Raw genomic sequence first — 139,164 nt, 5'->3', positions numbered from 1 at the left:
TGAGCATGACTTTGGGCTTTTCCAGATAACCCCTCTCCTATCTGACCCCCCACCCCGGCCTGTGATCCTACCTAAAGACTGCAGGATGAGGTTTCTGCCCCTCAGGCCAGACTAAACCTGAAGACATCTGACATCATATCTGCTCCAGGGCTAAGAAGTCAGAGGAAGAAGAGTAGGCCAGTGTGCAGGTGGGAAGCATGTGTTGGAGGCTACGGCATGGTTGGAGTTGAGAATCAAACCGGGCCCTGACTTGTGTCTCTTTCAAAGTCTGGACAGCTTGACAAGGGGTTAAGGATGGGAACGTTGAGTAACACTGAGGAAGGGTCTGTGCTATGTGTCGTGCGCTCGCCTACGTGACTTCCCACACGCTCTCCCTACGGAAGGGAATAATGTGGTCAGGGTCATGAATTCTTAGTTGGTCCTTTTTCCTGTACCTCCCATAACCCACTCCCTGGTTGATTGTCTTGCTAATGGCTTTAGCCAAGACTACCTGGCATCAGGAGGTTTTGCTTGTAGTTAATGTAAACTTATTATAGAAACTTGCGGTCATCTGACTAGGTACTGATGTATTACTCCTTCTATTGTGGTCTTCCTTATAAATGTTTGTAAGAGGTGGAATAAAATCGGCACTGTTGGACCTCCTCCTCAGTGTCCCTCCTGCCCCCATCTCTTTGTCTCTTAATTTCTTTTCACCATCCTCTTAACCCTCACGTTTCCTGGTCGATTTGTCGTGCCGGCTGCGACAGGCATGGATTTTTCTTCTGGCTGGATAGTGCCAATCGGATCAGCCCTCCATCCTCCCAAGAGCTGCTTGTTCCAGGACCAGCTCTGTTGGCCCTCTGTCTTCTCCAATCCCCCTATCGCCTACAACTTAGCCCTGAAAACTTGCTGGCTTTGGCTGAGACCTGTTTGAGGAGTTCCTTGGGCCATCCAGGCACCAGAGCTGGTCCCTGCTGTGTTCTGCCTTCGGGCACCAACACACTTGTCCCTACACACCTGGGCCAGGCTCCCTGTCTCCTCCTGGGCCTCTCCCTTCCCTGATCTGGAGGCCCTCCTTGCCCAAAAGAAACCCCAGTCCTTCTGTGTTGAGCAGTGCATCCTTGGGGCCATGGAGAATATCCCCCAGGGTCACTTGCGATAAAAATGAATAGCATATTGATCAAGTCATATTTTACTTCTATTATTACTTCTGTTCATTTTATAAATAGGGATGATGAGAATCTCGCAGACTGGGAGCCCGATATGGGGCTCGATTCTAGGACCCCGGGATCACGACCTGAGCCAAAGGCAGACACTTAACCAACTGAGCCACTCAGGCATCCCTCTTTATAACAACCTTGTGAATAGGCACTCTGATCATCCTTTTTCCATCTGAGGGGAAACTGAGGCACAGAACAAGACACTGAGTGGCTTTCTCAGGACACCCCACCCCACGAGAAAACAGCAAAGGCCATACGCGAAGTAGGCATCCCGGCTACAGAGCCCATACTCTGTACCCCATGCTATCTTGTACCCTAACTTTGGCCTTCACAGAACATCTGTCCTTTGTCACATCATATAATCATATCATACACATCATACACACCAAATAATCCAATTTCCTTTTTCCACCAAAGTTCCGGGTATAGCCTATCTATTTCTACATCTGCATTTCTTTTTTCCATTAAAAAAAAAAAAAAAAACAGGAAAATATTCCAGCACCTCCATGGCTTGCACCAGTCCTATAAGCTCCCCTTGCAGATGTCCTGCCTACTTCTGTGGGCACGGCCTCTGTGTCTCACACACCCGTCGAGTCCCGCATTCCGCTGCTGACAGTTTGATTTGATAAGACCATCGCGGTCATCCTCACCGGAACTGGGACTTAAGCAGGCACTGGAAGTGTGACGCAGCCCCTTTTTCTCTGCATTTCGAGTTGTGGAAATGCTGCCACCCATAGTGGTTTACTCCGTGGGGGGTCGGGGGATAGGTTCTGACCATCTTCTATGTGAAGAAGGCAGGGCTTGAAGAATTTGCCATGTTTCTTCTAGCCACCAGCGAGTACGTGCCAGGGCTGGGCCCCAACGCAGTTCCTCTGATTTCCAAACCTGTGATTTTCCCATCATGTGGACTCCCCAAGGGGGAAAAAAAAAAAAAAAAGGTGAGTCTTAATTGGGCAATTGTCCCATTGATGAAGTTGTCGTCAGAGCCTCGGTGTCTCCAGGCGCTGGGTCAGTATCTGACGAGGTGTTTACACCATAAATGAAGCCTTTCCTGTCTCACTGCAGTCAGCAGCCTGTGTGGGCGTTCTTGGCGAGGCCTGCACACATCTGGTCTGGAAAGGTCCTCAAAAGTGAGGTTACTGCCTCATCTACACTCCTCTGACTCTTCTGAGCAGCTTAGTTTTAAAAGCTCAAGCACAGGGGGGAAAAAAAGGCAGAGGGGAAGGAAAAAAGGAAGGAGGGAGAGAAAATGAGAGGACAAAGGAAAGAGGAGGAGAAGAGAATAGAGAAGGAATGGAAGGGGCCAGTTTGACTTCCCTGAGCAGATCCCTATAAATACACATCAGAACGATGGCAAATCCAAGCCTCCAGAAGATGTTCTCTGTGACCAACAGAAGCAGGTAGAAAACCGCCTGCAGACACACACACTCAAGTTGGCACAGGACCCGTTAACCTCAATTACTGTCTTTAAAATTCACAATTTTTTCTGGGGACAAATTTCATCTTTAAGCTCCTTCACCTGTGGAAGTGAGAGAGCACAGAACGATTATGCTGTGCCCTTGGAACGATACAAAGTACAAAGAATTCTTTGTTCCCGAAAGTTTGTTGCTTAGGAAAGCCAGATTCCATAGATGCAAGCCGGGGGGGGGGGTGAGAAAGTGGGCTTTTCTGACATCCCGTGAGCTAGTGGACGAGGGATTTGGGAGTGATTTAAGTAGAAGAGGGTCCGAAACTGACATGCCCTTGGGATGGAAAACTATGAAACCTTCCTAAGACTCTGAACTCCTCTGGGACATGTTCTGCTTCGGGCCAGGGTCAGGCTCATGGAGGTGAAGAAGGTGGTCAATCTGGCCACACGGATAGGGCTGGGATAGGTGGGAATGAACATATTTTCTGAGCCCCACAGACCAGGCAAAATAGTGCCAAGGAAGGCAGCCCAGGCTGCAAGTTGGAGGTTCTCCTTTCTCAGGGAGGTGGTTAGGAGAGTCCACTATAAGCCAAGGGAATGCTGGATTCGATAGACAAGGCTACACTGAGCTATGGGTGCATTAATCTCCTGCAAGAAAAACGAAGTGTGCACCAGCCATCCCCAAGACAATCTGAGTGAACAAGCCCCAGGATGCATCATTGTCCTTGCAATGCATCATCCAACAAGTGCCTCTGAGTTGGAGGGACAGCAGTAGCACTACAAATGAACTTGAACACAGATGTTTTCTTCATCTCTGAGTCCCTGAACCACTTATCAAGTGTGAAACCTCAGCTCAAGCCAGGGGAGTTCACAGACAAAGGCCAGATCCCTTTGAGAGGTTCAAAACAGAAGTGGGCAAAGCTTCAAACATGTTTACTCCTCCTTATTAAAGACCGGGGAATATCGATCCAGGGGACTTCAGTGGTAAGCCTGGGTCTCCTGTGACAATTACGTTAGAATTCTGATCCAGAAATTAAAATTCTAAAAGTATATCTCACAGGAGTGATGGATAGGCAATGAGTTGGCCATTAGAACTCTTTTTACCACAAAGGAAAATGGGAACGTCCTGAATCTCAAATCGTGGGGAAATGACTGGGGGAATTTGCTGCAGTCGGAAGATGAGATATCATGTAGCCATTAAAAATAACATTGAAGGGCACCTGGGTGGCTCAGTGGGTTAAGCCGCTGCCTTCAGCTCAGGTCATGATCTCAGGGTCCTGGGATCGAGTCCCGCGTCAGGCTCTCTGCTCCACGGCGAGCCTGCTTCCTCCTCTCTCTCTCTCTCTCTGCCTGCTTCTCTGCCTACTTGTGATCTCTCTCTGTCAAATAAATAAATAAAATCTTAAAAAAATAATAATAATATTGAAGAAGGCTATTTAATGAAATGAGGGAAGCTCAATGATGCGTACTTAATGAGGAAAACGTTAGGAAATAATATATCTGTGATTTACGGGGTGCTTACCAGGCAGTCTGCTAGCCCTCCCATTTTACCTACAACAATCCCAGGAGGGCTGAATATCACTGACTTCTAGGACGCTACAAGGTTTAGTAGTGCCAAGGTCACACAGCTGGAAAGGTAGAGCCAAAATACAAATATTGACAATCCGAAGGCAAGACCCTGCGTTCCTAATCCCTAGACTCCAACAAATGGAGACACATCCCAAGTTCCACGGTGACAAAAAAATGAAAGCAAAATCTGAAAGCCCACCAAGTTTGAGAATGCAGAGCAACACTGTGCTTCCAAGTTCAACATCACATGGGAAAAATACATTTGCGTGGAACTGAACTGATCCCAGAGCCAATCGTGAGTAATAACCACCCATCTGAGTCTTGTGCCTCCATCAGCTGAATCTGTGGATTTCTGGCTTAAGTGGAGGAAATGGGCACTGGGCCTACCCCAGGGAGGGATCAAGAGAGGCACAGGCCAGGCCTTGCTTCAACTCTTGTGCTGTCTCCAAATGTAGTGACACATCCAGACCGGGAGGTAGTATGACAGTATTGAATTCAATTGTGCATCTTACAATGCTGATGGTATAATGTAAGCATTTCCATGGACCATGAGTTTCATAACCTTATTTTGTACTTATTTAAATACATCAGGAGACTCAAAGAAATCAAAGGAAGTATCCTGAACCCTATGGATCTTGAGGGACCATGAATGAGCCAACAACAGTCCTTTGGTCTAGGTATGTGACTTTGAATCTGATAATTCCCATGACTCATGGCAAAAACATGGTCAGATGTAGTTCAGATGAGTAAAAGTGCACTGACCAGTTATAGTCCATCTACCAAGGGGGAAAGCCCTATGTGGTTGTCAATGCTCTATCTCCAACCACACTCTCTTCCCTCTCTCTCTCTCCTTCTCATGCCTCATCCATCCATTATGGTATGCAACCATAATGCAGTCAAAATATTATTACTACCTGAATTTCACTACCTTGTGACCTCCTCAACCATTGGGAGACCTCAACCATTGGGAGACCTCAACCACTGAGAGACCTTCCAAGTAAAGTATTTATATGAGCCTTCCCAATGGGTGGTCTACTGGATATGGTCTTGTGCCTCATTCCTATACAATCTTGGATCATTGAATATATGACTGAGCCTTGAGAACCCTTAGGCAGGAACTAGATTATGAAGCATTTTTTAAATTTATTGGACCATTGAACTTTTGTTACTAAATTCTCTCCAAGACATAGGTTCCATGGAACTCACCCTTGAGAACACTTTTATTGAAACACTGGACTTCATGACCTCTCCAGCTCTGATGTTCTAGTCTTTCCCAAAGAGAAAAAATGGCATTCCTTCAAACTGACTATGGACATTTCAAGAAATGAAGAGATAGATTTGAAGGCAGGAGGCTTCAGATAGGGACTCTAGGCCAGCTAACATTCCCCAAGCAGGTAAGAGAAAACATCCATGGAAGTCAGTCACCAAATTTGTCCCCGTGATCCTGAGTGAGGAATTGAGTGGATGTCTTCTGAGGTCATGCCATGCCATGTCACTTCCAGTGGCCACTCAGCCCCTCCCTTGTCATGTGTTTTTTTTCTCCTTTTGGAGACACCACTGTGTTTCAGCGCAGGGGGTGGTCTCGTTGTGGTCTTTGGAAGAACACCGCAGAAACCAGTTATGGTGTTATATGGACTCATAACCCAAGAGTGGCCTCTGTGTATTGGTCCCTACGTTCGTTTTTCTCACTACAGACTGAGACCCATGAGCTCAAAAGTCTGCTGCTAAGTCAAATTTTTACACATCAAATTGTTTTAAAAATTGCCCAAATAAGCAGACTCCTATCCATTTCAAACCCTGTGAAACCTCACTGCATATCTTTAGGCCATTGATGACATAGAGGCCAAGTTCCACTCCAGAGGCTTCCCAGCACGTTGATGAGCAACATCACCTACACATGTAAGCCCACTTTTAGAATCCTATATTCTAGGATTTCCTTCTCCCTCTTCCTTTTGGGTGGTAGCCTGTGTGCCCACCTACCAGAGCCTCTGGGTTGTCTCATGCTAGGAGGGATCTCGTCTGTCATGTAACCCTAGCCAAGCACCACCTAATAAAGTGTGTTACCTGTCACTCCCTCTACTGGTCATATCTTTTCCCTCTAGGTCCACCCCAGAGTCCCTCAGATTAACCTCCACATAAACATGGACAGATGTGAGATCCAGAAGAATCCTTGAGCCAGCACACAGAAACCCAGCAATGGCCCTAGGATTCACACACGCACAGAAGGGTAGAAAATCCTCCAGGGAAGCCAAAGCATCCCAGGGATAACATCACACTGGCCACTCTAGCTTCCTCAAATACCCAGCTTTGTGGGTTGGTTGGTTTGTTTCCAGAGAGCTCAGGGTGCAAGGAGTTGACATGGATTGCCAGTGGTGGGCTGCCAACGGGAAGACCCTTCTCAGTCTCAAGCTGGGGGAAAACACTTTCACGAAGCTGAAGGCATGAATTGTTCTGCTATGCAGCTGTGGAAAAAGAATCATCTGGTGGCAGCCCACAAGAGCCCTGCACCCAGACAGCACACCATTAGATGGACTCCCACTCAGGTGACTGATGGACCCATTATTTATGAAGCAATTTAGGAGGCCAGTCCTTTTCTACAAGGCTATGTATGATTACCTGGTAGGGCTGAAAACAGCTGGTGTGGTCTTAACAACCACACAACTAAGACATCAGCTCCCAGTCTACACCAGCAGTTGCTTCTATAAGGGAAACAAAAGCCGTATCTCTCTTCTCACTAAGGTCACTGGACTTTGCTGGCTTCTTCCATGATGAGAGAGTAAACAGATGATGACTCAGTGTTCTTGGCATCCAAGGCCATCCACAGGCAGAACCAGACTCTGGGCGATGTGTATTTTGAACATCCTAACCTCAGCTATGTGAGGGGAAGGGAAATGAAGACTCCTTGCAACTAAATTCATTCAACAGGGATTTACTGAGCAACTGCTTAGACCAGAAGCAAGTAACATTGCTTGGCCCCTTCTTTCTCCATTAGAAGGCAAAAGATTCCCATTCTCCTAGATGTGCTCCTTTGAAAGGAGCTTTTCTATTTTCTCCATCAAAAGGTGCAGTCTGTTCCTCCACTCTTTGCTTCTGGACCTGGCTGGGTGACCTGTTTGGGCCAATGGAACATTCTCAGCAGAAGCAGAAGCTTCAAGGGTGCTTTCTCATTGGGGCTTGCCCTTTTCCTGCTGGGGACATTCCTCCATCATCTGAACAAGCCCAGCCATCTCAGCCATCTCAGCTAAGGCCCTGGAAATGTGAGCCAGCCTGGGGTGGGATGTGGGGGTTTGGAAAGCAGCTGAGTCTGGCTGAGACCATGAGGGATGCCACACAAAACCGAGCCAGCACTCATTGCTGAAAACCAATGATTTGGTGTTTCGAGCCACTAAGTTTTGGGGTGCTTTGTTACACATAAAGAGCTTACTGCTACATTAACAATCCTAGAATTGGGGTTAAATGCCAAATACATGCTTTAGGAACAGGGCTCTGTGCCAGCAGGACAGAGGCAATGGACTTGGACTCCCTTGGGGTGCTCTGGGGCCTGGAAAACTGACCTTCACACTTGGCTCAACAGATTCTCTGAGGGAGGAAAGTGGCACAGTCAGGGAGATCGAACAGATTCCTGGGGCTCTGTGGGAGTTGCTTGGCCTCTCTGGAAAGTCTCTGGCATTTTCCGAGGGTCTTCTGATTCTCTGGAGGTGCTAAAGGTCTGTAAAGAGCCCTGTGGATTTGTATGGTGCTCCGAGACCCAGAGTCAAGCAGGACTGCTCAAACTAACAGCAGCAAAGCTTGTTTCCCTTTATTCCTGAGCCATTGCTGTCAGCTGCATGACCCCACCAGATGGACGTGCAAGATGGGTGCACCCACTGGTTGTGTACTTGGATGTCATGCAACATAAAATTGCCACAAAAGTATCTAAATTCTTTTTCTCATTTTCTGTATTGACCTCACCACCATCCTGTAACATCAGTGAGCTGGGTCTGGTCCCATGTATGTACCACGCTTTAGTCGAATTTCCGCAAAGAGGGCTGAGGCTGGCCCTACAGTGCACACAGCCCCTGGCCCAGAACCATGAACTTTCATTTGCAGCTGGAGCTTAACTATAAAGTTTTTCTCTGGACATGAAGCCAGGTGTCATTTCTTTAACCCCTGGTGCAAACGCTATTGAAAGTCAAATAACCAGACAAATTTTGTAAAGAACAGAATCTTTACTTGGGAGAGGCTCTGAATAATAAAATAATAACTCTCAACCTTTAACATCTCACTGGCCAGAAGATACAGATGTCTTAAGGACATTGTTCTGTGACCATCGGTGAGTCATGGTCTTGACAGTGATGCCAGTCTGCATTGCCAGCCCTACCCTGAATGCCAGTGTGGGGTCTGCTGGGCACGGTCTGCCCCAGGAACTGCAGGAATGGCACTCCAGCCAATGAGATGATGAACCCCGACTCTGAACAGCCATTCTCCTTGATGGAGCCCCTACTTTCTTCTTCTGCAGATAGGAGAAGCATAAGCAAATCCCAGGAAAAAATCTGGAGTGCTTTAAGGAGTATCCCTTGGAGCATCTTCCTGGGGGATGGTCTTGCAGCATTGGATAGGGGTGCCAGGAGCATGCAGAGGGAAGATTCTGAGGACACTTAGGGAGCACCAAAAGGTACCAGGCCTTAACTGGCTGATATATGATTTCTGTGTTCTTCACAGCACCCATACAGTCCCAAGATAACTGAGACCTGGAGAAACTAAATGAGATGCCCAGAGTCATGCAGTTAGCAACTGTTTGTAAAGAACTGCAATCACTACTTCTACATGAGCCCACAACAAAATAAGTCCTTTCCACTGATTGATGGTGCCGTTTTGGAACTTTTTCCCCCAGAAATCTTTTTTATGCCTCAAGTGGATAAGGTTGGTGCTCCACCAAAATACTATCAAATTCTGTCTTCTCATTTCTAGGCACCTGCTCCTCAACCTTCCTCCATCATTGTGTTTCCCATGGCCAGTACCTTCAGGCTTTTCTTTGAAGGGCTGCCTTTGGCCTTTTGGAACTCTCGACCTGTAGGCATGGAGAGCTGGAGATGCATGGGAGCTCACGTGCCTGTCTCCCACCCCCATCTTGGCCATTAACAAGACTGCCAGATTAAGGAGAATGAAAGCACAGATCCCTTGCTTTGGGTTGGGGTGACTCTGAGGTTCATCTTACCCTCCAGTATTTATAGGGTAAGGCTAAAGCTGTTCTCCACAGGATGTTGCCCAAGATGGTGGTACCTGTTCTTGGCTTCTCTCAACTGCCCCATCCTTTACCAAGTCTGCTATGGTGGGGGAGGTGGAGATCTACTCAGTAAATCACATGCTCACCAGTCCCCATCCCGATGTCAGCTTCTGGAGAACCCAATCTAAGGCACCTTTTTCTGAAAGGTGGCAGGTAAGGAAAGGGCAGGAAAGACAGGGAGGTGTGGGACGAGAATGAGAAATCCTTTCACTTTGGATTATCCTCCATTGGGTAATCTTGTTCATTTTAGCTTGAAGTTTCTGAGACGTTTACAACCACGCCACTGTGCCACATAATTGTTGTCTGAAATTACAAATATAATAGGACACTAAGTTTGTAAAATACTCACATACACTAGACGAGACCTCCGAGATAGGAAAATAAGCAAATGATAGGCTGACGTCCGCCCAGGGATGTTTGGTCTACGCGCCATAAGGCCATGATGTTCTCAGATTGAACTCACTGCCCGCACTTCCAACCTGGAGTCCCGTGAAAATCTCTATTTCGGGCTGGCCTTGAAAAACTGGGACATTTGGCAACACCAAGCCCACATCACTGACCAGCAGCAGCCACTCGCAGTGAGTAGCGGCTCAAACGTAAATCGTGTATTAACGAAGATGGAACGGACTTTCATGAGATGGCAAATAAAATCCCAGATCTTAGTGGCTTAACCCAACAACGATCGTTTGTCATTTACTCAGAGTCCAGTCGGAGTCAGTGAGGGCCCTAGTCCCACCGATGACCCAAGGATCCAGGATTTCTGCTTCTTCTTATGAAACATCATGTAACTAAGAAGCACCCAAGATCACTGTGGGAAGGCAGGAGAGCTGAAAAGAGGCACGCTGGCGCAGAACCACCCAGCATCCGCTGGCCAAAACGAATCGATTGAACCCAGCTGCACCGTGAAGGAGACTCAGTGCAACAGAGTACTCAGTGTCTCGTTGGCACACAGGCAGAGCTCTCTGTTTTGCCAAATATTCGTAAACTCTATTACCTCCCGACACTGTCCTTAATCATCCTACACCTGTTGGCTCATCCGATTACCCTGGGTTAAAAGGAAATTTATCAAATTAGAAATCCTCCTCTGGGTCCACAAGGATACCCCAGCTCCTCCTTCAGGACTGTTGCTGCCAGATATAGCCAGGAGCCTTGGACAGGTGTCCCCAGGGTGGAAAATCCCCCAAGTCCTTAGAGAAACCATCCATCCACTGACCAAGACACACGTGTTGCAGAGACAAAAGTGACACTCAGCTGTTCCCAGAGGCCAAACCTTTCACCCACACCTCTCTGTTTCTATTTCAACAGACATCTGGCTGCTGGTAAAAGGACTTTTTGAACAAACATAGTGTCTTTTCTCAACCTGTCACCCAGCATCGCTCCCAGGCAACAATGTATACGATGGTGACTGTGTCTCCAAATGAGGCCGCACAACCAACTTAACACAGAATGTGACTGAAACCCCCTCCTGCTTGGGGCTGAGACAGTTGCCTGCGGGTTAGCTGGGAATGAAACTTCCAACCAATGCTATGGGAAAAGGCATTTCAAGGGCAAGCCACCAACTTAGGAATGTTTCTGGCTGTCACAGCTTTATAAACTAGAATTTACCTGTATGGGACAATCTGAAAGTGGTTCATTAAGGGTCCGTTTTTCCCCCCTTGTGCTCTGTGTTAAAATGAGACCCTCAGACTAAAAGCCTTCAGGAGCTACTTAGTATCAATCAGAAGATGGAAAAGCCATTCAAGGTCTTCCAGAATTGAAAAAAAAAAAAAAAAAAAAAAAAAAATCCTCTAAATCAGTGCTGTCTAGATCAGCACTGCTTATTTCTATCAGTTCCAAATACTTTCTTTGTTAATTTCTTTCTGGGCCTATGGATTGTTTAGAGGTATGTCATTTCCTTCATAAATATGCAAGGACTTTTCCCGGATCTGATGACTGATTTTTTATTTAATTCTTTTGTAGTAAGAGGACATACTCTGTCTGATTTTAATCATTTTAAATTCACTGAGACTTTTTAATGGTCAGCCTGTGGCTTATTGTGATTGACATGCCATGTACACTTGAAAAGTTTACATATTTTGCTGCTTCTGGATGGAAAAATGTCAATTATAAATGTTAATTGGATCCTTTCATCGATAGTGTGCTAGTTCAAGTCTTCTGTATGCATCCTTCCTGATTTTCTATTTTTTTAAGATTTTATTTTTTTTAATTTTTTATTTCTTTTCAGCGTAACAGTATTCATTGTTTTTGCACCACACCCAGTGCTCCATGCAATCCGTGCCCTCCCTAATGCCCACCACCTGTTTCCCCCCGCCCCTTCAAAACCCTCAGATTGTTTTTCAGAATCCATAGTCTCTCATGGTTCACCTCCGCTTCCAATTTCCCCCAACTCCCTTCTCCTCTCCATCTCCCCTTGTCCTCCATGCTATTCGTTATGCTCCACAAATAAGTGAAACCATATGATAATTGACTCTCTCTGCTTGACTTATTCACTCAAGATAATCTCTTCCAGTTCCATCCATGTTGCTACAAAAACTTGATATTCATCCTTTCTGATGGAGGCATAATACTCCATACTGTATATGGACCACATCTTCTTTATCCATTCGTCCATTGAAGGGCATCTTGGTTCTTTCCACAGTTTGGCAACCGTGGCCATTGCTGCTATAAACATTGGGGTACAGATGGCCCTTCTTTTCACTTATTTGAGAGACGGAGCGAGAGAGGGGGAAGCTGGCTCCCCACAATACAGGAAGCCCTATGTAGGGCTCAATTCCAGGACCTTGGGATCATGACCTGAGCCAAAGGCAGACGCTTAACTGACTGAGCCACCCAGGTACCCCTCTGTCTATCTTTTTCTCCTGTCAAATTTTGAAAAAAGGTGTTATAACACCTAACTCTAGTGGTGACTGTGGCTATTTCTTTTTGCAGTTTCACAAGTTTTTGCTTAATTTATTTTGGAGTTCTATTATGTGCGTAAGCATTTAGGATTATTATGTCCTCTTAATGGATTGATCATTTTGTGATTATAAATTCTATCTCTTTGCTCTGAAGTCTCATAGGAACCGTCCAATATTAACTGAATCACTTCAGCTTTTTGAAAATTAGTCTTGGTATATCATGTCTTTTCCCTTTCTTTACCTTCTCATTATGTCTCTCTATATACAGGGGGTTTCTAGGATCAATGTTCTTTGCCGCCTGATGTCCAGTGTCCAGTTTCTGTGTATTTTTGTCTTTTTTTTTTTTTTTTTTGGTTGTTTCTAGTCAGAAGGTAAATCCAGTCCCTATCACTCCTTCTTGGCCAGAAATTAAAATTCTTTTATTTGATTTTTTTATCAGTATTTTCTAAACAGGCATGGGTCCTTCTCATCCCTGGTGAGGATGTGACTTATCTACCAGGAATCTCCAAAATCAACTCCTTCATGAAGCTTCTCCTGACTTTTCCCTCTTACTGATGCACTTTTGTAGAGAATAGAACTTTGTAATTTACAAGAATACACTCCAACCTCCTCACGAGTTCTCGAGGTGGGGTTCACCAATGCAGACTACCTGTTTTCCCTGACTGCTTTTTTTCTAGATAAGAACAACTTAGAAATCTGAGAGGTCTACCCAAAGAAACACTTAGATTAGATGAGAACTGCTTCCTTGGACATCTCTACTTCTTGTTTCCAACCTTGTCATCAACAGCTGGCTTTTGTCTCAAGATTATTTAGCACAACAGAACTGAGATAGGATTTTATTACACTGTGAAGATAATCATACCGGGGCCCTTCCCCCAACTCCCCATAGAGAACGAAACTTTTCTGGAATGTTGTGTGATGGGCGATCAGCTGGTCTCCTCACTAGTCTGGTGACTTGTTCCTGCCCGTACATTTCATGTTGCACCCTCAGCAAAATTAAAATCACTGCATAATCTGTGATACATCTAGACAATGGAATATTATTCAGCGCAAGAAGAAATTGAGCTATCGAGCCATGAAATGACATGGATGAAACTTACCTGTATATCATGAAGTGAAAGAAGCCAGTCTGGAAAACTGCATACTGTATCATGCCAACCATAGGATGTTCTGGAAAAAGCAAAAGTAAGGAGATAATAAAAGGATCCGTGGTCGCCTAGAGTTTGGGGAGATGTGAGCGATAACTAGGCAGGGAAAAAAATAAAGATTTTTTAGAGCGGCGAAATTACTCTCCATGATACTAGAATGCTGGATCCATGTCACGGTATATCTGTCCAAACCTGTGAAAGGATCAACACTGACTGAATGCTAAGGGCAAACTCCAGGCTTCAGGTGTAATGGTATGTCAAGGTAGGTTCATTAATTTTCATAAATGTACCCTTCAGGTGGAAGATATTGGTGATGGGAGAGCTGGTGTATGTGTGCGGAGATTCTGTACCTTCTCAATTTCTCTATAAACTAGAACTTCTCTAAAAAGAATTGAGTCTTATAAAAATCATTTCACAGGTCTGTGTGACCACCCATAGAGTGTTGACTCCAGGAATACCACATCTAGTTGCTAATATCTAATTACACTTTATGGCATTATTTGTGCATTTATTTCTTCAGTCTATAAGCATTGAAAGGCTGGGACTTGTCTTACTGTTTTCTGATTCTTATGCCTAATTATAGTCCTGGGCATAAAATGAGCACTTTACTAATATTTGTTGAATGAAAGAATGAGAGTATAGTTAGAAAAGCATATGACTCTCCAGACTTCCATGTATTTCTAGAATGCCTGCCCTGTAGTGACCCCGTGTTTATATGCACCACACCCATTGGCTGCTAAACATTGCGTTGAGCTTTTACAACTTATTTATTTACATTACTTCAAACGTCTTCAATTTCCAACCTAATGGTTCACCTAGAATCCATCCTGTCATGTGGACTTGAAGACTGGTTTAAAAAAAAAAAAAAAACAAAAACAAAAACAAGAGCATAGTACAGTAGAATCATAGGAATCTCAAGAATGCCTAGTGCTGGATGTCTGGGTGGCTCAGTTGGTTGAGTGACTGCCTTCAACTCAGGTCATGATCCTGGAGTCCTGGGATCAAGTCTGGCATCAGACTTCCTGCTCAGCATGCGGATGGGGGGTTCTCCTTCTCCCTCTGGCCCTACCCCTCTTATGCTTGCTCTCTCTCATTCTCTCTCTCTCAAATAAATAAATAAAATCTTTAAAAAAAATAAAAGAATGCCTAGTGTGGTGATAGACACAATGAAAGGGCCAGGTGATAGACATAATGAAAGGGCCAGTGGGACACTAATCTTCCACCATCTTTTTTTTTCCTACCATCTTCTGGGTTCCTTCCTGCACCCCTGTGATATGCATGAACTCTTTGAGGCTTCCTATGACAAAGTCAAACCCTTTTTGTGTTTCAATCAGATTAAAAATGCAGGAGCCATGCATATGAAGTCATGCTATTTTTTTTTTATTTCTTCCACTTTATTTCTCTTCTTCTCAAAATTGTTTTAGTTATTCTAACTCATGTGCCTTTCCATATAAATTTTAGAATAGTCATGTTCATAGCCATAAAAAAAAAGAAAAGCTCACCTGGATTTTGGTAGGAATTATGTTAAACATGTATCTAATTTTTCAAATTAAATTCATTTAACCAACATATAGTACATCATTGGTTTTTGATGTAGGGTTCAATGATTCATTTGTCATGTAACACCCAATGCTCATCATATCACGTGCCCTCCTTAAGGCCCATCATCCAGTGACCCCGTCCCCATTCCCCCCTCGCCCCAGCAACCCTCAGTTTGTTTCCTCAAAGTCAAGAGTCTCTCATGGTTTGTCTCCCTCTTTGATTTCTTCCCATTTGGTTTTCCCTCCCTTCCCCTCTGATCCTCTGTGCTATTTCCTATATTCCACATATGAGTGAAACCACATGATAATTTTCTTTCTCTGACACTGATTTCACTTAGCATAACACCCTCCAGTTCCATCCACGTCAATGTAAAGGACACACTATTGTTATCATTCCTGTTTTACACACAAGGAATATGAAGTTCAGAGCATAAAGACACTTGCCAAGTCCATTAGCAGAACCGGACCCTCCCGTGTGAGTATGATACCCTTGCCACTAGCTCACTCTAAAGCTTTTGCTTCCTCACCGGTTCGCGTTATCTCAAAAAAAAGATGAACACTTGACAGCACTGGGTCCCCAGAGCAGTGGATCTGATAACACTTGACCAAGCCACGGCTTGGACCAGGATCAGGATTTTATGTGAACTATTTGAAGACCTCTGATGAAAGGCTGTTCAGTGAGAACATTCAGTCATGCTCAAAACATCTGAGGGACTGAACTATGTTTATCCAGACCTGGCAATTCCTGTGTTCAAAACTATTTTCCTGGAGCACTCTACAGGGCTGAGCCTTTGCCAGGGAATGTTCCTATAATGTTTCTCTCGAGTCGGAGGGAATCACCACCCCAGCTCTATACGTGCGGGGACAGCAGCTGCCTGTTCCTCCTCCCTCCCAAGCAGGCTCTCAGCACTGTAGGAACATGCCGTTTTCATCAAAGTTTATAAATACCTCATTCATGGTGCAGCCCTCCCAGTGGTTGCATGGGGACACCACGGCCATACCGATCCCCGGGATGTCCAGACTGGTTTGTGGACAAATCCGGAGGCTGGGATGCCAGATTCTATTGCTTTTTTCTTGGCCACACAGCCTAGCCACAGGCCACATGTGGTCTGAGGCTTAACCCCTCTTTCTGCACATGTAAGCACAGGGCTCCATGACAAAATGATGGAGCTGTATTGTGAAGGCTCACCCTTGAATGCAAGAGGCAGCAATGGGATCCAAAAGCATCCATCCTTGGACGCATCCTTTTATGAATGGGGTGGGTTGTTGGTGATATAGAAAGCCAGCCATTTCTCACAAGCTTAATTGCCTAGTTTTATCTTAGTTTGTGGGTTTGGTCCCCTTTGCTGCCTCCCAAACTTTACCAAAACCTACTTTAAATGTCTTCTCTCGGGGTGCCTGGGTGGCTCAGTGGGTTAAAGCTTCTGCTTTGGCTCAGGTCATGGTCCCAGGGTCCTGGGATCAAGCCCCGCATCGGGCTCTCTGCTCTGCCGGGAGCCTGCTTCCTCCTCTCTCTCTGCGGGCCTCTCTGTCTACTTGTGATCTCTATCTGTCAAATGAATAAATAAAATCTTAAAAAAAAAATAGATGTCTTCTCTCAGCTGTCCTATAAAACATCAAGGGAAGTCACTTTCCGTATGCATTGGATGAGTTTGCTAGGGATGCCATAACAAAATACCTACAGTTGGTTGGCTTTAACAACAGAAGTTACTTTTCTGATGGTCCTGGAGGCTGGAAATCTGAAATCAAGGTGCCTCTTCTTGGACTTCTTTTTGGCTTGTGGATGACCATCTTCTTCCTCGATGTCAATATGGTCTTCCTTCTGTGCAAGTCTGCCATCTTAACCTCCTTTTATAAGGACACTGGTCATATTGAATGACGGCCCACACTCAAGACCACATCTTTTTTTTTTTTTTAAGATTTTATTTATTTATTTGACAAACAGAGATCACAAGTAGGCAGAGAGGCAGGCAGAGAGGGGAGGGGGAAGCAGGCTCCCTGCTGAGCAGAGAGCCTGATGTGGGGCTTGATCCCAGGACCCTGGGATCATGACCCAAGCCGAAGGCAGAGGCTTTAACCCACTGAGCCACCCAGGTGCCCCTCAAGGCCGCATTTTAACCTAATTTTCTCTTTTGGGACCCTTTTTCTGAGCACATCACATTCTGAGGTATTGGGGTTTAGGACTTGAACATATGAATTTTAGAAGGACAGAGTTCAACCCATAACATATCCTGACACAGAACAGTGTGGTGGGCCCTTGGCAATTAATGAGGGATCTTGAAAGGGGAGAGAAGTTTGAGAGGAGAGAAGAGTGCTTCAAGTCCAGTCAACCCTTCTCCAAAAGAGATTCTCCTTCCAGAGCAATCTTGGAGTTTCTGGGTTTCTTTATTCCTTTCAATGGAAGTACAGAAAATATTTTCTAAAATTGAAAATGTATTTCTTTGCAGCCCATCTCTTAGGCAAACTCACTTTTGGCCAAACCTTATCCCATCCACACTAACTCTACCACTGTGCAAGCCTCCCTTCTTCCACAGACCCCACAACAAGGGCCAATGCATCTTCCCAAAGCATGGCTCAAACCCTAATGTCTCCTCATGGACAGATCATAAAGTTCAAATCAGTCTCCTGAAGGGCCCCAATATATCTTCCCAGGCATGTCCTCTACTACTCCCCTCACAAAACTGGAACTCCTCTCCAGTCAACTAGAAAGCATACCTTCATCCATACTATTCCATTGACACTTTGTCTGTCACAACTCATCCAATTAATCCACTTCCACCTTTAATTCCCACCTCCTGTATTCAGCTTTTTCTGATCCAAAAAGCAAGAGCTCCCCCACTTCCATCCTTACCTCCTAACACAATGTACTTTGTCTCTCTTGAATGGCACTTATCCTATTTCATAGGCTACCTCTGTAGGAAGTACCTCCCATGATCCCTTGAGGATAGGTCAGCCCCATTTCCTCTTCACATTACTATGAAGTGCCCAGTATAGGATCTAGCCCATAAAGATCCAATACAAGTTCAATTGCATAGAGTTGCTGCCCCTTCTACATGAGCCCTACCGACACATTCAAGTTCTTTACCACTACTGCTGTTATCGAAGACGATATCTTATGTAAAATATCACAGACTGGTGGCTAATGAACAACAGAAACTTAATTCTCAAGTTCTAGAGGTTAGAAGTCCAAGACCATGGCGCCAGCAGATTTGGTGTCTGGTAAGAACCTACTTTCTGGTTTGTAGATAGCCATCGTCTTGCTGTGTCTTCACATGCTGGAAGGGACAATGGAGCATTCTAGGGCCACTTTTAAGAAACACATTGATGCCACTTAGGAGAGTTCTACTTCCCAAAGGCCCCACCTCCTAATACCACCACCTGGGACATTAGGTTTCAGCATATGAATTTGGGAGAGAGACAAACATTCAAACCAGAGCAGACAATAAACACTAGTGCCTGACGGAACATTTTTCTCTACTTTTTCTTATTTTGGTTCATAGAAGATGGACCTTTCTTTCTCCTCCCTATGGAAGAATATTGAAAAAGAACACAGCTGACCTTTCTCTAACCCTTCGATGATCCTTAAGGGAAGAATGGTAATCATGGATTCATCGTGATTCATCATGTTATTATTTATAAAGTTAAAGGGGATCAATTAAAAAATTGGAGTGTCTCTTACAATAAAGGCTAAAAATACCCCAAAACCAGTTGGGGGTATTAAAAGGACATTGTTGAATAGAATGGAGAGGGGGAATCATATTCTCTGAGATCACAAGCTTTGAACTTCTCACATTGTTTTCCATTTTCTGAAAATCAAAGAGGTAGGATTTTCTACTTTTATCTGTCTCTGAGGATACACAGTTCTGCTTATATTGTTTTCACAAGTCACCCAAATACAGTCTCTCCAGGGCACATGAGTTACCCCTCATCTAAATACCTTACCCAGAAATACTCTAAACTTAATTTTCTGGAAAATTATCTTCTTGACCCACACACCCGATGGGAAAACATTTCCTGCTGAAGACTGCAAAAATTGAGAATTGTTTTAAAGTCAACTTGTACTAAATATATCCATCCCGTAAAATGAGGTCTACCTAATTCATGTAAGCACTTGATTTTATTTTCTTTGCACATTACCCTTTGGGGCTGTTTTTTTTTTTTTTTTTAATCTTTTTGTTGTTGTTATTGTCTGCCTTCTGTTTTAAATCCCCAGTTCACAAAAAAGAATCAATGACTTAAAAGTAGCTTGTTAGTAAGAGTGTCATGAAAATAGTAATATAAATACTACAGCTCAAAATAAAATCATAAATATAAACAGGAAAGAGGATTCCAGCCTAACTTAAATATAGACTGTGAAGCTGCATGTGCTAGAACAAGGGATAGGCTAGCAGATCTCTCACAAATAACCCCCAACTAAAGACTTAAAGGGGAAACCTGACAATGAATTTTAAAATCGGATTTCACTGGAGGTGCCTGGCTGACTCAGTCGGTAGAGTATATGACTCTTCATATTCAGGTCATGAGTTTGAGCCTCACATTGGGTGTAGAGATTTCTTAGAAATATAAAACAATAAATTAAAGATTACACTTGACCAAGGAACTTACTTGTTTCTACTCTGCAACGATTTATCTGCTTAGGAATTCTGTTGAACAGGAAACTAAGATTTTGCATCATTTTCCAACAGTGGTCTTTTTCACAAACCTATTGAGAAATTTTTTTTTTCTAGAACAAGTGCAAGATATCACTTTCCAGTTGTAAACTGATATTTTTTTATCTAAGAACTTAAAACTTCAAAGCTAACATTCAACACCTTCTCCAAAGCATAAACAGGTTTGAGTCAAAATATTTTCCCGAAGTTTGGGAAACCAGTTTCATAGCTTTTGACACATTTAGGCTTGGCAAGGAAGTCAAATAAGCATGTGGAAGTCATTAGTACCGTTCACTACCTATTTCCAGGTCTTCGTCTTCTGTGTGCATGAAAGCACCACATCTCCCTGCTGCCTTTGAAGAGAGGCATGGCCATGTGACCTGCTTTAGTCAGAGAAACGAGAGTGGAAAAATAACTTTAAAAGCCAGTGTGCGATTTGCCATGTTCTCTCTCCCCCTACCACCATGAGGCATTGTCCATGTTCCAGGAGTGGTTGTCCCACCAGCCTGGATCGCAGAGTGAGGAAGACACGCAACACTGCCTTCAGTGGACACGCACCAGACCTGAACTTTGCTGGGTGAGATTTGGGGCTCATTTGTCCCTGCAGCATAGCTGAGCTCATTTGAAGTGATACATAGTGTTGGAAATCTTTAAGCAGTGGACATAGTTGAGGGAAGTCGAGTATTAACAGCATGTAGTATGGAAGAACAACGTCATGAAGGGTGGTAGGAAGGCCTGTGTTTGTTTTAGTTTGTGGATGGATTAAACCACCGACGTACCAACACTTGAACTCACTCTTGAAATATGAGTGACGTGGTCAGGGAAGCAGAGACTGGTGACGTTTCTCTGTTGGAAACTATGGTACAGGAGAAGAAGTGTTTAGCTGGTGACGTTCTTCTGTTGGAAACTATGGTACAGGGGAAGAGATGTTTATTTTAGTTAACAATTATTTTGTGAGTCATGGTGAGGATTGGAAAATGTGCGTACCAGGTACATGGAACATTGGCTAAGTAGGCATCAAGGAAGGGAGTTGCCACCAAAGTCAAAGAAGTTGTTCCTAAAGGTCAGTCTTCTCGGTATTGTGTTTACTAAACACCATGCAGTAAAACAGGAAATGCACTGTCCAATCACATTGGACACTGAAATTGAGTGGTGCCTATTTCAGCACGTGGTCTGAAGGTGTTGGCAGGGAATATAAGATTTTTTTTTTAATTTTCTACACAGATTGTATTGGATTAAAGGGACTCAAATGAGTACTTGAAATGAGGACTAAGTTGTGTGGTTTTGGGTTTTGTTTTGTTTTGTTTTGTTTTTTTAAGCCTTATTTCATGACACTGCTAATGTCAATTAAGGCCATTTCAGTGACGTCAAGTGATTTGCCTATGTGACATGTGGCATAACTTACCTATATACGCAGCAGTCTCGAGGATTCTTAAAGAGATGGACACTTGGTGCAAATAACTTAATTGGAAAGAATTTCACTTCTTCCTGATATTTGATGATTTTCTCCAATTACCAGAGGAAGAAATACATGATGTTATTGAGTAGATGATATTTTAAAACTGTAACCAAATGATGTCACAGAATTTGAAAAATTCCAATTTGAAAAATCCCAAGTTCACTAAAAAATGCCATAGGGACCACTCACTGCTACCTCCCAGCTTCCGAGTTTAATATACTCTTATACTTCTGGATATTTGAATAGGTTCAGAGAGAACGAAAGAGTTAGCTCTACCTCAGATCCTTTCTATCAGAACCACCTAGAATTTGCTTCTAGTTTCATTGGTCTAATAGCTGTGAGTTAGAATTTTATGCTTTTGATATGCTTAGATTACTATTAAATTTATGTACATTTTCTTTTAGTACTTTCATGATCTTTATTTTTTAAGATTTTATTTTTTAAAGATTTTATTTATTTATTTGAGAGAGAGAGTGCAAGCAGGTGGGTGCAGAAACAGAGGGAGAGGGACAAGCAGACTCTGTGCTGAGCACAGTGCCCAATGCAGGGCTCAATCTCACAACCCTGGGATTATGACCTGAGCAGAAATCAAGAGTCAGACACTTAAGCTGGGCCACCCAGGTTCCTCTGTGTTTTCATAGTTTTTAAAACTCCATAAACAGCTAGAACTTATGTCAGTATATCACATGAAATTACAACCTAAAAATTTTTTTTGCAGATAACCAGTTCTTGAATAATCCATTTTTTCTCCTACTATTACGAAGTATTGATTTTGTTAGATCCATATGTATATATGGCTATTTTGGACTTTCTATTTCATTGATCTGTCTGCTTATCCCACTTCCAATTACTATTGCTTAAAAATATTGCTTCAAGATGGGATACCTGGTGGCTTAGTAGGTTAAACATCTGACTCTTGATTTTGGCTCAGGTCATGATCTCAAGATCATGAGATAGAGCCCTACCATAGGCTCTACACTTAGGGTGGAATTTGCTTGAGATTCTCAAGATTCTCTCCCTTCCCCTGCACCCCACCCCATGCTCACTCACTCTCTCTCTCTTAAAATAAATAATTAAATATTGAAGAAAATACTGCTTCAGGAATAATAAACAAGTAAGAATGGCTGAAAGATTTTTTTTTTTTTTTAAAACATGTTGAGAGATCTACGTGCAGTATGACTCTTCCAATATCTTTTAATTTCTCATTCTCTCTGCTGGCTTCTTTCCCTTTGCTCCCAAATGTGAACATGCTTTTTTTTCTATCTTGAAAAGACTTGCATTGAATTCCTTGTGTTTTTCCAGTTGTTGTTTTTCTGTCCTTCCTTTCACTGCCGGTCAACCCCTGCTACCCATAGAACATAGTCCTCTTTCCCTTAAATTCCTGTGTTATCTGGTCACACTGTGCTCCCCAAAGAGGACTATTAAAAGTTATCAGCGACCTCCCTCATGTCCTTCAGGTCTATTTCTGATCATCAACCTCTCACAACCCCTTACATAACGTTACACCCAATCAACACACAGCCTGGACTCCTTTCTCCTCTCTTGTCACTGCCACATTCTGGACCTCCTCTGTCTTTTCTGAGGTGACTTCCCTGTCTCTTTGTTCTTCTTGTAGTTCTCCTACACACTTCTCTTCCAAGACTGGCTGGCTGGCCTTGCTCAAGTTACTTAACTTTACTCTCCCTCGATTCCAAAGATCATGCTGCATGCTGTGGTTGGTTCTGTGTTCTTCAGGAACAACCTGGACCTTTCTGCAGCTCAGTCCATGATCTTTCTGTCAACAATATCTGGACCTAAAAATGAGCTGCTGACCTTCCAGTGGACTTCCAGAACAACTCTGGTCCTTGACGTTCCCATGCTATCACTGTCCTCGGCACCTCTAAAACATCTGGATGTGAGAGAAAGCAGCCCCTGAGACACAAAACCTTGACACATGGTTTTTCTTGAAGCCCTCCCATTTTTCCCCTCTAACACTGCTACTGGCTTGTTCTTCTTACTTCCTGATTCTTCAGTAGCTTCCACTGAGAAGTTCATTAAAAGATTCTCTGGATGACTGCTGCCAATGGATCAAATCCGAATTTCTTAACCTGGCACTCAAGACCATCAGAATCAGTGAACAAACTGTGTTTGCAACATCGGTACCCTCGCTATCCTGACTAATACTGGGGTCAAAGGGATCTAGATTTCAATCCAGACTCAGCCTCTTGGTAGCTGTGTGGGTTTAAGTAAATTACTAAGCCTCACTGTCACCAAACCCAAAGACCTTGGAATGGCTTAGCAGATGAAATTGACCACCGGTATCTTGTGTGTGCCAAGCACTAAAGAACCTTCAGTGATCAAGAAACTTGTGTATCCAGCACAGAGACAGAACTCAACCCATCTTGTGCAATAGTCATGGCAACATCTCTGGACTCCTGAAGATGAACACAGGGCCTCTCCCCCTTCTTCTTTGCTCTTAGAGGTCAACAAAGTGATTCTCTCTCCTTATTGCTAACCCCCTTTTGACGAATGGAGCTGTCTTATTTATTTGTGTCTTCCCAATACTTAACACACTCAACAGATGGTCTATAAAACTTTGCAAATAAGTGCTTGTTGAGACCACCCATCGTGGTATATAGAAAAGATATCCAAGAAACAGAAGACCCAGGTTTATATCTGGAGTTGCACTATTAAATAGCATTCCTGAGCTTTGGTGGCCTAAATTTTCATGTAGAACTCTAATCAGTGTTTAGCCATATGTGGCTGGTTGCTACCATTTTGGACAGAGAAGATATAGAATATTCACATCATTGTCAAAAATGTTATTGCACAGGGCTGATAGATAAAACATTACAAGAAAGTTGGTGTGGCTGGCAATAAGATCACAAAATAGTATTTATGGGAAATGCCTAGAACAGAAGCTTCACTGACAACAGAAACACAGCTGCATTAAGTGGAAGAGATAGCCAAGTGTCTCTGGGATGGACTCCCATGCATCTGAAGAATTAGATTAGTGGAGATTCAGATAAACAACTGAAAAACCTCATCATAATCCTCTGGGAGTTATCTGGACTCACTGGATGATAGGAAGGAAGAAGGGAAAGAAGCCCCACCTTCTATGGGAGTCTTTAGTATTAAGCTGAAGATACAAGACAATTCCAAAAGCTACTGTGAGGCCCCCAATAGGAAATGGTGATTATTCAGATCGTTAAGCTTCTTGACTAAGAAATTGAGCCTCGAGGTGAAGAGCCAAAAAAGTACTGGGTGGTGTTTAGCTCAGAGAAGATTGGGAGGAGCCATGAAGGAGATTATAACTTTTCCCAAAATAGAGACTTTATTAAATGACCTTCCTCCCAAGGAAATGACCTTCCCAGGATCCTCTTCAATATATTTCTATAACATATTACCTTTAATAATAACCCTTGGCCATATTTGGTTTTACCAGCCATACTATAAGTTCCTAGAGGGTGATGATAGTGTCCATTCTTCCATTCTTCATATCATAACCAGAGTGGTCTTTCAAAAATCAAGATGTGTCTCTTCTCACCTAAAACCCTTCCATGGCTATATACGACAAGTGAAATCAAGATCAAACTCCCACAGCCAGCTACCTACATACTTTATGGGTCTTGGTGAAAAATGAAAATGCAGGGCTCCCCATTCAAAACTTTTTAAGAATTTCAGAATATTGACGGGAGAGCATAAACCAAGCATGAGTCCTTCCTGAGCCTAGGGCCCTGAGTGGCTGACAGGTATCTCGCCCATGAAGCCAGTCCTATTGGTATCTAACACCTCTATATAACCTCCTCAACTTTCCAGGTTTTTAAAAGGTGAGATGTAGTGAAAAGAAGGGCCATATGTACCCCAGTGTTCATAGCAGCAATGGCCACAATCACCAAACAGTGGAAAGAGCCAAGATGCCCTTCAACAGACAAATGGATAAAGAAGATATGGTCCATATATGCAATGGAGTATTACGCCTCCATCAGAAAGGATGAATACCCGACTTCTGTATCAACATGGACAGGACTGGAGGAGATTAGGCTGAGTGAAATAAGGCAAGCAGAAAGAGTCAATTATCATACGGTTTCACTTACTTGTGGAGCATAAGGAATAACACGGAGAAGGAAAGGAAAAGTGAATTGGGGTAAATCAGAGAGGGAGATGAAGCATGAGAGACTGTGGACTCTGAGAAACAAACTGAGAGTTTTAGTGGGGAGGGGGTGGAGGGATGGGTGGTCCCACTGGGTGTGGTCCATGCAATACGTGCCCTCCTTAATACAATGACTCTTGGAACACTGAAAAAAATAAAATTTAATTAAGATGTTAAAAATAAATAAATGGTGATTCTTTCTACCTAGAAAATGCCTGGGGGGGGGGCCTCTTTCATCCCCACCACTTTGCATATTGATTTCTTACCTTCCAGAGAGTTGGTTAAATGTCACAACTTCAAGAAACCCTACCAAGGTCCAAGTCCTCTCATAAATTCTCATAACTAACTTAGTTCTGGGTATGAGTATCTGATTGTCAGTCTAATCCTAAATTCAATTAATTAGTATATAGTGTATTATTAGTTTCAGAGGGAGAATTAATTAGCATATTTCTTAAGGTCCTATGGGGTTTTAAAAAAGAGTCCTAATGTGTTTTAACCTCTGCACTGAAGGAACATAGTAATGGTTTCCAAAGAGCCAAACTACATAGTCTTTACAGTTAAAAACATGACACTATCTTACCAAAGCAATCACAGTATTTTCCTCTAAGGAGAGAGAGGCTGGAACTAGACGCAGTGGTCAAAGGAGAATTTAGCCTCACTGGTAATGTTTCATTATTTTTAAAGGATAACATATTTCTATGTTATCATATAATTTTGTGAATATTAAAATATAAATCCTGTGCTGCATTGCCATGGCTATACAAAATTTAGAACTTAAATCCTTAAAGATTAGAATGTCCTAGCCAAAAATAAATAAACACATATATATAATAAAAATATATAATATAATTATATCTATAAAACTATATCTGGGGGTGCCTGGGTGGCTCAGTGGGTTAAATCCTCTGCCTTCCGCTCGGGTCATGATCCCAGGGTACTGGGATCAAGCCCCGCATCAGGCTCTCTGCTCCGCGGTGAGCCTGCTTCCCCCCTCTCTCTCTGCCTCTCTGCCTGCTTGTGATGTCTGTCTGTCAAATAAATAAATAAAATCTTAAAAAAAAACTATAACTAAATACATATGTAGTTATATAAATATAAATTGCTATATATATATAGTTTAAGTGTTAAAAATAAACAGCTGCCTTCATTATATCAGTCATAACTGACTTTACCTAGCTTTTCGTCACTGGATTGATTTCATTGACTAGTTTAATTCCTAAGGTCATGCAAGAATATTTGCTACCAGATCCTTCAAAATGATCAGGCTGGAACTTGTACAAAGTCCTTCGCTATGTATAGCCCCTATGTGCCTCTCTCTCTGGTTGCCCTGTTACCGTCTCAAACTTACCACTAGAGAATGTCAAGCTCCTTTTGTTTTTCATAAATGGAATTAAACTATATACCATTATATCGCTTGTGCAGATGTGGAAATATTTGTTTTTGCATATTGCACTCTAAGTTAGGTCCTGTCTCTTAACCCACTGAGCCACCCAGGCGCCCTCTAGGTCCTGTCTCTTGATGTATGATATAGCTCGATACGCTTAAAGTTACTTTCTAGGTCTTGGTTCCCCTAAATGGTCTTCAACACAATCTCCTATTTTTCTACTGGACTGTATACTGGTATGATAAACTAAAACTACTTGAGGTTGTCTGTCTCCACTGGCGCATTCTTGAATTTCAAGGCTTTGGTTCATCTCACTGTGGTCATCAGCACTATAATTTATAGTATGAATAATAAACCTAAGCTCCAGTTCGAAATCAGAGTTCCCACCCCACCCCACAATTTATTGTTAGGCTGTTTTGTAAATAAGTATCGGAAGGTATAGTACTATTGTAGGCTTGCCCTCTCTCATCTCTCCAAAAGAAATACTCCCATCTCTTGCTAGGGTTTGAATCACTGCAACAGAGAGGTGCAGAATCTCCAGCTCCATGAGCCCACCTTCCTGCGTGGCAATAATGAGGCAGAACAGGACAGGGGCTCCCTCTTTTAGACTGAGCGTATACTCTGCAGTTTACTCCAGGCTAACTCTCGAGTTCCAGGCTAGTTCTCTGTTGTTTTCCCAACATGGAAGCTCTATTTAACCTAATTCTTGCTAGAATACTTTCTTATGGAAACTAAAGATTTCTCTGTCTTCAAAACACTCTTCACGTAGGTAGACGATAAAACAAGTCAGATAGCTATTTGACATTAGCTCAGAAGCATGCCCCGGGTGGGTGACTGGTCCTCAGTATTTTTTTCTGTAAAGCAGGGACAAAACTCCTACCAGTAATCACTTTATAATGTGAAGAACCTCAAATGAGTGTAATATGCAAGTTTTAAGCAAAAAGCAAATCAAAGGGAACTCTCCTGTATGTCTAGCCATACCTTCAGCAAGTGGCTCCCTTTCTCTTCTTCTTTAACAATTGCATTCATTCAAAACCACTATACATTTGAATGAATTTACGATTATTAATATTTGAATGTGAGCTCTCTTCAAAACCAAGTCCAAACTCCTAATCAGAGTCAGTTGTTACAAGTCAAACAATCTCTTGCCATCCTTGCACAATTTTAGTTTGGATGGTGGGTTTGGCTCCCTCGATACCTACGCAAACCTTCTGAAAATATTCCCTACCATACTGTAGAGGCCAAAGTCTTTTTTGAAAAAACAAAACAAACAACAAAAAACTCCATTTCCCAGACCATCTTGCTGCTCAGGCTCTGGATGTGATTGGGGTCATGTTGAACGGGCTGTAGTGTGAGACTGGCCTTTGGAATTCAGCTCCATAGGAAGAGAGGAAGGACTCGAGGCATGAGATTTGTTCCTGTGGATGACAGAGGTCATGTTTTTGGAGTTGGTAGCTGTGTTCACCACTTCCTGATTTAGCAGAGGTGCCTTTCTGATCCCAACAGAAATAGTGCTAGATATAGTAGCAGTTAATGGTGGCTTCTCAACTCAATGAGAGATTTCCCAACCAATAAAAGGCATCTTCTTTGGTGGCCTAGTTTAGCAACGTGGTTTGGGAGTAATTCAGGAAATCAGCCAAGAATCTGTTTCTTTAGCTTTACCAGTGACCCTAGAAAACTTTAAATACCCTATACAGACGGTCTCCTACTTAAGATGGTTTGACTTACGATTTTTCAACTTTATGATGGTGCAATAAGCATTTGGGAGAAATCATATTTCAAATTTTGAATTTGGATCTTTTCCCAAGCTGGTGATATGGGGTACAATCCTCTCTCGTGATGCTGAGCAGTGACAACCTGAAGGTCCCAGTCAGGCAACCATTCTTACAACCATTCTGTACCCATGTATCCATTCTGTGTTTCACTTTCAGTAGAGTATTCAATTAATTACATGGGATATTCAACATTTTATTACAAAATAGGCTTTGCATTAGATGATTCTGCCCAGCTGTAAGTTAATGTAAATGTTCTAAACACATTTAAGGTAGGATAGGCTAAGCTATGGTGCATGGTAGGTTAGGTGTATGCCTTTTCTGACAATATTTTCAACTTATAATGGGTTATCAGGATGTAAACCCATCATAAGTTGAGAAGGTTCTGTGTTTCTTTCTGTCTAATGTAGCTGGAGGAGATCATCCTATCATGAAACTGTCCAATAGGGATAGTCATTATTTTACCATGATAGGTCTCTCTCATCCCAGAGCCTTTGAGCATTCTCCTCCTCAAGAGATAAACATTATCCTTCTCTTCTTGAAGCATGAACAATAAACACCTCAGAACTTCTACCCTCTATGTTGGTAGTTACTCATCCTGAATACCAATTAACCAGAACAAGGATGATTCTGAAAATATTACTAGGTATCTCTGTGCTTCTAGATTGAGACTTTTCATCAATTACTCTCTCTATGTCATAATTAAACTCCTTTCTACATTACCTAACATTATCACACCACAGTACTTACTACTCATCTTATTAATATGTTCCTGTGTCTACTGAGCTCCATATGAGCAAACAAATATGTTGAGAACTATGGTGGGATGAAGAGAGTCCAAACCAACCTAACAACAGAAGAGATCTAGTTCTGAATTCTCTTTTCTCTAGAGAGGAAGTTAGGGAGCTAATTTTGTAGCTATAACTCAATCTCAGATGAAAACATAAAATGCACACATATGGGAAAGAAGTTATTTTAGTTAACTAGCACCAAAAGGCTGGTGTATGTGGTCACTAAACACAATCGATTCCCATCCGGGACTGAACGTTCTTTAAGAAAAATATACTGGCAAGACCCAGCACATAAAAGACAATCCTACAACCCATCAGTGTCTATGGTTATTGCTGACAGATTTCCAAGAGAGGTTGAGTGAAGGAGAACTTGATTTCTAAAACTGAGTACCTTCTATTGAACTGTCAGATATTTTTTTCCTTCTATCTGAAAAAAACAGAGTATACACCCAGTTATCATCCTTAAATTCTACTTAAAGAGAGAATCAAGGAAGTTTAGAGTTAAGACTTTGAAAGACTATGGTAAAATTAATTTATTGTGTTAATGAGACTGCTCAGAATATATCCTCATGAACATCTTTGGGGAAAAAAAGCACATTGGTTGTAAAATATTTTTTTAAAAAACCCACAACTTTGAGAATGTCTAATTCATTCTAAAGTGTTTAGAAAGAGGCAATGTAGTAATGTATCAGTGATTTTTTTCAATTTTTTATTTAAATTAAATTTAGTTAACATATCTGTATTATTAGTTTCAGGGGTAAAAATTTAGTGATTCTTCAGTTGCATATAACACCCAGTGCTCATTACATCAAATGCCCTCCTTAATGCCCGTCACCCAGTTACCCCATCTCCCCACCCAACTCCCTCTAGCCCTCAGTTTCTTTCCAATAGTTAAGAGTCTTTTATGAGTTGTCTCCCTCTCTGTTTTCATCTTATTTTATTTTTCCTTCCCTTAGCCTACGTTCATCTGTTTTGTTTCTTAAATACCACATATGAGTGAAATAATATTTGTCTTTCTCTGACTGCCTGATTTCACCGAGCCTAATACCCTCTAATTCCATCCATGTCAATTGTGAATGGAAAGATTTAATTCTTTTTGATGGCTGAGTAATATTCCATTTGTTGTATATAATTATTTATATATAATTATGTATTTTATGTCATATATATATATATATATATATATACACACACACATATATATAGCCACATCTATAATATATAGCCACATCTTCTTTATCCATTTATTTGTCGATGCACATCTGAGCTCTTTCCATAGTTTGGCTATTGTGGACATTGCTGCTATAAACATTGGGGTACAGGTGCCCCTTCAAATCACTGTTGGTATCCTTTGGATAATTACCTAATAGTGCAATTGCTGGGTCATAAGGTAGCTCTATTTTTAACTTCTGTTTTCCAGAGTGGCTGCACAAGGCTGCATTCCCACCAACAGTGTAAGAGGGCTCTCCTTTCTCCCCAGTCTCACCAACATCTTTTGTTTCATAAGTTGTTTCTTTTAGCCATTCTGACTGGTGTGAAGTGGTATCTTATTGTGGTTTTGATTTGTATTACCCTGATGCCTAGTGATGTTTGGAAAAGAGCCTATCTGAGTTCAGATCCTGACTCTGGAGCTTACGAGTGGCTTGACTCTGTATTATTCTACTTGCCTCAGTCTCAATTTTCTCATTTTTTTAATGTGGATAGTTAAATGTGTGCACCTTAGAGTGATTGTAAAATAATATTTATAAAGTTCTTCTACACAGCATGAGTTGATTATCACCATTATCATTACATGTATCAATATCAAAAGATGATCATCAACCCAGAGGTTGGATGTCACTCATGCTTTACTTTTAAGCAAACTTTCCAAAATTAAAGCTTCTTCAATGCCTCTGTCCTCAATTCTAAATCCAACAGTGCCATCATTTTAAACATTTTGTTGTTGTTGTTGTTATTGCTGAGAAGAACAATCTAGAAACCCTCTAATGGTATAAAATAGTGGCTAAGACCTCATATCCCAGTGTCAGATAAGGGGATTGAACACTCAATCCAGCATTTCTATCTGAGTAACCTCAGACTAGTTGCTTAACAACTGTGGGGTTATGCAACCTCTCTGAGTCTCAGTTTCCCCACCTGCAGGGTGGCAATAATAACTGTCTCATGAGATTGTGGCGATTATGATGAGCAACTCAAGAAACTTGAATCATTAAAATTATCCAAGAACTTAGTAGTTCAATACAACAGTTAATTATTTCTTATGATTCTGTAGGTTGGTTGGGCAGTCCTGCCTCCCATGGGGTCAGCAGAAGCACTGGGAAGGCAGGAAGATTCCAAATGGTCTCATTCATATGACTCACAGCTGATGTGGCCTCCCCAGGAGCCCATCTGCAGCTATTGGCCGAAGTCCTTTTCCACACGAGCCTCCCCATGTGGCTGTTTGGGTTCTTTCACAACATGGTGATCTCAGGGCAGTCACACTTCTTACATGGCAACTAGGTCTCAGGAGCATAAAAACAGAAGCTTCCAGGACTTCTCAAGGCTTTGGCCAAGAATTGGCACAGTTTTACACTGCAGTCTGTTGGGTCAGGTGATCAGAAAGTCAGCCCATAGTCAAGGAGATGAGAGGACTTTGTAAAGTCATGACTACTTGGAGGTATGGTTATTTTCTCCCAAGATCCTGAGAAATGTCTACTACATATACCTTTTAGGAAACTGAGAATGTTGGTTGCCCCTTCCAGCATTATTTTAAAGTGTCAATGCTTTGGGGCACCTAGGTGGCACAGTCAGTTGAGCATCTGACTCTTGGTTTCAGCTCAGGTCATGATCCATGATCTCAGGGTCCTGGGGTTGAGTCCTGAGTCGGGCTCTGCACTCAGAGGGGAGTCTGTTTGAGCATTTCTCTCTCTGTCTCTCCCTCTCCTCATGCACATGTTCTCTCTCTCTCAAATAAACAAATAAATCTTTATAAATAAATAATAAATAAATAAATAAATGTATCAATGCTTTAATCTTTCATTCTGTGATATAGATGGTGCTTTTAAGTCTTGACTGTGGCCCTGGCTTATTATTTTCCCCTCAGGTTGCCTGACCTCATCTCTCTTAAAGAGCCTCCATCTTTGAGACACACATCAAGTGGCCTGGGGTTGAAAGGTGGAATGGATAAGCTTGTTGCAAATAAATTGGATACCCCCTAAAACATATAACAATTTTTGTTATCAGTGAAGGCGGGTTTCCATAAAGAGCAGGTTCTCAGGCAAGCAGAGGACCGTTTGATGGGGGTCGGGGGAGTTGGAAAAGCATTCTTTATGCGAGTGACTGAAGACCTAAAATACCTGAAACAAGAGCCTTGAAACTTAGTTCAAAGTTATCACTTCCCCTTACAGGGAGGAGGAAAAAATAACTGAGAAAAAGGAGGAATTTTTTGGTTCCCACAGCTCTGTCCATCCATACACAACGAGATAGCACTCATAGCAGCAGTAAAATGCTCCCTCTTCCCCAACAAGCTCCCTCCTCACTGTGCTATGAAGACACCAGAGTTGCATTTTAGTCCTGGGGAGCTCTTTAGAAGGTCCTTTTTCTAAAAGGAAAAAGGAGGAGAAGAAAGGGACTTCTATTAGCGCCCAGCAAAATTAGCAATAACAGGGTCTGGAGGGAATGAGTCATGGATCACAAAACAGAAACTTCTAGATGTTGACAGAGAAAGATTTGAGCTGAAGAGGATTCAGAACAACTTAGAGAAAAGCTAACTGTATTCGTGCTGCCTCTTCTCTGCCCCGGACCCCTTGCAGACAATATTCTTCTAGGGCAGCTCTAGATTCTTACCTGTCCAAGCTCACTTGGGGCCTCAAATCCTTCTCAACTCAACACTCAATAAATACACAATACCAAGGTCTGGAGCTGGTCTGCAAGGTGAAACAATTGTCCAGCTCTGGTGAAGAAATTAAATATTGTTTCTTTTCCCCATGAATGCATGAATATATAGGGCTCCAAAAATACCATCAGAGCACTCTGCACAGAAGGCTGGTCTTGGCAATCACGCCAAAGGCGAACCCAGCATTGCTGGGAACAGTTGAAGGGTCAGGGCTAGCAGAGTGGATGCTGACAATGACCAGCCACTCCACCCCCTCCTGTGTGCCTTGAGCCAGCCCTGACGTACAAAGGGAAGGACTCCATCCCTGCTTTCGGAGCAAAGCAAAAATTATAACCTAAAACCAGACCCCCCACCTCAGCTATTTACAGCATGAACTCAAGACTCAAAAGTGCCAGGTGAGGTGTTTATGAAAACACTTCCCCGGAAGCATAAATGGACATTACTAAAATTATAGGTGACTTGGCTATTTGGGGCAGTTACGCGCATTTCTAAATCTGAATGATGCTTGGGGAGGTGGAAGCCTTTGACCGTCCAACAGCCCTTCTTAAAGCCACATACTATTAGAGATACTTGAGGATTGAGTATATAAAGCCACATCCCGTGTTGATATTTGCAGTCGTGTGATTCTCAAACAAGATCGCGCTTTGTGTTTCTTAGCTGTTTGTGGATTTCAGCATTAGAATATTTACCCTCGTGAAGCGGCCACAACATTTAAGACGAGCAACCGAATGTTTATTTGTGGAACTTAGTCTTGCCCACAGGTTACCGAAATAACAAGAAAACTGGCTTTTTCTGTGTCTGAACTGCGTTTTCTTCCCATCACATTCTTGCTATGCCGGCAACATATGTTTAAGGGAAAAAACTCCGCAGGCATACAGTCTTTAAAAAAAGTAACAATTCATGGAAAAAGTCGGCAAGATTTTCCCTGAAACATATAACAACTTAGAGACGTGTGGAATTTATGTTTATTCTTACTGTCGTCTAAAAGCGATGACCATCAACACTTAATTGCCCCCATGGCCTAAGGGCTCGAGTGGCCCTTAAAGATCTTTGTTTCCATTAGAAGCGACAGGAGGACCAAAACCTACAATTTGATTTCTAAAATGATATATTGAGATGGCAAAACTATCTCCAGTCCAAGCTCACCATGTTTAAGTCAACTTTTCTAGCATTTTGAGATGTTTCATGAAGTTGACTAATCAAGGTCTGAGAAACTTTTAAGAAACAGAGAGAGAGAGAGGGGCGCCTGGGTGGCTCAGTGGGTTAAGCCGCTGCCTTTGGCTCGGGTCATGATCTCAGGGTCCTGGGATCGAGTCCCGCATCGGGCTCTCTGCTCAGCAGGGAGCCTGCTTCCTTTTCTCTCTCTCTCTCTGCCTGCCTCTCAGTGTACTTGTAATTTCTCTCTGTCAAATAAATAAATAAAATCTTTAAAAAAAAAAAAAAAAGAAACAGAGAGAGAGAGAGATGGGGTTCGGGGTCAATCAACGGCAGTTAGAGGACAGATAGAGAGATGCTAACTAGCTAATGGGTGAGAGGGGGCTGCACCTAAGTGACAAGTAGGAGACAGGCAGAAAGCCTTTCCCTCCAGTAATCCCACCTTCCCATCTCAGGATTTCTGCATCAAAGGATTCAAAGCCAAAATGCTGTCAACATCCTATCAGGTTGAACTCCAGATGGTTCAGAAAACACTAGAGGAATTAGAAGAAATTACAAGTAAATAATCTTGCGATGAAGAAGAGCTTCCCCAGTGTAACTCCAAAGGCATAAATAAATCATAAGGGAAACATTTGTACACTTCACCCTCCGTACATTAAAAACCATAAACAAAATGTAAAAATGAGTGCCATATAAAGAACCCATGTTCAGTACCTATGGTGAAAGTGTCCTATGATTGATATACAGAGAACTCTCACAAAAAATGGAAAAAAAAAAGATTTAAAAAAAAAAAAAGAAAATTCCCCTTCCTGCTTAGGGGATATAGGAAAATAACAAAAACAAGCAATTAGCAGAAAAAATTCAAGGACTCAGGGAACAGTGCTCTACATCACTGGTGTCCAAAGAACAAGATGTTAAAGCAATGAAGACCATTTTTATATTATTAAATGGTTAAAAAAAAACACAACAAGTTATCAAAAATGCAGAAAGACTCACCCTCTCATAGACTGTTGGCAGGAGTGCAGAGTAACACAACTCTCAGGAGGGCAAAATGACAACACCCCGTAAAAGCTTTTTTCCCCCCCAAAATTGTTATAGAACATTCTAGAACTTCCTTGCAATGGTACGTCAAAAAGCCATTAGAATGAAGTTGTGAAAAGATATTTAATGACATCAAAAGTATAAGTAGGATTCAGTGCAGAAGCATAAATGGGCTGAGGTGAATGAGGTACTGAGAACGGTATCAGACACATAGGCGTTTTAAAAGTACTAGCTACTTTATTCGGAATGATTCTGATTTTTGAGAGGAACACCAGTGTATAAGTACAGAAATAAAAATCTATACATATCAAAGTACCTAGTTTAGAAAAATAGGGACATTTATTTTCCTTTTTCTGTGTCTGTGTTTTCTCAAGTTCCCACAAGCAAAACATATTGGGTTTTGGAGGTGGAAAGAAAGATTTTCAAAAATGATGTCGTGGATAAACAGCCAATGACATATTTATATATGGAAATAACCATAAACATTACCTATTACCCACATGTGTAGATAAATATTATACGTATACAAAGAGAGTCTAAGCAAAGGAATTGAGAGCACAGAAAAGAAAATGTTGACAGACCTCAGTGATCATTTCTGGGTATTGTGATAACATGTGCCTCTTAGGAGTCGGTGTGTGTGTGTTTTCATTTCCAAAATATGTCATGCAAATGTTTTTCATTTATAATAAATAAAAAGTTATTTTAAACAAAAACGCCTGGGATACCACAGGGCTTCCTGGAATTTAAGCAATGTCCCATTTTGCAACTCATCTAGGGTCAACGCCTCTGCCATCCTGGACACCTTGGCACTCCGTTCCCATGGAAAGAGTTACCAAGCCCTGTTGACTGGTTAGAATGTGTTTTGTATTTCTCCTTTCTTTGTTTCTACTGCTATCACTCTGATATCGGTGCCCGATCACAATTTCATACAGCTATTTCCCTGCTCAGAGAGGTCTGTCAGCTCCCCTCAACTCCTTGACCTGGAGATAAAGACCTCCCCACATTATACACCTGGAATTATGAATCACAGTCAAACCAGTCTCCTTACTATCGTTCCAAATCCCCTGTGCGTTTTTCCACCCTTGTTTTTGCTCAGACTACCCCAACCACCACATACCCAAGGGCGTTTCTCCTTTCCTCTGGGTTTCCTTCCAGACAGAACTGAAAATCCACCTTATTCGGGATACCTGCCCCCACCACCTACCTAGAGGAAATACATTTCTCCATTCCAGCCCATTCATGTTACACAGGCAACAACAAGAATAATACAAATAATCTTTTTTTTTTAACTTTCTCTATCAGATTGATTATATTTCTTTATATTCTTCCTACAGCTCAGAAGTCTAGTACATAGTAGAAAATGAAGGTTTGGACATAGACAAAAGACTCTCTGAGACAGCACGTTGGTACCTTTCTATCAACACAATCCTTTAATAAGTGACAATATTAGCATTCCGTTTAAATTAGCTGCAGCAGGGCTGTGGTTCCACTTTGCCCGCTCCTGGTGGGGCCCTCTAACAGAAGCCCACCAGCCGGAGGGTGTTGGGGAAGGTCTTGCGCATGCTCATGCATTTTTCCTGGTCAATGTAGAGGGAGTTGGCTTTGACCGCCAGGTCATGCTCCAGGGTGGCCTTGGTGTGGACCAGCGACTGTAGGGTGTCCTCCGCGTCCCTCAGACGCTGCTGCAAGGTCTGGATGGTGTCGTCTACCTCGTACACCTCGTTAACAAGGCTGCGTGAGGAAAGAAGCACCAGGTTAGGTTAGTGGAAATCACACACTCCGGAGGCTGGTTATGGGCTGATTTGAGGGCCTGCAGGGTTACTGAATTCCTGCCGGAGGTGGCTGCTGGGCTGAGTGCACAGGGAGCCCCCAGCAGCACAGGGGTCATCCCAGTGTCAGAACAAATGAGCAGAGGAAGCAATACTTGGGCTTCCTTGGTGTTCTAGAATCAGGCCAGCGCCACTCCCAATAACAACACCCAGAATCCGAACAGCAAACTAAGCATATTTTAGGGACACCATCAAATTTACCACCAAGTTTTCATACACACACACACACACACACACACACACACACACATTAAATTTTTTTTTTTTTTTTTTAAGGGAAAACCTGGGTGCCTGGGTGGCTCAGTGGGTTAAGCCTCTGCCTTCGGCTCAGGTCATGATCTCAGGGTCCTGGGATCGAGCTCTCTGCTCAGAAGGGAGCCTGCTTCCTCCTCTCTCTCTCTCTGCCTGTCTCTCTGCCTACTTGTGATCTCTGTCTGTCAGATAAATAAATAAAATCTTTAAAAAAAAATAAAAAATAAAAATAAAAAGGAAAAACTTATAAACGTGACTTTTTAAAAAATAGCACAAATCGGAAAAATCAAAGTTTTGCTGGATTTCCTTATATTTTTTAATCATCGAAACCGTTTTCATTGTTAGGAAGAAGGGGACACCCAAGTTTACTCAGGGGCTAGAGTTCAGCACAATGGCAATGGGAAGGGTTAGCGAATGGGGCATTCCTGAAATTTTAATGCCCCTGTCCCCCAGGAACCTCCTAAGGCAATGCCTCAAGTTCCCAGACTGAATATATTTGTAATTGTCGAAAATGAAATAGACAGGATAAGGCTTGAAATCAGCTCCAAGGAGGGTGTAACGGGTTGTAGTTCTAATTACCTTGTGATGATTTTTTTTTAAAGGCACATTTTTTCATGAAGACAAAAGAAAAAATTCATTTCATGAAAAAACATATAGCCTCTCCTCCAATTATATTAGTCAATATGGTTTCAATTTTCCTTTCTCTGATTATTAGCAAACCTTTCCTAAGTGTCTATTGGTCTTGTTGCTTGCGTCGTTTCTTCTGTGAACTGCTTCTCTCCTTTGCTCCCTTTCTACTAATTTATTACTATTTATCTGACTCACTTGCAAAGAGCGCTTTCCATAATAGGCATATAAAAGACAATAATAATTTAATAGTAATAATAGCAACACACTTATTAGCTACTTTATTATATATATATACACATTATACATGTAGTATATATATATATAAATATGTATGTATTTACTATCCTCAGTACTTTAAATGATCAGACAATTTAATCCTCATAATAACACCATGAAGTAGATATTATGATTATCCCCATTTTACAGTTGACAAAACTGAGGTATAAGGAATTTAGAGCTTTGCATGGAACTGTCCATTGGCTGCTTTTAATTACCATGCTGCTCCCCTACCTAACTCCAGTCAACTGAAAACACAACTCTAAATTTATCAAATTGTAATTATCAAATTGACTCAATATTAAGGTTATTTTATTTGGGAATTCATTTATCAACAGACTGGAAGTGCATGGAATTAATTAAAATATACAGTAATACAGGGGCGCCTGGCCAGCTCATTCAGTAGAGCATGAAACTCTGAATCTTAGGGTCATGAGTTCAAGCCCCACATTGGGCATGGAGCCTACTTAAAAAAAATAAAAATTAAAAAAAATAAAATAAAACATACAGTAATGTAAAGAGAATAGCAACGATGACCACATAAAGATATGTGGGTCCCTAAGGATAGAAAGGGATTTCACCATTATAGAAAAATTTCCAAGTCATGTTAAAATCATTATTATACCCAAGCAACTGTCTGGCTTCACAGAACTCTGCAGCTGGAAAATAAATGTGAGAGGTCATCAAGCCCAGCTTCCTTGTTTCGCAGACAAGGAAACTGAGCCAAGAGACCCATGAACTGCCTGCTGTCTCCACAGGCACGCGGCCCACATGTGTTTATAAGCTTTGCATGGTTATCCAGAAAGCTAAGAAGGAAATAAGGAGTCTCACTCGTCGTAATAAGGAACTGGGTCCCATTTCCTGCCCCCACCGTGTCAGCTCCCTGCAAGCAAAGGGTAGAAGCAGAGACCCCACATGTTGGGGTCAGCATCCAGGACCCCCTTGGGTAAGACCATTTCTAGATTTTATTTATTTATTATTATATTTTTTTAATTTGACAGAGAGAGGGAGATCACAAGTAGGCAGAGAGGCAGGCAGAGAGAGAGGAGGAAGCAAGTTCCCTGCTGAGCAGAGAGCCCGATGCGGGGCTCGATCCCAGGACTCTGAGATCATGACCTGAGCCAAAGGCAGAGGCTTAACCCACTGAGCCACTCAGGCACCCTGGTAAGACCATTTCTAATTGTAATCCCCACCGTGTAAGGAAACCAGATTAATATACAGGAAGCCCAGTTAAATTTGAATTTCAGATCCATGTGTAATTGTTTTAGTATAAATATTTTTTAATTGTGATCAAAGACAGACAACAGAGAATTTACTGTCTTAAACATTTCTGGGCGCACAGTTCCAACAGCCTTTCCTCTGTTCCCTCCGTTCACACTGTTGGGCCATCACCACCACCAACCATCCACAATACTGATCTTGCAAAACTGAAACTCAGTCCTCATGAAAAACTAATACCCCATGGCCCCCGGCAATAGCCATTCTACTCTCCGTCTCTGGATATTTGGGATCTATCTGTATTGAAAACCATTCACTGTTTAACTCAAATTTTACTGGACATCCCGGGTTTCGAGTTGCAAAATCGGGGCAAACCCACACCACAAGACCCGTGTAGTGCCCGGCACAAAGTGGGCTCTCACGCAATATTAAAGTGGCACCAAAGAGAAATTTTTCTACCCCAAACCCTCCGTGCTCTCTTCTTCGTAAAGACACAATTTTAAGGAGATGCACCAATTCACAAGCTGCAGTTTCGTCTAAGTGGAGGGGAGACTAGAGGGTAGAGAAAGGGGTTCTCACTTTGGACTCCACAGAGAGCTGTATATTCCTTGAATTCATTTTAACATCAGACTCCATCTCGATCTTGTGAAACTGAACAAGACAACTTGCAGGGGAAAATACGGTGGAACGTTTGACATCAAAGAATAAAGGAATAATTTCTTCGCCGTGTTACCTTATGTTGAGTCATAGTATGAGAAAACAAGAGGAAACAGCATTCATACCCAATGATAACCTACGCTCTAGCCACATGATGGAAACCAGGCAAGCAACACTTTGGAAAAAAGAAAATTTGTACTTGAGGTGGGGGAAGAAACTCACAATATGATGTTGACTGAAAAAGTCAAGATAGGAGCGCCTGGGTGCCTCAGCCAGCTGAGTGTGTGACTTGTCTCAGCTCCTGATCTCAGGGTCCTGGGAGTGAACCCCAGTAGGGCTTCCTGCTCAGCAGGGATCTGCTTGTCCCACTGCCCCTCCCCTGTCCTCATCTCCACTCCCCTCCCCTGCGCATGCACCCATGTTCTCTCACTCTCTCTTTCTCAAATGAATAAGTAATTTTTTAAAAAGAAAGAAAGGGAGAGAGAGAGAAAGGAAGGAAGGAAGGCAGGAAGGAAAAGTGAGGTTAGAAAATCCCAAAGGCAGTGTGATCACAATTTTGTTAACATGCCTGGGCACAGATTGCATGGAGCACTGGGTGTGGTGAAAAAATAATGAATACTGTTTTTCTGAAAATAAATAAATTAATTTATAAAAAAAACAAAAACAAAACAAAACAAAAAAACCATGCCTGGTGTCAAGTACAACAAAATGCTAACCTCCGTTATCCCTCCATGGCACAACGAATCGAAGATGGGTTTTACTTTTTTTATTTTTCCTGTTTTGTTTTGCTTTGTATTTTTCCTATCATGAACAGATGCTATTTTTAAAATCAGGGAGATAATGAGGTAAATATTTTACAGAAAGGCAACACAGTGTGGAGGGACTTAAGCTCCCTTTGACCTTTACTGACCAACACCGCAACAGGGCAACAGGGCCAACGTATCTGGCTCGGACAACGCAGCGATCAGACTATGATGGTCTAGAAACGTCCGTGGACTGCTCTGCAGAGCCCACCTCTGGGCGTGCCCTCTTCCGGAGATACACCTGCTGGAGGGGTCCTCGCTCAAGACACATGCACGCAGCCCCCAAGGGGAAAGGCGTTCACAAAAGACTCACAGAAGCAACAACACACAGCGCATCTCCCTTCATCTTGGAACCTGTACTGCGAGGAAAATACAAAGGCTTTCCATGGGGCGGAGGAAGGAACCGAAACCTACTGTGCCCGAAGTTCCCTTTGGTCTCCGATGGGTAAACACAAAATCTGAGAACCGATTTAAAAGCTCCTTTCTGGGGGCGCCTGGGTGGCTCAGTGGGTTAAAGCCTCTGCTTTTGGCTCGGGTCATGATCCCAGGGTCCTGGGATCGAGCCCCACATCGGGCTCTCTGCTCAGCGGGGAGCCTGCTTCCACTTCTCTCTCTGCCTGCCTCTCTGCCTACTTGTGATCTCTGTCTGTCAAATAAATAAATAAAATCTTTAAAAAAAAAAATAAATAAAAAAAAAATAAAAGCTCCTTTCTGTGGTTGCTTCCTTCAAGGTGGATTAAAAAGAAAAGCCTCTTGGAAAGATCCCAGGGTATAAAATAGTGGGGAGGTTGTGGCAACCGTGCCGGGGGGGGGGGGGGGGGGGGGGAATGGGTTTGACCAAGGGTGGGGGGAGGGGGTGTCAAATCGCGCCCCGCCCCTCTCTCACTTTGCCCCGCCCTGGTAAGAAGGCTTCAGAAGGAGCCCCAAACCCATAGGCAGGAAATGGAGCACAATGATCTAGGAGTCCTTACTCCTAGCTGACAAACACTAGCCTAGTGGAAAATTTATCTGGGAGGGAACTTTTGAAAATACAGATGTGGATAGATCAATGATTATTTTTAATTTTAATTTTTTGGGGGGAGCGGAGAGGGGAAGGAAATTCAAGATCCAGAAAATGCAGGCAGCGAGTTCCCTTGCCTCCCGTTGCTTTGTGAATAGGGCTGGGAGGGCCTGGACTTCCCTCCCTGTGTGCCTTTAGAAACACACTCTCACCCATCTTTTAAGGCCCCCCCTCTGCCTCGGCTTCCTTGTTCTTGGCAGATCACAGAGAGCCGTTCTGCTGAAACCGCTCATTTTGGGGGGAAATTACAGAACTGAAAAAACATTTTGCATTCAAATACAAATAAAGCTACCGTCATTTTTTTGTTTTTCTAAATGTACCAAGATTATTGAAGCAAAGCAGAACCTGGTCTGGCCTGCCACCAAGAGCCAAAAATGTTTAGAGTTACTTTTGAAAGAACCCGTTTGGAACACTGTAAATGAAAATAAAAGTCTCAAAATGAAAACTGCCGTTTTTCTCTGTCCTTGCTCCCCTGAGTCTGTGGTCTCTTTGGCAACGATACTTGGATGAGAAATCCTTACGGAAACAAAAGGAAGTTTTTCTACTAAAGTCAGTAAAGGAGCATTGGAAATGGACATAATCTGGATTCTATGGGAAGCAAAGGGAACGTAAATTCTGTGTAGCTCTGAAGGGGGGAGAAAAGTAAAAATCATTCCGTTTCTGTGCAGCAACCTTCAATGCCTCATTGTCTGATAACTCCAATGTCAAATTAGACCACTGCTCAAAACCCTTTAAAAAAAAAAAAAAAAAAAAAAAAAAAGCAGCCCTGGGCTTGTCTGATGCCAGGCTGAACAATTGATAGATTTCCGTCTCTACTTCTGGTGATTCCTCAGAAACTTTCAGAGAATGCAACTTTGCTCAGCTACCCCTCGTAAGATTTGAGAAAGCCACAATTCGTGATCCATTCCTAACCGGCCAGATGGCCGGGTACTCACTGCCACAATCTTCAGAAGCACGTGGACACCGCAGATGGGCCTCTGGAGGGGAGGAGAGGTAATCCTAAATAATGAACGGACTGGGTAGGAAAAGGGGTTCTCTGGAACCCACTTGGGGAAATGTGTGGCCAGCCTGGGTGCACACGCATATGGCTATGGCCCAGACAGCAGATCTACCAGGAAAAAGGCAGCTAATCCATTGGCATATATGCTCAAACATGCTTCTTAGCATGCAACACAGACAACATGCATGGGGACAGGTAGGGGGTTTTGCTGTAAAGGTCGCCTCTGTGACCCTGAGTTTCATCCTCTATGAGAAAGAGATGGGGATACAGTACCTGCTTTGTTGACTCGCTCCTTTAGGGCATTGAGGAAGTGGAATGGGCTCGGCCGCCCGATGGGGGGATGATAAAAGGACCGTATGAGTATAAAGATGGGAGCAGAAGCTTCCCACACAGACGTTTTGATTGGTTGAATAGTGAGGCAGGCAAGGGCTCAAACGGTGCCTTTACTTACCACATCATGCAACCTGCGTCTGCCTCCGTTTCCTTATTTGTGAAATGCAGATACTGAATGAGGTAGTGTAAGGGGCTGAGGACAGGGCTCAGCCCAGAATGAGAGCCATGCATAATCACCTACTCTTCTCATGCCATTTCACTGTCTTTCTTGTCTTCATCGTCGTGGCCTCACAACCATCTCCCTTACCCTCCCAGAAATCCACACTTGCTTCTTTGGCAGAGCTCAAAGCCATTTAATCCCCAGGATCAACCCCTTGTGATGACAAAGGAATCCCATCAAGGAACCAGGCAGGAGACGAGACTAGTGGCATCTCCCCACAGCACCAGAAAAGAATTTGGTGTTCGAGTGTGGCCCCTTTGTCCCTCCAGTTGCTATAAATTTGATTTGATTCTGCAGAGACCATTTCATGACCTTAGAAAAGCCAGGGAGAACTCCACAAAGAAAAGGCAAGCTGGCAGGTATTGGGAAATTGGAAATGAAGCCAGAATGTAGGAGGGGGAAAAGAGCTTTGCCCAGTTCCTGATGAGCCCATCCTAAAAGGAATGCTCAAAGTTTATATCATCATCATAAGAAAAGATGCCTAGTGTTGGGTAGATAAATGGCGGCATGAGAGTTTTGCCAGCCTTGTATATGGGGGATGTGCTTGATGAAGCCCAGGTCTTTTCTACTTATACTGAGAACAGAACAAACTGAAGTGACTAGGAAACCATGAGGGTGGTCTTAATGGGGAGAGTAGATACTAAATGCCAAAAAAGGCCAGCGAGAACCAATGGGTGAGAACAAATAGAAAGGGGCCTGTGGAACTAGTACCAGGACTCCCTTTCCCGAGACCAAGTCCCGGGCCTTGAAAATCACACAGCAAGCAATGCATGCTGCTGCTTTTAAGAGACATTCTGGAAACTCCAGATCCCAGGGAAGCGCAGATTGTGAGTGGTCCCACTGAATGAAGCTTCACATTCATTATCACTTTTTTTGTATCTAGTATTGATATCATTTCCTTTTTTTTTTTTTTTTTAATTGTGGTAAAATGTACATAACACAAAAAATCTACCACCTCGACTGTTTTTAAGTGTGCAGTTCGGTGACGTTAAGTACCTTCGAAGTGTGGTGCGCCTATCACTGGCATCCATCTCCAGAACTTAACTGTCCTCCCCAACTGAAAGTCCATGCCCGTTATGAATAATTATTAACACTTTCGAAGAAGGATCCTACACAATGACTGTTACTGGGTTCTTCCATATGACCGGTGTGAAAGCAGAAAGGAGGACCTTCATAAAGAGCATGGAGCCACCATGGGGCTGGTGGGTGGCCCCAAAGAGCACCCCGAGCTTGCCCCACCTGCCCAGGGCCCACTGCCGTCTCACCGTAGCTGAGCCATGTCCCGGCAGAGCTCGATGTTCGGTCTCCTTGTGCGCTCGTCCAGTCTGGTCTGAGCCACCTTCAGGAAGGCAGACTTGTCCTTGATGGCCTTCTTGATGGATTCTATGGTCATTTCAGTCTGGAAGATCTCCTGCAGGGTCTGTAGGAAGAGAAGCAAATGCTTGAGGCCTCTTGCAATTTGAGGCCTGAGGCCTGCCTTGCCCTCTCCTAGAGGGAGGTGGATTCTCTGAGGGCCTTGCTCCCTCCCAGCCCTGTCCCTGGGAATCTCTGGAGAGCTGAATGTGTGTGTCTCTTCCTAACTCCAGGTGAAATCTGCCAGATGGAGAGTAGTCACACCACAGAAATGAGCAAATTTGACAAATTGGAGCCTTCTTCCCACCCACAACTCCCAGATCGCTATTATTAAATATTTACCAGCACACACATGTGCGTAACTCTGAAAAAGGGGGAGGCCCAGAGATTCGAGTGGCCCTTGCATTCCTCCTCACATCTGTATGTCCTGCCTCTTCATCTTCTTACAAGTGTCACAGAGATGTTTTCCTGCTAGTGGAGGACTTGACTTGAAGCAAATCAAGTTCAAGTTTCTCAGGGTCTCACTTGCAAGGAAGATTTAGAGTCCTCCTTTTATGTTCTTTTTTCTTAAAGGAGGGTCCCCCAAACTGCATAAACCCGGATCCCTTCCTGGTCTCCTTGCCTATGCTCGGACAACTCTTGTTTCTTCTGCGACCTTGGTGCCCTCCTGCCCCCGGCTCACAGGCCCAGCTATGTGCATTGCACAGTGGTCCTGCTCACTCCCTGTACTTTGACCAGCTCCCTTGAGGTGACCCCTGTACTCCAAGACCCAGTGGCCCTCGTGAAACTGTACTTTCAAAGTTGACAATGACCCTCCCCAATGACTCCTTCTCCTTGAAACCCTTGCCCTGTTTGTCTTCTCTGGCCAACCGCTGTCCTAATTCCTTGCATCTCCCTATAGCTGCCCCTCACCACTTCCCAGTACAAGGCTCTGTCTTGAGCCACTTCTCTGCTCTGTCCTTTCTCCCCTGCAGAGCTCTCATGAAACCTCACAGATTCGGCACTTGTGCAATCCAGGAGCCCTGAAATCTGTCGCTTAAGCTTTGACCTCCCTCCCAAGCATTCAACAACCTGTTGAAGATCATTGCACTGTTCCTATCACCAAAGCTGCTCTCAGGGTTCCCTGTCCCATGAAGCCATCCCTGTCTCTCATCAGTGGACATAACGCTTCCTTCGGCTACATTTAATGTTTTAACTGAGGAGTTCTTTCTGCACCTTTCTGGTCTTTTCTACTTTCATGTCCCGTCTGGCTCTACGATGCAAGATGGCAAGGCCAGTGTGTTGTTCCGTGTGCTTACCCCAAAGCCACCCAGCACCATACTTCGAATGTAGCAGTTCTGGCCTGAATGCTATCTTCTTCTCCACCCCCAAGTAAGTTCCTGTGTTGAAGTCTTAACCCCTGGTATCTTAGGATGGGATTGCATTTGGAGGTGGAGCCTTTGAAAGAGGTAATTATGCTAAAAATGAGGTCATTGGTGTAGGTCCTAGTGCAAAAGGACTGTTGTCCTTATAAGAAGGGGAGATCAGGACAGAGACATGCATGGAGGGAAGAACAAGTGAAGACAATGGGAGAAGATGGCCATCTCAAGTCAAGGAGATAGACCTCAGAAGAGACCAGCCCTGCTGACACCTTGATCTTGGGAATTCTAGGCTCCAGAATTCTGTTTTTTATGAATTGTGTTGTTTATGCCACCTAGTCTATAGTGCTTTGTTGGGATAGCCCCAGGGAACTAATGCAAAATTAAATACAAATTTCTTGAACAAAGGGACTCCATCAGGTTATCCTTCTAGAGGCCTTCAAAATTGCCTTGTACTGCCCAGTGACTACCTTCCCACCAATGTCCTGTACAGTGTGGCTCCAGGCTCCCCTCGCAAGCTTCTCTGCCAGGCCACACGACAGATCCCAACTCAACCTCTGACTGGCTCCCTCCCAAGTCTTCGTTCGAGACATCACCCCACCTGAATGTTCCCCTCTTTCTCCAAACCCCAATGACACTTTCTGCATCTGTTATCTGGCAATCGCAATTTGTAATTTTCTATTGTTATTAATTGTTCATGAGCTTTTCCTATGTATGCGCATCATGAATATAAGCTTCCTGGGACCCAAACTGCATATTATACTTCTCTCTGCCCTTCACAGAAGGTAGCACACTGTCCGGCCCAATAAATATTTGCTGCCCAAAGAAGACACCATGAGAAGGGAACTTAAATTGCTGCAGTCTGAGAAAATAAGGTTTCCCTCAATTGGATAATAATGGTGCCTTCCAGCACACATGGCTGTGTCAGGTTCTTAAAATAAGAAGTGAAAACCTATAGGTAGCATAAATCCACAGAAGTAATAAAAGCTCTAAGACCAATGCTCAATAAAGAAAGAGTTCTCCTTATCGTGAAACACTCAAATCCTGCTTAAATCCTTCATTTTATTGTCATTGTAAAATGTTTATGCTTAGAGGACTTTAAAAAGTTCAATGTCAGAAACACTTTGAACCACCTAATAGTTTCCTGTATTTGGTTTTGTATTCCAGAGAAAGGACCTGAAATAATTTAACAGAAAACATTCCTACCATATGTTCTAATAATAAATTCACTTCCTAGCTACATACAGTGATTCATTAAACTTTAATCATAATATTTTTGTTTCTATTAAATTCTAGGAACCTTTCAGTGCATAGTGCATTCTTTGTATTCCAAAAACCAGTGGATTCCAATTTCATTTTGACACCTGGTTACCTGGCTAAAATAAATGGTGTGCTTTGTACTGTTTTTAATTTTTCTTAGTCTGTATGGTCAGGCGGCCATACATCTTACGGCGTCTCTCCGGGAGTGGTGAGAGATTTGTGGTCCCAGAGCCCCCTGCTCTATCTCTCTGGGTCAGCTAAGGGGTACCACCGGCACTTGATTTACCTTCGCTAAGTGAATCTGAATCTTATTTTTAGCATCTGCGGTCTCAGCAATGCGATTGGTGAAAGACAAGTTCACTTTGTTGAATTGATTCCACATCTCATTGGCAGTCACAACCAAGAGGTTTTGAATGTCGTCTCTTAGCTTGGCAGAGGCTGCTCGTTCACTTTGGGAACGGAGAATATTGTCATCTGTAAATTTGGCCCAGGACTCGGGCACTGAGACCCTGTGGGGAAAAAAGAAGAAGAAGAAAAAGTAGAACCTTACAATGGTGACAATGATGAATCAGCCTGGACAGTCTCTAGGTGATCATTCATTTTGTGAAAGGGGAAACCCCCTATCACTGGATCCTGGTTTATTGAATAAAATGTAAACATCAGAGGAAAGCTTATTTAAAACTTTTCTTAATTGTTCCTTATATTTCTGCTTAATTTCTGTAAATCCAGGGCACACACTAAGTCCCCTGCCCAATTGGTAGGGAGGGAAGCAAGGGTTGGGGAGAATGGGTGAAGGATATGGGTATTGTGGCTCATAAGAAATGTGTCTCACTGGCCTGAGAAGCATATGAGAAAATATCCAAACTCAGGAGTAATCAAAGGAGCACTGACAAAAACAGCAACATACTAAGGACCCTTCATCAGAATAGCAAAGACTGTCGAGAATGATAATTTTCTGGTGAGCATATTTTTAAAAAGGTTTCTCTCCTGCAGGCAGGAACGTGGGATTGGTAGAACCATGCTGGAGGACAACATACACCAAGACCCTAACACATGTGTATAACCCAGAAATTCCATTTACGGAAATTTTTTACTGAGATATAATTGGCATATAACATTGCATTAATTTCAGGTAGGTGCACAACATAATAATTTGATACATGTCAACATTGCAAATTGATTATCACAATAAATGTCATTAACATCCATCACCATACAGAGTTAGTTATTTTTTCTTCAAATGAAAACTGTTACGGTCTACTCTCTTAATAACTTTCGAATTCACAACATGGTATCATTAACTATTGTCACGAAGCTCTACTTTACATCTCTAGGACTAAAAATAAGGAGTGCTTTGTGAATTTGTGTGACATCCTTGCCCAAGACCCATGCTCATCTTCTCTGCATCATTCCAGTGTTAGCATATGGAGCTGCCAAAGCAAGTAATATAGAAATTTATCATAAAGAATTAATGCAGCCAAAAATAGATACATGAGGATATTAATTTTCAGTAATATTTAGGACTATCATTTAAAACTGAAAACAGTCTAAGTGTCCAGAAGTAAAGAAAAAGTTGAGTAGATTATGGTACATTTCACTTGATCTTGACCAAAAGACCGAGAAGCGATAGATTATGGTACATTTAAATAAGGTAATTCATAGAGCATGCGAACTTGTGTTGTACAGTATTTTCACAGTGCTTTGATATATCAGGAAATGAAAAGCCACACAGACTATACAAACAGTATGTCTGTAATGCCACTCCTTAAAAATACAAATCTCGGGCACCTGGGTGGCTCAGTGGGTTAAAGCCTCTTCCTTCAGCTCAGGTCATGATCCCAGGGTCCTGGGATCAAGCCCCATGTCAGGCTCTCAGCTCAGCAGAGAACTTGCTTCCTCCTCTCTCTCTGCCTGCCTCTCTGCCTACTTGTGATCTCTGTCAAATAAATAAAATCTTTAAAAAATAAAAATAAAAATCTCTATGTGTGCAGAACCATATTGGAAGGACTAATAGTTAACATTGGGCATGGTGGGTTTACAGGTGGCATTTCTTTGTTGACATGATGGAATATCAAAGAAGAATCTTACTGTTGACTAAAGGTGTTATCTCAGGCCTCAGTGACAAAAATAACACACTGCATGCTCCATACCTTGGTATTCCATGAGAAATGGCTAAAAATTCATGCTGGAAATAGAGAAGGCCCTTGATGGAAGGCAAGGTGCTCAGAGTGTCTGGTTTGATCTCAGCACATCTCCTTCCCCAGAAGGAGAAGATGATGATGATTCCTGCTCACCTCAACCCAAGTAAGGGGCATTTCAAGCAGACCACTTAGGACATACGGTTTGAATCTGATTCACACTTGAAGAATTTAAAAATCAAAGTTGACACATGCTGCTCCTAGTACAGGAGCAATAAGAGATGGAGCTGCTTTGGGGGTAACCAGCGCCACAATAGGGAATCCATGTGGGGGTCACTTGAAAAGGGTGTCAGCTTGGGAAGGAGAACATGGGAACTCTTTGAGGTGACAAAAGTATTCTTTATCTTGACCCTGGTCTGGTTACATGGGCACAGAAATTTGTCCAAACTCACCAAAATGTACACTTGGACCAAATGCATTTTAGTGTGTAGGTGAATTTCACCTCAGTCAATCAAGTTGATTTTTTAAGGGAATGGCTGGAAAAAGACCATTAACTCAAGACTGCATCCAGGGGCCTAGCAAAGAAACCACTGGTTTAACAAGCGGTAGTAATAAAACGTGAAGTTGTTTTTCAACTTTTACCCCATGGAATCCAGGGCATCCAGCCCATTGGCAACACCTTCTTTTCTTTACATTTATTTGTGTTTTCTAGGCTTTTCTGTTTCAAGTAGCTGTTATCTTCATAGTTAGAAATACAAACAACAAATTTTCACCCTTTTTTTTTTGAGCTTTTTAAATATTTATTTTTGAGGTAAGTTTGACTTACAACGTCCTATTACTTTGTACAAAATGATTCCACAATTCTATACATCACTCAGTGCTCCCCACAATAAGTGTAAACAGCAAATATTCTTCTACAAAATAAAAGAGAAGGCAAGTGCCTGGCTGAGGAATACACATGCTTACTGAAGAATGATCCAAAGTAGGGTATATCTTTCATCTTCCCCACATCTTCCCACATTTTCCGTTTTAACCTGTAAGCTATGTCATTTTGAAGGGAGAGAGAATGAATTAAATGACATTGAAATCATAGAGGTAGTTGGAGCCCAACTTACGTCGCATCAACCCTCTCCACACCGCGAAAGTAGCTGACACCATCTGATGTGTTTCGCAGATGGTGGCATTTATCATCGATTCTGAAAGCTGCCTGCTTATCACTCAGGTCCTTCTCCAGCTCGTGCTGGGAAGCTCTGTTAGCTCTGTAACAGAGAGTGAGGAAATGGAGCTTCAGGTTTAGGAAATAATTTGATATGAGGAAGAGTAATTGGCCCTTCTGTGCTGGGACCCACCCACTACTGCTGTCTGGGTCTCTCCTCTTTTCACACAATGTTCAGCTTCCTAATTAAAAGGAGCCTTCCCTGGAGATGTCCATACATGTGATTAATTAGAACCCTGTCCACACTGCCCCTCCCATCGTGTGTGGTGGGATTTGGGGGAGAAGAGGTATAGATAAACAGAGGGCAGGTATCTGGAACCCCAAGGCTGAGACCTGTCTTCCTAACACAAACACTATTCCAGGTTGGACCCTGGTTTAAAGTGATCTGTCCACATCAGTGCCTCTCTTTCCTTCTTCTTTTTCTGCTTCTAAACGCTAATTCCTCCATTCTTTGAGTGCAGTTCCCCCAAGAAGTTCTGAGATATTTATATACAGCCTCCCTCCTTCCACGGCTGACCTCAGTTTGTGGTCAGGTGAGGCCTAAGAAGTTTTCTGGGAGATAGAAACCAAGTGTAAATATTGAGCTCTGGGGCCAGAGACAGAGTGCCTGAAAGGACATGAGGAATTGGGGCCCACAGGCTCATCTCCTCCAGTAGCCTCTCTCCTGGGAAGGAAGGGGTTCTGAGATGCATGGTGTTCCCTCCCCTGCCAAACAGATAGGAGACCTGGAACCTCACTAGCAAAATAATAGGCCCATGGGGTGGGCATGGGTGACAGGTGACCCACATCTTTCCTCATGTGGTGGTTGATTCAACAAATAATTACTGAGTGTCTACTACCTATCAGGCAATGTTCAACCCCAATGCATCAATAGACAAAGCAAGCATCTCTTCTCTAAAGAAGTTTACATTCTAGAGGGAGGAGACAGGCAATACCCCTAACAAATAAACAAATCGTGTATTTAGCAGAACAATGCAAAAAAACAAAGCAGAAAAGGAAACAAGACTGTGAGTGATGATTTAAATAAGATGGTCAGAATAGGACTCCTTAAGGAGGAAATGTTTGAGCCAAGACTTGCAGGAGGAAGTAGCAGATCATGCTGGGCCTCATTGGAGGACATTGGAAGGAGTCAAGTTTTCCTCCAAGTGAAGTGAGAGACCACTTATTTACAGTTTTCAAAGATCATTTGGTGCTGGGTTTAGAACAGACTGTAGGGGACAGGGAGACCCATTAGCAGATGGGTACAGTTACCCAGGTGAGAGATAATAATGGCTTGGACCAAGAGGATAACAATGAAGGAGGTAGCAAGTGTTCAGATCCAGTAAGTTTTAAGAGAGCCGAGAGACATCTCTAGGAGATTAAACATGAAGGGGTGGAGGAGAGGTGAAGCTGAGTAATTGGAATAACAGAATTCCATCAACAGAGGTAAGCAAGTAGGCTGGGGAGAAGACAGAAGTGCAGCCAAAACACTGAGCTTGAGCATTCATTAAACATCCAAGTGTAGATACCAAGGAGGTTGTTGGAATTTGGGAGACAGGTCTGGGATGGAAATAAAAACTGGGGGATCATTAGCATACAGATAGTATTTGAAAAATCAGGACAACCAGATGATAATCATTTCAGTGTTTCTGGCACCCAAAATCGTCTTGGCATTGGACCATTTTGGTCCAATGGTCCATTTTGGAGCCACTTGGTAAAGCCTACATTGAATAGAATAGATTAATTCCAGCTGCAGCTTCCCCTTAGCTTAGCTCATACATTTAGGTAAGTGCTTGACCTACCAGAGCTCATCTTTTTGTGTGAAATAGAAATGAGGACAGCAGCATGCCAGTAGCCTGTGTTTTGTGAATCCTGAAAAATAACTTTTGTGAATTCTAAAAAACATGCAAGACATGAAAGATGAGAAAGCTGCCTCCTCTTGCCATTCTGTGTTCAGTCTCCCATCTCAGGTTATTGTGTTGAAACTCTGGGATTAAAGGACTTTCTCACTTCTGGGTCTGGGACCAAGATGCCCCCTACCCTTCCTCTCTTGGGCTGATACAAGACCTCCTCTGACCTAACCTCAGAACTTCCTTAAAGAAGGTGCTTGAGGCAGTACCCCACCTGCCTGTCTTAGAGCCCAAAATGGGAAAAATCTTGGCTACCATGTTGGTGCCTAATGACATTCTATTTTCAGCTGAGGTCCAAACTGAGGCCTTCGTTGTGTGTTCCAAAGCAAATAGTATTGAACAACCTCCTTCCATCACCTTCCTTGGACCAAGCCCAATGACCATGCTAAGGATCCCATAAATTCTGGAGAAACCACCCCAGGAAATGAGGTAGGGATTTTATCCACTGTGTATTAAATGAAAACCCAGGTCTTTAAAGGCTCATCAACAAAGGTTCTACACAAGTGCATACGTGGAAGGAGAACTTTCTGCAAAGACCTAAATAGGGCTGGAAATGAGGCAGTTTGTAGCAGAGACTGATATGAGGATGTGGCTGTTCCACAATGGAACAATCTGGGCAAGAAGAGTGAAGAACGTGGAGGATGAGCTGCAGATTTTAAGTTACACAAGAAAATAAGATTGGGAACTGGACCCAAAGAAAACATAACAGACACTATTCTGTGAACCATGCTAAACTGTGGTTCTGTGATTTCTAGGGAGCAGAAGCCAAAAAGTAATACCAAAACAACACTGCCTTGTATTTATAGCTCAGGTAAATGGTAGTTAACCAAACCATGTGTAGTCAGTCATTCTTAACTAATCTTCTACCCAACATTTCTAGAGTAAAGAGCCCTTCCAATCACAGTCAGGGAGAGGTCCCAGCCAGCTAAACCTCACCGAACTGCAGAGCATCAATCCGGTGGGACATAGTGGGCAAGCAAAGCAAGCAGAACTGATACCTCTATAACTCTTATTCCTTTTAGCGTCTCTCTCACATCTTATCCTTGACAGCATCAGTATAAGCAGAAGCATCCTTCCCTTCCAGTGACATTTTGATGCTGCTTCCATGGCCATAACCAGATGAACATTCATCTTTCCAGTCATGTTGGGAAAGAGGCTCGACCAATGTGTTTTCTAAGCTGACAGTTGTTATCTTTGCTTAAGACCTTCCTTTGATTATTACTCTTCCCCGCCCCAATCCCCACCATAAATATTAAGTACCTACTATCTACTATTGCCAGGGAAAGAAGGATTTGTACTCTAGGAGAGTAGGATGGGTGAAGAGTTACAGTACTGCACTGTGTAACAAAAGCACCAGGGAGCAGGTACCAGGGTCCCCTGGAAATCAGAGAAGTCTGAGTCTTTAAGGAGTTATGGAAATAATCATCAAAGTGAGCCACAACTCTTTACTTTTCCAGCTATTGGGCTGAATATACACAAATCAATCTCTCCTCAAAGAATGAAAGTCTTTTGAGTTTAAAAGAAATCTTACCCAGGGCACCTGGGTGGCTCATTCGGTTAAGCAACTGCCTTTGGCTCGGGTCATGATCCCAGGGTCTTGGGATGGAGTCCTGTATTGGGCTTCAGGCTCAGCAGGGAGTATGTTTCTCCCCCATCCCTCTACTCCCCCCGCCACTACGCATGCTCACTCTCTCTCCTCTCACTCTTGCTCTCAGATTAAAATCTTTAAAAAAAAAAAAAAAAAGAAAGAAAGAAAAGAAATTAATCTTAGCCGTACTCCAAGTTAGGGCAGAAATTCTGTAACATCTCAAAATTATTTTTTAAGATTTTATTTACTGATTGATTTGAGAAAGAGTGTGTGCACACATGTGTGCACACGCAATTCGGGGGCGAGGCAGAGGACAAGGGAATCACAAGCAGACTCCATGCTGAGCACGAAGCCCCCGTTGGGGCTCGATCTTACGACACTGAGATTGCGACCTGAGCTGAAACTAAGAGTCTGATGTTTAACCAGCTGAACACCCAGGCAGCCCTCAAAACTACGTCTCTAGCTAAAAAGTTAAAGCAAGCACTCCAAGAACTCATCTTAACCTCCAAATAAAAATGTGTATGTGCACGTGTGTATGTGTGTGGGGGGGGTGAGTGTGTATGTGTATCTATATATAAGAAATCCTTACCTAAGAAGCTAAGAGAAATTTGAGTGGAAGACACAAAAACACAATTTTGAGACAGATTTTAAATGGTATACACATTGAAAAGTCTTACGCAAGTTGAGCAATGGCCTTATCCAAATGCAGCTTCATCCTTTCTTGACAACACAGAATAATATCAACCTCCTACTCGATTGAAAAAAAACACACACATACACATTAATGTTTTCATCATTGGGTATAACATCCAAAGCCAACAATGTAACAAAACATCAGCAAAGGAAAACTGTTCCTGGAAAAAAACGTCAAGTAAGACAATAAAACAATTTTTACACCCACTTACTTACCTCTATGCCCTCATGGTCCTGCAATCTAAACATTAGACTGAGGTTCACCCCTTTCTAGGGCTATAAGAAAATTATATTATGGAACAAGTTGGGACAGGAGTAAAACTGTAGGATTTGTTTTTATCTCTGACCCTTAACAAAAACAGTATAACAATAAGGTAATAAATAAATTCTGGTGATGTGCAAGGCTGAACTTGATGCAAGCTTCTTTTATAGTAGCTATTCTTCCAAAACAAAGTAAACTGGGGACGGAAAGGGACTGCCAAAAAGGGACTTCCCTCTGGCAATGCATATATCAACAGACCCAGCTCTTTGGTCCAAATGGAAACTTGACTTCCACACTGGGAGGCCAGCCCTCTCTCTGTTGCCTGTCCCTGGCAGCTCAGCTCCTACACTCACAAACCCCGCTGTGTACCCCTCTACTCGACCACACACGGGGCATTCTGATGCCTCCAGGATATATACTATTACATAGCATGTGTTGTGTCAGAGACGTTTTAAGTAAACACTCTTCGCTTCCCTCTGATGTTTAGAAAGTGCACATGGTCACTGTTTTCACCTTTCAAACACAGAGCAATCACACTATGCATACTGTTTTGTGGCCTGCCTTTTCATCTTGTTTATTTTTATTTATTTTAAGATTTTATTTATTTATTTTTTTAATTTTATTTTATTTAGAGAGAGCAGTCCCAGCAGGGGCTGAAGGAAAGAGAGAAAGAGAATCTCAAGAGGACTCCCTGCTGAGTGCAAGCCCATCTGGGCTCCATCTCACACCCTGAGATCATGACCGGAGCTGAGATCATGAGTGGGACGTTTAACCAACTGAGGCGCCCAAGGGCCCCCACCTTTTCATTTTTAAACCTGAACATTTTCCCATGACATTAAAACACACCATGATGAACCACCTCAGTAAATGTTTAGATGCCACCAAAGGCATGGTTTTTTCCAAGGTTTTGACGAATACGGCCAAATGTCCTTCAGAGAAATTGTACCCATTTACAACAATAAATGAGAGTACACTTCCTCTCCTCACCTACTAAGCGATCACTACCAAATCCTCTCCATTTTTGCCAGTGTGATAGGACCCCTCCCCCAAACAACAAACCTCCTGAAATTGGCAGGTTAATATTTTAACTGTGTATTGGCTCCTCATTTGACTTTCTTCTTTTGCGAATTAACCTGCTTCTTCGCTTTTTCTGTTGTTTTTTTTCTTACTACTTTATAAGGATTCTTATATTTGAAATTCAATCTTTTCCATCATGGATGTCATCAATGTAGATATAAATATATACAATATAAAAATATATGTACATTTTTAACTAGTTTCTACCCTGCCTTTATATTTTTGCATCATGAGTTTGATATTTAGACAGCCAAGATTTCTATGCTGTCAAATTTATTAAGTATCCCCTTTTGGTCTCCACTTTTGCTAATTTGATTATAAAGGTCTTCTCCACTCCAATATCAATTACTGCTCAACTATATAGTCTTCTTATTCTTTTATTGTTTCATATAAAAATATTAAGTATGCCTGGAATTCATTTCAGCGATAACTCTACCGACTCATTCTTTGATCCTCTGAATTAATGAAGTGAAAAACCACATTCCCACCTCATGTTGTCATCAAGGTTCCACCTGCCCTTACAGGTAGCGAAGCTTTTTTGCACATTTTCATAGTGAGTTGTGCAATCAGTCTTTGTTTTAGTGTTGTTCAGTCTTCGTCTTTCTCTACAGCTTGGTGGGGGGGATGGTGGTGTGTGTACCTAGTTCGCTAAGGTGTTGCCAAAGGATGAGTGGAATACTGCTTGGAAAATACTACTTAATGCCCAAAATCCTAGTGAGCTTTTATACTACATATACACGATGCATGTAGTGGGAATTTCTGGACTTTAATGGGGGAAAAAATGCATTTAATGAAACTCTTGCTATAAAAAATATTGATAAATTTGATCAATGATTACTATATTTGAATTTAAATGATGCCATGGAATAAATGTCAGATGGTTGGGGGCAGAAGGGTTCATGGAAATAGGGAATGCCTACAACCAAAGACCTTTGGAATTGTCTCCAGCAATAATTTATCTATTAATTTGTATACAAGATTCATTTGGCTTTAAAAAGTTCAAGGAGTTAGCCTGGTCTAGGAGGACCAAAAAAGAGGGTACCCTGATCAATTCCCCAAGAGAAGCCATTCTGTGAGAATTTGGTGGAATATCACTGATTGAATGTGAAAGCCAAGAGAATTCATGAGAAAATATTTCAATGCGACCATCTTCTTCAACAATAGGCCTTTTAAAGCTACTTCTTTTTTTGCCAATGTTTATTGAGTTATTCCAAAAAATTAGACCAGTGTTGTTTAAATGAAAAGATATGCTAACATCACTACTTTGAGTAAGCTAAGGATACACTCATTACTTGAATTAATTGGCAATGATCAAGCATCTTTCAGTTGACAAACCATTACTTTAACTGTAGATTTAGTTATTTTTAGATAAAGTAACTTCTGCTACTGGTCTAGAAAAATATCAAACCTCTAAAGCAGTGGTGGTGGTGGTGGTGGTTTAAAAAATACATTTATTGATATAATTCATATATGATAGAGCTCATATATTTGTATATTTGTACAACTCAATAGTTTTTTAGTATATAAAACCATCACCAGAACCAATGGTAGAACATCCTCATTACACCCCAAAGAAACAACATACCCCTACACTGTTACCCAGTTTCCAATCTCCAGAGCCTGTTTCTCCTAGGCTACCACTAATTTTTCAGTCTCTATAGACTTCCTAAATCCAGACATTTCATGGAAATGGAATCCTGCAATGTGCAGTCCTTTGTGGCTGACTTCTTCACTTAGCATAAATTTTCAAGGGTCATCCATGTAGTAGAATGTTTTAGGATCTTTTTATGGTTAAATAACATTCTATTGTATGGCTATACCACATTTTATGTATCACTCAGAAGCTGACAGACATTTGTGTTGTTTCTAAATAGCTGTTATGGATAATGCTATGGACATTCATGTATAAGTTCTTGTGTAGGCATGTCCTTTTTTTTTTCCTCTTGGGCAGATACATAGGAGTAGAACTACTGAATCATATGGCCACTCTATCTTTAACGATTTTCCAAAACAGGTATATCATTTTACCTCTCCACCAGCATATCCTCACCAACACCTCTTATTATTTGTGATTCTGAGTATAGACATCCTGGGGTGGGGGTGAGGTAGTATTCCATTGTGGTTTTATTTGCATCTCCCTGGTGAACTAATAATGAGCATTTTTTACTGTGTTTATTGGCCATGTGCATATTCACTTTGGAGAACTCTGTTCAGATCCTTTGCCTAGTTTTTGTTGGGTTATTTGGGGTTTTTTATCTTTAATTTTTAGAGTTATTTATATATTATAGATAACCTTATCAGATATACAATTTGAGAAGATTTTTCTTCTATTCTATGGACTGTCTTTTCACTTTGTTGATGACGCTCTTTAAAGCATCAAAGTTTGCCGTTTTGATGATGATCATTTGATCTCTTTTTTCTTACATTGTCTGTATTTGTGTTTTTGGTGTCAGATTTATGAAATGATTGCTGACCTCAGTGTCACCAATATTTATGCTTATGTTTTCTTCTAAGAGTTTTACAATTGTAGCTCTTACATTTAAGTCTTTGATCCACTTATATTCAATTTTTTATATTCAGTGTGACGTAGGAGTCCAACTTCAGTCTCTTGCACACAGACATCCAACTGTCCCATCACTGTTTGTTCATGAAAGCATTTCTTTCCCATTGACTCATGTTAGCACCCTTGTTGAAGATGAATTGATTGTAAAAGGGAGGGTTTATTTCTGGATTCTCAAATTCTATTCCATTGGTCTGCATGCCTATCTTTATTGCCAGTACTACTGTCTCACGTGTTATAGCTTTGTAGTAAGTTTTTAAAATTAAGAAGTGTAGGTCCTCTGAATTTCTTCTTTTTCAATATTAGTTTGGCTATTCTGAATCCCTTGAATTTCCACGTGAATTTCAGGATCAGCTTGCCAATTTTTACAAAGCAGTCAGCTGAGAGTTTGACAAGGATTCTGTTGAATCTGTGGTCCATGTTGAGAAGTACTGCTACCATAACACTATTTAAGCCTTCGAATACACACACATGATTTGTCCATTCATTTACGTCTTTATTAATTCCTACCAACAATATTTCATAGTGCTTCTGAACTCCAGTTGTTCATTAAAATTATCTGGGGAATATTTTTAATACCAATAACTAATCCCCACTCCAGATTTGATGACAGTGATGTATCAAGATAGGTTCATCAATGGTGGGGGCTGTTGGTAATGGGGGAGGTTATATATTCCCTTATAGTAGGAGCTATAAGGGAAATCTCTATGCCTTACTCTCAATTTTGTTGTAGTTCTAAAACTGCTCTAAAAAAACTAACTCTTTAAAAAGAATGGGGCTGCCTTCCCTACAACTGTATTTAAGAATAAACCTCATTGAGCATTTATCCATCAAAAAAAGCACCACACAAATTATGTATACAGTATAATTCTAATCTTGAAGACATATTTGTGTGTCTTTAAGTTGGGTGGTGTCTAAGTATGATTAATAAAAAGAAATTCTCTGAAATTCTCTGAATAAACTGAAATTCTCCAAAGTTAACAGTGATTTCTGTCTAACCGAAATTCAGGTGATTTTTATCTTTCTTTATCCTAGTCTGTATCTTTTGAATTCTCTCAATGAACATCTATTACTTTTATAACCCCCAAAAATCTTTTTTAAATTCTCTAAACATTTGATACTATATTGTATCTCAATATAAACATATTGATACTACAATGCAACTTCTTACTTATAAATGGCTTCATCTAACACAAATTTCATTTGTTTGTTTCTACACATTAAGCACATGTTTGCAACTACATTTCTTGTTGTTGACCATACTCACCGTCAACAATTCAGTTTCCACTTCATCGTGAACCAGATCGATCCCCATTCTCTTCTCTCGATGAAATAGACATTCTCGGGCTACCTACAGATACACATATAATGGAAAACACTAATACAAAGTAACTAAAATCAGTGATGAGAAGTTCTGAGGATCTGTTCCTAAAACAAGTCAATAGATAGTCCCAATACCAACTTACCAACTTTTCAAGCCATTTTGTCCAAAATCCAGCATGAGACCCACCATAACAACTAAGTAAATCCTAATTGCTAGTTAAGAGGTAGAGTTCACCCTTCAAAGTGGTTTGGGAAAAAATTTTAATTTGGAAAGGTGACAAAATCAGGCATTTGGCATTGACTTAGTTCCTACAAATTAACTTCTGAGAAAATTACTTAGCATTAATTTCTGCTACAGAAATAATATCCTGAAACACAGCCTACAGGATATTATTTTCAAATATTTTCTACTGAGAAGAGTGAGAAAGAAACAAATTATTATCCTTGAAGAAGCCAAAATATTAGTGTAGCCAAAAATCCAAGTGATTACTTTTAAGTACCACTTATTATTTTCCTAATTACAAAAATAATGTGCTTTATCCATTAAAAAGAAAAAACAGAGAAAAGTAGAAAATGATTTAGCCATATTCCTATCACTGTTTTGTTTGTTGTTTATAACAAAACAGAGGTTATAATGTCCTTTACAATTTTATATTGTGCTTTTTTAGGACTGACATTAAATGGTAGGCTCCAGTCGTAAAATAGTCCCTGAGACAAAGTATGCTAATGACTCAAGTGGAAAACAGCTTGGATCGCTAACAATCAATTATGAAAGAACATTATACAAAAGTTACAAATCTTTTTTCAAAGACTATTTCATGACTTGGAATGACCATATAATGTTAATGTTTTCAGCATAAAATGTAATAGTATGTACACTGTAATCTGGACATCATATTATTGAACAAATCTTTGAATGAATGTATATTTTTAATAGTAAAAATTCACATTTACAAGAAAATTAATTAATAGGTTGACGGGGAACTCTGATTATTTTCATGTATATTGCTAAACTGCTTTTTGTAAATTCCTACTAACCCTAGGTCTAGTAGGATTCTACTCATCTTACCAGCAACTTCTTACCAGCAACTTACCAGCATCTTCTTCACTTTGGCCACTCTAGATGTCATCAGTTTCCACCATTGCAAATATGATAGGCCAAAGATGGATATTTCATTGATTTCTCATTTTTATTATGGAATTTTAACACTTTTTTCTTATATTAGTTGATCACCTGGATTTTCCCTCTTGAGATGTATCTGTTTATCTGACTAATTCTAATTTTAATCAGGACCTTCCTACACTGTGCTGATAGTAAATATTTGAACACAGAAGAATATTTGGACAAGAATTGCAGAAAAAAATACAAATTAGATCCATCTCACTGAAAGGAGTAATAAAAGGAAGAAACAGGATGTCCCCCTGAAATTCGGAGAGTAAGTGGCTATCATTTTAAGGATACTCTAAAGTGGGGCAGGTAAGATGGGGTGCAGATCAGCCCAGGATTCCTCAAAATAAGCCAGAGCATGAAGAAAGTATGGAAGGGTTTCTGATCCTGGAAAACATCTCATGGTGAGTTAATATAAAAGGACATCATTTGAGAAGTCCTTTCTTGGAATTTCTGGTGGTTGTGTGTACTTACATGTGCTTGTGTTTTGTGGGGGGAAGGGGTGGGATTGCATAATAAGAAGGAACAATGCACAGGGATCTTCAACAAACTCTTCAACCCACTAGACTTCTAGTTGCTTAATTCTCTAAACTCTTCTGCTACAGATGTCATAATGAAGACCACTGCAAATGCTTATCACATGGGAAATATCATACAAACATGAAGAAAAATGGTGTTTGCCTCATCAATATATAGATACCTTCTGAAATAATTTCTGTAATTTGTTCATCTTCAACTATAGAATGTCTTCTTTCAATGGTGGTGGGTAGAGTGGGGTTGGAGCTCCCCCCACACATCACACACTCAGTGGGGTGAGAGGTGGCCAGAGGCCAGCAACAAACTAACATGCTACCTCCATGACTGCAACACCTGGCTTAACCTCATGCCCATTACTCTATTCAATCAAACTCACCCCACCTCCTAAGGTGGTCTCCTTGATCATTTCACTGAGCTCTAAAAAGATATCATAACATATACACAGGAGGCATTTCATGACACAGATTAAAAGATTAAAAGACTAGTACTTTTTCCCCTCAAATATTATATACAATAATCCAGGGACAGCGATGCCCAAGAGCCTTTTAAAGAAATGGAAAGATGCCATTCTCACTATAAGGATATCTCTCTGTTTAACTTTTTTTGCTTTGCACTCAGAATTCATTCTACTTAAATGGTTGTTCTGTAGGATGTATAAAGCTGGTCATGGTTTTTCCAACTCCTGGAAGTAGTTACAGATGTACTGATAGGAGGTTGGCTTCTATAGGTGAAGTGAAACATAATTCGACAGATAATAACCACAGTAATTCAACCAGTGGATTATAATCATATAAATATCCAGTATCTTTTATCATAAGGTCTTATATTTACCTGAAGAGGGGCTTCTGTCTCCATCAAAGCCCTCTCCAATTTTTTCTTAACATCAGTGAGTTCATTTGTCTCTCCAATCATTGCATCCAACTCATGAGTGATTTCAGATTTCCAAAATCCTATGTCATTGACTCGTTCTCCCAAATTTTGGGTGGAGTCTGCTTGAGTTTTTCTTGTTTGCTGATATTTGTCTTGAATCAGGCGAGATGTATCTACCCTTAGTCTCTCTGAATTATGTCGGGAAGTGTTGGATTCTAGATAGTTGGTCAAATTGGACCTGTACCAATCATCAGGAGTATACCTTGTGAAGAGAGTGGTTCTATTGGAAACAAAGGGAAGCATGGTACTCTCGCACACCTTCTGAGATCTGGTGCAGTACGGACCCAAGGTCGGCAAGTTGGAGGCTACTTTGTAGTATGTGCTTGGTCTCCAAGGAAGGCTCAAGGTGTGGGTTAAATTGTAGTGGGGGAAGCGGTCTCTATAGCTTGATGCCATAGTACTGATGGCTGGTAGAAAGTTGGTTGGTGTTGGTCTAGGGTGGGCATAAGTTGCCGTTAATGTAGAACCTAAAGGCTCCATGATGCTCAAACACTATTTGTAAATCTCTCCTGTTGGGGGGGGTGTATAAAAACAAACAGTCACATAAATTAATCTTTGGTAAAAATTTACAAATGAAAGCCACATTTGACTTATAGTAGCAGTACTCCCTAACATATTAGGTATTTGTTCTAATTTGATATCCACCTTTACCAGTGATAATATGTTCCAAAAATATTTTTTCCCATCTCTGTTTCCAGAATATACTAAAAATTACATTTTTTTAGATTGGCCACTTGAATTTCTGAATTTTTAAAAAATCATTATTTAAATTTATGTAATTATCTTGTAACAAATCTAAGAGCCTAAAGTACGCATTTTAACAGGGATGCATATCTTGCCTCTGTTATTTACTAGCTGTGAGGCACTGGGCAAATTACTTAACCTATTTGTGCCTCAATTTTCTCATCTCTAAATTGGGAATAATATAGTAGTAGTTACTTCTCTGATTATGAGAGGTAGTAATAGCAAGGTGTTACTTGGCAGCATTTCCCCTACCCAGTCATCCCAAATGAGCACAAAACTGGTATAACAATAGTGTGCTTGGTATGCAAACATACCTCAAGGCAAATACTTGGCTCCCTTCTCTTGGCAACTTGCCACCTCGAGGCACCTCCAGTATAGACACTCTAGGGCAGTTAGGAGGGCTAAGTAAGACAATGCTATGTTTTTGAATGCTTATCATAGTTCTGGGCTCAAAATAAATGTTCAATAAATGTGAGCTTTTTAAACTACTAGGCCAGAGGCCCCTGGGTGGCTCAGTGGGTTAAGCCTCTGCCTTCGGCTCAGGTCATGATCCCACAGTTCTGGGATCGAGCCCCGCATCAGGCTCTCTGCTCAGTGGGGAGCCTGCTTCCCCCTCTCTTTCTTCCTTCTCTCTCTCTGCCTGATCTCTCTCTCTGTCAAATAAATAAAATCTTTAAAAAATAATGATAAATAAACTACTAGGCCAAAAGTATATACAAAATAAAAGATAAATATTCATCCCCCCCAAAGGTGAACCCTTTGAACACTGAACAACTATTCATTAGTAGTTGTTTCTGTCCAGATATTTCCTATTATATACCAACATATGTATCATTTTTAAGGCTATCTTAAAAATGCTACTTATATACCATTTATACGTATGAACAGAGCTTTTTAAATACAAATATTGAATTACCTTAATATTATATGTATTATTTAGAACATGCATTTTTAAAATATATATTTATGATCTCTCCCCCTGTTAGAACATAAGATCCACTTCATCTTTTTTACCAGTTGAAAGTATTCTATTGTCTGGAACTTTTGGTTATTATTAGCTCAGAAAGTCAAGATGTCACAGCCTATGACATACTTTTCAGCATGTAAACATCATTCTGTTTAGTTGCTAATGTCTATGGATCCATTTATTGAAAAGGAAAAATAAATCAGATCCAATTCTATAACCACCTCAGAAAAAAAAAAATCATTTGATGATTATTTAAATAGCTATGTCTTGAGGCCTTTGGTCCCCAAGCCACAAAATAATCTATTTGTAGAACTGTGGTTAGATTGAAACACACTTATTCCACATGCGGTGGGACAGCTGCCCACGCCATGGTGGTCGCCCACACAACCCTAGCTCCCCACCTCTTCCTAATTCTTCCCTCCCTCAGTCCCCAGATACCTTGTACTGGCCAAGCTTAGGAGTATGGTGGTAAAAAAGAAACCTTAATAATCACTTGCAGTTCTTCCCCTCAGTTTGAAAGTTAAACACTGTTTTTCAAAAAAGTAAATTCAAAGCAACTTGATACCTTAGGGTCTTCATGGCTACTTTCAGTTCTAACCTCTTCTCCAGTCAAATCTGGAAATAATCTTGTCAGTTTTCTTTCAGCAAGAAACTTCAAGTGGGCCACTCTTACTTGGATTTTCTTAATTCTTGACAGTAAAAGCTAGCGAATCATTTGGTCCTTCAATCAAGGAATTCTAAGTGTAGAGTTACCACATATGTTTACCCAACACCTATTATGTTGAAGCATCTAAACCCATGTTTATCAAATCATGAGTCATCTACTATGAGTGGTGATTTATGAAACGCAGAAGTTCATAAACCAGAGGAGACAGATTGAGAAATTCAATATAGCTTACAAAAGTTTCCAGTGATATATCTTTTAATTAGGGATGGGATATAATTTAAAATCTGGAATCTGAAGCACAAAACTCCAGATACATCTCTCAGATGTAGAGCTCCTGGTGTGTGGCCATAAGTTTCACATGGAGACAATATTCTACATAAGACACAATGTTCTATATAGTTGCACAATGGAAGTTCTAGCTGCAGCCAGCCATCTTATAAGTCGTTCAGGAAGGCTGATTAGAAGACAAAGCACAGCAACATCTTATATTTTGGGTCATTATTGGTCAAGGAAACCGAGGGTATCATGGCCTAAGAAATACTTAAAAAATCAAAATAGACTTCTGACTCCAACCATGATAGAGTAATAAAAACTAGACTTAGCCTCTTACATCTAAAACACTGGACAAAATATATGAAACACCTGTCCTGGACAATAAGCAGGACAAGACTCTGATCTCTGAAAAAAGAGAAACAAATAAGGCAAGCCGTCTGATTGTCCTGGCATTCTGGCTGGAGGCAATTTCCAGATTACGGGAAAAACAGGTGAAAACTGAATGGATTCTGGCAACTTTGTGAGTTGAGGAGAAGATCAGAATTTTAGGAAGCTGAGACAGTTGGAAGTTGTGAAGCAGGATTCCAGAATAAAGCAAACTATGTAGAAAAATAGCTCCCTAAATCTATATAGGGGTCCACTTGCATCTTTGCTGTGCAATAGGCTGCACGTAGATCAAGGGACACTACATGAACTTTGGCAAAGAATGATGGCAGGGTTCTATTTCTAGAGTGGATGGAGAGACATTTTGAACTCAGACCAGTCAGAGTGGAGTGATGGCAGGGTTCAATATCTAGAGTCAATGGAGAGACATTTTGAACTCAGTCCAGTCAGAGTGGAAAGTTGTTGGTGATTACCTAGAGCATCCCATGGAGACCCCAGAGGAGTCACACATTAGAGATAAGGCTGACCTATCTCCAGAGTGAAAGTACTAAAGATTCATCCCATCAAAGCTTAAAAAGAGGACTCAAAGAGATCAAATTAATCCACAAGTAATTTAATTGCCTGACAACATCAGGACATTCAAATATGTAATATCACAATGTCCAGCATTCAATCAATATTACCAGACATGCCAAGTAGCAGAAAAAATTCTGACACATAATTAGGAAAAATTGTTGACTGCAACAGGAATGATTTGATAGAACAAAGATTTGATAGAACAAGCAAACAATGTACAAGTATTTAAAGGAAAACAGGAACATAATGAAGGTAAAACAAGAACAAGATCTTTAAAAAAGAATCAATGTAACTTTAGGAATAAAACATACAACATATACTTATATAGTATATAGTATATATACTATATAGTATATACTATATATACTACTTATACAGTATATACTTATACAGTATATACAGTATATACTTATACAGTATATACTATAACAATTTTACTAGATGCAGGGTAGACACTGGGGAAATAAAGATTAGTGAGTTTAAATCTAACTAAACCAAAGCACAGACTTTCTCTAACTGAAAAAAAAAAAGAGAGAGAGAGAAAATCCTCAGTAATATAGGCACAATATCAAATAAACTAACATCACATATTTGGGGTGTCAGTCATATAGAAAGGGGAGGGAGACAAAAATATTTGAAGAAATAATGGCTGCATATTTTCCAAATTTGATGAAAATTATAAATCCCTAGGTCTAAGAAGCTCCAAACACTCCAAGAAGATAAACACACACCCAACATACATGTGTGCTCACACTACTACCACTATCATCACCATCACCATCATCACCTCAAGGATCATCATAATCAAATTGCTGAAAACCAGCAATAAGGAGAAAAACTTAAAATCAGAGCAAAAATACACATTACATAGAAAGGAACAAAGGTAAGAATTAGTGCAGAATTCTTGTCAAAAACTGTGCAAGCCAGGGGCGCCTGCATGGTTCAGTGTGTTTAGGCTCTACCTTCGCCTCGGGTTATGGTCTCAGGGTCCTGGGATTGAACCCCACATCGGGCTCTCTGTTCAGCAGGAAGCCTGCTTCCCCCTCCCCCCTCTGCCTGCCTCTCTGCCTGTGATCTCTCTTTCTCTCTCTGTCAAATAAATAAATAAAGTCTTAAAAAAAAAAAAAAGTTGTGCAAGCCAAAAGACAATCAAACACCATCTTTAAACAGCTGAGGAAAAATGTAACCTAGAATTGTATATCCAGTGAAAGTATTTTTCAAAGATGAAGGTGGAATAAAATTTTTCATAAAAATAAAAGCCAAGATTATTCAACAGCAACAGAACAGCACTAAAGGAATTGTTCAAAGAAATTCTTCAGGCAAAAAGAAATTATACCAGATGGAGACTTGGATCTACACAAAGAAACAAAGTGCTAGAAATGGTATGTGTGCTAATATAAAAAATATTCTTTTCTAACTTATAAATTTCTTTAAAAGATGGTTGTGTAAGTGAAATAATAAAAAATTATTGTGGAGTTTATAGTAAAAATAGAAGTAAATTTTATGATCATAACAGCACAAATGATGGAGAGATGAAAAGGCAATGTATTATTCTAGGATCACAACTAAAATGGAATAATATTGTTTAAACATATACTGCAACAAGTTTAAAAATGCATATTGTAAACTGTAGAACATTAGTTCTTCAAGATATGACCCAGAACCCATGAACCCAGAAGTCTAAACCTTCTCAGGAGTGACAAGGTCAAAATTATTTTGATAGAAATGCTCATATGCTGTTTTCCTTTTTCACTCTGATTCTCTCACAAATTTGCAATGGAGTTTTCCAGAGGTGACATGATATTTCATATCACAATAGACTAAATACAGTAGATCAGATAACTCAGCTGCTAAGACAGAAATCAAAGAACTTTACCACATATATAAAATGATGCTACTCTTCTCACTAGATATTCTTTGTTTCAAAAACATAGCTTTTTAATAAAATATTTAGGTTACTATATAATGGGTTGTAATGCTTATTTTTAAAAGAATTGATATTCTAACTGATTTTAATTTCTAATATAATAAATATCACGGGATGCAATCCACATAAAATTCTTTGAGATACTCAACATGAGGTTGTTTGACTACAAAGGGGTCCTGAGACCAAACAGATTCAAAACAGAATTAAAGCTAATCAGCTAAGAGGGGAAGGGGAAAATAGAAGACCGACAAAGACACATAATTCAAGAGAAAAGAGACAAAAGTAAGACAAAATCAAGCAGCAAGGTGGTAGACACAAACTAAATCACACTGATAATTATATTTATAATAAATGGTTTAAATAGTCAAAGGAACAGATTTATTTTTTAAGATTTTATTTATTTGACAGAGAGAGAGAGACCACAAGTAGGCAGAGAGGCAGGCAGAGAGAGAGGAGGAAGCAGGCTCCCCGCGGAGCAGAGAGCCCAATGCCGGGCTTGATCCCAGGACCCTGGGATCATGACCCGAGCTGAAGGCAGAGGCTTTAACCCACTGAGCCACCCAGGTGCCCCCAAGGCACAGATTTTTAAGCTGGTTTTTAAAAAGCAATATTGAACGATATGCCATCTCAAAAAATCCATTTTAAATGTAAAACATAGATAAGTTAAAACTAAAAGAATGGAAAAGGCACACCATGTAAATACAAATCAAAAGAATATTGAAGTGGCTATATTAATAACAAACCAAACAGATTTCAGGACAATAAATACCATCACAAATAAAGAGGGAAATAGGGATAAAAGGATTAATCAAGGAGCTTTAATGATATTCAATGTCTAGGTAACCACCAATAGAATATTAAACACATAAAGCAAAAACTGGCAGAACTAAAATGAGAAACAGACCCACAGCTATAGCAGATATTTCAACACACCTCTGTCAGTAATTATTAGAACAAATACAAAATTGGTAATAAATAGGCTATTTGAATAATATGACTAACTGAACCTAATCTATATCTACACACCACTCAAAACAGCAGATTCTTTTGTATCTATATGAGATGACAGATGTTAACTAAACTTATTGCGGTAGCCATTTCACAATATATGTAAGATATTATGCTGTACATCTTAAACTCATACACGTTATGTGTTAATTTATCTCAATAAAACTGAAAGAAAAATATTTTTAAACAGCAATTACATACAATTTCCAACTACACAGAGAATGTTTAACAAGGTAAACCATATACTGACCCTTAAACAAGTTCTCAATAAACATAAAATACTGAAATGATACAGAATATGTTCACTGACTATATCAAACTAAATTAGAAATCAAAAATAGAAAGATATTTGGAAAATTCTCAAATAGCAAGAAATTAAACAGCACACTTTTTTCTAAGTAGCTCCACACCCAGCATGGAGCCCAATGTGGGGCTTGAACCCATTATCCTGAGATCAAAATCTGAGCCAACATCAGGAGTAGAATGCTAGGGGTGCCTGGGTGGTTCAGTGGTTAAGCATCTGCCTTCAGCTCAGGTCATGATCTCAGGGTCCTGGGATGGAGCCCCACATCGGGCTCCTTGCTCAATGGGAAGCCTGTTTCTCCCTCTCTCACTCTACCTGTTTGTGTTCTCTCTCTCTCGCTGTCAAATAAATAAGTAAAATCTTTAAAAAAAAAAAAAAAAAAGGAGCAGAATGCTCAACTGACTGAGCCACCCATGCACCCCTAAACAACATACTTCTAAATATCCTCTAAGTCAATGAAGAAAAATTAGAAAACATTTGGAACCGAATGAGAATAAAAACAGAGCATATCAACATTGTAAGATGCAGCTAAAATAGTGTTTAGGCAGAAGTGTATAGCTTTCGATGCTTACACTAGAAAATTAGTTAAAATCAATGATCTTAGGACACCTGGGAGGCTCAGTTGGTTAAGCATCTGCCTTCAGCTAAGGTCATCACCCCAGGATCCTGGGATCAAGTCCCACATCCTTGCTCAGCAAGGAGCCTGATTCTCCATCTCTCTTTGCCCTTCCAACCCTGCTCATGCTCTCTGTGTCATTCTGCTCTCTCTCTCTCTCTCAAATAAATAAATAAAATATTTTAAAAATTTTTTGAATAAAATAAAATCAATGATCTCTACTTTATTCTTGATGGCAAGGTGTGGGGCATTGGGGGTGGGGGGTGAGCAAAGTAAGGCCAAAGTAGAAGGAAATAAATAATAAAAAGAGAAAAGTCAATGAAATAGAAAATGGACAAATTGGGGGGGGGGGAGCAGCAAGACTCTAACAATAAAATTGATAGACCTCTCACCAGACTGATCAAGATAAAAAGAGAGGAGATATCTTACTAATATCAGGAAAGAAAAAGATATTGACACAGACCCCCGCAAACATTAAACAGCTAATAAAAACAATGTTACTAACAACTTTACACCAAGAAATTTGACAACAGAGATGAAATATACAAAATTCTTTAAAAAGACAAACACCCAAAATTTACTAAAGAAGAAACTGATGACTTGAGTAGCCCTGTAGTACTTAAAGGAGCTAAGTCTCTAGTTTAAAATCTTCCCTCAAAGAAAACTTCAGGCCTAAATGGGTCTGTTCACGAATTCTACCAAAGTTTTAAGGAGGAGTTTTTTTAAAAACCTATGGCTTACTTTGATGATGTGACTTTTACAACATTTAAATCATTCTCTAAATTCTAACTCAGTCACATCTTAACAGGGCTCAGGAAGCACATACTAAGATCATTAACTGATGCTATAAATGTCTCCTATTTGCAAGCAAACTGAACAAATTCTTTGGGAAAATGACTGAAAATAGCTGTGGAAAAATTCATACCCTAAATTATGCAATTGTTTTTCTATTATACTTTCGGCATGAACCAAAAAACATTTTAAGAAATGAAGTCAAATACAGTGTATTTATTTAATGTGGAGTCAATAGTTACTTACCTACTGGGAAAAAAATGCTATAATTGTCTTCTATAAATATTAACATGCTAAAAATATAATCAATAACACAAAGACTGTAGGTACTGGGAAGCCTTACTTATAAACCAGAAGATGACCTTAAGTAGGATAAACATATTTTATTAGCATATTTAGGCAAGGCTTTAAAATCATAAATATTTTAAGGTATAAAAACCTGTGGATCATTTTGTGCAGAAGACATGACAGGAACAAATTTCCATTAATTTCTCCACATTCTGCCTCAGATAAGTGACCAGGATAGGCTTAAATGATCACATACAAACTCCCTTAGCTCTTCTGGTTATATCCACCAAATTACTCACAGTTTCAAACTGGGGCAAAAATAAAACACTGCCCCCAGTACATTAACAAGCAGATGATTTTTTTTAAATTATATCAGATTTTAACATTTAAGCAATTTATCTTTATGCATATATTAAATATGAATAAATAAGTAAATAAATAAATAAGAAGCTCCAGCCAGCCATCTTAGAAGTCATTCAGAAAGACTGATTAGAAGACAATAGCATGGCAACATCTTATATTTTGGGTTATTAAGTTAATTCCTTCTTTCCAAAAAAAATGTATAATATAGAACCCTCTTCACTGAGACTGGAAATATAAATTAACATATATTGAAGATCTATGTGGCAGCATCTAACAAAAAAAGCTGAAAAAGCACATTCCCTATGTCTCAGCAATACAACCTTTTGATATAGCTAGAGAAACTCAAGTATGTACCAAAGAATGGAGAAGAATGTACAAGAATGTTTCTAACGGTTTTTAAAAGGAAACAGTCTAAAAGTCTATCAAGAGGAGCAGGCATACATCATTTGTGTTAAGTTCATACAATCATTATCACACAGCAGTTAAAATGAATGACCTAGAGCACGACCCCATTATATAAACTTTGAAAACAACACTGTATATTCGTTTTTGAACAAATACGTAAGTAGAAACGGTCTACGAATATACAGAATGTAAGTAAACAGCCAGTTCTGGTAGGTGGGTATTGCTGGGAAAGAAGGGGAATGGGATTCCCAAGGGATGCATAGGAGGGAGGTCTCATCCACGACTGTAAAGTTGTTAGCTTGTTTATTTAAGTGAAGCATGGATGCTTGAACACTCTTACTTATTGCGGAAAATATTTCACTTTAAAAAGAAAAGAGTGGGGCGGGGGGCCTGGGTGGCTCAGTGGGTTAAGCCTCTCTGCCTTGGCTCAGGTCATGATCTCAGAGTCCTGGGATCGAGCCCCACATCAGGCTCTCTGCTAAACGGGGAGCCTGCTTCCCTCTCTCTCTCTCTGCCTGCCTCTCTGCCTACTTGTAATCTCTGTCAAATAAGAAAATAAAATCTTAATTTAAAAAAAAAAGAATATTTTATCAGAACCCTCGGAACACTTTGTCTATTAGTGCAACAATTTGCTCGCTTGTTTTCACGGTGGCCAAACAAGTAATATTATGCGTTTCTGAAATATTTATCTACACCATCATAAGCATCCAGGGAGGAAACATAAAGGGGTTTGGTCTAAAAGGTCCAAACACAAGTTAAGAGCTTCAGGGTCAGAGCAGAAGAGAACTGGCCTCAGGCCAAGAGGGAGCACCTGCCCTGATCAGAATCTCAGGAATCCCCGGGAACAGCCAGGCGGTGGGACGGCCCTCCCCTGGGCGGCCCTTGAAAACCTAGCGGAGGAGGCCGGACCCAGCGCTGCGCTGGCAAAGCACAGCACCGCTCACCGATATGAGAAATTGCACGAGTGAGCACAGGGTCGGGGGTCGGACGTCCCTTTGCTGGTTCCGCGTTTGGAAATAACTTCTCAGTCCTTGACCACAAGCATCAGGCATGGGGCGGGGGGGAGGGGGACGGTGGGTAGCAGGTGCCCGTGGGTCTGTGCGGTCCCTATTTTGAAGGGTGGGGGCAGGGAAGTGCAGACTGGGGAGAGGAATTCCAGGGTTACCACAACTTCACCCCGAATTCTGAGGTCAGACGTTGGGGCTTCACTGGGGAAGGGGACGCTGCAGGGGTCGTCTCAGAGGCAGGCAGGAGCCGACCAGACCACTCACCTGTCAGCGGCTGCGGGCGAGGGGCGGGGAAGGGGCGGTGAGCGGAAAGGGTGGCAGTCCCCCACCTACCGCCCTTGGTGGCTGGGACCCCGACCCTCCGGTCCTGGCCCCGCCTTCCCCACCTGTGACGTCAGCGCCCGTGGACCACTCAACGCTCCCCCCTGCCGGCTCGCCGGGAGCCCATTGGCCGGTGGGAGGCGGGAGGCGGGAGTGGGAGGAACGAAGGGAAACCCAGCGGCAGGCGGTTGCCATGGACGCTCTCGCGTCTAGTAACCACGGCTGCGGGGGAGACCTGCTTGATCGCGGAGGGGGGGGTGGGTCGGAGGGGGGGGTGGGTCGGGGGGGGGAGTGCAACCCAAGGGAGGGGCCACGGTGATACCCCGCCTCTCCTGCGGCACCTGAATGGGAACTTCAGTGGCAGAGGGCTTGGTGGCCCATTCTAGGTGCAGGACAGCAGGCAAGCCTCCACATCTACACCTGTCTTCTGCCCAGCTGGACTTCTCCCATGGTGGCATTGTCTAGTGACCCTCCCCTCCTTCCTCACTCTAAAGAAAAGATTTGGGGTTTCCCTCACTCTCTCTCTTTGGCAAATATTTCCGTAAACAGAGGCCTCCACTAGTTCATCCGGGGAATGGGTCACCTGTCTCCCATACATCACTGTTCACCCTTGCAATTTCCTCACAACCGTGTGGTAGGAATTTATGATTTACACGGGAAAAAATGCAAGTTTGGAGAAGTTAACTGGCATAGGCAAGGTCACCCAAACAGAAAGTGGCAGAACCACTACTAAAATTTAGATCTGTCTGGCTTCAAGGTACTCTTTCCACAAGACAACAGTCTTAATGGGTGAACAGGGAGACCATGGAGTTACTCTTAGCGCTAAAGAAAATACAGCCCTCAGTTGATCAGTCTTGGGTGGTCTGGGAACCCCTGTGTGACACTCCACCAAAGGATAACGCACCATCAGATTGGCCCCTAGTAGACCTTTGTGATGTGACTAAAGGTTAGGGACCTCAGCTTTGTCAATGCAGAAAAGTGTTTCCGTCTCCTTTCCAAGTTTATTAGAGGCTAACTCACATTAACTTAACTCATAGGAACCTGAACTAGAAAAGCAGGGATGGGGTGCCACCACAAGAGTTTATTTTAAGCAACATGGCACTTCAGCAATGGAGACAAGCCCAGAATATTTTCCCCACGCTGGAAAACCGCAGACAATATCCGATGATCAGAAGCTGCTCTTTAGCCTGGCCACAGGACTAAACAGGCCAAGTTTAGGCTCACAGACCCCACCAGGGCACCAGGGCTCCCCAACCCAGTCCTTCTGTTCTCCTATGCTCCTTACCAGCAACTCTCTATTTCTGGCCTCGCAAACATTTTACCTTCAGATACCTTTTTTAAAATTCCTTCTTCTCAAGCACAGTGTATATTTTGTATTAATTCTCAGAATTCTGGATGGGGCAGTAGGCTGTAGACTTGGTAAATGCTACCATGGGTCTAAAATGGTACTGGTTCATTTGTTTTGGTTTTTAGATTTCACATGTAAGTGAAATCATATGGCATTTGTCTTTCTCCGTCTGACTTATTTCCAAACCAACAAAAACAGAAACAGACTCATAAATGCAGAGAACAGACTGGTGGTTACCAGAGGAGAGGGGGTAGGGAAATGGGCAAAATATGTGAAGGGGATTCAGAGGTACAATCTTCCAGATCCAAAATAAATGAGTCACAGGAGTGTAAAGTACAGCATAGACAATATATATGCCTTGTATAGTAGTAACTTGATAGAGATGACAGATGGTATCTACGCTTCACATGGTGAGCATTGCATAATATATAGAATTGTCCATTTGCCATGTTATACACCTAAAACTAACATAACACTGTATGTCAGCTATGCTTTGACTGGGGTGGGAGGGAGCCCTACCTGAAAATGCTACCAGCCAAAAGGTCTTCAACAAGGTCCTAGAACAAATTTAACTGCCTGTTAGAGATGACATACTTGTGTGTCTTTGTGCTTGGCACATGTCAAAATGCCCAATATCACTGCTTACTGAATATCAAATTCATTCAATGTCCTATCTACAAATAAATAGATGAAATTATAGCACAATTTGGTCCTTCGAATGACCCATAGAGCCAGTGAAATTTTAAAACTTTCTGATCAAAATTTCTGGTTACATTGGTCAGCTCTGGTCTCCACAGAAAGAATTTCATGATTTAAAAAAATAATCCAGATGCCGTCCCCTTAAATTTTTTACATGATCATCAAGTCTTTGACAGAATGAAGAGGTTAGTTGTCCCCCACCCCCGTCAGCTTTATTTTACAATGGAGAGCTCCTATGATGTTTATTTGTCCCTCTTTATAAAGAGAATATAGCAAAGCAGTGTGCACTCTGCTAATCAACCTCACAGTTGTCAGTAGCTTCATGAGTTCAGGGACGAGTCTGTTTCTCTCCATCTCTGTATCTGCTGCAAGTCAGGGGCATGATCTATATTTGTTAAATAAAGGAGCAAATCTGTGATGACTGATGGGATAGAAGATCATCAAGTGTTTGGAAGTAAAGAAGCCACAAAACAGAGTTTGCCTCTCATTATAATTTGTATGTGCTATATTTTCATTGCCCTGCCCTATTTCACCAAACCTCCGGCTCCAATCTCTGTGGGGCTTCCATCAGTCCTTATTCAGGATGCTGTCAGCCCCTTCCCACTTTGTCTTCCTCATGAGAAACCAGCGTAGCCCTACCATCTTTGGCCCCCACCCCCCTCCCTCCAGCTCCATTCGCAGGGTGGACTCATGCACACAGCCTGCTTCCTCCATGCCTCCTCCCAGACTAGAAGTGTGCTGCTCACAACACAGCAATGCCATTCACATTCTAAGCCTAACCTTTCAGCATCCAAGTCTAAGCTTTGATGATACTCCCCAGAAATCTCCTTGCTGAGCTCTAGCATCTTCTAAGTTCACAAAGGACCAACCCTTCTAAGACTCCCATTTCAACCCTAAATGCCCAAGACTCATGGTGAGTGGAACACTTAGCCTCCAGCTATATGAAGACCAAGTCATCATCCTCTGTAGCTGACTACCTTGTTTCCCCCTTCATACCTGACCATCCCATCCCCCCTCCACACCTGACCACCCCTTCTCCCCCTCCATGCCTCACTATCATGTCTCTCCTCCACACCTAACTACCTCCCATCTCTTCTCTCACTTATGTCTTCATCCTTAGACAAAGGGGATTTTCCCATTAATGCTCACTCAGAACCACATTGCATCCTGCCATTCAGATAACTCAAATATTTCCTTTAACTCTCCAGCATCTTTCACTTCTCTTACTCCCTAGAGAACTTCCCCTCCATCTCCCCACATACTCCAACCATTGTTGTTACTGAATTAAGGCATGAAGCTTTCCTGCATCATCAAGTCATTGACCTCTACCTCTCTTCCTTACGCTGTCAAGTCCCTAATAACTGGGATATGATCATGACCTCTGCATAGATTTTTCTTGTGCAGAGTCCAAGGAGTCAAATTCTGTATCTGTGTTGTTAGCTCCCATGTCTACATCTCTGACCCAGTGTCCCAGCCTGGTTTGACATGCTCTGTGCAGGACAGCCTGTTGCTACCACCTTCCAGGGTGACATTCTTGGAATTGACAAACACCTTGCCTGTCCAAATTATGTTCCATAATCTTCAGCAAAATCTCTTTATGTGAAACAGGGACCCAATGTTTAAAGTAAAACATTGATGCCTCTTTGTCCCTCTGCTTCCCCATTTCTGGCTGTGATAAAAGCAGAGGCTAGAAATCTCTCCTTCATTCATTCAACCATTACTTAGTAAGTGCCTGCTACCATGTGCCAGGCACTGAATAGCAGGGAACAAATAACACAAGGTCCCTGCCCTAAAACAGCACCAAGTTGGGAAAGAAGGAATATGGGGGAGCTCTCCAACCCTCCCTCTGCCCTCCACGACCCCAAACATAGGTGAGCACACCTCTGCCCCAGCTTCCCCTTCTCCAAGTGGGCCTCCAAGAACACCCCGTAATTTTTCTGCATTGATGATGTGCTCAGACTGTCCCCTCAATCCAGAGCTCCCTTCTTCCCATCTTTGCCTATATACGTGCTACTCATTGTTTGATGCTAAGGAGAAATGCTACCTCCAAAACATTACATATTTTGCTCATCAGAACTAATCTTTTCTTCTCTATCTTGTTAGTTTGTGTGGCAAGTATGGTAGAATCCACTTGATGCTATATTCATTTACTAATGTTTTGGCCTCACTCCCTAGACAGTGTGCCTTGTACACACACACACATACACCCCACTACTGGGCTGCAGTAATAATCATAGTTAATATTTAATGACCTCTCACTCTGTGCCATATACCTTATCTTATGCTAGGTAGGGCTTTACATTCATAAACTCATTCATTTCTCTTACTAGCAGTAAGGCATAGATTATTTTTATTTCTGTTTTCTAGATGAAGCAACGTAGGTTTGGAGATGTTGGGTGGCTTGCCCAAGGCCACACAGACAACAAGAGGGAGAGCCATACTCTGAATCCGTGTCTGTCTGGCTTTAATTTCTATGCTCTTTGCCTCTATATGATAAAGAAATAAGCTTAAAGTAAGTCATGTATCAGAAACACAAGACCAACCACAAAGAAGTAGCTTTGAAGGATTACCCGGGGCACAGGTTCCCTGCTGGGAGGCATTAAAGTCAGCTTTTCTAGGCTCACACCTTTAATAAGGCTGGCAAAATAATTTTGATACCACCTAGAAGGGAGAATCTAAGTATCCTTAGAAGCTCCTTAGAAGCTCACCATCTAAGTATCCTGCTAGGAGTGTGGGGAATGGGAAAGAGGAGTCAAAGGGTAGCTCTCGAAAACTGATGAAAGAAAGACAGAACAGGAGAGGTAAAATAGGGATATGGGAGTATGAGTGTAGGGGGAGTAGAGGGAAAAGGTTTAGGAAAATAAAATAGAAAACATTGCCTTTATAGTCAGCTCTCTCTAATCTGCCCACTCTTTCTAAGGCCTTTTTATTCCATAATTCTGTTTTATGGCAATTTATATGGGGAAACTGGAAATATTGCATTGTAAAAATGTGAGACCCTAAATTATAGAATAATGTAAGCTCTAAATTGCAGTCTAAAATTCGAGAATAACGTAAATTCTTAAAATGTATTCTTTTTTTTTTAAAGATTTTTATTTATTTATTTATTTGACAGAGAGAGAGATCACAAGTAGGCAGAGAGGCAAGCAGAGAGAGAGAGGAGGAAGCAGGCTCCCTGCTGAGCAGAGAGCCCGATGTGGGACTCGATCCCAGGACCCTGAGATCATGACCTGAGCCGAAGGCAGAGGCTTTAACCCACTGAGCCACCCAGGCGCCCCTTAAAATGTATTCTTTATCATTGGTTCTCAGAAATTACTCAGAAACAGATGCGCATCGTTTCATTCAAATTCGTGACATCCATGTCAATGGCTGTATTTTCCTTGAGTGCCGTGCTGATTATCAGTACTTTTGGAAACAGCAATGTTAACCTATAACTGGAAATAGGATCCATGTTGACTTAATGTACAGAATACAACACTCATATTTACAGAAGAGTGCTTCACAGAGGACTGATTGGGAAACTTGATTGAGCGTATGATGCATCCGTTGAGAATTTTATCGTTTACAATCCTAGTAAGGTGATATCAGCTGTCACTGTTATGTTTTGCTTTTGTTACTAAGCTATTTGTAGGGTGTGTATCACCATCAGCTTTTTTAACTGAATAGACTTTCTCATAGCATAATATTGCAGGGCACGTCTTGTTGGGAGTACATCCAGAGATCCAAAGGTACATAGACTCAGCCAAGTTTAAATACCATCTTCTAGCTCCCTTGTTTAGCAGGTGAAGAACTGTGATCCTAGAGGTTAAATGACATGCCCAGCATTACATTTTCGCTGTGCCCTCCTGATCAAGTGGGAAGCGATAGGCTCCCATGGGACTCCCTTTCCTTCTGTTTCCATCAGAGTCATTATCCCATTGTCATAGGTCTTTATATATCTTCTCTCCCATGAGACTATGAGTCCTATGAGGACAGAAATAATGTGTCTCCAACCTTAGTCACAAGAATCATTTTGGAAGTCATTCATGCTGTTGAGTGAAGTTCCAACACACATCTTCATTTTTGTCTTACCTGTTAACATAAAAGGATGTATCAGAAAGCATTCAGGCTGGAACTCCCCTTGTTCATCAACTGCGACTAAAGGTTGGCCAGAGATAGAAGAGTTTAGCAAAAATCAATAAAAGCACTCTGTGAAAATCAATTGGCTATGTGGAACTTACAACACAGAGTATTGTATGGCTTATTATTATTTACAAATTGTGTGCTATCCTTTATATCATTAAAACATATAATAAAGTTGTGTGTGTATATATGAATACCTTTTTCCTAGAGAGCAAGTGGTTTAATGTTTGTATGGCTGTAAGTGGGTCCCTGTTCCCATCTTTAAAGAAATTACTGTCTAGGACATGGGAAAGCCCCATGGGGCAGGATCCAGTGTGGTGAGAGTCCCCAAAAGAGGACTTCCAGCCAGAGATTCCTAAAAGGTTAGTGTATAGGTAACATGGAATATCATGTAGCTCTTTAAACTGAGGAGAGGTTGTGGAAATAAAAACGGAGCTGGCTATAGCAGATGCTATTAGTGCTACAGTCCACATTCCCTCACATGCTTTGACCATTTTTTTTTTTTTAGATTTTATTTCTTTATTTGAGAAAGAGAGCACATGAAAGAAAGCATGAGCAGTGGGGAGGGGCAGAGGGAGAAGCAGACTCCCCCCCTGAGCAGAGAGCCCAATGTGAGACTCGATCCCAGGACCCTGAGATCATGACCTGAGTGGGAAGTGGATGCTTAACCAACTGAGTCACCCAGGCACTCCTGCTTTGACCATTTCTTAAGCACAGCCTGTTAGTGTGCTTTCCCCTGTAACAGTGGACTCTACGTCTCCTTGAAGAAGGACTGCCTTTGGCTAACAGCATCTACTTTGCCAACTTAAGAAAAGCTGGAAATGTCTAGGAATTTGTGCCTTGAGCCAACCCTTGCCCAAAGATAAATGAGTTCAGGGTTATAAATACCCCAGTTACCTTGCCCTCATTGGGACAACTCTGAGAAGTGACCCACCCTGTCTCCAGAGCTCCCCCTCTGGGGTTAAACCAAACCTACCCTCCTGGGATTTGGCTTGATACCAATACTTGATACTCCTGCTTCCCCTGACTTCCCATCTAGATATCCAGATCCCACTTCCTCATTTCCCTACTAGTTTTTCCAGGAGAACACTTTCTGATCAATGATTTTCACACTAATCCTCAGGGTTGGTTTCTTGGAAACCCATCCTATAATGGTGGCCACGCTTCCTGTGATATCCTATTCACCCCCATCCAGCACTCCCCAGCTATAGCTGATTAGACCACAGGTGGGCACTTAGCTCAAAGGTAGCCGATCTGTAGTCTGGCCAGCAGACTGAGGTGACCTAGCACAAAGGCCAACTTAACTAGATCCTCTTTCTTGGAATGTTTGATTTTGTGTCAAATAGAGAGTAGCTGAGTCAGCATATTTGATGGTGCAAAATTCTAGAATCATAGATTTGGACTGCCAGGGAGCAATAAGACCTTGTCATTGAGGTCCTATTGCATCCTCAGTGACTCTCCAGTTTGAAAATATTTTCCCATTTCCATGAGATTTCTTATTTATACATTCTCCTTCCCATAGCCCTCATTATTCAAGTTAATTGGGTATCTCTGTTTTCCAAAGAGCCTAAAACACAGGCTAGGAATCATCTCATGGATGGCCCCAATTTTCTGGCCACTCACTGCCAAATTCTTCAGGGAAAATTTCCTGAGAATTATCTAGAAGGCCATGATGATTTGAATAGAAACAAGCCAAATTAGTATGCAAATAAGTTGAATAACAAAGATGGAAGGAAATCTGTTTGAGATATTGAAAAGCTGAAAGGAGTCAGACCAGCACTCATGCTTGAGGTAGAAAAGCATTTTGTACCCCTTTCAGACATGCATAACTCTTTCTGTCCCTTGCAGCAGCCAAGATGAAGTTCGCAAGCTCGGGAGGAGACAGAGAGGGGAAAGAAAGAGTCAAAAGTCTACCAACCAGGAGTGTGGAGGGAACCATATAAACCATGAATGTGGAGCTTTGGTTTAGAGGCGGCTCTTGAGCCTTTGGATGCCTTTAGTTCAGTGATGAAGGGATCAGACTAAAATGGAAACTGAGGTGTGTTCTCTGGGACATGGAGGCCAGGTAGGACATGGAGTTGAGTGGTACTTACACTACAGCCTTTCATGTCAGAATGTTAGGCCAGAATTTCACAGATGCAACCAAATGCAAACCAACAGAATTCAAGCTTGCCTGGAATCAACATCATCTCTCCTCCCCCACTCCACACTTCTCTAGAGTGCTCATAAAAATACCAATGCTCTTCATAAGCCGATAATTAGCTCATCTGAGTCACAATGCACAGACATCTTTCCTTGGCTAGAACATTCCCAAGTACTGAGCATGACACATCAGAATTGCCCAGAGAGCTTTTAAAATGCAGATTTCAGGGTCTCATCCCAAGAGGATCTGATTCAGTAAATCTAGGGTGGAGTCTGAGAATCCATACAAACTTTATTGCAAAGGAGTTTGCCTGGATTTGAGCAATAAGAAAATTTTGTTTAAATGACCCTTATTTTAATCTTTGATCTTTTTAAATTGAAGTACAACTAACATATAGTGTTTTATTAGTTTCAGGTGTACAGTATAATCAGGGGATTTTTAAAGGCAAAGAACGCATTCTGTCTTTTGATTTCCTTTGTTTGACAGAGGTATTTCTAAACCTACATGGTAAATAAGTTATTGTTTTTCCTGCTTGTGAATGGGATTTTTAAAAATATTTACTTATATTTCTAATTCAAAGTAAGTTTGATTTTTTCTTAAGTATCCAAGAGGAATTTTTTAATTATTTTTATTAACATGTAATGTATTATTCGCCCCAGGGTACAGATCTATGAATCGTCAGGCTTGTGCATTTCACAGCACTCACCAGAGCACATACCCTCCCCAATGTCCATAACCCAACCATCCTCTTCATACACCCTCCCCCAGCAACTTTCAGTTTGTTTTGTGAGATTAAGAGTCTCTTATGGCTTGTCTCCTTCCTGACCCCATCTTGTTTCATTTCTTCCTTCCCTACCTCCTAAATCCCCCACCTTGCCTCTCAAATTCCTCATATCAGGGAAATCATATGATAATTGTCTTTCTCTGATTGACTTACTTTGCTCAACATAATACCCTCTAGTTCCATCCATGTCATTGCAAATGGCAAGATTTCATTTCTTTTGATAGCTGCATAGTATTCCATTGTGTATATATACCACATCTTATTTATCTACTCATTTGTTGATGGATATCTGGCTTCTTTCCATAGTTTGGCTATTGTGGACATTGCTGCTATAAACATTTGGGTGCATGTGCCCCTTCAGATGACTACATTTTTATCTTTAGGGTAAATATCCAGTAGTGCGACTGCTGGGTCGTAGGGTAGCTCTATTTTCAACTTTTTGAGGAAACTCCATGCTGTTTTCCAGAGTGACTGCACCAGCTTGCATTCCCACCACAGGAGGAATTTTTATGTCTCTTCTGTTCCCCGCCCCCCCCTCCCCCGGCCCCGCTGCCAGATTTGGGAGACCCATCACCAATGTCTTTGGATGTCTTTCCTACGCCCAAGAGGCCTGGTGTGAGCATTCTTCCTGGAGTTTTATTTCTAGTCTTCTGCAAGTAGTTCATCCAGGCAAACTGAGCAGGGATGGACATATTATCTCTGAACAAAGCCTACCTAGGTAGTTCCATCTTCCCTCTGCTTGATCAGACCCTGGCTACAAAGGATCCATCCCTCACTGCTTTAAGGTTTCCCTACAAAAGAATTTTCAAGATAATAGTTAGAACCAAAAACAAATTTCATCATGCCTCAAGATACTCTGATGTATTCTCATTTGCATAAATACCTGGAGCCTGCTTACACACATCTGCTGAGAATATACACCTGTATATTCTCTCTTATCTCTCTATCTCTGTCTCTCTATCGTATGTGTGTGTGCGCATATACCTACACATATACATACATATACCTATGTATTCTCTACTCCCTTAGGAATCATTTGAGTCTAAAGTGAGAATCATCAACTCCACACTGTATTATTTCTTCTCACTTTATTCAAAACAGCACTCTCCTTTTCTTTCAATTGATTGAATTGCCAATCAGTTAAAAGGAAAGGAGAAAGACAGTGAGCAACTCTATGATCTGTGAGTGGTCTTGGGCCACCTGTCCTCCCCCAGGGACAAGAGGTATTACAGTGGCCCAAGAAACATGTGTCCTCCTGTTTTCTTCCACCCTACCATTCAAAATCGCCAGTGCTCTGAGAACACAAGGCTGTGACCATGAATTCAAAAAGGGATCATCTATTGCTTATCCTATGAAGGAATGCAGCTCCACAGAGACCCCACTGCCATGGTGGCTGGTCCTCAAGGACAGCGTCTGAGTTGCACTTGTGCACTGTGGGTTGGACAGCCATGCTCTAGATGGGTCAGAAATGTGCTGCCTTCAGCAGCTGGGAGGATGTTTGGCCTTTTGCCTCTAGCTTGGAATGCTTCTGTGTAACCCAAATGCCTGCTTTCCTCTTCTCTACAGGCTGTGGTGCAGAAATGGTTGGGAAACACTGCTCTAGACACACATCTGCTAGGCATTTCTGAAGACCACAGTCATCTACCATGATGGATTCCCACACCCCCATCCAGGGCAGTGACCACAGCTAGGGAGATGTTTTTTACCTAAGGTGCCCCCATCCCTCTTAGTAAGAGCATAGCCCCAGTAATAAGACAGACCCAACCAGCAGTCTTGGTTTTGCCCTCCACTAGTGAATGACAATGACCAAGTCATAACCTCTCTGAGACCTGGTTTCCTTATCTATTAAGTGGGGAGCGTAACATCACCTTCACAGATGGTTATGCAAATTAAATGGGAACACAGGTGAAATAAGAGCTCCCCTTTTCCTCAGAGGAGTACATCACTGTTCCTGCAGACAAGGGAAGTGTAACGGTGGAAGGTTCCTGAACCTCCACAGCCACACGTGGTGGCTATTTTCTCCTGGCCTCCCCCTCCCACAGCAGCTTAGCAGGAAAAGAAGCATCGCATTATCTTGCAGCAGAAACATGGCAAGACAGAATTTAATTACATGTGGCTGCAAGTTAGCCACAAGATTGGATGAAGTCATCAGTTCTTACAGAAAATGACCAAGGCTTCTTGAAAGGTGACAACTATTTTTAAATAACTAGACTTTCTTAAAAAAATGTTTTCTCTGTCCTCTCAGCTTAAGGCAGATTGGCCCAAGGCCTAATTTAGATCAGGATTTCTTATGAGTGCTAGAGCTGATCTTTCTTCCCCTGGTTCTCTATCCCTAGAGTTCTTGTGCACTTCCAAGCACACAACTTAGAAATAACAATGGAACTATATAACTGAAGCACACTTCCAGGAAGTTTAAATAACTCATTGGGTGCTGCACTCTTTTGGGGAGGTTATCTAAGAGAGCCAAGAAGAGACTGCAGAGGATGGGGTCACAGTGAGTGTGAGGGTCATTCTCAGAAAACGCAGAGAATTGAGAAGGACAGGAGTGTCTGCTGGGTCTGGGTCACTAGCTGAGGTGCAACACAGCAGCTTTCTCCAGCCCAGTGGAGACTTCCAGACTAGTAAACAAGCCTACTGGAGACATTGGTATACTTTCCAAGGGGGCATGTCAGCACTAAGCATCAATTTCCAGTCTTCGGCTTCCTACAACTAATTCCTACAACTGATTGCCTTGAGGGGAGCAGGGTCAAGGGGTCCTCCTCATTCCCTCACCCTTTCACTAAGACCCTTCTTATTTTCAATAGTGTATTGGCCTCAGGTGTGAAACAATCCAGGGTACCAAATGAAGGTAAATCCCAAAGACTTGGCAGTGGTTCAGAAAAGATATCACTGTAATAATTAGATAATGAATAATTTTGCCAATCTAGTGATTTTTAGTTCATTTCCTACAAAATTGAAGGAAGAACTAAACAGTTGTCTATCCATCAAATAATTTTTGATGATTGATGACCTTGTTAATTGGGACATATCACTCAGAAAGAGTTATATTTTAAATTGAGTAACATTGATATAAGCATTGTCCTTATAGCCCCATCTAATTTGTGTGAACAAAATTTCTCAATATCAGTCAGCATCCATTAAAAATGAGACATTAGCACAGAAATAACAGTGAAATTCAGCTCAGTTTAGCTGTGCTATGTGTGCTAATAGTAAAATAAGTAAATCAGGTCCCATCCATCTCATGTAAGTGTGCATTTCCAGTAAAATGTTGCTTTGAGAGTCTCATAATGGGATAAATTTCTGGTTTTTAGGTGAATAGTAAACCAGTAATTAAAAGTTTGATATTTTTCTATTTGGAACCTTATTTAATGGAGTTATAAATATTTTTAAATCATTAAATTTCACTTATATACATATTTCTATTTTGTTTATATTTTTTGTTTCATTTATAAACAAATTTTGGGAGAGAAACACAAGAGGGCGGTCAATGGGAGATTTTCCAAGCCTAAATACACATTACATTAAAATGCATTTTTGTGGAGGAAGTGGAATAGGAAAATGAGCTCAAAGAATTGATGTAAAATTTCTAACCATTAAGAAAAGCTTGTTCTCAAATTAAATCTTTAAAAAGAAAAAATAATCTTTTTTGTTTATTTTTAAATGGGTGATGGGGTGGATATCATTCATTATGTATTTAACTGGATATATTAAAAACAATGATATAACAACTTTATCAATACTGACAGTACATAAAAATTATTTCTTTGCAACTACTTAAACTTATAGGGGTTTTTTTGCACATCAAGTTTAAAAAGTGCAAGAGAGTACAAAATTTTTCCAAAAAATGTTTAAGTTTACATGAGCTCCATATTTTGAAGACTGTGGCTCTAATGTGCCCAGATGGTGTTGATTTGTCTTCTCCTATACCTTCCTCCCAAGGAATTCCTGCCCACATTTTAGCATTCAAACCCAAAGTTGCTCATCACTGTCCTGTCACCCAGGGATAGGCTTGTAATGATCTGTTCAAGAGGAAAACACATTCTGGCATTCTACTTTTTAGTCGATATTTTTCTACAAAACATAGAAATAATATGAAAGGTTGTGGTACCCTTTTCAGGACATAACCTTGGGATAAAGGAAGTGACAGAAGTGTTATCCAAAACTAGTTACAGTAAGTGAAGCTCCTGATAAACACAAACTACAACTGGGATGGAAGAAAAGATTACTCTGGAAGAGGAGGGAGGCATGGTGGCCCCCACCTGTGCTTGGGCAGGAACTAGAAGGGAGAGAACAGAGAAAGGATGTGAAGGGAAACATGCCAGGACAGCTGCTAAGCACAAATCCCTCCCCTACTCATGCTCAGGGTTCTCAGGACTTGCATATGAGCCTGCCCCTTACCAGTGTCACCATGAGTCAACCTGATTAGCTCCTACCAAAAAGTGGACATTGGAGTGAATGCAACTGACTTGTAACAGATTCAACCCAATGTTGAGACATGAGCAGGAAGTAGCAGCAGGAAGCATTGAGCCCCATGAGATCAGGGAGGGGCCTTGATTTTCCAAAATAGACCACCAGAAGCAGAAGCTAGACATGCTGTAGGAAAGCTTCGTCAGCTGCACAGTGCTGCTATGGCCTGATCGTGTTTGCTGTCAATGGGATAGAAGAAACAAATTGTACTGCACAGACCAATGGCTTAGTTCATGTGAATATCACAAGTATACCACATTACAAAATCCTTGTTCTTCTTACACAGGCATAGTCCTGGAGCACCCTCTGAAGAATTTTTACTTTAGCATGGCTACCTTCATGATGGGAGGATTTTGTTTACAGGTAATTAGTAATCAAAGCAAGCATGAGTTCACCCCCACCTAACCCATGGCTGCAGACTTACTGCTCCAAGTGTGGTCTGTAGACCACCAGCCACAGTATCCCCTGAGAGGTTATAAGAAATGCAGAGCCTAAGAGTATGCCTTTATGACAAATGGACAGAATCCTAAGTTTTATGGCACATCTAGGTGAGCTGTATGTGCACTAAAGTTTGAGAAGCACTTGACAACATGGTACAACTCTTCTGAACATAACTCAATAGATGAGAGGAGGGTTGAATGCTTGATGTTCATTGCACAAACCAGTATCTTTCTTGAGAATCATCACTGAGAAACAACAGTGATCAAGAAACCAGATCTTGGTTGTCATCTTTCCTGGGGTTTTGCATAATAATATACCAATTGGACAAAAATTTTGTTTCTAGTGTCTGAAGCAGCTTGGATTTTTGGTAAACTGTAAGAGTATGCTGCATGGGCACAACACAAGAAAAGGAAGCCACACACCAATATCCCTTATGAATATAGATGCAAAATTCCTCAACAAAATGCTAGCAATCCAAATGTGACAAAAATACTATACAGCATGATCAAGAAATTCATCCCTGAAATTCAAGTGTGATTCAATATTTAAGAAGCAACTGATGTAAATCACTACATTAATAGAACAAAGGGGGGGGGGGGAACACATGATCATCTCCATTGATGCATAAAAATATTTGACAAAATCTAACACCCTGCCCTGGTTAAAAAAAAAAAAAAAAAAATCCCACTGAGAAAACTGGTAGTGGAAAGTAACTTTCTCAACAAGATAAAGAGCATTTACTGTAACTAACATCACACTCAATAGTGAAAGACTGCATGTTTTCCTCTTAATATAGAGTACAAGACAAGGATGCCCACTTTCACTCCTGCTACACAACATTGTACTAGAAGTTCTAATCAGAGCAGGTCGGCAATAAAAAGAGATAAAATGTGTCCAGATAGGAGAGGAAGAAGTAAAACTACTTCTATTCACAAGTGACATGACCCTATATTCAGAAAATCCCAAAGAACTCAAAGAAAAACTTCTAGAGCAACAAATGAAGTCAGCAAAGTTGTAGGACACAAGATCAACACCCAAAAATCGTTTGTGATTTCATATACCAACAACGAACAACCTGAAAAGATAATGAATAAAACAATTCCATTTACAACAGCACCCAAAAATATAAAATACGTAGGCATAATTTAACGAAGGAGGTGGAAGAGCTGTGAGTTGAAAGCCGCTAAGTATTACTGAAAGAAATGAAACAAGACCTAAATGAATAGAAAGCAAACACATTCCTGGACTGGTTATTGTTAAGATGGCAGACTATCCAAAGTGATTTACAGAGTCAATGCAATCCCTTTCAAAATTCCAATGGCCTTTTTTGCAGAAATGCAAAAGCCGGTCCTCAAATTTATGTGGAATCCCCAGGAGCCCAAATAGCCAAAAAAAAAAAAAAAAAAAAAAAAAAAGTAAAAATGCAGAACTTTAGAAGACTCACACTCCTCGATTTCAAAACCTACTGCATAGCAACAGTAATCAAGACAGTGTCATACAGGCATAAGGAAAAATACACTCTATGAAATAGAACTGGGAGTCCAGAAATAATCTCAGATATCTATGGGCAGTGGATTTTCAACAGGTGTGCCAAGATCATTTGATAGGAAAGAAAACAGTCTCTTCCACAAACTGTCCTGGATCCACTGGGTATCCACAGGCAAAAGAATGAAGTTGGACACCTACCTCATTTTGTATACAAAAATTAACCAAAATGGTCCAACGACCTAAATACAAAAGCAAAACCATAAACCTCTTAGAAGAAAGCATAGTAGTAAATTTTTACAACCTTGGATTTGGCAATGGATGAGAGAATTACTTTGTTTGCACACTGACTGCAAAATTTTCCATCTATAAAATTTTACTGAGTCCCTTAAGAAACTTGAATTTGCTTAAGACAAAATTACTACAAAATAGCAAGTATATGTTGAGTGGTCCTATGTCCCACACAGGACGGTGTACTTCACCTCTATTATGTCATTGAAATTCAAAAACCCTGTACAAAGGGGGCAGTATTATTAACCCCATTTTAAAGGGGAGAAAAAACCCCCAAGATTTTAGAGCTAAATTAGTCTGTACAGAGTTAAGCATTTACTATATGATGGTGCTAGAATTTGATTCAACCCTTCTCGGATACTTACCAGTTTGCTTCTTCATAAGAAACCTGGTTTTTACTTAGTGTTAGCTGTCTGGGGATGCTTGGCTCTTAAGTCTTGGTGAGATCCATCAGGCATGACATCGGGTGTGGCAAGAGAAAGCACGCCATCATCCTCTGCCTGGAAACCAGAACAGCCAATATGGATTATTGTGGACTCTTTACATGGGACTTCAAGTGATGACATCAGTCAAGAGGGACTAGGGTATGTTATGAAATATCACACAACCCAGAGCTTGAGGCTACTGGGTCAAAGGGGAGGCTTTACCTGTTTTCCACTCAGATATTTGTTTAATTAAAAATAACTGTGAGATTTAAGAATGTGTTCTTGGGTTTAAATATAAACTAAAATATAAGCTAATATTTAATGAGTGGTATGTTTGTTAGAGATGCCCCAGGCTCTCCTAGGTCCACCAGAAGGGGCTCAGGCCAACACAAGACCTCAAGAAAGGAGACAATTAGTGCATTTTTACTTGCCTTACTTCAGTTTCACAGTAGCCACACATATAGACCACCCCAAATTTAACTTCGACGGTTACACAAATAAAGAAATAGTAGAATTGAGGACTAGAAGAAATGTCAAGTGGCTCTATTTTTCTTTCTATCTTATTCTGGAACCAACATTTTGTTCCACAGGAAGTGAAAAGTATATATACTTGTACTTTTCTTCTGGAAAAAGTTCATCACTGACCTCCTCTTCTTGCTCTGCAAAGAATATTAGAAATCTAAGGAAACTCAAAAATTATACAGTTCGGTCTCATTTCTTCACAAAAAAGGAAACCAAAATGAAGCCCAGGGAGTTTCAGTGAGTTGGCCAAAGTCATACTGCTGGAAGAACCTGGACCGGAACTAAGGTGCTCTGACCCCAGGAAACATTTCCCAACCCCGCTGAATATGTTTTTATCATATTTTTAAAATTTAATTATTTTTTTTATTTTTTTAAGAGCACATGCATGAGAGGGAGGAAAGGAGAAGGAGGGAGAGAATTTCAAGCATGCTCTGTGCTGACTACAGAGCCTGATACAAGGCTCAATTTCACCACCCTGAGAAGAAGACCTGAGCTGAAACCAGGAGTCAGATGCTTAACCAACTGAGCCACCCTGGTGTCCCCCAAATTCTTTTAAATCAGGAGAATTTCTTGGTTCAGCCGTTTGAATCATGGATCTATTTTTCACATATTTATTCTATGTATAAAAGTTTTAAAAATCATCTTTCAAATTTATAGAATTTCTACTTGGGTCTTTTTTTATTTCAGCTATTCTTCTACTGACCATCCAATTAACCCATCATCAGACATTGATTAATCAATTAATCTTTATCTTCAAGTATTTTTCTGTTTTCACAATTTCCTTGGAGAATGATTTCCCCCCACATACACCCTGTCATGCTCAGTGGTTCTCCTTCTGAAGTTCATCTGTCTGGAATGGTCGTTCTTACGCTTCTTTTCATACTGAGGATTCCCTCCACGTCTGTCTGTGGATGAGGCTTACTTTCACTGCACTTCGCTCTTGGTGATTATAAGGTAGGGTTTTCTGCTGTGGGCAGGTCTCCATTCTTTTTCAGTTTCTTTTTTTTTTTTTTAATTTAAGATTTTATTTATTTATTTGACAGAGATCACAAGCAGGCAGAGAGGCAAGCAGAGAGAGGAAGGGAAGCAGGTTCCCCGCTGAGCAGAGAGCCCCATGCAGCAGATCCCAGGACCCTGGGATCATAACCTGAGCCAAAGGCAGAGGCTTTAACCCACTGGGCCACCCAGGTGCCCCTCTTTTTCAGGTTCAATAGCCTCTGGGGGCACCTCCTTCTCTCTTAGCACCCAGTGCTCACTCTCACTATCTGAGTCAGGATGCCAGAGTCATTGCTTCTGGAAGTAGGAGTTGGGGGAAGGGGCTGCCTTGCCTTCCAAAGGCAGCTCTCAAGCTATGTCCCCAAAGAGAGCCCAGGAGTCCTATCTGTGCCTGAGTTTTTATAGAAGACTGGCACAGGACTCCCACCTTTCGGTACATCTGCGGCCTTTCACCAGAATATCCTCTGGGTGGCTTTTCTGCTGTTTCGTCTTGCCCTCCATCTTCAAGAACAGCCCTCCATCCTTACTGACTAATGGAACGCCATCTTCTTTTTTGTGTGCTGTTACGGATTTACAGTTTCAAGAAACTTTCACGAAGGAGTTCAGTCTACCCCGTTTCCATGCCCTTCATTTGTTCTTCTTTTTAAAAGCCTCTCTGGGGAGGCCCATGTTTCTTTCGTAGGTCCACATCCATCTGGCAGATTTGATATGCTTGAGTGGTTTTAATACGTTTGAATAGTACGTTTGACTGGTTTTCCACACCAGGTTTGGGCCGCAGAGTCTGTCACAGCTACCCATGCCCATAGAGACAAAAGAGACCCTTGTGACCAGCCAAAGGTGTTTTCCTCCACGGGCTGGTAGGTAAACGGAGCCTGTCATTTCTTGCCCACAACAGCCTCACACTCACTTCCCTGGGAGCGCAGGATACCAAGGTGCTGTGTTCTGCCGATGCGAAAAGCCCTCGGAGTGGAAACACTGGCTGTTTTGATACCAACACCATAAAGAATCAATGCACTGCCGCGGAGTCGAGAGGGACACAGGCGTCCTTTTGTTCAGCAGCAATTAGTACATTCCGGGAGAGCCAGTTCTGGGCAGGGGTCAGAGGGAGTCGCCACAAAATGGCCTTTGTCCCAACTCCCCATAAAAAATTCCAGCCAGTGGGAGGGGACGCAGGCACAGTCCAGAGAGTCGATTGTAGATGTCCCAGATCTTGGCTTTTCTAGTGAAACTATTCAGGGAATTCATGGAGCGTGGTCTATCCAAGGAGGAGGAAAGCAAACACCCTCTCAAGAAAAGGTGCCACTTTCAGAAGAGTTGACTTTATGATCAAGGACTTACGAGCACTCCATCTCTACAAAGCTGGGAGGGTTATTTCATTAAGAGCATATACATGCAGCCACCCAAAGACATCTTCTCCGCCCCATGGCCACCTCCAGTTCCCTCATGCACACATAGAAATAAATGTTGGACCATTTTGATTCACCACTAGGTAATCCTAAAACTGTGTTACACACGGTTCTAATAACAGACATACCTGGCACAGCTTGCTCTCGGGGTAGGTATTATTATCCCCAAGAGAATCCTGAAGATCCAAGAGGTTAAGTAGCTAGATGAGGTTTAACTACAAGGCCAAATTCATCTACCTACATTCCTGGATACCAGATCTAGGACACCATGCTGCTGACAGGAAATACTGGCACAGCAGCGTGTCACCTGTCTCCAAATTTGCCCTCTTTAATTACCCATCAGCTACAAGATGAACACATCCCTGTGCTTTACTTTCCTCAACTGTACGGCGGGCTGCTAATCGTGTTGCAATCATAGAACTTCTGTAGCACTAAATGATGGGAAATGTGGCATACATAGCATGGTACCTGGTACGTAGTAATCAGTAAATGGACGTATTTCAATTACGTCAAGGGCCACAGAGTAAGAACCTATCCCGGATCAGGGAGATATGCTTTGAAAGATTCTTCCAGCTTGGAAGGATTTGCACTGAGGCATACATTTTTAGTCTCATTTGGTACTTATCTCAAGCATTCAGAAGGTGGCTGACTAGATTAATGGTGCATTGTTTGGCCACTCAGGCATTCACCAAGCTCAGATGTCTTAAATGCTGACCACCTCTGGAGAGAGTAGAGAAGATGAATGGGGGACAGCCTACTGTTTTCACATCTACCCTAGCTAGGACACCCTAGCTTTCTTTTTTCCCAAGAAGGTAGGATTTGTTCCATCAGCTCTAGGGAGACAGTAGGCTAATGAGAATCCTGAATGGAAGTCATGGGATCTAGACCTGAGATTTCCTCGTGCACCTGCTGGTGGGGCCCAGTGGGTGACAGGGCCTTAATTTCTTCATCTTCACAAAGAAGAAAAAACTAATTCATGTCTGAGTTTTATTTATCACTGTAAAAATACATAATTCTGCAGGTTTATTTCTTTGTGAAAATTAACCCTGGTTGGTCTCAAGGTCAGACTCTAGCCAACCACCACAAAAATGAGAAAGTCTAAATCTTTGAATGATACACAGTAATTTCAATCGTAGTGAACCAACTCTGAGCGGTCAAACTTGAAACAGCAGGAGCAAACCTTTTGCAAAATAAAATCATAAGACATACTTGGGCCCTAACTAGGTGGTGAATTCACCTTCCTGCCTTGTACAGGACATTTTTTGAATGTTCCTCCTCTAATGATTCATTTCCACTGGACTTTGGCATATAATTTAATTTTTATGAAGTCTGGATTTTTTATTGTTGGAAGGGTGGGAACGGCATGTGGGTTTAATGCCTGCACTAGAAATCACTTCACTGGCCTGTCCCAGCCTACCTGAAATGATTCAAAATGCTGTCATCTTCATAATAGCTGTCTTTCACTGGTCATTGTGTCCCAGGGGTTTATGATAGCCTCCCATGATACCCAACTCTGCAAGGGAGACAATTTCAATTGAAGAATTGTTTTCCCACCCTCCTGGAGAGCTTTCACCACAATGAAACATCTTAATATTGTTGAAGTTTAATTGAGTTTGATAGATACATGGACAATCAATATAAATACAGTTGGTTCTCATTATTCACGGTAGTTGTCATCTATAAAGTCACTGAGAACCCTGAATCAGTAAATACTGAACCATTGCTCCTTGGGGAAATACAAGACTGGGTTCTTGCGAGTCTCTGATCATAACATTTTCATCAGACGATCAAGACATAGCCCTGTTTTATGTGTGTTCCCGTTTAAAGCCAGTTTATTTAATATATTTTGTCGAGGGCGCCTGGGCGCAGTGGGTTAAAGCCTCTGCCTTCGGCTCAGGTCATGATCCCAGGGTCCTGGTATCGAGCCCCACATCGGGCTCTCTGCTCAGCAGGGAGCCTGCTTCCTCTCTCTCTCTGACTGCCTCTCTGCCTGCTTGTGATCTCTGTCAAATAAATAAAATCTTTTTTAAAAATTATAGATAGATAGATAGACATAGATATAGTTGATTTGCTCATGTTGAATTCTCGGCCAGCAATGCTGTAACCTATGCCCCCACAGAGCTCACCCACACACCTACGTCCTCCAGAAGATACATTACAGCTTTCTTGCACTCGGGAACACCAAACAGCATTTTAGTGTTGCTCCTAGAAGCCACCTCAAACAGCAAAATCACCACCAACAGCAGCAACAACAAAAATGCGGAAAATGCGGCACTAACTATACCCCGGGGAGGACACCAGCTTGCACTACAGAGATCCACAGCGAGAAGGCGGATGTGACCTTGGCTCCCTTTAGACACCGCAGGTGTTTTTGCCACTTTGTGCAACTGCATGTCTGAGAAGGACTGGGACAGCGATGAGTATTGATGGAAGTGTTATAAATATATTTGAGGGTGGCTCAGTGGGTTAAGCCTCTGCCCTCAGCTCAGGTCATCATCTTGGGGTCCTGGGATCAAGCCCCGCATCAGGCTTTCTGCTTGGCAGGTAGCCTGCTTCCTCCTCTCTCTGCCTGCCTCTCTGCCTACTTGTGATCTCTCTCTCTGTCAAATAAATAAATAATATCTTTAAATACATACATACATACATACATTTGAGCTGGCAGACATCCGTTCACAAATGGGGGGTCCACAAGTAATGAGGAGAAATTGCAGTTTAGAGCAGTAGGGTTGCAAATGAGGAACAGAATAATGTGCAGGTTTTAGAGTCTGATCCCTTATGTTTAAATCCTGGCTCCGCCATGATGTGGGCAAATTCTCCTTCATGTCTTAGCTTTGTCATCTGTGACATCCGACTAATAAAAACGCTGACTACCAATGAGTTAAAACATATTAAAGTTCTCAGATTCAGAACCAGTGCCTAGCATGTAAGAAGTGGTTGATAACTGCTGGCTAATCCTTCTCACCCTTTGCCCCACTGTCCCACCTTCATGGAGGGAAGTGGAAAAAAGGAGATTCACCCCCAAACTGAGAGGACCCTATTCTGGGGTAGAAGCAATTCCACCAATTTTCCATCTGAGAAGAAAAAAAAATTGGATGAAACCTTGAAAACACTGCTAGTATTCATTAGGATAATAAATCCAGATATCTGAGAGTTTCTAGATGTTTCCGAGCATATTGCCTTTTCGCTTTTGCAATAATTTATTTCTACTGGATTTTAACATTGTTTTCTTGTTATGAAGCTTAACAGTCTTCCCCTAGGAGACTGGAATAAGGCTAATGTTTACATAGCATGTGGCAACACCCGTGTGACCCAGAGCCAGAAGATATGATTCACTGTGTCTTACATGGCTGCTTAATCTCTAGATAAATCCTAAATAACACGCCTGCCCTACAGTCTGGATTGTGGAGTCAGAGAGCTGCTGTCAGGTGGCAGCTCAACCACATCACAATTCTGTCTTGTTAGAGAGGAATAAACTTGTTTTAAGGTTGAATGTGCAAACTAAAATGTATGCAGGAAAAAACTGTCCCTGTGTGGGGTACATGGGGGGACTATGGTTAATAATGCTGTATCTCGTCACAAGAAAAAGTCTGTCACTCCAAAATGTAAGACAAGATAATACTTGAGGAAGATAAAATAAGAAAAATGATAAATAACATAATTAATAGACACTTTCAAGCACTAACGTCTAAGTGTACCTAACTCCAGCAAAGGGGGTTATTGAAATTACCAAAATATTGAAGATGGTCATTATCATTATCCTTATTAACATCTGAGCTGTCCCTGAAGAAAGGAAAGGGCAAGCCTGCTTGAAGGATCACACAAGGGTGATGGTAGTGGTCAGCTCCATCACAGGAAAGCAAAAGAAGGACCACATACAACCAGAGTTTGCATTTTCATTGTTTGAAATGTTGTCATCATGACATCTGGGAAAAGAGAGCATGGAGATAGCAAATCGGGGAACCTGACATTTCAGTGCTGGTTTATTGGGGTGGTCCCTTGGACCCTTGCTGGGAAGGATTCTGCTACAGAGCTCAGTGGGTAACAGTGCCAAAATATACAGTACACAAATATTATTCCATCTGAGTAATGCACTTGCTCATGGATTCCTCACAATGGGCACCTTTAATGTCGCCATTTTATTGACAAAGAAACTTACTCATGATCTCATCGACTCAGGAGGCTGGTCGCTGAAAAGTGTCCTTGGGTATTGTCAAGGTGTCTCATTGGTCCGAATTCTCTAGCTGGGAGACAGTATATTTGAATATTGTAGCTCCTGGTCATAGCGCTTAGTGGCCATGAAACTTTGGGCATTTTTTTAAACCTATGTTAAAACACTGAGTTAAACACATTTTAGCCTATGGTAAGATAATCCATGGTTCTATGTCCTAAGCCATGTAATAATGATAAAAAAGAGCTTCATAATACAGGCTTGTTGCAATTGGACAGTTCATGGGAAGTGCTTAGCACCATGCCTGTAAACAGTTAGGGCTTAATAAATGTTGGTTACTGTTTTTACCATTGGTGATGTCCCAAAGGGAACTATAGGTCATGACTCCAACCCTGCATTCCTAGACACACCCAAGGAGTCAGTATACAAAATCCCTTGATGGGACTATAATGCAAGCTCATCCAAAAGGGACAGAGCTCACTCTTTTCTGATAAACCTTTTTTTTAAAGATTGTATTTATTTATTTGACAGAGATCACAAGTAGGCAGAGAGGCAGGCAGAGAGAGAGGAGGGGATGCAGGCTCCCTGCCAAGCAGAGAACCTGATGCAGGGCTCGATCCCAAGACCCTGAGATCATGACTTCAGCCTAAGGCAGAGACTTAACCCACTGAACCACTCAGGCACCCATATTTTCTGATAAATCTTGATTAGACTAATTAAATCTGCCCATCAGGTCATCTCTCTTTTTGAAAAATCATCAAACTAATAATTCCACATGGAGGGAGCTCTGCTAGAGTAGTACATCTGTCTTCCTTCCCTAATATTTATGGTTCCCAGAAAAGAAAGAATCTGATTGCCAATGGCATGAGTTCTCTATGCTTCTCACTGATGGAATTAATTTATTAAAAATCTGAAAATTAAAAAAAAAAGGAAAGATCATCAAACTGTACCAAACAGTACAAAAATCCTTTCCCAAATACTCTAGATATTACACCATACACATACCCATAATCTGAATGTGTTTTTACTGCAGGAATGATCCTATTACACAGTAGTGAACAGAAAATGCACACGAACAAAAAGAAATCAAAACCCATCCACAACACCCTCGCTGAGATAACCGCCATCAACATGTCTGCATATATCTTTCCAAAACTTTTCCATACATTCTACGTATAGGTGTATTTTTCACAACAATGTGATCATATGGGTTTTTTGGCTTGCATTATTTTACTTCATGCATCTTTTTGTGTCAATTGCTCATTCTTGCCATTTTGGGGCCCTGGTGGCCTACCAGCAACTGTCCTATTTGTCAATTTTTCTCTGGCCCAAGGAGATCAGCACCATTATAATTACTTTACAAATGGAAAAATTAATGTTTTGAGAACTTTGAGTAAACTTGCCAAAGTCCACATACCCAGCAAGCGTCTGGCCAGTCTTCAATTCATCACAGACATCAAGGCCTATTCTCTAAACCAAATGTTCTTCCAGCATGTGCTGTAGCTACACGTATCCACTGAGGGTGAACCATACTTGGATTGCACAATCCCCCATTAGTGTGCATTCAGAATGTTGTCAGTTTTTTCACTATTATAAACACTATGGTATCAAATGTCCTTATATATTCTTTGCCTAGTTCCTTTCTTTTCTTTTTAATTTGGATTTACTTCTTTATTTGGGGGGGGGGGGCGGCAAAGAGAGGGAGAGAATCCCAAGCAGACTCCATCCTGAGCAGGGTCTCCATTCCATAACCCTAAGATCATGATCTGAAACCAAGAGTTGGACGCTCAACCAACTGAGCCACCCAGGTGCCCTCTTGTTATTTTCTTAGGGGGAAAAAAATCTTAAAACTAGAATTGCCAGCTTAAAAGACTTGCAAATTTTAAAGCTCTTGAAAAATAGTGCTAGGTTGGCCTCCAAAAGTGTTGTAGTATTTAAAACCAAAACCCAACAAACAATACACAGGAGTGTTCCTTTCTCTCTCCCACATTGCATATTCCTTTAATCAACAAATACTTCTGTAGCACTTCCTAGATGCAAGGCTTTGATTAAGCATTGCATATTTATACTCACTGGATTATATTATTATAATGAGTAAAAGTATATATTTGTTTAGTGTTGATGGTCACAACAGTCCAGGAGAAAGGCAGATAGATTCTGCAGAGGAGGAGACAGACACTCAGTGAGTTTCAGGAGCCCATCCAAAGTCATGCAGCTGGTGAGGGACAGATCTAGGATCAGAGCCAAGCCCATCAGACTCTAAAAGCCATGTTCTTGCCTTTCTGCCACTCTGCCAACCCCAGACACCCAGGATCATCTGAGGGTTTGTGCAATTTCCTGTCCCTTCCCCACAAGCTGCATATTTTGAGCCAAGGCCATTAAAGGGAAATGAGCAGAAAAGCTGACTAGAGAGAAAGTTGCAAATGGCATGATAGTTCCTGAGCTTTGAGGCTGACCCACATGTTGTGGATATGCTGATTCTGTCTGAGGAAACCCAGCAGCAGATTCATGTCAATGTGATGGCAGTACATCCCAGTTGCAGAGAATATTGAAACTGGAATAAACATTAGAAATCCTCTGGACTAAATCTGACTCTGAGGCAATGGTTGCCTTGTCCAATGTTAGGTTGCTGGGTGTTAGCAGCATGAGGATTAGAACCCAGGGCTCTGTAACCAGCAAGTCTGCTTTCTTTCTATAAATCTGTTCCGAACAAGTCCAGATGGTTCTCAATCCTTTCCCCTGGTATCCAGAGCCTCATCTCATCCCAGCCAGCCACCAATACCAAAGGAAAGGTGCTGTTCCTGTGAAGCATCTGGACTTTTACCTCCATTTCTCACCTTTACAATCCTGCTTATAAAATGTTTAATTTGGGGTGCCTGGGTGGCTCAGTGGGTTAAAGCCTCTGCCTTCGGTCCAGGTCATGATCACAGGGTCCTGCGGTCGAGCCCCCCATCTGGATCTCTGCTCAGCAGGAAGCCTGCTTCCTTTTCCCTCTGTCTCTCTCTCTGCCTGCCTCTCTGCCTACCTGTGATCTCTGTCTGTCAAATAAATAAATAAAATCTTTTTTAAAAAGTTCAATTTTCCTACATGAAAAACCACACACAAAAAAAAACACAAAACATCAAACTGACACCCAAAAAATATTCACAAGTCTTATGGAAACATATATACAAATATTAATAAACAGGTCTTATTAATCAGCATCCACAATGGCAAAAGACAAACAAATCCCACAGAAAAAATGTGAATGAGATGAATAGGCATTTTGGACCAAAAAAAAAAAAAAAACCTCACAAATAACCAATTCACCAAAAAAAAAGAAAATCACTCATAATTTGTTTTGAATATTTTATTTCTCTATTATTTGAGAGCGAGAGAGAGAGCACAAGAGGAGAGAAGTCAATGGGAGAAGCCTCCCTGTCAAGCAAGGAGCCCAATGTGGGACTCGATCCTGGGACTCCAGGATCATGACTTGAGCGGAAAGCGGTTGCTTTACCAACTGAGCCACTCAGGCACTCCAGATCTCACTCATAATTAAAGCTAAATCAGAGTAACAACAATTATTCAATAACAAAATGCAAAAAACATAAAAAATAACAAATTAGCTAAATACTAAACAACTAATTAACTAAAATTAGGGACTATTTCAAAAACATTCATCCATCTTTGGCTTGTCCTTGCTTCCTTTCCCCGTCATTCCAGTAACATGGAATGAAATACCTTCCACTATTTGCCTTATTAATAGGACATTTTAATCTCCCCTGTCTTAATTCCAGTCAAATGAATATAATATTTCATTTTTCTCTTGAGATATAAGATGAAATCCAGTTTTTATAGGGAAAAAATTTCTTAGACACAGCCTGCCTAGTCACAGACTAGGAGATGGTATGTGTAAAATATATCCAACAAATGATTCATACCAAGATATATAAAGGACTCTCACAACAAACAACCCAATAAAAATGGGCAAAATACCCAGGCAAACACTTAACCAAAGAAGATGCATGGTGAATAAATGCATGAGAAGACGTTGGACATCATTAGCCATGAGGGAAAACTATGCTGCGATGTCACTACCTGTTCAATACAATACCTGCAATTCAAAAGACTGACTATACCAAGTGTTGGTGAGGATATAGAGGAACTGGACCTCTCATACATTGTCAGTAGGAATGCTAAATTGTCCCACTACTTTGGAAAATAGTTTGGCTATTTCTTTTTTCTTTTTTTTTTTTTTTCAGTGTTCCAAGATTCTAAGATTCATTATTTATGCACCACACCCAGTTTGGCTGTTTCTTACAAAATTAAATACTTATTAAGAGGATAAAAAGACAAGCTAGAGGGATGCCTGGGTGGCTCAGTCAGTTAAGTGTCTGCCTTCTGCTCAAGTCATGATCCCAGAGTCCTGGGATCAATTCCCATATCAGGCTCCCTGCTCCCTCTCCCTCTGCTGCTTGCTCTCTCTCTCTCTCTCTCTCTCTCTCTCTCTCCGTCAAATAAATAAATAAAATTTTTAAAGAAAAAAAAAAAGACAAGCTAGGGGCACCTGGGTGGATCTATCTTCATCCAGGGTCATGGTCTCGGGGTCCTGAGATCAAGCCCTGCATCAGGCTCTCTGCTCAGCAGGGAACCTGCTTCCCCCTCTCCCTCTGCCTTCCTCTCTGCCTACTTGTGATCTCTCTCTCTGTATCAGATAGATAAATAAATAAATAAATCTTTAAAAAGACAAGCTAGAGACTGGGAAAAATTTCACAAACCAAGCATCTGACAAAGGACTGCTATCAAGAATATATGATTTTTAAAAATCTTTCAAAATTCAAAATTAAGAAGACAATCCATTTAGAAAATGGGAAAAAGACATGAACAGACTTTTTTTCACTGAAGGGGACACACAAATAGCAAATAGCAAAAGAAAGATGCTCAAAAGCAGCAACCATCAGAAAAATGCAAATTAAAACAATGAAATACTACCACACATGGATCAGAAGAGCAAAAATAAAAAATAATTCCCCCAAAGCTGGTAATAATGTGGAGAAAATGGGTTACTTACACATTGCTAGGAGGATAGAAAATGGTACAGCTCTTCTTGGAAACAATGTGGCACTTTCTTATAAAACTAAACATACAACTGCAGGACAACCCAATCATTGCCCTCTTGGGTATATACAAAAGTCTTTATCAAAATGTTTGTAATAGCTTAATTCATATCAGGCTAAAACTGGAAACAACAAAAATGTCCCTCAAAATATGAACAGTTTAATAAACAGCATATATCCATACCACGGAATACTATGCAGCAATAAAAAGTAATGCACATCTTGGGTGAATCTCAAGGAAATTGTACTGATCGAAAAAAGTCAATCTTAAAATCTACATACTGTATAATTCCAGTTATACAACATCCTTGGAGTAACAAAATTACAGAGATAGAGAACAGATTAGTGGTTGCCAGGAAATGAGGACAGGGATGGGATGGAGAAGAAAGGAGGTAGGTAGAAATAAATGGGACCACAGGGATCTTTGTTGGGGTGGAACTAGTTTGTATCCTGACTGAGGTGGTGGATGCATGAACACACACATGGGGTAAGGTTGCACAGAACTATATGCACACATACGCAAATGAACACAAACACAACTGAACAAGATCAGTGAATTACAGCAGGTGAATATCCTAGTTGTGATATGTGCTAGAATTTTGTTATGGTGGTGGTGGTGGTGGTCGTTTGGTTTTGTTTTGTTTTGTTTCACTTTTTTTGTGCTACAGTTTTGCAAAATGTCACCATTGAAGGAAATTGAGTAAAGATATTACTTCTTTTTTTTTAAGATTTTATTTATTTATTTGACACAGAGAGAGATCACAAGGAGGCAGAGGGGAAGGCAGAGAGAGAGGAAGGGAAGCAGGCTCCCCTCTGAGCAGAGAGCCGGATGCGGGGCTCGATCCCAGGCCTCTGAGATCATGACCTGAGCCGAAGACAGAGGCTTAACCCACTGAGCCACCCAGGCGCCCCAAGACATTACTTCTTACAACTGCATTTGAATCTACAGTTTTCTCAAAATTAAAAGGTTAACTTGCTTAACAAATTTAAATATATACTTAACCATATGATCCAACCATTCTATTTCTAGGTATTTATCTTGGAGCGATGGAAGCATATGTCTACATAAAAACCTGTACTTAAATTTTTATAACAGCTTTATTTCTAAAAACCCCAAATGGAAAACGACCCAGATGTTCATCAACAAGTGAATGGATAAAAAAATCATAATATATCAATGCAATGGGATACTATTCAGCAATAAAAAGGAATAAACCATTGCCACATGAAACAACACGGATGAATCTGAAAGTAATTATGCCAGACAGAAACAAGACTACAGACTATACTGTATAGTTCCCTTGGCTTTAAAAAAAAAAAAAAAAAAAAAATCCAGTGGTGCCTGGGTGGCTCAGTGGGTTAAGCCTCTGCCTTCGGCTCAGGTCATGATCTCAGGGTCCTGGGATCGAGCCCCGCATCAGGCTCTCTGCTCAGCAGGGAGCCTGCTTCCCTTCCTCTCTCTCTGCCTGCCTCTCTGCCTCCTTGTGATCTCTGTCTGTCAGATAAAGAAATAAAATCTTTTTTTTAAAATTCCAGCATACACAAATAAACGTATAATAACAAAAAACGGGAGCGAGGGTAGGGGCACATGGAAGCGAAAAGGAAGGATGACAAAAAAGGAACAAGGAAACTTTGGTAAGTAATGAGTACATTCATTATCTCGATTGTAGTGCTTATCTCATGGATACATGTGTGTATTTGTTTATATATGTAAAAAGTCAAATTGTTCATTCCGTGTCCATTATGCCTCCCTAAAGCTGGTAACACCACAATCCACCTCACGTTACCTTATTCTTTCTAGAATCTCCTGCCCTAATTCTTGGGGAGTGCACATTTTTGCAGCTGTTTGTGTTTATTTGTTCAATAGTCAACACGTGAATTTTCTTCATATTCCTATATCTTCCTGTCGGATTCTCTTTCTTGGAAATTTGAACAACAATTAAAAAAATAAGAAATAATAGTGAGATCATCCTAACAAACTCAAGGTAGGGAGAGCAGAAGCTACGACCATCCATCAAGTAGTAGGGAACTCAAGTTCAGGGCAGTCTAATCATCTGCACAAGATGTGGCTATTTCTACCACACCTCATGCCATCTACCCTCTTACTCAGATGCTAGGAACAGGGGAAACTATTTCCCCTTTGTCCCCACACTTCACCTTAGCCCAAGATCAATGAACTATTGAAACCTCCAGCCTAGAATTAGATTATCCCCATGAGAGGAGGGATTGACATTCTGATCGGTCAGAGTCTGAGAGAGTCACCGGGTCAGGTTTGATGAGGGAATAGGATCACTTCATAAAGGGTGGGGGGAATTCATTGCCAGACTCTCACCTTTCCTAATCCTCTGCATCCCAGGCTGGATGAGTCAGTGCAGTCTTATCGGCTCTGCACTCACCACCCTAGAATCCAGAGGGCAAGAGTCAAAGAGCACTCCTGGCCAAGAATACACTCATCCATCCAGTTTTCCTAGGGAGTTCTGCCTTGGGAGTGGGGGTATCTGGAATGTTCTTGCGTGTAGAATCGTAAGTAACATTAATTTTATGACAAAAATAAACTCCAGAGTACCTCAAATGGGGTTAGTTTGTCAAAAATTGCTGGTTGACCACATAAACATCTGTTTTCCATTCCCTCCTTCGTAATAGAATGCCAACTTTTAGTTGGGAACATTGCTGACTGTCCCCCTAAAAAAAGACTATTTCTAGCGACCTATAAAGGTGGTAGGTGTGGCCAAGAGACTAATACTTGAGCAGGAATGCTGTCCTGGCAAGAAGGCTGCTCAAAGAGCTGCCTGAGATGAGAGGGGCTTATCTTTCCTCCCTTCCGTCACCTGGAATGCAGGTGTCTTGGCTGAAACTCTCTTCGTCATCAAGGACAAGATAACAAGGAAGCCACAGCCAAGGATGGTGGAGCAGAAGACAAAAGTCTGGGCTCCTCGTGTGGGTGAGCCATCCTACAAGCCCAGGATTGCCCACTTCTGGACATTTTTTATGTGTAAGAGAAATAAACTATCTTATGTGAACCACTAATATTTTGAGGTTTCTGTCGTCTTAACTAATGCAATTACTTCTTGCTCTTTGTTTCCCTAACGCTTTGGGAGTTGTCTCTCTAGGTTCACATTTCTCCACTAGACTGAATTTTCATAGTCTTTAGATGCCTAGTACCTTCCTGTCTAGCACACGGCAGGTACCTGTTGAATATTTTTCAATATTTGAAAGCACAAATTTCCAAGGTAAATTTCAAAAAACTGTTTGCAGTTGGAATGCCCTATCCTATTCACCCCCGGGGTAACTCTTCCTCCTCTACAGATGACTCATGATGTCCGGCCCCAGGGCTTCCCTTGCTGGCAAACCAAACCAGCTGGGGGCCAGAAATATGGTGTAAAAAAGCCATTGTTGGCCCTCCTCCCCCGCACCCGGGATCTTCCCCCTCACTCACAGACGACAAACTGAGGCTTTGTTTAGGAAAAGTGCAGTGTTACATTTCTGACCTCGCAGACCCCAAAACTCCAGGAATGGAGGCAAAAAAAAGAAAAAGTCCTCATTTTACCATTACTCCTTGCATATCCAAGCGAACCTTTATTTAAAACATCCAAACATTACGGTTTTAGTATGTTTTTCTCTCTCTCTCTCAGATTTCTACCCAAGTCATTGAACCTTCCATCTACCCTTTGACCAGAGGCACGGCCAACCTCGCCACCTCTTTATTTACTACTCACCTTTTTTTTCTGTACATCGATTAATTTTATATAAGATTTTATGGACACCCAATAAAGATAAAAGATAAAAATGTGATTACAGGTTGGGTTTCTCCATTAGGTGTAAACAAATGAAATGTAGTTTGGCAGCTGTTCTGGTGGAGATATGTGCCGAAGACAGTGGTGGCCTTGATCAAGGACCACCTAAGTTTCTCTAAGACAATTGGGAGAGGCGTCATGAGACAGTAGTGACTGGGCAGACCCTTGAAGGACAAGCAGTACTCATGCACAAGAAGAGGAGAGAGGGCAAATATTTTTGTGCAAATATGAGTCAAGTGAGAAATATCCTAGGAAGACTGGAGCCCGTGATAAATGAGGTAGATCGTACCATGGCAGGTGATTAGACAAAAGCCTGCACTGATGGGTAAGGGCAGGCTAAGCAGGACCCTGAAAGCACTGTCTCCCAGTTTGTACCACCACCTGTAGACAGTGGAAATAAATGGAAGGGATTTGTGCAGTAAAGTCATGCCCATAATCAGCCTTACTTTAGACAGGTCAGTCTGGAAGGGGTGCAGAGGAGGAACAGGGATATGGCCAGAGTAGGCTGCCACGGCGATACTTCAAATGAGAGAGGGGAGTGGGTGGGCTTTGGGAGAAAGGTAGATTTGATAAATGTTAAGGTCTTGGAGACAATGGGACTTGGCGCCCACTAAGTGTGGGGTGTGAAAGTTCTGACTTTGTGACAGCATGCATGGCTGATAAATTGGAGATGGGAAACACCCCATTATTTCCCCTTCTCTTTGATATTTCTTCATCTAAGAGAAGAGGTGATGGGTAGAGGTAGGGTGCTCCCCAGGCACAGGCACCACTGAGCAGAGGTTGAACACAGGGCAGATGCAGGTGTTTTATCTACACAGACCCTCCCAATTTTGCCCTAACCCACATGGATCTCCACCTGCTTTGACTTTAGTCTTATTGCCCAGGCCCTCCTAATCCTTCATTTCTAGTAGCTCTCATTTTCAGAGAACACATAGTAGATGATGCCCTGGCTCCATCACCTAAGCACCTGGGAAGCAGGAGGACTGGCTCTTCACTTCTTTACTGGCAGATGGCCTGGCACATGGTGGCCAGCACTCTTTGAATACCAGAGAAGGCCATAGCTGGCTTGAAAACCTGCACAAGAGAAAAAGATGTGAGATATGTATCACACTGAGGAGCTGGAGGAAGGCCAGCAGGGTTGGCCAGAGACAAACTGGGGGTGGGGGAATATGTACCATATGGGCAACCATGGGCCTTAGGAATTATGGATTGGGGAATGGGCCACAAAAGAGTTACCTGAGCCAGACCCATGCTTCAGTTAGACCAGTCTCTTCACAGTCTTCTCTCACAGGTCCTCCTACTGAGAGGACATTGTTGTACTCCCTGGGGAAGAAAAGAGAATGTGGGGACATGATGAGTCCCTCTTGGGCATCAAAAACAGAAAGGACACATTTTCATACTAATACAACTTGGACATTACATGATGACATGATAGGGGGTCCAGGCATACAACATTTTAGGCATCTTTCAGCCTCTTCTATCCATCCATCTCTGGAAAGTTCCAGTTCAAGCATAATAACCGTAAAGAAGCCTGATCAGGAACCAATGGGACTCTCCAAATTCAGCAGACTGGTCTGATTACCCAGAGAGAAGCACTGGGTTATGGGTAAAACACTGTCATGATTCCAAGAAAACTGTCATAGCAACAGTTGCCAAGGGTATCCTTTGGCTGCAGTGTCCTGGAGCTCCAACAAGAAGGAGTGACTTAACTCTGTGACTCCAGTTCCTGACTCAGTCTTTGATTTCCCTTGGGCCCTCCCTTGGATTTAGGACTGGGCATCATACTCTTTACCCTGATGCTCCCAGGGTAGTAAGATGTGTTCACAGCATTCTGGAGTGTTGGGGCTGGAACTGACTTCATCATGATGTGATCAGTCCTTCTATTTTATGGAGGAGGAATCTATAGCCCAGAGAAGTGATGTGACTCATCCTATGAACTAAGAACTATGCCTTGGCCAAGTAACGTTGCCATCAAAAATGGGAGGTCTGAACAGTCTAGAAAGTGTGTCTGTGTTTCTCCATCCCTGTACTGTGGCAGGAGGCAGGGAGGAAATGCACACGAAAAATGTCCTAAAGTCCAAGCATCCAAGCCCTATACCAATGTAGACTGCGGAATAGCATAGCCCGCAGTCTATGCTGGGCACTCTCTAAAACTAATTCTCATTGCTCTGAGTTCATGTTCCCAAAACACTCTTTTCCAATAGATCTCAAGCTTCCTTGAGATTAGAACAGAAGTTCCTTGGAAGAAAATATGAATACCCAGAGGAAGGTCTCCCATTATAACCTCATATTTGTTGGCACATCAGACACTTGTCAGTTGGATAAACATCACTTTTCCCAAGGTGGGATGACCCCTGTTTTCATCCTTCTGTAGGAAGGATCTACCAGGAGAAGATTGGCTCTACCAATTTTATCTTCTCACTCTGCTACTTCTTGACAACAAGCAGCAGATAACTTCCCTCCCCTAGTGAAGGTTAGGTGATTATGGTTAGCGCTATCTCCAATTTTTTGAAGTAGGGAGTATGTATTTATGTCTCATGGACCTTAAATGCAAAGGCTGATCATACATAAGTCATCTCATAATCACATCCTGTTGTTTATACAGTAGGTGAATACAGTAGTTAATCTTCAGATGTCCCCAATGCCCCATTCTGTGCCCTAGCTTCTCCCAAGTGACATCCCCTTCACTTCTTCCTGTGCTCAAGGTTCCATATGTTTTCTTAGTCTCCCCAAATAAAACCCCTCTCAGAAAGAATCTCCTGGAGAACATTTGGGGAACAACATCCAAGGATCCTACCTCTCCTTTCTATTCCCTCTGTCCTTGCCATTATTAAGACCCATTCTTTCTCCCAGATATTACAATAGTCCTACAGTTGGTGTCACTGCCTTCACTGCTCTCTGATTCATTTTCCCAAAGCTCTATTCCTATCAGGACACTTCTTCACCCAAAAATATTCAGTGGCTCAGAATAAAGTCCAGACTCCTTCATTCATCGTTCAAAGTCTTGTATTACCCAGACCCAGTGATGTTTTTTTAACCTTACTTCCTTTTCCTCCCCTTCACTGCCCTTAACTGCCCAGGAGATCCTCGCGGTTCTTCCCATTCTTCCTCACATGCCCCTCATATTGTCTTTTTGCCATCACTCTGCCTGGAATATTCATTCCCTGAATCCCACTTCCATGTGCCTAAATCTTGCCCATCTGTATCTGTTAGGATTGTTGTTAAGTACAACAGAGACCAAAAATAAGAGGCTTAAACAAGATCCGATTTTTTCCCTCCTTCATATAGAAGTTTAGAGACCCAGGCTCTTTCCTGCTCATTGCTCTGTCATCCACATGGTCCGATGTAGGACCCAGAGTTTCTTCATCATATCCATATTCTATGAATCAGGGCACAGGAAGGAGCAAAGAAAAAGAGGGTAAAGGATGTATATCAGCTATCTTTTAGGAACTATTCCTGGAAACTGCCACATAACAGTTCACTGACATTCTTTGAACTCAGTCATGTGGTTCACATCTAGCTGCAAGGTCATCTGGGAAATGTCTTTATTTGTGAGTGGCCATAGTCCCAATTAAAAATTGGGAGTTGTGTTACTGTGGAAGATGAGGAGAACTACTAGAGGACAGATACAACTGTCAGCTACCCCATTGTTCAGGGCTACTTCTCTACCCAACTTTTGCTCCCACCCACACCTCCTCTATCAGTCATCTTTCCATTTCCTGAATGGCTAGAGTACTTTTTCTGGTCCTTCCTCCTAGCACATGACACTTCCTACCCTCTTATGACCACTTATGTTGTGAGGTTTCTTTCTTAAATCCCCTGCTGAATTTTGGTCATTCATTAGGCACTATTCTGTGTTGAATTCTCTTGAATGTCTCCTATCCTCACTACCAGTGGGTACAGATGGGGCAACATTTACCACAATAACCTGCATGCAGTCCCCTGGCTCTTGGCCAACCTCCTCATTCTGACCCATGAGCTGCCTATGAGCATTCGGAGTAACACAGTTCCATTTTTACTTTCAAATCCTCTTTTCTTGGATGCAGATGTATGTCTATATGCTGAATTGTGGATGGATTTGAGCGACACCCACACAGAATCACTCTTCCCCTGCCATGATTGGAAAGAGGTTTATCATACCTGGCTCTTCGCAGCTTAGGGTGGGCACCTCCCACGATGCCCTCAGCCTCTTGTGGAAATACACCCGCCAGAGTCCAACCCTTCCCTCTTCCACAGACATGTCTGGATTCCATCTCAGGCTCATAAGCCATTACATAATCATAAGCTGTTAGATAAATAATCACAGACTGTTATATAAACAATGCCCAAAGCCTCTAGCTCTTCTGTGCAAATACACAGTGTTATAAACATTGGATGGGTGAATGATTATTGCCTTCAATTTGCCAACTCTCTGGATCATTTTCATCAGGCATAAGTGCAAACTTGTGGTTTGCACAGATGTGAATAGATACTATTGACTCTTCGATTGAATATACATCTATTGACAATGAAGGGGATCCGTTATAGATGGATAGAAACCTTGTCACATGAAGAAAAGTGAGGGGTGCCAGTGATGTGCAGACAGAGAAGTCTTTTCTGTCTTTAAACAAAAATGATTTCCAGAGTCTCTTGAGTTTCACAGATGATGTGGGGTGTTTGTTATGCATTATTTCTCAGCTTCATTGCAACTTGAGCATAGGATCTCCACTTTACAGAAGAGGAAACAGAGGCTCAAAGAACAGATCTGCCCTGGGGCACATCGATAGATTTTTGGATTTGAACTCAGATCTGTTTAATTACAGAGCCAGTTGGGTTTCTGCTACAGCATGACCTTTTGGATATTTGACGAACTTTCCTGCAGCACAGGTAAGAGCCTTCTGGAATGTGCTCCAGCAGGCTGAGCAGGATCCAGTGGGCAAGAGTATAGAAGCCAGTGGGCTTGGTGGCATACTGTGTCCCATGAGGGAAATGATCTAGCTCACTGAGTGGTGCTTGGGGACAGGCCTGAGCAGAAGTCAGGAGCTTACAGAGAGGATTGCATCCAGTTGGAGGTTAGAACAACACCATCTCTAAGGCCCTACTGATTCCAAGACTGCAATCAGGACGAGAGGGGGAGGAGACAGCAGTCTTTTCCTGAAGAATGCAGGTGGCAGATCATGCTTAGTGTTCCAAGAGAAGCAGGTTGCACAACAATGTGAATGCAGTTAATGGCAATGAATTGTACACTTAAAAATGGCTAAAATGGTAAATTTTTTCTTGTGTATATTTTGCACACACACACACACACACACACACACACACAGAGTCAGTAGAAGAAGAAGAAAATAAAAAGATAGATCTATGGTTAATCAAACAACACACCCAAACACAGGAAACATCCAATGTTATCAGACTGAAGGACGTTTGGTTTCACTCCTTAGACTCCAGGCCAAAAAAAAAGAAGCATATTTGCTACATGACTGTACATGCCTTGGGATCTGACTAGAGAAGGACCCAAAAGGAGTCAATAGCATTATTTGCTCACACACTGTGGTGATGGTACCAGCTCTGCGATGGTAGGCCACTCGGAGTCCCTCTTCCTCTGTAGGTCAAGATTGACCCATCGACCCACTGAGGTTTAGTCGTAATTATTAAAATCAACAGGTTCCTATCTTTAAGGTGTTTCATCCTTACCTTGCATGGGCTGCAAGAGTTCAGGTGATTTGGACCCTGCACGTAGGGTGGGAAACGGAAGGTAGTAGAGAGACCCTAGGGAGGAAAGGGGAGGCTTCAGGAGTGACAGCTAGTGGGCATGATTTCACCCCCTTTCCTGCATGGTGTCTAAGAGAACACATCCAGGGCCCTGTGGGTGATGAATGGTCGATCGTAGACCAAGAAATCTCTTCAGAGAATGGTTTTTTTTTTTTTTTTCTATCTAAAGTCAAGTTCATTTTTCTGGCTTGGATTCCTTCAGACGAGTCCAAGAACTGGGACTTTGTTCTCATAAATCTAGTGTTCTTACCTGCCAAAAACTGTATTTAGGAAGAGGGGCAGGGACCCAGAGAGGCAGAGGAACAATTGCAGGAACAGACAGCATTTGTCTTGACCGGGGGAAGAGTCTGCGTTTTCCTCCCACCCCTGTCCCACTCTGTCCTATCCCCATTCCTGCCTACCCCTTGGTTATCGTCAAAAGCTTTTTCCTGGACTCCCTGGACCGGGTTCTCCAGACTTCAAGCTAGACATTCATTTGCAGCAAAGTCCTCCTGAAATCCCTTTTCCAACATTTTACATTCTAGTTGACGACCCTTTCTTCCCGAATGTGAGCCTCCAGGTTGGCATCATCGCGTCCCTCAGAGCTCACCGCACCTCCTTTCCCAGCCCTGTCCACCCTGTACCAGCCCCCGAGGGCTTCCGCCAAACCCATCTCCTTAACAACCAACCCTTTCTGGCCTCTGTGCTTTGTCATTAGTCATCCCTCCCATCGTAAAACTGCCTCCCGCCTCATTAATTCAGGGCCACCACCTCCTGCCGTGCCCAGCTCACTGCCTTTAGGACACGTTCCAAAACAGCCATTTGAGTATTGGTTCACTGTGCCCTGTGTCCCCCGGTCCAGAGACCTTCCGTTTAACCATCTCCCTGGTTTTCTATCAGCATGTGGTGCAAGGTGAAAGCAGGAAATTATGGGGGTGGGGACAGGCCAGGGAGAAGGGAGGGGCCGGGGAGGAGGGGGAGACCTAACTTCTTTGACAGCTCTTCCAACGATGATCTCTCTGACCTCCACTTTTAAAGGCACACGGTGCTGCCATTCCTGACCCTTTGGAAGCTTCTGGGCTGCTTCTCATCTTTCCTGGCACAGGGTTAGCAATGAGCTTCCCATAGCTGCTCCGTCAGTTCCTACTTGTCCATGTGCCATCTTCCAACGTACAGCTATGACTGACTCCTTCCTCCTTTTCTCTACCCTTATGGTCTTCTGCTTTTCTTTCCCAAGCCCTCTCCTGTAACACTGATGGAGTTTCATGAACATGGGTGCAAACAGCCTTCTTTAACCAGATGTCTTGTGTGACTCTTTACATTTTGTTGCTAACTTCTTTCTGGCTGAGTGTTTTCTCCTGGTACATGACAGACCTCTGGTCACTGTCGTTGCCTACCTAGCAACGTGATTCTCCGGGAAGACACAGAAATGGTGTTTAGCTGATGACCTGAGCAGGCTTTGTTGACTTTGGAGGATGGGACTGATTACACGTGAGCTGACCCTGTGCCCTGTGAATCACTGAGCTTCCTAGAGCATCTTATTCTGGGTGGTCATGCCAGCTGAAGCCCTGGGGAGGACACAAGGCTCCTTCATCATTGGCCTGCTGGGCAAGCTACAGGTTCGTTTGAGCTACGTCCTCTGTCATGTGTCATAGGTGTCCCAAGGGGGTCTGAAGAACTCTGCTTAGAGCCCTCAGTCTGCTTCTTCTCATTTCCCAGAGGGAAAATAGAAGATGCCCCAGGCACAATAAAAAAAGAATCCCCCACACCTCTGGATCACCCTGACAGATGACACCCCAGTACAGGAGTTATTTCTGAACAACAGAGGAGCTGCCAAGCTCCACCCTTGCTCTGGGCTCCCTCCATCCCACACGCTCATGTCCTACACAGGTTTCTAACCGGTCAGGGGCCCCAGAGAGAGATAAGGAAGAGCCAACCCAAGTTGGCAGGTTATTTCTTCCTTCCTACCTGTGTTGGTGGAATTACATATATGGGTGGAGAGTTTAGGCCTTAATTCAAATAACCAGAACTGAACACTCTAACTTTAATGAGGTCCTAGAAGCTTGGACTTATTTAAGCAGAAAAAAAGGTAACTGTGGTTACAGCAAGGAATGTACTACCTGTTCACCCAAATAATACATTATGGATTGAGTCCCTTCTCTATGCAAACCCTGTGTTGGGACCTGGGGGTACAAGGTTGGCAAGTAGATATTGCCCTGTGCTGAGAGAGCTTAGAACCCATGGAAGACACAACAGGCATGTGTGGTGCCTTCCTCGTGGCGAGTGTTCCACCAGGAGTGGGAAGAGAGTCATGCGGGATCCCAGACTAGGCATCAAGGATGGTTTCCATGCAAGGCGGCATCTGAGCCAAATAACAAGTTAGGTGCAGGAAGCAGGAAGGGGTCGAGCTGAGCTCAGAGCTCTCACTACATCCCATGTGGCCAACAGCTGGCGGGTTTGGGTACAGGTCAGAGGGATCAGGACCTTACAGGGGGCAACACTTAACCCAAAGCACAACCAAGAGCCACGAGCAAGTTCCAAGCTGGGGCAGTGACTCACATTTTGGAAAGATGTCTCTGATGGCCAAGGGCAAAACAAATTGGGGTCCATGGTGGGGTGAGGGCGGGGGTCTACACAGTGTGGCAAGAAGCCCAGAGCCCAGTAGGGTCTTGGCAACAGAGTGGTGTCCTCCATGAGGTAGTGCAGAGGAACAAGACTCCTGAGGTCCTTAGGAGGTGGAATCACTGGGATTTAGAGATGGGGGTAAGGCTGATGGAGACTCAGGGGGTGAGGCTGATGGAGACGTCTGGGTGATGGTCATGTTTCCAGACTAGGCATCTATCTGCATGGTAACTTTTACCAAGATAGGGACACCTGGGGGCAGTCAACAGAATTGGCTGTATCTTTCTTACTTAAAAAAGCAACAATAAGGGGCACCTGGGTGGCTCAGTGGGTTAAAGCCTCTGCCTTCAGCTCAGGTCATGATCCCAGGGTCCTGGGATCAAGCCCGGTATCAGGCTCTCTGCTCAGTGGAGAGCCTGCTTGCTCCTCTCTCTCTTTCTGCCTGCCTCTCCACCTACTTGTGATCTCTCTCTCTGTGTCAAATAAATAAATAAACTCTTTAAAAAAAAAAAAAAAAAAAACAATAAGAACAGAAGATGCCCCTTCCTGGAAATACCATGAACCTGAGGAAGGGGTCAGGCATAGACATTTTGCTGCCCAGCTCTTCATCTTAACCCTGTAATTGGACTTCATGTACAATAAAGCACCAAGAAAACCCAGCTCCTCAGGCTGATGTCGTGGCATCCCAAAGCTAGATGTGATGACTTCAGATGTCGCTCCTCAGCCCCACATACTGCCCTGTATGTGTGCATAAGCATATCCCAGGCATCATGGCCCCTTGGCTTCTGAGACCTGGTACATGATGTCACCCGCCACCTGGAGCTCAGCCCCCAGCCCTCTCCCTGATGCCAGACCTCACTCAAAGCCCCCAACTCCTCAGGCCTCCTGAGATCTTTCTTTGTCTGAGGCAGAGCTAGAGACTGTGCTCTTCCATTTCATGACACAAAAAGGAAATATCAGGGTGAGCAAAAAGATGGCACGCGTTCTCCGGCACAAGGATGACCACTTGGTTACCTTGGCTTTAAGGTCTGGACTTGCCCAGAAATGGGAACATTCCTCTAAAAGTGCTGAGCTGGGTTTAGCATGGAGAAGGACACAGGGCTTACAAGGACACAGTCTCCGTTAGCCAGGAGGGACAACGGGCACTCACCTACGTTACTACAGTATCAAGCTGACCGTGATCGGTGCTGCTATGGGCTGAATTGTGTCTCACGGAATTCACATATTGAAGTCCTAACCCCCCAGCACCTAAAAAGGTGAGTCCATTTCAGGATAAGGTTTTTTAAAAGTAATTAAGTCAATAAGATCACGAGGGCAGGCCACGAGTATGACTGGGATCCTTCTAAGAAGAGATTAGGTTACTGACACACACAGAGGGCACAGAAGGAAGACCCCAGGAGGACACAGGGTGAAGACCACCATCTACAATTCAAGGAGAGAGGCCTTGGGAGAAACCAACCCCTTCTGGGACATGCAGCCTCCAGAAATGGGAGACAATAAATCTCTGTTCTAGCCCCCAACTCGGTGGTACTTTCTTAAGGTCACCTGAGCAAACTCCCAGAAGTGCCATAATAGAGGAAAACCAAAAGTGCTACCAGCATGCAAAGGAGACAGAAATAGAGGCTTACAAAGAAGGAAGTCAGTGGAGGAGTTATTTGTGGGGGTTCCAGGATAGACTGGCTGGACTCAGGCACCCCTGACCTGCCAGTCGCCTCAGCGACTGTCCCCACCAGGTGTGGTCACAGAGAGGATCAACTGAGATGAACGGGTCTGTAGAGTAAGCCCACAGGAAAGAGGAGGTATTGCTTTATTAATTATTGTAGAGGAATCGTTCCTCACATAAGCAGAGAACACAAGAAGAGAGCACCCAGGAAGCCAGGGCTTGAGCAGGGGAAAGGGGAGTCACCTGCGAGAGCCAGGAGAAGAAAGATAGGACGGTGGAATGCAGGGCAGGCAGGAAAGCCAGGGAATGCTGGATTCCCCTGCTGGACTTTTTCTCCCGTAGAGAAAAAAGAACTGTTCAGGTTTCCTAAAGCAAGTCGGAAGCAGGGCAGGGAATGCTGACCAGCTAGTGGAAGAGGAATCTGAGAGAAAGGCAAAAACCCAGGCAGACCAGATGCAGGTTTCTCTGATGCAAAGAGGAGCCCAGGGAGTAACTGAGGCCCTTCTATTCATTGGCCTTAAATATTTATTTTAATGTTTACATGCATAAACAATGCAAAGAGCCCAGATGCAGTCACTCCCTCCAGCTCTTAAAAGATTTCTGCAAAAGTGTTCCTGGAAGAGACAGTTAATGCCTTTGCTCCTTTGCCCTGAAATTGATTTCTGAGCAGCGGGGCCCTGCACTTGCGAGCTGGCTGTAAGTGGGGTTCCTTGAGCCCCTCACACCTTCTGGGTGGGGATGTGATGAAACTTTGGGAGCTCCGGTTTCCAGAGAGAGAACAGTCCCTAGAGAATTCGGCGGGGAGGTGCCTGATGAATAAAGAAGTGGGTGCTCCCAGGGTCCCGTCCATTCACCAATACTCTGCCCTTTAACCCTATATCAGAATGATTCAAGCATGAGCCCTGCCACCTCTTGGCATGAATGGAGCCTGCCTGTGCCCACCATCCCTCCTTTCCTGTCTACCTTGTGTTATTTGGGTAGCAGAGAGGTTGAAAGTTGTAGGTGGCTAGAGTATGATCTAGTTCAATGCTCCCATTTTGCAGATGAAGAAACCGAGGCCCAGAGAAGGGATCTGCTCAGTCTTTCAGCCCATCATTGCCCGCAGATGACACTGGAAATCAGACACCATGACTCCCAGCCCAGGGGGTTGTCCTGTCTGGCGCCCACCTGAGAAGCGTTGACCCACAGAAACATAACGCAAGCCAGAGACGTTGTTTCAGCCTTTCAAGTCGCCACATTTAAAAAGTGAAAAGAAACAGATGAAATTCACCTCCGTCGTGTAACAGCCGATGTGTGCAAAATGCACAAACTCCCTCAGTCCACACCTCTCATGCCACAATCTCGAAGCACGCTGTGCGTCTGCTTGGGCTTGGCAGGGAGGAGGGCAGGGAAGGGGGGAGGTCAGACTCTGAATAGCAGCCTTTCCAAGAAAAGCAATCAATGTGCAAGCCCACTACGCCATACATTTTGCAGAAAGTCTGCACTTCTCTCGGGAGCATTAAACATATAGAGAAATATCCTCATAATGAATGTGTAGGCCGTGGTCGACATTGTCCCAGCCTACAACACACAGAGGACTTTTCATCCAGGCACCCATTTCCAGTGTGCTTTTAGCTGACAAAGGACTCCTGTGGGCTGCTGGCATTCCAGTTATCTCCTGAGGTGGCTGGAAGTGGGTGGCAATGCCAACTTCTGGGAAGAATGTTGGAACAGAAGGGCCTGGGGAGAGAAAGGGACTGCCTCTCATACTAGAGCCCATGTTAGGTCAGCCCAGATGACTAACGTGGCATTCCCTCACTTTTTGGGTGCAGGGAACTATACCAACTCGCAGAGTTTCCAGAGTTCTATCTGAAACTGTAGCCAATGTCAGAGCTCCACTCATTTCCAACAGTCTGGAATTCCATTTCAATTCCTTTAAAAAGCAGTGGCCAACTGGCTTGGCCTTCACCTTGTCCAAAGGCGTCAATATGCATCTCAGGACTAAGAGCTTCCCTGCCCCTCTAGATGAGTTCTCTTGTTAGGGCCACTGAACAGATAGACCAACCAGGGCTGATGATAAATAACAGATTCCCAAAGGAACAGAACTCTCAGAGCAAGCCTGGTATACTCTCCACGACCAGCTGGCCCAAAGCATGGCTTACCTGACAGCCATCAAGGCCAATGCTCAGGTCAATGGAATTCACAAGCTCCTCTGACAATTGGTGGTCTCAGAGTGTGGTTGCAGAGTTTGCTTCTAGAGTTATTACTTGTCTCAGAGGGTAGTTGCAGAATTTGCTTCTAGAGTTAATACACACACATGGCCAGTGAGTCCTTGAAATGTGGCTGGTCCAAACTGAGAAGCCCTCTAAGTGCAAAATACATACCAGATAGCAAGGGCTTCAGATGAAAAAAAAAAAAAAAAAGATGTCAAATATCTCATCAAAAATGTTTATATTGATTCCATGTTGCAATTATTCCATCTTGCATATATTAGATATGTATTATTAAAAATAATTTTTTTAAATGAGACATGTGGCTCACATTGTATTCCTACTGGACAGCAATGTTCTAGTAGAAGCATTTGCTCTGAAAAGCCACTTCCTGGGATTTAATTCCAGTGACACTGTATGGGATTTGACTAGCGGTGTGGGGATTGATGGCGTAAGCTTGGTGGCTGGTGACCAGGACAAGGATGTGAAATGGAAGGGCTGGTTGAAAGCACTAGAGCAACTGGGGCCCCCCTCTGCACACCCTCCCCTGATTCATGGCCCTGGAGGCCATGGCTTAAATTCAAGTGAGGCACCATCACCTGGAGGCAGGTCTCTCTGTTGGAAACCTGCAGCAGGACATCTCCAGATGAGACCTGAGTTACGTGATTGCTTCTCACCCTTTGGAATTGGAACATGAACTCTAGAGCTGAACCTTGTTGACACAAAGCATCCTTATAATGATGCAACTGATCTGTATCTTGCTTTTGGTGGTAAATGCACAAAGCTATGCAAGGATGGAAAGAGTTCCGTGGACGTGTGGTGATGAGGACAGCACAACCATGGGAGTGTACTAAATGTTGCTGCATGGTATACTTAAAAGTGGTGAAGATGGTAAATTTAGTTAAGTGTATTTTCCCACAATTTTTTAAAAGTCAGGGACTTTGGCCTAAAGATCTAAAGATCAATGACTTTCCTTCCTGATTTACTCTGTTCAAGAAGGTAGAACCAATAAGCCGTAGAGCTTGTTAGCAAGACCCGGGGTCCCAGCTTCCCGGTGACTGACCTTAAGAGAAGCAGAAGAAGGGTGTGTCCCTGGCACACCTGTTGGGAGAAGGCATGGACGGCCCTGTTTTTCCAGTGCCCAGGTCTCCCCTCAAACATGCTCCATACCCAGATGAGTCCTTTATGCCACCCACAGGTGGACCCCCAACCTATTAGTACAGAGGTAGCCTTGATCAAAAATGCTCATCATTGTGGGTGTCAGAGAGCCAAACGTCTAGGTGGAAGTATCAGTGCCTAGAGCTCCAAAGGCATTGGGAAGTCAAAGATTATTCCTGGTAGAGTAAATCGAATCTACTTTACCATGTGAGAAGGGATTGGCATTTGGGGAGGTATTTCTCAATATCACCTCACTCAAGTTGCAAGGTTTTTCTTAAATAAACTCAGGAGGCTTGACTTCATGGGGCCCACCCAACAGTTATAGTCAAAGCAGCCCCGAGTTTCCTCGTTCACAGGAAATATGTAAAAGAGCCCACTGAGGGGCACCTGGGGGGCTCAGTCAGGTAAGAGTCTGCCTTCGGCTCAGGTCATGATCCCGGGGTCCTAGAATTGAGCCCCAAGTGGGCACCTTGCACAGCAGAGAGACTGCTTCTCCCTCTGTCCCTTCCCCACCTCACGTTCTCTCTCTCTCTCTCTCTCTCTCTCTCTCAAATAAATAATTAAATAAAATCTTTAACAACAACAACAACAACGAAAAGAGAAGGGCAGGGAGTCTATCTGTACCCCAAGAAATAGACCACCCAGAGATCTGCTGCTGAGTCACCAGGAGACACCAGTCAGCAGGGAGGAGGGAGCTGCCAGGCTGGGAGTGTCTCTCTTATCCCATCATAAGAGAGCACAAGATAACAAGGGTCCAATTTTGGTAATGGGGTCAATCCAGAAAATAATGACTTCTTTCCCCTTAAATTCACATTAGGCTGGCCAGAGCCCCTAGACTGCCCAGACTGTGTATTAAGAATGCCAGACAGCTCGGCCATAAATTTCAGCCACAAGCGCATGTATTTAGACCCAAAGTTCTTCATCCCCTCTGGTCTTGACCTCCACCATGGCCGTCACCCAGAACCTGTGCCAAAAAGCAGTATCAGTGGTTCTGCATCTGACCTGGACAAAAAAATGTGGACATCTATAAGATTCTGCTCCATTTACGATGTCTCCTTGGCCACTTTACCATGAGCCAAGAGATTCAACTGTTTATGAAAAACAGTATTGTATTCCCTCTTGGTCATCTAAGTCATGGGAAATTTTTGTGCGGTGATGCATAAATCCCAGAAAGTTTGGTTTAAAAAGTCCTCTAAAGTGTGGGTGGTTCCTCAAGTTTGTCCAGATTTACTGAATATCCTGTGTCCATAAAACAGGCCTGAAGGCTTCACCCGAACATCCACCCCCAAGAGGCCCCTTGGAATCATGGGCTCCCCCATTACGGAGTTTGGACAGCTGACTGTTACATGGAGTACTTTCAAAGTGAGCCTACAAAGCCCAAGTCAGCAGAATGGCTGGAGAATATGATGTTTTGATTCCGTTAAGGACGACCCTCCCATGATCCAAAATCCCTCTAATAAAGTCATTGTAGTAAGTCCCACAATGAGTTAACTGTTCTCTTTGAGAAATCCGTCTTTGGGTTTTTTGTTCAGTCTGTCCTTGGTGTCTTATTCAATCCATCAACAAGTATTTCATGAGCACCTGTGTATCGAAGTGTGACAAGGCCCCTGACTTCTCGTCCCTTCTTCCAACCCTCCTCCCCCTCCTCAGGGAGTTTCTCCCCTGGTCTTCTTCCATGACCAAGTGACCGTTGAAGAGCATTCAAATAAAAGCTCCCAAGTACTGAGATGGAAAGAGGGAGAGCTGTACTCAGCAAAATTGGTCTTAATTGGTTTCTGTAAATACACAAACAGTGTGTGTTTAACCCCACCTTTGTAAGTATATATTTAGAGATGGATAAATAGGTAGATAGACAGATATTCATGTATATATTTCAACACAATAAATCTGAAAGCAGGTATACAAAACTGGCCACCGCATTACCCGACAGCATTTATTTTCTTTTCTTGTAGCTTCTTCTCGTATTTTTTCTAGAGTAAACACATATTGCATGTGAAATGAAAAAATACAAGTGGGTTTCCAAGGAAACACTAGCATGAGAGGAGATGGTAAGTCGGTGTGATAACCACTGAAAGAGGTTTATGTGTGTGTATAGTTTGGAGGGGTGTTCTGAGTTCTGGCTGAGATCATAGACACTCCGCACATTTTAGGGAAAAGTAAATTTTGTTGTTTTTCCTGTGTGACTGGGATTAAAATTATATATGTGTACCTGTACATTATATCACTATATTTAGTTATCAAAGAGCCTTGACAACCATTAGCATCATCAATGCCTAGACCAATCTTACCCACTACACTAACTGATCTTGACAATAGGAACTCTATTACCCACACCAGACCCACTAATCAACAAATTTCTGTGTGTTATTTCTATTCACCACGTGAAGCTTAGGTGTTTCTATTCCCTGATCAGGATGGGCTTCCAACGCAAAATGAGTCTTGGCTGGTGCCCTTATGAAGTCTTTTCAGCAATTAGTCTATTATCAATCCTTTTAGTAATCCACATAGCAAATGATATCCTTGCAATTATATGGTATCTTTGCAACTTCCTTGGAAAATGAGGAAAGAGTCTTTCTGGCCCTGCCTTTGTTGTTCTGCTTGGGCGGGAGCCCAGAGGAGACTTAGGAATTGAAATTGATCTACATAAGAAAGCACAACAGGAAGGAAAGGGTGGAAAGGCCCAGAATGAGGAAGGAAGTGGAAGAGTTTGAAGAGGGGAGGGAGAGGAAAGCCGGGAAGATCCAGTGCAGCTGGAATTCCTCTAAAAAAAAAAATAAAATAAAAAAAAAAAGTGGGAGGAGGGAGAAGAGAGGCCAAGAGGGTAGACAGCGTGAGTTATAAGAACGCCACAATGTGACACACATTTGGCTTCCCTCCTCCCACCCAAGAAAACCTTCAGCAAATTTGCATTACTCCTCAAAGTTTGTGTCTCTTTGGCATCTATTAGTTGTCAGATCAGGAATCATTTTGTTTTGCTAGATGGGGAAGCGAGTGGGTAAAGAAGGTCGGGGGAGATCCCCTGGGAAGCATCAGGAACAGCCAGGTTCTGCCTTTGCTGAGTGGCCCTGCCCCCATGGTGCCACCACCCCCGGCATGAGCCATGGCATCACCCTTTCCAAGTGGCTGCATGGAGGCCAGCTGGAACCAAGTCCCACAGACTGGGGGGCTCCAACAACAGAGATCTTCTGTCTCACAGTTTGGGAGGCTAGAAGTCCAAGGTCAAAGTGTCATGGCAGTTGGTTTCTGCAGAGAGCTATGAGGCTAGGAGCGGCTCATGCCCCTCTCCTTAGCCTGGAGATGGCCCCAAGGAAGAAACCATGGCCTCCCCATGGTTTCTTCCTCAGTGAGTGTCTCTGTGTCCAAATTTCCCCCTTTTTATAAAGACATAGGTCACACTGGATTAGGCCCCACCCTAGGGACCTGATTTTAACTTGCTTACCTCTTCAATGACTCTATTTCCAAATAAGGTCACATTCTGAGGTACCAGGGCTTAGGACTTCAATGCATAAATTTAGGGGTGGGAGAGACACAATTCAACCTCCAACACCCACTGGCAAACCCTTGACCTCTTGCTGCAGCTTCTACCTTGGAGGTCACACAGGGGAGTCCCTCCCCTTTTCCTTCACAGGTGCTCATCCCCAAGTCCAGGCCTCCCTGTCCTCATGAGGTATTGCACAAATTCCTCTGAATTCTGGCTTGGTGACTTAGCCCTTCCCCATTTTCAGCCAGGACATGGGGTTTTATCAGATGCTTCCATTTCTCTGGGAAATTCTGTAGGGATTGAGAAGAGAGGAGACTCTCCCAGGTGGGCTCAGATCCCGTTAAAGCTGAAGCTATTCTTTGTTTTGATGCCCCTGACTCCAGCTTGATCCCTGGGGGGTTGGGAGGGCTCCAGTGGAATGGACAGGAGGCTCCCTACTCCTATCCCCTTCGCTGCTCTGGGGTAGACCTGGGCCTTGGCCTCATCTCTCAGGGAACTCCCTGGTCCTTGTGGGGATGAGTTCACTCCCCACAGCCCGGCATCTTCACCCTAGATGCCTGGGAGGATCTGCAACTGGAGAGACGGGTGAGCGGAGTGTACATCCAGGAGGGGCAGAGTCCCTGGAGTAAAGACCAGGATGGGGATGGACAACCTGACAACTGATGGAAGTTGGAGGAGGGGCCAGCTGGTCACCAGGTGTAGCAAAAGGTTTGCATCAAAACCCAAATTTCCTGCATGCAGTACTGGGGAGAACACAGCTCACAAGAGTAAGAATTTACATTTGAAAATGTCTTCAATTGTGTCTTAGGGGATTCGTAATCGTAGGGCTTCTTGAGACAAGTGTTTTTCCCATGGGGGTCCCAGGGTGTGCTAAGGCTTCCTGTGCAGTCCTGTGGCCTTCTCCAGGGACCAGGGAGAGAGATAGACAAAGGGGTTCCAGTGCCCCTCCCCTGCTGCACCCCAGCCTCCCCCCTGGCTCCTAGCAGATGCCCCACCCTCACCTGCCTGATACACCCTGCTCCCCCACAGCATATCATAGCAAAAAAAAAAAAAAAAAAAAAAGTAAAAACCATATATTATATGCAATATAAATAGATATTATTATATTTTAGATAATATATATTAATTATATGTTATGCCTTTATATATAAAATATACATTGTTCTACATATATATATAAATATACATATATATATGCATCAGTTATTTACCTAATGAGATCTCCATGCATATAAAATCATTAAATATATAACTATTTGGCTTACTTGTGATTTCATCTCAGGATCGCATATGCTACATGACGTCAGCGTGGAGGGCTGTAATTCATTCCTGATGAGAAAGATCCTCTTCCACATCACAGGGAGCGGACTAATTTGAAAGGACCGCTGTCTCCAGGGGAGATGCTCCAGCCGTCAAAAACAAGAAATATTCGGAGGCAGATCAACCTTGGCCTCGGATGCTTCTTGTGGTTCCTACTGCACCAAATCAGCTTTTCAAAACTAAGCGCACTGATCTGGCTGCCGCCAAGGGACACCCCCTTCCGGGAAAAGAAGATCCGACGTGGCAGGGCTGCTCACCTTCTGCGAAGTTGCAAGCTCCTGCTTCAAAGGCTATGCCTCCTAAGGAAGGAAGAGCATGGCGGTGGCGGGGGTGGGGGGCATTTTCCTGACACCCTGGTCCTGGATCACTATCTGGGGATAGGGCACTCTAAGCAGAGTGGCTCGAAGGAGAGACACCAGGACCTGGCCTGCTCTACAGCCCATGTTAATTCTGTTCCCCAGCCTTTCGCGGGGTGCCTCCTGTACTCAGCAATGTGCAAAGTATTGAGGTTGAAAGGGGAGAAAGGGGCAGTCCTTGCCCTTAGGGGGCTTCCGGTGTCGTTGGAGGGATGGAGCTTTATGCACAGACGATAAAATCCCGCGCAAGGTACTAGCTGGAAGGTGCGCTCTTCTAGCCCAGGGAGCACCAAGGTGAGGCAGGGCCCAGTCTGGAAGCCCTGGGAGGCTTTCTGGAGCAAGTTCGTGTGCATTGCCTTGCAGGACTTGCTTTATTGAGCCTTGGTTTATAAATATCTCCGCCCAACACAAATGCACTTCCACAAAAGGATAGAATTTCAGCATTAGAAGAAACCTTCATGTTCATTAACCCCACGGCTGGTCTGATGCTCGAAGCCCTTCTAGGATACATGCACGGAATCGTGGGTTGTTCTTTTGTGTGTGTGTGTGTGTGTGTGTGTGTGTGTGTGTGTTTACTCTCAAGACAGCATGCTTACTACCACCTGCGGAGGGGTTTGAACCACCCTAGGGCACTCATGCAGAGGCCCCAGTTTGCAGAGCCTGCTTCCAGCTTCGGGGAGTATGAAGGCTGAGGAATGTCCCCCATGTGTCTGGCTTGTTCTGCCTGCCCGGGGCCCCAAGCTCAGGGATTCCGGGCTCTCAGGTTGCATCTCGGGTGTTGGAATGGAGCGGCCAGCTGCCCGCGGTCACTCGGAATGCACGCAGCAACTCAGGGCATGGCATGTGCCCTTCAGGACAAGCAGCACAGCCTGGCACCCGGGGGCCCTCCCCAGGCTGTGCCCCTCCTCTGCCCTGGGGCCCATGGTAACTGCAGCCGTGGAGGGGCCTCGCCTGGTAGCTCGGCTCACCCCAATTAGACCTGCTGTTAACCCTGCTTGCAGCATTCTCATCTCACATCGTTTTATGTCTGCCGTGGCCCCAGAATCCCCGGTCACTCTTCCGAGTGCATCGAATACTCCTGGTCATGAGAGCACAGGGGCTGGGTCCCTACTGAGCTGCTCCCGGTAAAGCCAAATTATCCTCATTAATCCCACCTCCGGTCCCCAGTCAGACCCTCTGTGTCTTTCAGTGCCCTGCCCTCTCTTCCGACCCCTTCCTCTCTTGGCATCCCTCCCTGCTGTCCTCCCCGCACGGACCCCCAGCAGAGAAGAATTTTGTTCCATTGTCTCCGATAACCTATGAAGCACATAGTAGGTTTCAGCACGCGTTTGTCAAATGAAGACGTGAATACAATATGAACCCGGCCCTCCCCACTAAATCTCACAATTACCCAGGGACCGGGAAATGACAACGCATCGTTGCAAACGAGCAGGAGGAGTATTTGCAAGGGTTGGAGGCTCAGAGCCCATAACCATGAGTCCTCCCGAAACATTTGATTGCTTGATAAACAAGATGTAAACACAAGATGCGTTTCTTCTTCCTCTGTTCCTTAGCCCTGCCATTAAACATGGAGTCAGCTGCCTTTCTTAGAACACGTCTTGGGGGCGCCTGGTTGGCTCAGTGGGTTAAAGCCTCTGCCTTCAGCTCAGGTCATGATCCCAGGGTCCTAGGATCAAACCCAGAGTCGGGCTCTCTGCTCAGCGGGGAGCCCACTTCCCCCTCTCTCTCTGTCTGCCTCTCAGCCTACTTGTAATCTCGGCCTGTCAAATAAATAAATAAATAAATCTTTAAAAAAAAAAAAAAAGAATACACGTCTTGGTTTGTCTGGGCTTAAATCAGTAGAAATGAAAACCGTGACCATTGCATTTGTGCAGCGATGTATAATCTTCAGGGAATTCTGTGAACAAGGCCATTGTGTGTGCCAGTGATAGACTAGATGGCTTCTGGAGCTTTTTCTAGATCAATCCCCTTGTTTTATGGAAAAGAGCAGAGATTCCAAGTGACTTCCCCAAGTTCCTGCAGAGAGATGGACACAGGGCTGGAGCTGCAGGTTACCCCATTATCCCATGTTCAACCTGCTCTGCCCAGCCAGCTGCCTCTCCTCCAGCCTCTCCAGGAAAGACTCCCTCTTTCTACAGCTCCCCTCCAGGGATCTTCTAGACAACATCTTTTCTTTCCGGGGCTTATTCAGAAAAGATACGTGACGATGACAAACCATCTGTGGCTTTCCAACCTGTACCTGGAGTTTCTCCAAACCATTTGCTCCTGATCATAGGCGCCTGGTACAGCTTTCTCCTGCTCCCATGGTGGAAGCCCGCAGAAGTGGAGCTCTTCCCTGGTGGGATTGTCTGATGAAGATCTAGCCTCCATTTAAGAAATTTGGGAGGGTCGGGGTACCTGGGTGGCTCAGTGGGTTAAAGCCTCTGCCTTCAGCTTGGGTCATGATCTCAGGGTCCTGAGATCAAGCCCTGAATCGGGCTCTCTGCTCAGCGGGGAGCCTGCTTCCTCCTCTCTCTCTCTCTCTCCCTGCCTCTTTGCCTACTTGTAGATCTCTGTCTGTCAAATAAATAAATAAAATCTTTAAAAAAAGAAAGAAAGAAATGTGGGAGGGTGCCTTCTTGGAGCATATTAATTTTAGTAAGAACCAATTCTAACATGATTTCTATGCAAATAGAAATATAGTATTAGTGGCCATGGAGGTAAAGTGGGTTTCTTTTTTTTTTTTTTTTTTAAGATTTTATTTATTTATTAGTCAGAAAGAGAGAGAGAGAAAGCACACAAGCAGGCAAAGAGGCAGGATCCCCACCGAGCAAGGAGACTTGATGCAGGGCTCAATCCCAGGACCCTGAGATCCTGACCTGAGCCAAAGGCAGCGGCTTAACCCACTGAGCCACCCAGGCGTCCCGTCAAGTGGGTTTCTTAATGAAAAAAAAGGAAGAAAAAAAAACCACCCTGATTTATAGTGTTTGCTTATTTCTGGGTCTTATCTCTGCTTGCTCTAGCCACCACGTTTCCTGAGATTTTTTTTTTTCTATGAGCCAGTGCCTTTTTAAGCTCACCTCACTGTAATCTATCTCTAAAAAACACTGGAGTAAGGAAAAGACCTTCCTGACGGGTTTTGGGAGGACTGAATGAATACACACAAAGTTGACTCACAGCAGTACCTGGCCCACAGGAAGCACTCGAGAGACAAACACAACCATAATGACCACCATTGCAGCACACGTGATCTCCTGTAATCTCTTCAACAGCACAGGAAGCAGATGCCCATCAGACAGCTGGCAGGAGCCTCTCCTTGGTGAGCAGGTGTGTAGGTAGAGCTAAGAATATTGGGTAGTGTCTACTGCTCCCCTGGGGAAAGCAAGGCGACACAGTCATCTCTTGACACCAGCAACCCAACTTCCCAGACCTCCTGAGGATGGGTGTGATGGTTCCTCTCTTGTGTCAATTTCACTAGGCAAAAGGATGCCTGAATAGCTTACAACATGTGATTTCTGAGTGTGTCAGAATGGGTGGACGGAGGGAAGGTCCATCCTCACCAATGCAGGTGGACCTCCTCAATGTACTGGGGGCCTGAAGAGAACACAACAGTGAAGGGAGGGGGAGTTCTCACCCTCTGCTTGAGCTGAGACCGATTGGCGCCCTTGGTTCTCTGGCTTTCAGACTCAGACCAGGACTTACATCATCGATCTCCCCAAGAGAATTAATCAGTGTTCTTGAGAGGAGCAGAACCAGTAGGATATATAGAGAGATGTACAAGAGGACATTTATTATAGGGATTGGCTTATGTGCTTATGAAGCCTGAGAAATCCCATCATCTTCCCCCTGCAAGCTGAAAAATCAGGTATAATTCAGCCTGAGAAGTGAAGGTTCGAGAATGGGGAGACCCCCAAGAATCAAGTAGGTGGTCAGTTGGAGCCCTGGGGCATTTCAGCATCAGCACCCAGGAGGAGGTCCCACAGGCCTGCCCACTTACAGGTGCATCGGACCCCTCTTGCCACTCCCCCAACCCAACACCTATTGGTTGAGCTTGACACTGAGTTGCTGGGGAGGGCTCTGAGGTTTCCCTGGGCTGAACACAGGCAACTTCCTTATCCTGCCCACCCCCAGCAGTATTCACAGCCCAATCACTCCTCACCTGCCTTTGTCCATTTCAAACACATCTCAACGTGGTCTTTGAAAAAGAGAGGTAAGAGTGCCCGGGGCTGAATAGTGTTCACTGGCATGTGTGTGTAAATGAGGTGGGCTCATCTTGACTTATTAGTGTCAGCTCTGGGCACCTTTATTCCCTGATCATGAGGTTTGGATGGTTCTGTGGCACTAGATGCTTGGGGGAGGGGGGCAGAAGGCAGCCAGCTGCTGACTCGTGACTGCTCAGAGTGGGGCTGGGTGAGGGTGAGTCTGAGGATGTCTTGTGGCTGCTTCTCCGAGGAGCTGAGTTCTGCTCCCCAAGGTCCTCACACACTCTCAAAGACGGTCTCTCCTGAAGGCTGCAGACAGCACCCTTGCCAAGTTGCCCAGGGCAGGGGTGCACAATGGAGGCCTGTTCCTGTGGAAGCCAGGAATATTCTATGAGAAGAAAGCAAAAGGAAAAAAATGTCTAAATATCTGTTTGTGCGTCCTACACCTCACCCACTCCAAACATTAACTTCATACCAAGCTCCCACTGAATCGGTGTCCAGGGACTTCAGGCAGCCCTCGGGCAGGTCAGGAAGGAGCCGAGGAAAGTCAGCCATTTCTATACTAGTTCTGGTGAATGTCAGCCCCACAGCAGCCCATGCTTCATGCTTCAGGGTTTTTTTTTGGGGGGGGGGCATTGGGGGGCTTGTGGGGGAGGTTCCTTTCTCTGTTTTGTTTTTTGTTTTTTTGTCTTAGTTTTTGATGAAATTATTTGCCACCGCTATATTCCAAGGGTAACAAGGGTGGAATTATTTTTTTTTTCTGATTTGCATTCTTCTCCTATTTTTGATAATTTTTTTTTTCCTAGGTGAAAAGGGCATAACTTCAGCCGGCTCCATGAACTGGTAAATTTACATTTTGACCCTCCCTATCACACCTGTTAAGGATCACCTAAGCCATGGCCTGACTTCAACAAGTTTGATTGCAAGCAGGGTTATGGCTTCAAGGGAGGTGAAGGAATACAGCTTTTATCTTACAATCACCTTGTTATGAGATTTAACCTTTGAGAAGGAAGATAGGCTGTCAGCTGACAGGATCAAGAAGCCCACATTCCACGCACCATTCTGGTCACCCAAGAGAAAAGAGGGCAGTTTCACAATCTAAAAATCACTTTCAGACTTACCCAAAGGCTCAGTGACCATCGGGAAAAAATTACAGAAAGGTCCTCAGAGCTTACTCTTATCAGAAGGAAAGACGGATTTTAAAGCTGCATTAGTGAAAATAATTTGATTCTGGTGCATAGACAGGCAGACAGATCAATGAGCCAAAATGAAGAGTCCTAAAAGATACTGGAAAACAGGTTAATTTAATGTGTAAAAAAAGGGCAAACATCCAATCATTGAGGGGAAAATGGATTATTCCACAAATGGTCTTCTTTCATGTCCTTAAAAAAAATGTCCTCATACTGTGTGCTTAAAAAAGAGCAAAGTCACGAAAATACCAGAAAAGAACACAAGATCATTTTTTATGTCATCTTGGAAGAGGAGACAGTCTTTATCTTAAGACAAACTCAGAAGCCGTAAGTACAAATATCGATGAGGTAGATTGTATACATATTTAAAGTTTCGTTCATACCAAAAACACTAAAATGACGTCAAAATACAAATGAAAAGATGAAAGAAATATTTGGAAGATAGCTCATGGTTAAAGGACAGATATATCAAGAGCTTAATATGAAAACAGGACTCCTGAACCAAGCCAAAGGCCAACAACTCAAGTTTTTGTTTTTGTTTTTTTTTTTTAATGTATTTATTTGACAGAGAGAAATCACAAGTAGATGGAGAGGCAGGCAGAGAGAGAGAGGGAAGCAGGCTCCCTGCCGAGCAGAGAGCCGGATGCGGGACTCAATCCCAGGACCCTGAGATCATGACCTGAGCCGAAGGCAGCGGCTTAACCCACTGAGCCACCCAGGCGCCCCAACAACTCGTTTTTTAATAAGCAAAATATATAAACAAGAACTTCACACACAGAGGGAAAGAGAAATCGCATATTTAAAAAGGCAGATTATAATCTATAAAATTTGTTACTACACTGTCAAAAACTTTTTTTTTGTTACTAATTAGGGTGACAAAGATCAGAACTTTGATAATACGCAGTGTTGCCTAAGATGTGCGGAAACCAGTATTCTCCTGGACTGTGGAGGGAAACATAGACAGGTGCGACCTTTTCCGAATATCTGTCCAAGTAAAAATGCACACACCCAGCATCCGACTTGCAGGAACTCATCCTGGAGGTCTTTGCCTACACTCCTCACCTTTGTCAGAGCCAGAGAACTGAGCCCACCTAGACATTCACCGAGATATTAAATTGGTTAAATGTTGGTTGCATGCACTATGAACATTCACACAACAGTAAACTCTGCAGCCGTGTAAATGAAGGTGGTGGCTCTGTGTGTTAGAAGAGAAACAAGCTCCAAGGTTGCCACGTGAAAACCAGGGGGCGGAACATGTGTGCCTGCGCATGCGCGTTTGGGTACGCGGTTGCGCATTTGCGCAACAAAGCTTTACTGAGCCTCCTCCACATGCAAGAAGCTTTTCTACACAGTGAACAAAATAGAGGAAATCCTCTTTTCACATATATAACGTTTGTGGAATTCACAGCCTTACTATATTATATTTTAGCTTTTTAAATCAACGGGGAGAAGAAAAGGTGGACAGGGTGGAAAGTCATGTAGACAATCAAGAGATGAGAGGTCCAGGGACAGAGATGTCACCGTAAGTCAGGTTCTCAGAGGAAAGCTGAGAAAAGCCAAGGTTTGGGGATGGTGAGGGAGAGGCTTCACACCTGGATGAGGAAGAGCTGTCCTCCCAGAAGAGACAGCGAGTGCAAAGGCCCCAGAAGCAAGCCTGGTGGTAGGATAGAGGAAGAGCCAGGAGCCAGGGAGGCTGAAGCAGTGGGTGCCAAAGAGAGCAGGAGGGAGGCATTCCAGAAGAGAGCGGGCATTGAAGAGCATCGGATATTTGAGGGACTCTGGCTTAACACCCAGAGATGTGACATGATCTGACCCCGGGCTTTAAGAAAATACAGAGAAAATTTCCAAACAGATGCACACCAACCCGTAATGGTGGTGGCTTCCAGGAAGGGGAAGAAGAGTATGGGGCAGGCAGGGAAGTGTGTGAGAGAATTAGTTTGCCTTATATTCTGCGACCTGTTTCGTTTCTTAGTTTTACTACACACAAACTGCTTTTTCCAGTAAGAGCTCCTTTGCCCTGTGTAAAATGCAAAATAGAAGAACATCCCTCAGAAAGGGGCCCCTTTATTCCTGGATGGCTCAATAATCTAGAGGTTGCCTGGGTGATAGCTCAGGTTAGGTTCCACTCCCTCACATGGGGAAAAAGCTTCAAGAGTTGCAGGTGCCTGGGGTGGGATGCCAGGAATTGGAGGAGATATGAGTTGTCCTTCAAAGCACTGTGCACAAAAATAGAATAAATAGATGGGAACAGGTTGGGCTAAGAGATGAGCTCAGGAAGTTGCACAAAACCCAAGTCTGACCTCTCTTGGTGTCCACACAAAACCAAGAACATCCTGGCAGGAGGACATAGATGCAAACACCGTCTACCTAGTGTGTTCTGTGGGGAGGAGGGAAAATTTTTATTTTTAATTAAAAAAAAATTTTTTTAGGAAAATCTATGGCTCACCAATTTGTTTCTTGTTTTTTGTTTAGGAAAGAAATTGTAAAGGGGCACCTGAGTGGTTCAGTTCATTAAGCATCCAACTCTTGATTTTGGCTCAGGTCATGATCTTGAGATTGTGAGATCAAGCCCTGAGTTGGGGGCGGGGGTGTGTCCCTGCTCAGCAGAGGGTCTGCTTGAGATTCTCTCTCTCCCTCTCCCCCTGCTTATGCTCACTCTAAAATAAGTAAACAAATCAAAGAAAAGAAAGAAAGAGAGAGAGAGAGAGAGAGAGAGAAGGAAGGAAAAAAGGAAAGGAGTTGTAAACAGCAATCCACTTTTGAATATACCTGGGATGCCCCCACCTTGTCCTCCACACCCATTCATATCATTCTCTCTCTTTAAGCCTGGCTCTAAAATCTTGACCTCTTCCAGAAAGCTCTCTCCAAGGAATTCCACCTACCTCATCCAGTCTACCAGGAGCTCTTCAGCACTCAAGCCACCAGGCCCCCACTTACCTGGTCCATGGCAAATGTCAGCAGCAGACCTGGAAGACTTGAATGTACTGAAGTCAGATACTTGACCAAATCAATGGGCCTCTCTGACCCTCTGTCTCATCTTCAGAATAATCGCATGAGATTAAAGGATCTCTATAAAATGATCTCGAACAAATCTACTCAATCATTCATTCTATGGTTCTAAAGCAACTGTTTGTTGGGATAGCCCATGACCCAACTCAGAGAATGAGTTGCTGAAAATGGAGCTCAAAGTCTCTGAGCAAGCCCAGCTTTCTTGTTAATAAGGACACAGCCTTTCACATCAATGACTTTGAAGGTGACAGTTCTGATTTGGTATGAAAGTTCTCATATGTACTTTTTAAAATTATTTATGAGTTCCTCAAAGGCAAGCCTCATATCCTACTTTCCCTCATCTGCTCCATCTTCAAGGTTCAGCACTGAGTTATTGATGAGCCAGGTCAGTGAGAGAGGAAAGCCAAACTGGTTTTGGCCTCTGCTTATAGATTGAGCTGTTGCTTTGCCTCAAACCCTGCTATGGCTGTCCATTGCTCTTAGGGAACAGGTTTGTCTTCTGGTTCTCATTTTTCAAGGTGACCCACCTTCACCCTCTACCTATGCCCCAGCCTCAATATGGGTCACTCAGTCACCACCCTTCCCAACTGGAACACCTCAAAGTGATCAGGAAGGGCTGATAGATGCCTATGTGGAGTGGCCATGCTGTCTGGTGAGGAAAACAGTTCTGGGAGTCAGATATAATTTCTCTGCTTGTGTGAGCCTAGGACCTTCTCTTAACCTGGGTCTTCCCCATCTTAGGGTGGTTGAAGCATTAAGTAAGGTGCAAGAACACCCTGAAAATCTGTCTGTTTCATACAAACATAAGGCATTACTCCACCAAGCCAAATCTGAGGGCAGATTGGGGAGAAAGGAACCCTAGAGCTCTAAGATTTTGTGGAAATCAAACAAGCAAATCAAATCAGGAGGCACTGATTACAACGAAGTGTCATTCAGCTATTGAGAACAGTGAGTTAAATCTCTACCTGTTGACTTCAAGGACATCCATGAGGTATTGTTAAGTGAGAAAAGCTAAAGAAATGCTTTCGCAGGACACATGGCTGGCTTGGTTGGTAGAGCATGGACTCGATCTCAGGGTTATAAATTCAAACCCCACCTTAGGTGTAGAGATTACTTAAAAATAACATCTTGGGGGAAAAAAGAAATGTATTTTGTAAAATCCCATCTTTGTAAAAACAGCGATTTTTTTTTTTTAAAGAAACATTAATTTAGCCATTTCTACCAATAAGGCCAGCATTGTCATGTTATGCTACTCAGGGAGTTTCATTCTCATGAGAGTCTATGTGAAAATGTGTCCCTACCCCCATCATTTGTGCCATTCTCAGCCTATGCAACTGTGCAAGGAATCCTGAATGAGACACTATGCAGGGACTTAGAGGACATTAAAAGAAGGATAAAGTGGTCACTACCCCTGCTCTGCTTCACAGTTATCCTGCTTTGAGATCACTTGAACACCAGGATCTCTGATCATCCTGTTCGAGCATTTCAGAGGCCAGAACTCTTCCGCCCATAGGCAAGTAAGTATCTTGAAAGCCTACTGGAAAAGAAGTTCAAATATGGGGCTCCCATACATGATAGCCCACTCACCCCAATTTCCTCAGGAACAGGTCCTCAAAAGTGACTGATACACTCAAGGACATAGACATGAGAAGATGAGGGGAGGGGGTTCCCTCAGGAAAGACATCAAGACCAACTGCACCAATACTAGGTTTCCGGAATAGTGGAAAACCTGGAATCAACCTTCGTATCCATCAGGAATGGATAAAGAACGCTGGCACCTCAAAGTGATCCAAAAGGATGGGGGCAATTTATGCACCACAACAAGGAGAGATGTCAAGTGAAAAAAGCAGAATATGTATAGTGATTGCATTAAAAATAGCTTATGAATTATGATACGCATATATTATGTATATGCATATACTAATTGTATCTGCTTTGAAAAAGAGTCTTCATGGTTATATGCCAGCTGTAAATAATGGTTACTTGCTGGAGTAGACAAGGAGGGAGACAGACTTCTACTATTTACATTAGATGCTCAATAAAAGCAAACTCTGAACTTATGTCAGGGGTTCTTAACATCTTTTAAATAAAATGTATAGGATGAAAAAAGGAAAATAATTATTTTAAAACTAAATAAAGTATTTTTAAAAAACAGATCTTTTGGGGCCTCCTGGGTGGCTCAGTGGGTTAAGCCTCTGCCTTCTGCTCAGGTCATAATCTCAGGGTCCTGGGATCGAGCCTTGCATCAGGCTCTCTGTTCAGCAGAGAGCATTCTTCCCCCTCCCTCTTTCTCTCTGCCTGTCTCTCTGCCTACTTGTGATCTCTGTCAAATAAATAAAATCTTTAAAAAACATATCTTTTTTAATTAGACTGTGGATTTTATTAATGCACTACATAATGTAATGTAATGCATTAATTGATGTAGCAGCAAGGTGTAGCAGCAAGTCTAATGCCTACTACCATTTCAAAAAGGCAAGGACCATACATAATACCTCAAGATGTCTATGACCATCATGTGGCATGAAAATGTCTGTGCTTCCTACTGGTGACAAAGTCACAGGTACTATGAACCCCAATGTGCCAAAACTCACTGAGAGGTCAGTGAAAATAAAAATATAATTTTTTTGCTGTTCAAGTTCATGGACTCCTGAATTCTATTTGCGAACCTCAACTGAAGAACTCTGATTGTTTCTGCCATCTAGAACATCAGCACTTCTATCTTGGTCAATTCTTCCTTCTCTTCTCAAGGGACCACCTTGGAGAATTTGATCCATGCAGATATAGGGGATGTTCTTGAGGTGTCCAGTGTCAGTGAAATAACTCAAATTCAGATACTTCTCATGGTCTTCCCCTCCCCCCCACTTTCTTGAGATATAATTGATATTTAAGGTACACAGTGTATTGATTTGATACATTTATGTATTGCAAAATTATTACTACCATAGCATTAGTTAACACCTCCCTCTGTCACGTAATTACTTTTTTATTGTATTGAGAAAATTTTAAATCTTCTCTCTTAGTAACTTTAAATAATAATACAATACCATTAGTTATAATCACCATGCTGTACATTAGATCCCTAGAACTCATTACCTTATAACTGGCAATTTGTACCCTTTGATCAACATCTCTCCACTTCCCACCCCTGGACCCCTGGTGACCACCCTACTTCTATTTCTCAGAGTTCAGCTTTTTTAGATTCCATATAAGTGATATCCTACACTATTTGTCTCTCTCTGATTTATAAAATAGGTCTTTGAGACTGTGCCTTCCCTGGTTAGTGATGGTGGTGGGGATGATGGTGTAGGTGGTAACTGTGGTGATGGTGGTAAAGGTGATGGTCATGGTGGTGATAGTGGTGCTGTTGATGACAATAGTGGGGGTGGTGAAGGTGATGGTCATTGTGGTGATGGTGGTGATAGTAATGGTCATGATGGTGATGGTAATAATGATAATGGTCATGATGGTGATGGTTGTGATGATGGCAAAGGTGATGGTCATGATGGTGGTGGTGATGATGGGATGGTGGTGGTGGTGAAGGTGATGGTCATGGTGGTGATGATTGTGATGGTAATAGTCACGGTGGTGGTGGTAGTGGTAGTGGTAGTGATGGTGATGGTTGCGGTGGTGATGCTGGTAGTGGTAGTAATGGTGGTGAAGGTGATGGTCATGGGAGTGGAGTGGCTGCTATTGTATGTGTTCTGTCCAAGAGCTATTCACTCATGGACATCAAAATGTATAATTTCCCCACACTCTGGAAGCAGGAACATAAAGAGGGTGAGATAAAAGCCTTCTGTTCTGCTGAAGAGTTCTGAAGCTCCAAATGCACTATGTTCTGTTGAATATTGTGATTGTCTTTTCCAGGCCAGGGAAACTAAACTGAATCTTATGAATGAGGCAGTTGGTATTCCCCGTGACAATTTTGTTTGCTATCAAAAACAGGGATGTTATCGACAGGAGGGATGTAGGGTAGAGGTGGCTCTTATATCTCCAGGGATAAGGTGGAATTGGACCTGGATTGTGAGTTAATGAAGATGCACTGAAATCCATATTGGAGGCCAAACTGGCCCTCACCAGGGAACAGAAATCAGACTGAGACTGGTAGGCCTTCCAAAATAGATGCTTCTGGTAGCAATTGCTATTTACTCTGTCATGCTTCTATGATCCCGAGTCTTCAGAGAAGATTTGTTGACTGTTACCATCTGGGCAGAGCTGTGCTTCAGCCGGCTTCAGGGACCCCCCCCCCACCCCAAGGCTAGGTTGGGAAGAAGCCAGATGGTACTGACCTAGAACCTTGAGGCAATGCTTCAGGGTGAGATGGGTGGCAAGACTGACAGGTGGCCATGGTGCATGGAATATCCAAGCACTCATCAGAGCCCCCCACAAAGTACCTGGGGACTTCCTGTTGTCCTCAGGTTGGAGGCTCAGACTTCCAGTATCTGAACATTAGGGGTCATGCTTCTCCCAAAGTTTGTGAATTCAAGGTCATCTTAGTCACTTATGCTTTGTGGAGACTGAGTCACTTAAAACAAGTATCATTTAACTTCAAAATGACTAAATAGGGGCGCCTGGGTGGCTCAGAGGACTAAGCCTCTGCCTTCAGCTCAGGTCCTGGGATTGAGCCCTGCATCAGGCTCTCTGCTCAGCAGGGAGCCTGCTTCCCCATCTCTCTCTGACTGCCTCTCTGCCTACTTGTGATCTCTGTGTGTGTGTTAAATAAATAAAAATCTTTTAAAAAATAAAAAAAAAAATTTTAATTTTTTAGGACTAAATAAATAAATATGAAGATGACATGGAAGGGAAGAAAGGGGGTTGAGGAAGAGATGGGAGCAGGACAGGAGCTCCATTGGTACAACCAGAGAGAGGAAGGAGTTGGAACAAGAGCAAAGACAAGCAGGGGGAGCCATGAAACAGCACATTGCTTTCTCCCTGGGTCAAAACACACCCCTGTCCCAAGTCCACAGAGGGGCCTACAAAAACCTGGAAAAGCTGGTAGGAAGCAGGGCGGTCTGTCTTAGAGAAGAGGAAAGGTCGACTTGATCCTTTAGCTGTGGAGACCTGGGGAAGTTGCATTCAAGCCCAGTAGGCTAAGGGTCAATGCTGGAGGCCTGGGCTTGGCCCCTGGCCCGGGGTCTTATGGGGACAGTAAGGGAGCCCTGAGGTCTCCTTCGAAGCTGCCCAGCCCAGTCCTCTAGGACAGAAAGGCAGGCAGGAAGTGAGTGTGTTGGGACAAGCGGTGTGCAAATGTGTGTTTGCAGTGTGCACTGCCTCTGGGCTGCTGCAAGGGCTCCAAAGGGAGACACCTGACCCCGAAACACACGTGAGCTGGAAAAAAGAGTTCCACAGTGCGACAGAAACAAACATGAAAGTTAGGGGCCAAGCAATCAGCTGGAGGCAGCTTTGCATAGTTTGAAAAACTCACCAGGCCACTAAAAAACAATCCAACTTGGCCAAAATTTTGCCATGACTTTTTTTTTTTTTTTTTTTTTTTTAATGAGCAGCTGTCCTGATACTAATCCTGACTCTTTCCTTAATCTCTTTTTCATGAGACTGGAGGGAACCAGTCAGGAGCCTAAAGCAAATATACTGTCACTGAAGCCCAGGCTTCTATCGTGATTGTCCTCTGTCTCCACAGCCAGATGTAAGCCTGAGTGTGCCATGTTCACAACTGGGCCCCCAGCACGGCACCTGGCACAAGCAAGCCCTTGGTGCCCATCAGCGTGGCTGCAAGCCTGAGAATGGGAAGGGGGGAGTAGATCTGTGAAATTGCGTCCCTTCTAACAAAGGTTAGAGAAAAAATATGGCCAACTTGGAATTCCATCTTATAGACATGGGCTAGTCATTAAACAGAACCACCAGACATTCAGTTTTAAGAAATTGCCTCTTGACCCTCCAGTATCCTATCAGGAAGGGCACATGAGAGGTACGTGCTGCATTCTTTTCCTGAATCGTAGAACCAAGACTAGAAGGAACTTTAGAGCAAAGCTGTCTACTCAATGCAAGCTTTGTACAAAACCAGGTCAAGTGGTTTTTCCAGCCTCTGGACATTATGAAACAAACCACTTCTTCTCAGGGCCTTTTTGTTCCGGGTGTTCGGATTTGCTGTTATAAATCATCTGCTCAAGAGATAGTTGAGCACCTACTACGTGCCAGGCTCCAGGAGTACGGCAGTGGGACTGACCTTGTCCAGATCTCATGGCACTCTCAGACTCTCCACCCAGGCTCTGCTGCTCCAGCAGCACACAGTGAATGGGCTCTGAAGAAGTATGCCCCATGTGGAGGCGATTCCAGTAAAGACTGCTTCACAGGAGAGGGTGACATAGCTGAATCTGTGGGTCAGCAACCAACAGCCAAACACATCTGCCCAGCTTGAGGGTACAGCAGCAGGACAGCCTCAAGGAAATCTGGGTAGAGGGGGGGATGTGAGGACAGGGGAGCAACCCCGACTTGGGAGTTGGGAGCCCAGGTTCCCATCCCAAAGGATTTCACTTACCCGAGGGTATGCTAGCTAGCTAGGCAAGCAA

The 139,164-nt window shown here is 42.7% G+C and overlaps 1 protein-coding gene, 1 long non-coding RNA gene and 1 other non-coding gene across 5 annotated transcripts; all 3 read right to left on the bottom strand.

Moving 5' to 3' along the window:
- Positions 1–35,495: 35,495 nt before the first annotated feature.
- TEKT3 (tektin 3) lies at positions 35,496–73,611 on the bottom strand. Of its 3 annotated transcripts, none has more exons than XM_059149256.1 (8): positions 73,498–73,611; positions 62,814–63,421; positions 60,222–60,305; positions 55,040–55,110; positions 50,785–50,928; positions 47,818–48,040; positions 44,826–44,980; positions 35,496–37,013 (listed from the first exon to the last, which is right to left on the bottom strand). In XM_059149256.1, exons 2-8 carry the CDS (start codon positions 63,390–63,392, stop codon positions 36,797–36,799), a joined length of 1,473 nt encoding a protein of 490 aa, XP_059005239.1. In that variant the 5' UTR covers positions 63,393–63,421; positions 73,498–73,611; the 3' UTR covers positions 35,496–36,796. The 3 variants fall into 3 exon arrangements, with proteins under 3 accessions (XP_059005239.1, XP_059005240.1, XP_059005241.1); XM_059149257.1 differs by lacking the exon at positions 73,498–73,611 and adding an exon at positions 65,189–65,335; XM_059149258.1 differs by lacking the exon at positions 50,785–50,928.
- LOC131817197 (U6 spliceosomal RNA) lies at positions 48,870–48,975 on the bottom strand. Its single transcript, XR_009348386.1, has one exon. It is a non-coding gene; the product is annotated as a U6 spliceosomal RNA (small nuclear RNA).
- A 5,112-nt stretch (positions 73,612–78,723) lies between the features above and the next one.
- LOC131816770 (uncharacterized) lies at positions 78,724–110,025 on the bottom strand. The gene is made up of 5 exons (XR_009348174.1): positions 109,882–110,025; positions 106,978–107,064; positions 106,709–106,815; positions 89,700–89,834; positions 78,724–79,672 (listed from the first exon to the last, which is right to left on the bottom strand). It is a non-coding gene; the product is annotated as an uncharacterized LOC131816770 (long non-coding RNA).
- Positions 110,026–139,164: the final 29,139 nt, after the last annotated feature.

Source organism: Mustela lutreola, chromosome 15 (genome assembly GCF_030435805.1).
Source record: "Mustela lutreola isolate mMusLut2 chromosome 15, mMusLut2.pri, whole genome shotgun sequence".
Taxonomy (NCBI): Eukaryota; Metazoa; Chordata; class Mammalia; order Carnivora; family Mustelidae; genus Mustela; species Mustela lutreola.
Note: the sequence above shows the minus strand (reverse complement) of the source record. Positions and strands in the feature narration are given on the sequence as shown.

Coding starts and splice junctions, on each gene's coding strand:
- TEKT3 (XM_059149256.1), bottom strand. CDS start 63,392: ATGGAGCCTTTAGGTTCTACATTAACGGCAACTTATGCCCACCCTAGA. Junction 44,981..47,817: donor TTCAGATTCACTTAGCGAAG/GTAAATCAAGTG, acceptor CTCTTCCTACAG/ACCCTGCAGGAGATCTTCCA. Junction 37,014..44,825: donor CGGGACATGGCTCAGCTACG/GTGAGACGGCAG, acceptor TTCCTCACGCAG/CCTTGTTAACGAGGTGTACG.